The sequence below is a fragment of the Anopheles nili genome, chromosome 3, assembly GCF_943737925.1.
Source record: "Anopheles nili chromosome 3, idAnoNiliSN_F5_01, whole genome shotgun sequence".
Taxonomy (NCBI): Eukaryota; Metazoa; Arthropoda; class Insecta; order Diptera; family Culicidae; genus Anopheles; species Anopheles nili.
The window spans coordinates 17,257,288-17,372,641 of NC_071292.1; the positions used below are offsets into that span (position 1 = coordinate 17,257,288).

Sequence of the window (115,354 nt, forward strand, 5' to 3'; positions counted from 1 at the left end):
CGGCTCAAGCGGAGTGTCTAGAGGGCGCACTAGAGTTGGCCGGGTGAAAACTTCGAACCATGGCCAAAACAGACGAAACTTGCAACCGGACAGTGTCCCCGAAAGCGTGTAGGTTTTCCTGTCTGGCTGTCGGGGCCGGTTCGCGGGCGTAGATCTCCGCAAAGGGTCACTCAGAGAGGTGGGAGGATAGAACGAGGTGGAACGAGGAGGTTTTCCGCCGACGGTGGAGGAAAGAAAAAGAAATATACCCACCAGCGCCGCGCGGTGGTTTCTGTCACAATTTGAAATTTAAAATAAAATGCCATCCACGCGCGCGCGAACCACAAATGCACACACACACACGTGTGGTTTGTCGTTGCACTGGCCACGGAAGGCGGTCCCTCCATATTCGCGAGCTGGGGGTTGCGTTTCGAGGTCCATCGTCTGAGCTGAGATTGACGGACGGGCGACGAACGAACGGTCCAAGAACGACCGTTTTATTGCCTTTCGTAAAGGGAAAAAGTAGCGCCGGGGTGTACGAAAATCTCAACCCCATTCGCTGCAACATGCAGTTGCGAATGCAAATAGCCAACTCACAGGGTGTTTTGTGCGCAGCGCGAATCAGGAGCTAAGACGGCCCGTGACCGGTGGCGATGATTGTGCGGACGTTTTATTTTCAATCGTTTTAATAAACCATGAAACACACAAGATGCTGCTCTCGATGCGTGACGAACGGTTGTAGGGAAAACGTCAGGGTGACTCTCTTTACGACTACGTTTAATAGAGCGCTATTAAAGCGAATGCAACATCCTTGAAAAACATGTCAGGGTGTACAAAATTATACACGAATATAGCACCTTAAAACTACATCATAACCTGAGGATGGAAAAATGTAGGTCATTGATTATGGATGCGTATTATATTCCACATTTTTATATTATCTATAGCTTCCTTCTAAGAATGATAAGCAGAAGATGGCCGTTATCATTTGTGCAAGAAATTGTCATTGAAAAAATGTAAAAATAACACCAAATATGGCTAGTCACCATACAGCAAGTTAAAACTCTCCAGCTACGACGCAGCTGGTGCTTATCAAATGTAGACAAACATAAACAGAAACGTAATAAAAACGCATTCTAACGATGAGCTCAAGGCAAAAACGTGACGAGATTAATTAAAGCGAAAGTTTGATAAGAAGAAAGCTCCGGACTAATCCTGCTAAATGCTGCGAATAAGCTGGAAATATCACTATCAGGGAGCTGTGACGAACTGGAATAAAATTGTTGCTGATGTGTTAGGAGAAAGAATACGCAACCAAGACAACATAGCGATGCACGAATGGGACATTATCGGTCCTTTCGTTGTTTGTTCCAAGCCTAAGGTATTTCTGCTGCCTAATGCACACCTTCCAACACAACCCGTTTGTCAAACACCGGTTCTATGCGAGCACCTGCTATCAGCCGCGAGTTTGTTTATCAACTTTTCCGTCGAAAAACCACACAGATACAAACGACGCAAACCCATTATCAGAGGCTTCCTTCTTTTGCTTGGAAATTCCGGCCGCGTTCGATTCGACGGTGTCCAAAATGCGACCAAACGAACCGAATGGAACGAAGAAGCCAAGATCCATCAACTTCCTCCATCGTCCTGTCGCTTCCTCTCCACACCCGATCGCTTTTTGAGGTTTTCACTAAAAATAAACCACACACACACATAACACATCCGACGAAGGAACCGACCCGCGAGATGCGAAAACGAGCGGGTCGCGCGCGCAAGCCACTGAACACGCAACCCACAATGTGCGTGTGTCGCGCTCACAACACCCAATCAACAATCAACAACACGACGGAACGATGAATGAAGGTGGCATACGAGCAGCGGCGAAAAAATGTGTATCACAAAAAATAACCGGCCATCCCTAACGTGCACCCCCAATCAGTCACCCTCGGAAACGGGGTGGAGTAAAATAAATTAAGTCGTAATCTCACACAAACGCATCTCAACTTCTCACTCCTCGGGTAAGGAAGGGTGAACTGGTCGTCATTTTTTTGTGCCGGTTTCAAACCGTGTTTCACTTGTGCGCTCATCCCGGATCGTCGGCGTGTCGGGGTTTACGCTTCCACGTGGCTAGGTTCGACTGATGAACCACGGCGTTTCGTTACGAAAACGCCACCATAAGAGCAAGATCGACCTTCTCGTTGAAAGGGCGATTGGGGTTTTCGTGTGCACTGTGTCATCGATACACTTCCGGCCGTCGCCGGCGCGACGATTATTTTCAACCACTGCTGACACAAAGCGGGAACCATAAAACGGTCCGTGAACCTGTTCGCGGCAAACGGACTCGTAGTGCCACCGACCGCACCGTCATCTGTCACGAAAATAGTACAACAATCACCAATCCTGTCACCAAGAGCGGCACATGAAACCAAGTTTAATATCAGAAAACGTATAGCCGGGGTACGATTACGGAGATTTTGGAACACTAGATCCAACTCGAACACGCTCGAATTGCTTGTTACCCCCGTCAAAGCAGGCATCAGAGCAGAGAGCGTCCGATCACCCTGACAACGAAACCGAACAATGGCGACCGACTGACTGCCGGACACCGCGACACACCACGTTGGGATCGCGATGTTCGCGCGCTTACGCGGATGTTCGAGCCCGCGTGTCATGTCGCGCGGTCAACTAGAATCTGCTCTGTTTGAAAAGAGCACTTCTCTCTCTCTCTCTCGTTGAATAGGGTGGTTTTATTTTGTTTAGAAATTAGTGTGGTTGATTTACTACGCTTTCATTCCATCAGAAAACTTTCCTGCCTGTGAACATCAACGTCGTGGTTGAGCCTTCTTTTGCTCCAAAAGCATGGGAGTTGTCTGAACACAACCGAGCACCTTTTAATGACCCGGCACGCCGCCATCGACCGTTATCGCGCCATATGCCACACCCTCCAAATTCATCGGATGACCTTTTCCTTCTGGCGCAGAAAGCCACCCTCTGTACGTATGGGGGGGAGGTTTCATGGTGATGATGATGGATATACCGACTTCATCGCTTATCCAATATAAAAAAGAGTAAACGATTAGATAAATCGATTCGCCAACAGGAAGCCGGCTAACCCATATCCGGCCGTTACTAACTACCAGTGGTTGTGACACGCGCATGTGCTTGAATGCGTTACGTTGCCGAAACGATATTTTATGCTCATCTTTCCAAAATTGGAGCCTTCCTTCCTCCGCGTAGGAGGAAGAACGTGGCTAAGAATTAAGAATCGCACCTCATTAGGTGTGACGGAACAATACTGAGGAAAACAATACATACCAGATGGTGCGAACATTCTTCGTTTGCGTTAGCATGCAATGCAATTTTATTTTCATTCGTACAATTTGGAACCTAGCTAAAGATAATGTCAACTTAACGTATATTACATAGAATTTCAAAAACATCACTATTGAAAACCGAATGGTGCAAACATTGAGAAACTTGAAAGAAAGCTCCATAATTTCGGAATATTCTAACGGAAAGATACTACATGGAATGAAAATAAAAAGAAAACAAATTGTTACAATACAATGCAAACAATTTACAACACACAACCTAAAAGATAGACTTAGCAGTCGAATAAACATAGGGCATTTGTTTTTTTAACTATTTTTATTATGTTTTTTTTTTGTCTGTTTGCCAGCTTGCATTGTTATACGACTCAATTTATGTACCTGCATTTTGTTTTCGCTTATCTTCTTTAATCTCTTAGCGTCGGCGTTCATCAGTTCGTGTCGTTTTGCTCTGACCTCATCTGCACGACAGTCCGTGGCCGTACAAAGAAACTCAATGTAACACAGCGAAACAACGAGAGCGGAGGGGATTACTATTTCAAATCTCATTGCAACGATTCGTTCGCCATTTTTACAATCATCCGAGGAATACGATCGCTCATGGGTGATTGAAAACGCGATTGACACGCAAAGGTCGTGCAAGATTGGCTAGTTGGTTTACGTGAAAAATGAGTGACAATTAGAATGCCGAATAATTAAAAAAATAGAAACACCACTGGCACTCAACCTACGCCGGGAAAGCATACATTGTCCCCAAAAGAACACCTACATGTGAACGTTTATGAAATTAAAAAGCGCTCCTGCCTACATTTGAATGCCTTGCATAGTTTTTACGAGCATTGCACAATAAGGCAAATCGATCACGAAGCTATATCAGCTCCGGTGATACAGATGTCCACCAGTCTAGCTGATCAACCCGGGTTTTTATTAGCTTCAGGAGCGGGGTATGATTTAAGGATGCTTTGCTGGCGCTCCCAAATGCCTTTAAAAGCTCCTTGTATCGCGGATTTGGCCAGAAACCACACGCAGCAATGTTAATTTAAATGATACACAATTAGCCTCGGTTTCATCTAGATTGATGACCAACGCACAGATAACGCTATGTTTCTTCTCCTCCCAGTCGTTGAGTAAATCTATCGCGCGCTTTTCATCAACACAAATTACTCATTTTCGTTGAGGTCCCTCACTCTGGATGCTAATCGACGAAAGCCAGCTTTTAGCGTCTCATTAAAAAAAACGTTCAACTTATAATCGACACTTTTAAGCTTTGACATTCTTTGCATCACAACAGGATTGGATTGTTCCGGTACTAGAAATTTCCAACATTTCCGAGTCCACTTCTCTTTCTTTCTCTCTATCTCTCTTTCTCTAGCCGCATCCGTTGGACCTAATATAATTTTTTGTTGTTGTTTTGCATCGGTTGGCCGTGTATTATTCTGTACAATAGCTTCCAATTTTCGTTCGTTTCATCAGTATTGTTATATCGCGTTATCGAATGCCAACAGCAGCAGTTTTGTCACACTTTTTATATATAGTGCTTGTATGAGTTGTCTTAATCTTCATTTCCATTATCCTTGCACCCGATCCATTTTTTCCATCTATCATCATCGTGGGCACTTGTTCGACACAACTACTTTATCAAACTGTGTTTGCGTTACTTTTCGCTACAATGTATCATCAGCCATGTGTTCATCATATCGCGTCGATTTGAGAGACCTATTCACCGTCGCATATATGCTTATACCTTGTCTCGTCTGCGATAACGCTAACTTCACTTTGCGTATAGAGGAAAATATGTTGTCATACCAAAGTTCGACTACCTTTCGTATGTGCAAATGACTCATGGAACTTCAGTTGCAAACTAGAGATGAAATCTCTAGAAATACCGATTAACTCCAAAGGACCGGAAATGGGGAAAGTAATTGTCGGCCAAGCACAACTGCTTTAATCACTGCAGCAGATGCGATTTTGTAGAATCGCGTGTACTGTGCTAGTTGTTTAGAAAACTAGAACTGAACAAAAAGACGTCATAAATTTGGATAATATTATATTAAATGTATATACGAAATAGAAAATATAACCATGTTACCGTAATACACTGAGAGACAAACTGTGGCATAAAACATTCACGAAGAATTCATCCAATTTGAAAATTATATAATCACTAGTTATAACTAGCCGCTGAACAATTTCTTACTTTCTGAATTGGATATCATTCCGCAACACACAACATACTACAATGTTAAAGCACTGCTGCACAGGTTTCCACTGGATTACCACAGGAGCGATTGAGGCTCTACTGCGTGAGGGTGTAGGACGCCGCCATGCACTTGAAGGACATCACCACATGTACAATTCAATTTCGGCACGCCGAAGCGAAATTTAGAGATGCCACAGTCCAAAGATAATTTCTCAAATGGACTATTCTCTCTCGGGATGCAGCTGAAGCTAGCTTACTTCTCGACAGTATTTTCCATTGCTGCTGAGCCGACACATATGCGATCGAATCGAGTAACAATTTGTAACAGGATCACACTCCGATCAGCTAACTTCAGGTGATATGACAGTTAGCGGAGGTGGTGGTAGTGGCAGCGACTAAAGGGCACAATTCATGCTACTTTTAATTGTAAATCTTGATCGCCTTCTCCATGTAGTTAAACCTGCTACGTTTGGTGTTTTTGTTGATGTGCTCCAACCCGAGGTAGGTGCGCGAGTGCGGATCGCTCGGGTCGCCGCGGAACGTTTCGAGCTTTATCAGTATCATTTCGTCGTCGATGTAGTCGATGTGCTCGGTGATGATCGCTAGCCGGTACTTTTCCCACTCTTTATCCGAAACCGCCAGCTTCTTTTTCATGCGTTCCTTGAGAGAGGCAAACGTTTCGTCTTGCACGGTGCGAATGAAGAACGGGATGCCGAAAACGCTCGAAATGTCCTTGGTGAAGTGTAGCACGGGCACAAGCATCTCGTTCTCACCGAGTGTCACTTCGTCCTCGGCAACCTCCTCGATGCGGTACATAATTTGACTACCAATGCTCGACTTTTGCACGAACGGGTTCTCCGTGTAGTCGTGCAGCTGGTCGAGCGGTGTGTCATCAGCCGGTCCGGGTGATAGCCGATTTTTCGAAAGCTCCGAAATCCGTAACTGCTTCGTGCTAGCCTCCGCGAACTCGATCACCTTCCGCGCCTCCTCGAGCAGGTCGCGCACGGTGCCGTTCTTGTTTGGGTACAGAATTAGCTCCTTCTCCTCCTTCAGGTTCGGCATTAGGTAGAGACAACGGAACTGCTTCTTGTTCTCTAGCTCATTGATATTGATCGAGAGTTTTTGATAGAACAGTTTACGTATCGTCTTGGTCTTGCTATACTGCAGCACATCCCGCAGCGAACCGCCGAAGCTGTGCGACAACGGCTGCCCTGGCAGGTCACTGTAATTTTTACTCTTGAAAAACTGTATCTCGTACGGGTTTACGTTGATGCGACGGCCTACCGCTTTCGCGATCTGATCGTACGTTGACTCAGACGAGAGATCGAGCGTAAAGCCGGTATCGTTCGGGATGAGGGTGTCGAGAAAGACGACTTCGATGCGGCAGAATAGATCCTTGAAGTACGCCTCACAGGTAGGAAACTCGAGGTTCTCCTGCGGAGGGTGCATTTTCTCGAACACGATAATCGTACCGTGACCTAACAGTGACAGGACCGTCTGCAACGTCTGGAACTGGTCGGTAATTTTCAGAGCCTTATTGATGTCCACCACCTCGTATAGCTGTAATTCGGTATCCGATTCGAAATAGGCGCGTTTGTTCAATTCCCTCACTAGCTCAGCCACTGTGGTCGACGGCTTGTAGAGCCCGTGGCCACAGTAGTTCAAACGTTTTTCCACGGGGTCGTAGAATTTGAAAAACAGTAGCGTATCCTCGAACGTGATCTTGGGAGGCTCGAGTTCGTTCCGGCCCGGCAGCGGTAACTCCAGGAAGATCGTGCACGAGTGCTTTGTCTCTGGCAAGGCGTACTTGCTGCACGTCTCCGTCGACGTCGGATCGATGTATTCGAACTTGTGGGGTTTCTGGTTGGAGGGTTTCTTAACCTCCCACAGCCGGTACTGACCCGGTTCGACTTTGAACGCCCGCCCAACTTGCACAACCACGGTCGCAAGGTCCATCGTTTTGCGCACCTTCAGTGAGCGGTACGCGGCGGTTGTCGCATCAAATAAGTCCGACTTTTGGTGCACCTCCATGTAATCCGCTAGCAGGATGTTGAGGTTCACGAAATTAGACGCTTCGGTGCGTTCCGTACGGCGAACCTGCTGGATACGCCGTTGCTCGTTCAGCCGTTCCAATAACTCCTCCGGGATGTCGCTTTCCTTCACCTCCTCCAGCACCTGATGGACGACGGATTCGCGTACGTACACCAGCATGTAGGCGTTGCTACTGTGCCGCAGATTCAGCTCGTTATCGTGTCCACCATAATTTTGCTCAATCGCTTCGTTGCCAGTGCAGCGACACACTACGTCGTCGTCGAACTTGCACCACTTGGCGTCGTTCTTGGGATTGATGTACACCACGTAGTGTCCCCCGTGGTTGTCGCCGGAGTGCACCAGAACCGCGTGCAGAATGTACGTGGCTGGTGTTTCTTCTTTCGACTCAAGGAACTGATCCAGGTAGATCTTCTCGTCGAACTCGAAACGATCGTTGAACTTAACCGAATTGTCAGAAATCGGATCGTACTGGAAGCGCATTAGATGCAGATGAAGCACCGGTGGGAATTTGCTGAAAACGATGCCCTTTTCTGCCTTCTGCAATCCGTGCTCGCCAGCGTCGTACTTGTTGTCATCGTCCAGAATTTCGGTCGCGATGTAATCCTTAAACGACTCTTGGATGTTTTTCTTGCCCTTAATGTTAAGCTGAATGTCGTAGAACGTCTCCGTGCGACGGCTCGTATAATCCACGTTCTGGCATTTGATATACGATATCATTTTGCCCTCGAATAGCTTCGGGATCGTGCCTTCCAGGCTGGTGCCCTTCATTTTATTCTCTAGCTTATCGAGGAGCACGCGCAGAAACTCCTGCACGTCGTGCTGCATAAACGAATCGAGCGCATCCCAGCCAAAGCTTTTCGTCAGCTTCTTTGTGCCGACCGGTTTGTTCTGCGTCTGCAAATCGTGGAACACGCGTTGCAGCGCGAGGGCCACCGACTTACAGTCATCGTCTGCTTCGGTGGGCATCTTGTATACCGCTTTCCGCAGTTGGTTCGTAAAATAGAGCGTTTGAAGGAGCGAATTCATGTAGCACGTGGCACCCTGGTTTTTCAGACCGACGTAACCGGTGTGCTTTTTCGAGTCCCAAAAGATGCCTCGCGGTGGTTCAGCATTTACGAACACCTCGAGAGTGATTGTGTCGTTTTCTATAAACCCGTTTGCCGGGTCAATAATCTCCTGCCAATTCATGAACGATGAGAAGCCCCAATCGTTCTCTTGCATGCAAAACGTGTGCCGAATTCGCCTTATGAACGGTTCCGCATGGGGGTTAACCTTCAACAGTCGCAGCTCTGCCGATGCTGAACAGTTCCAGTTGTTGCTCGAGCTCTCACCGTTGCACTGCAGGAAGAAGCCGAGTCCTTTGCCGGCTGAGACGGCGTTATCGTTCGAGCGTGGCATAGCCAGAATTTTCCAAGGCAGGTTGCGCACGTAATACGGCGGTGAGAGTACCGATTCGTTGAGCCTGCTGAACTTGGTGATCTGAAAGCTGAACGTCGCCTCTGATCGCACCTCGTCGTTCATGTAATCCTGATCGTCCAGCGCCATCGCTTCCCCGCCGCCCTCAGCGTTTCCACCACCACCGTTGGCAGCAGCTGTTGGAGGAGCCACTGCGTTAGTGAGGTTCTGAATGTTGGGCGAATCGATTTCATTGTCATCCTGCGTATCCATCGCTTCGACCGTTTTTTCGTAGTCCATAGCGCTAGAATGAGAGGTTTTACATCGTTTCGGTTTCGGTTCCGGGTCCGGTGACGTCATGTCCCGTTGGTAGGTTCACAAGGCAGGATGGTATCGGGAATGGCAATAAAGGTGGGATACCACCGCAGATGGTACAGCAGTGGTTCAACAATTGGCGATGATGTTGTAAGGAATAGTATGTAAGGCGCAAGTTAAGATAGCAGGACATTGAAATTAATCAAAAAAAGTAACGGAGATTTTGAGAGCACCGCGATAGACGTTAGAACGTGATAGAAAAGGAAAGAGAAAGAAAAAAATAAAAACAAACTTTCAGAACAATCGGATGAACATTCTGTCGGTTGGAAGCGTAAGGAATAAGGAAGGTGGAATTCGGTTCCCAACGTGGTCCTTCGCAATGATTTGACTGCTGTTATAAATGGGAGGTCACTGATTACTGCAAAATGCAATGCTCTACTTCATCCACAATAGAAACGATTGTTTTTTAGGTACAAAGAATCATTTGTCGTTAATGAAGAGGGACAGACAATCCAATACTACCTGCCAAAAGCTCTACAACTTCGTCACATTTATACATTCGTAATTGTTTAATCATGAAAACGGTGCTCAATTTCTCACCACTAAGCATTGTAATAGATAGAACGCTTGCGTTAAACCAATTATCCATTCACAGGTCGATCTTCGTCACCAATATTGTTAACACCACTACGGAACACGCTATTTGTCGTGTTCAATTAAGAAAGCGATTAATCTAATTAAACTTCAACCTCATGGCAACTTTTACTTTGAGGTCTATCGATGATGCATTAAAAATGTGCTTTTAATTAACGTATTGACCGTCGATTACACTCTAACATACAGCATATGTGCAGCAAGCGCATTGTTTGCCATCATAACAGACACATCAGATCATCCGAAACCTTAAAGAACCGCGAGAATGCAACGTATGCTAATGTGACCATTAGCACTCCGTTCCGATCTCGGTGTGCTGTGCGTGAACCAAGGACTAAGGACAAGGTGTCATCATCGTGAAGGGAATGCGGTACCGAGCTTCGAAGAGAGAAGAGATGTCCACTCTCGAATCTAGGCCGGGGAAGGAAGGGTGGTTCTTTGTTTTCGTCAGCTGAGCTAGCTTGGATACGTACTTTAAGCCCTCTGTCGGAAGAAATTCCTTCCCCGTTTTTGCGACCGTTCGGTGCGCACGTTTTCCACCGAGAACAGTGAGAAAGCGGGTCAGCAGATGGAAGCCTACGCCTCCGCCTCCTCCTCCACGTCGACGGTCTTCGCTCTGCTCTTCTTCGATGCCGACGCCGCGTCCCTCAACAACACCACCACCAGTTTCACCGGTAGGAATGATGTTGTTTGCCTTGCGTCGCTCAGATGCTTCGAGCGAACCAAGAAGGGAATTGTCACTGGTTGCCTTCTGCTGCGGATCAGCTCTTTGCGACGGTGTGACGATTCCGGCCGATACAACCAGCCGGTCTTCTTCTTCCTCTTGGCCGGCTACCGCTGCTAGTGCTGGCGGTTCTGTTGCGGCTACGACTGCTGCTGGCGCTTCCGACCGATCCGGCTCGTTGGGTGCAGTTTTATGTGTCTTACCCCAGCGAAAGCCGACCCTGCGTCCAATCCACTTTCGAGGGGGTTGTTGCTGTTGCAGTTGCTTCTGATCTTCCACCGATCCTTGGAAGGATCCTTTTTTTCGCCACTTCCGCAGTGTCGCTCGATCGGTTTTTGCCAATATTTACCAATAATGATTCACTACTGTTTTAGCAACTCACGTTTTGCACACCGCGAGCCAGTGGTAATGGAAGAAAAACACTGGGAATGCATCCGCGGACACGGTAGAAAAAGTAGAATGACCAAGAAAATGAGCAGGCGTAATAGCTAAACGTCAACGATTCTGCAGTGTGACGCTGTTGTAGGGTTCCGTCTAGAAAAAAGTGTGTATCGAAAGGCAAATCGATGGTGTGAACAAACTCGTAAATACGCACTGAATGTTAGCTCACGCGTTGCACCGTACCGATTATATGCTTCCACATTCACTTAAAACAGCAAACACATGTACTTTAAATCTAAATTTGCCGACCTAAATCGAGGACAAAATTATCTCTGCCAACGACGCTTACACCATTCTCTTCCATTTGACATCTGGCAAACTGACAGCAGTGAATCGACAGTACACAAGGTGGGACATTGGAGGGTTTCTACCAGCCAAATAACAATAAAATTATATAGAAATCAACTCCTGCCTACATATAATAACGTAATATAGTACCCAAAAGAACAATTGTTGTCACTCATGGGGTCTATAATTATTTATTCCAAATTTTTGTGGTCGTATAATCACAATAAAACATTGCGCAACCTCTTCCACATCCGATGGTAACAAAAACATAGAATGTGCGAAAACGTAGCATTATTTGTCATCACCTATCACCAACAGCCCAATTCGTTTGAAATGATATCGGTTGATAAGAAGTTAGATGAATTTCAACGATAGGAATATGTGCCGTTGTATAACAGGATTTATTTGTAAATTTTATCACGTTTTATGCACATCATTATTATTTTTAAAAAGCCTTTAAACATAATTCCCCAAGAAATATTTTTTAACTTCCTTGATCAGCACTAAGTGCAATTTAAAAGTACCCTTCGCTTCAGTCGATCTTGTTCAGATTGAGCAAAAATTAAGCAAAAAGCCAGACTCCCGGTTCAGCAAAGAGCAAAAATAGGTAAAAAATAAGGCGCTCATCTATAAACAATGAATCAGAATCACAATCGTATCGTATTATGCAGTTCATTACATCAATGAAGAATATGCACGTGGGTTGGCATATTTCCTACTCTTACTCTACGAATAGCTGACTGGGATATGAAATTAATTTCCCTTCATCTTGCCGCTCTACAGTGACCTCGAATCACCTGCGTCCCTGTGAAAGGAAGCGTCTTGGGGGACTTAACCGCATATGCCTCTATATGGTCATCGTTTTACGGGAAGCGGGCCGAGTTTTCATGTTAACACCCTTAAAGCGCAGCTTTGCCGTGTGATTTTCGATCGTGATCGTACCCATGCCCACCAACAGTCACATTTGATGGCCTGAGGAGCTTGGCAAGATCGTGCAAAGTCTATGTAGTGGTTTATAATTTGTTCACGCCAGGCAACGACGGCAAGGACAGCGACACTAGCTGCAGTCGAAATCTGGACAGAGAAAAAGAGTGCATACCACCTGCCTTGCACGACACCGCACGTGTGTGCCATGACCTTTCACAAGCCGCGAATTAACGCTGGCGCCTGGATCGGAAGACGGGAAAACGCATTGTGAGACCTTCCAGCAGACAAGCCAGGCCAATTATGCTGCGTGTGCCCTCCACACCAACATGAGCGAGAAAATATCGTTCTCTTCCTGAAACAAAGCTACTAGTTTTCGTATGTCTTTTTTAAATTTGATACAAGTTTACGGAGTTGATGAACGTTGCAGCAGCAGTACAGGGGTTGCACGTGAGCATACAATTCATATTTAGGGCACCAAGCCTTCGTTCTGCCAAGCAAGAACATGAGGATTGCATTATGAAATGATGAATTCTGAATGTCGTTTTATTGCCAGTCAACCGTATGGTACCGCCGGCCCCATTTCTAGGCCATTCTCTATGCACCACATTGTGGACCATCTGTTTGCATATAACAGGGTGCTGGCGCATCGCTTTTGAAGTAATATGGTAAATTCATTTTGGAATTGAAGAAAAATATTCAAACATATATCACAGTAACGTCAAGAAAACGAAGAGATATTACGAAAAAATATGCATAATAACATAAGAAAGCATACATAACTCTGCAAAAAAATAATATTGCAACTGTTATTGTTATTTATTTAAGAACGGCTTAGATTTAAGAACGTATTTAGATTTGGATAATTTTTTTTGAGCTGAAAGGCATTTCCTCCCAACAGCCGCAGATAGCCTTATCCCGGGCTGACTCGGTTAATATTGCAACTGAAACGATTTAAGGAATTCTCTGAACGATACTTTTTGACTCACACTTGTCACGGTTGGCAGATCAATCGTGGAAGATTAATTTTCCATTAATCATAAGCATTACATGCGCATAGTAACCCTTCTCACACTAACAGTCCATCATGGATCATCCCTAGCCCAAATTTCAAACATTTTTTCGACATGCTTCATATTTTCAATTCACGCCTTTTTGTTACATTATTTCTCTATCACGTTAACGCCGAAGCGCTTTTTGTTAAATCTACCCTTTCATTTGTTGAATGTACCACGATCGGCTAACAGTGGGAAGTAAATTCAATTATTTGTTGAAAGGAACTGTTTGACGATCGCCTACTAATTGATCACGATCTCACAAGAAGAAATCACTAAACACTTGCCACGGACTCCTCATATTGAGCAACACGCGAAAGCAAGCACCGCACTTATTGCTTAACCATCGCCTTCGAATGCACAAAACGTTTATGGGGGAAAGATCATCTAATCACAAGACGTACTCTTCGGTTACGGGTTCAACTGGTCACACCCACCCTCGGTCGAAAAGATGAGAAAAATATCACCAAACACCATCGACAGGCGACGACTCGCGACGAAAGGTAAATAACACAACGGCCTTTTCAGGCTCTACTCTCGTGAACAATACACGTTTTGCATCTTTCGATCGGTTTGATTCGTTTTCACCTTGTGTTTACGAATAGGGAAGGAAGCAACGCGAAAATAAACGACGGCCGGGCGACGTACGTTATCAGAGGCCAGAATATGCTTGCATGGGGATAAGTAACTTGTCGCAGATTTTCTCACTTTCTCTGCATACTCGTACTACTCAAAATTCACTCAATGGGCTCAATCGTGGGAAAAGTATTCAAATTTTAAGCCAAAAAACAAATAAGTACATCAATAGATTGCACTTCACAAAAACCCACCATCCGCTTCCCTTCAATCGTTTTCACCGAATTCACTGCCGCCTCACGGTTCCGGGGACCAAAGGGCCAAAAGGGAATTTGTATCAAATGAAGCCCCAACGCAGCGACAGATCCGACGCGGACGCGCTCGAAACACAAACTAATCGCGCGAAAAAGCACAGAAAAGGCAAAACCCTTCTGTGTGGCGAAGCGCCTTCCACCGAGGACGGGTGGTTGGGCGCGATCGTACGACGCTGCGATCGTCGTGACGTCGTAAACCCCCCCCAAGAGATGCTGCAGTGGAGCAATGATGGCGACCGATCACGACGACTGCGGACGGAAGTGAATTCGCTCCCGAGCTGCCGGATATCAACATAGAGACATCCGACTAGCACGGAAGAGAGGACACACACGAACAAATATCAAGAATAACAATCGATTCTCTTAGGCCATGCGGCTCCAAATAGTGTGTTCTGTATCTTCTAAGGGACGAACGAAACAAAAAACATACACTTTCACTGCGTCTGCCGTTCGATGGAGGATGGAAGTGAGTGGCAGCATGTCCGAGACGCGCATCAGCTCCCGTGACAGTGAGTATATTTTTAGGAAGAAGCTAGTGCCGGCACCGTATTGGCGTCTAAATCATTATTGGAAGAACTGTGCAACGGATGGAAGCCGGAAAACCAGAACGGACCCGAAAACATATGGGTTGGTCCGGCGTGGAAAAGCAATGGGTACAACAGTGAACAGTGGCGTCTATTAGTCAGAGATACATGCATTCATTGTCGAATAGAAGCAGTAAAAATCCATTTATAATGCATTTGGAGGAGTAACACTTGAAAAAAAAGGCATTGCACCTACATAATGGTATTTCATTTTGGAGAAACTCATTTTGTCCAGAAATGTAGCCAAAACTCTAGACGACTTCACGCTAAATCATAATTAAAGATAAATGGAAATTTTCAAGCAAGGGGTTAGTAGAACATCAGGGTTTCAACTTTTTTGGAGAGAGGAAGCATAAATCAATGTGAAGATCTTAGAACTGAGAGTGATTATTTAAGAGTGTTATAAAACACAGCCTCACAGCATATGTGCAGCATATTGGCTCAAGTGGTCAAAAAATAGCTCAGCTCCAGCGAGCCTAGATTGTGATTTTCAATCGCGAATGAACAAGTCAGCTACTTGCTGAGACGCCATATAATTTTTAATGTCGTTGGAAATAAGATACATGTCTAAATCAGATGACTGAAGCAGGATGAATATGAACAGGAAGTTTGTGCATCATTCATCATCGCCACAAGCTATGCTCGTATAAGCTTCGTATGTAGCTCGATGTACATGTCATTGAAAGACGACAAAAGTACATTCTCCATTCGAATTTCACAAGTTTAGGACACGTGTCCGTAGAGAACCACCGTTCACTTCAGCGGATGTGTCACATTGCGTTTTTTAGATCTCTGAAGATTGTGAAGTACGTAATAGTAACGATTTGTGCTGCCAGGGATTTCGATGAATACTTCATCAAAATAAATTTCTCCTAACCATTTTTCTATCGTACCCCAGGAGCTACTCGTCCCCGAGCCGTGCTCGTCCATCGTATTGACATCATAAATCGATCGTCACCGACTAAGGGTGCATTTTCCCGCCGCTTTCAGCATGCGATCGTGCGAAAAATCGTGACTGCAAAAGCATCAACCACCCAGTAAACGAAAGCCAAAGAAATCCCACGGACACACGCGTTCGGTAAGTTCTATGTCAAGGATTTGTGCGATCGTTGTGCAGTGTGTTGGTACGATAAGTTTCAATGGGTGGATAAAAATAGCGGCATGGTGTTTTTTTTTTCAAGTGATACATAAATTTCGTATCAACTATAATGCTGTGAAATGGTGGACGAGCCTCCACTGAACTATTTGACTACTGTAGCATAAGAACAGTGTAAGCAATGTATAATAGAAAGAAAAACATGATTAAATGGTCGTCAAATAGTCGATTTTTTAGTATCAATCAAGTCAAATTATTCAACAATTACCTTCCACCAACTATTGACTGCACGAGCACGAAGTAATGCTCTATGCCGTGATTAGACCAAAAAAGGCACCACAAACCAACCTAAACGTGTGTTTCGATCAAAGCGAAGCACTAAACGATGAACGGCATGCCCTTCCGGCCTTCGGTCAAAATCGAGGCAAAGTCAGGCAAGACTCATTCTCAGCGGTCGGTTGGTTTTGGCGACACAATCGGCTTTTCTCTGTGCTTTACAGCCGATAGCATGAACGGGTTCGCTCTCGAGTCAATGCCGAGTGGTCCTTGCCCGGACGAAAGACATGAAATCACCGCACTCGCGGGGAAGGTTTTGGGCTGCTGCCACCGGTCATGATAGATTCCTTATAAGGCGACCATCTCCATCTCTATACGGTCCGGTTTTTTCGACTCTTGGCCTTCCATTTTCGGTGCGTGGCTTTACTGAAGCATCGTGAAGCAGTACAAGAGACTGATTCGTTCATGTGTTTATGTTACCTACCGCTTGTTTCTTGGATATGCTTAACCATGTGATGGAGTTACGTTTAGGAAATACCTTTCTAACGCTTGAAAGTACTTCCTCGCGTAACGAGAAACTTCATCTATGCCCATAAGCTATTGAATCGGTCATTGCGATATGTTTTTATGATTTTGGTTGTTCACATGGTTGTTCACACTCACATGCAGGTGAAATGGTGCAATTGCATCCGGAAGAACGATGATGCCCATATGCTGACGTTTAAGATAAGATGTCTTATATGCTATGACTCACCGAGATCATCCATCCTGTGAGGCTGCTAGAGGCTGTACTTCTGGAATTCTCACTACGATACCGGTTTGCGAAATGTTTTTAAATCAGTTACTTGCACACGAAACGCACAGTTTGATGCACTGCGGAAGTAAACAACATGCACTGTCACTATAATTTTAAGCAAACCACCCACATCACTATCACTACACTTACGAAAATCACAACCTACAACCAACCGATGAGACAATCTGTCTTTCTGCTGTATGATTCAAGCATTAACTAATGCACAACGTACCTAACAGTTCCTTAACAATAGTTTATAGAGCGATAAAACGAAGACGCATAGGAAAACAACAAAACTTTGTTTGTTCCTTTTGACGTTTCGTTTCTGATAACACCACTGACGTTTAGAAATACACTGTAAATTCCTGTCGATTGAAACAACGCATCGCAAATCTGTGCGATGAGAAAACATCGAATACGAACAAAAATCGTTAAAATTAGATTAGAAATTTCGGGATTTAAATTCTTTTCGAAACTATGTGTTTCATGAAAATTTCTTTTTGAATGTTGTTAGATAGAATTATTGAAATTGTTGATCCACCTCTTTTCACAGGCCGATGCGGGCTGGTGTACGACGGGGAGTCGCACCGGGTGTGACGATTTCCTGTTTGATGGTGAATTTGTGCTTTTCTTCGTCCTGCTTTCGTTGCTCCATTTGCTGCTGAGCTTCGCGCATCTGCACTTCCATCGCGTTCTGGTGCTCGACAGCTTGGCGGCGTTTATCTCGCCCGCTTTTGCCCGTTTCTTTCACGGAAAAGAACATTGGTCCCAGCTCGGCTAGCCAGTAACCATCGACGGCGGTTGCGCACTGCATGTACTCCTTCGCCGTCATAATTAACTCATGATACACGACGTAATCCGGAGTGGTACCCAATCCGTACAGTGCAGAAGTAGGATGCAGGTGGCAGGGCATGCCCGTACGTAAGTTCACGTACTCGCCGATGCCCTTCAAACGAGCCGCTTGGTAGAAGTATGCCGAGCAGATACACTTACGCACGACGTCCCAGTCTGTACCGCAGGACTTGAGCGTTAACCGTTGTTGCTGACTGTAAATGTCCTTTAACTGCTGACGCACTTCGCGAACCTTTCGCATGGCCTTAACGTGGATGAAGTGTTCATTGCACCATGAGCCCGAGTACCTAAAACGAATCGTTACCTCGTTAGTCTATTAAAAACCAAAATCGAAGCGGTTGTAGTTCTTACTTGTTCATCTTCCACTGTTGGTATACATTCAGGTACGTGAGATGGTCGGATTCCGGAACCTGAAACTTTTCTCTCACGCTGTCTGCTTCTTCTTCGCGACCTTTGGGCCGATAGAAAATAGACGGCACAGATAGCATCGATACTAAGATAAAACGAAAAGAAAGGATAAAATAATCAACGACAGATTCTCGTACAAAAATTCTCTCCTTTTGTTTCTTACCAATGATTAAAATTTCTTCACTGCAACCCATCTCGTTAGCCACGATCAACATCTGACATTGGGGCGGATCAAGCGGAAACTCCGCCATCTGACGACCCAGAGGCGTAAGTGCACCTGTATGATCGAGTGCACCCAGAATCCACAGTTGATAGAGCGAGTTAAGAATGTTATCCTGAGGCGGAGGGTCCATGAAGTGGAACTGTAGCAAATCGCTCACGCCCAGTGACTTCAATAGCAGCACAGTGTTAGCCAAATTGGTCCGCTGGATCTCTGGCACGGTCAGGTGCAGCAGCTCGTCTTTGTACTGACGCTCAGTGTACAGGCGGAACGCTTGCCCGGGCCCGGTACGGCCAGCACGACCAGATCGCTGGTTCGCGTTGGCCTGCGAGATCGGATAAATCTGCAGCGCGTCCATACCGATGCGTGGATTATACACTTTCAGCTTACAGTAACCCGAATCGATCACGTACGAGATGCCGTCCACGGTAAGCGACGTCTCTGCTATGTTGGTGGCTACCACGCACTTTCGCGTGCCGTCCGTCGAGCGTTGGAAAATTTTTGCCTGCAGATCCGACGGCAGCTGCGAGTAGATCGGAAGAATTGACAGGGCCGGTGCGTTATCGATTTCCCCTAGCCGCTCGGCCAACACCTCGCACGTCACCTCGATGTCCTCCTGACCGGGCATGAACACCAATATGTCGCCCTCCGTCGGTTGGAGATGGATCTGCAGTACCTGCTTCACCGCACCGTCCACGTAGTCCTCGCACACGTTCTTTCCGTAGAACACGTCCACCGGAAATGTTCGCCCCGGGATGGTGAAATTCGGCACGTTACCAAAGAAGTTGGAGAATTTCCCAGCGTCCATGGTAGCGGAAGTGACGATCAGCTTTAGGTCGCGTCGTTTCGCTACGATCTCACGTAGCAGCCCGAACAGTACGTCCGTCGAGAGCGACCGTTCGTGCGCCTCGTCCATGATGATCACGCTGTAACTGTCCAGTTCCTTATCACGTAAACTCTCTCGCAACAGTATACCGTCCGTCATGTACTTGATGACGGTTTTCTCCGACGTGCAATCTTCGAAGCGGATCGCATACCCCACCTCCTGTCCCAGGGCACAATCCATTTCGTCAGAAACGCGCTTCGCCACGGACATGGCTGCGACACGACGTGGCTGCGTGCATCCGATCATTCCGTTCCGGCTGTATCCGTCTTCGTGCAGGTATTGCGTCAATTGTGTCGTCTTGCCGCTTCCCGTTTCACCGACGATGATAATGATCGAGTTTTCGCGGATAATGTTTAACAGATCCTGTCTCACGGCAAATACCGGCAACGAACGACGCTGCTGCTGGATGGTTTTGCGACGCGGTCCAAAATCACCCTGTGCATTGGCGATGTGATCCGCGTACTTTTGATCTTTTCGAGAATCATACGACTCGTCATCGCCCGGTTCCTGCTCGTCCTTGTCCTTTGCAACGCCCATGATGTTGCCTAACTTAGTGCCACCCAGTTGCCAGTGTTTTGCTTGGGCACGCTTTCGCTCCTTCAACTCGCGATAGGTTCGCACGAGAGCACTTCCTTTGCGAGCATTGATCGCCATATCACACGTCGGCTCTCGAACCGGCACCACTGGCTCTGGCTGTTTGGTAAAGACGATTCTCCCGTCCAAAAATGGCGGCACTGTGTGGTGTACGAGAAGATGCACCCGCTCCAATGCCTCTTCGTCGAAATCTTCGTTCACGTTAACGGACATTACGACACCTGACGTAAGCAGTCGATTCTTTTCCCACAGCTCGTTGTCTTTGTTTATCTGTCGCTGCTGGGCGGATATTCGGCGATTGTTACGAGACTGCTGCTGCTGTTCCCGCTGCTGTAGATACTGTGAGTTAAGCTCTGAGAACTCGTTCATCTGCCGCTCGTCGTCGCTGCCGTACCATTCGCGATCAAGCCGCAGCTGTTCTTCCTTCCATTGCTCGCGATCGGCATCGGTAAATTCCGATCCGGAGAACGGTTTTGGCGTAGGAAAATCCCATGACGAGCGGGGTCCGGCCGGATCTCCATCTTCAGCCTCATCGTCGCTCCAGTTGGAGCTGGAAGGTTGTTTCGAGCGGTGCCTGCTTCTCGGTGTGCTCGGTTCGTACCGTGAGAATGTACTGTCATAAGATGCGGATGGCGTGTTAGTATAAGGAACGTTTGAAAACTCAAATAAAATAAAATAGCTTACCTTCTTCTCGACTCCGACACAGATCGCACGCTCGGTGGTCGATACATTTCCCGTCGCCTGTGTTCACCTTTCGAAGTGGCATATAAACTACCCTTTTTCCGGTACGCCTCATGTTCCGCTGATCCTTTAAGCTTTTGCCGGGCAACATCACTTACCCCGCCGCTATACGAGGGAGTTTCGACCGCCCGTTCTCGGTATCGTCGGGAATTTGAATTATCGTAATCATCCTGCTTGTTACGTTTACGGCGGCTATCGGATCTTTCCTTCTCCCTCCCATAATCTGATTCGCGGTGCCTCCGAGATGACGATTCCCGGTGGTCGTGTCTTTTTCCCGCAGAAGTCTTTTCGTCCGGATCATCACCTTCATCTGAGTCATGACCGTAAAATGACAGCTTGTTACCTGCTTTTCGTTCTGCGCGGCGAGCCGCCGCCAATTTGTCCAGGCCCAGCAGAGACGGCTTGGGCTGCTTGAAAACAATGTCATCGTTGCTTTTGTCTTTGCGTATCACTAGCCCACCTGAGTGTTCATTTTTCGTTTCCGAATCGCTCAACTTTTCCACGGACGTAAAACGTTCCATTTTATAAATTATATGCTAATACGCGTACATCTATGGATCACAATTCACTTTAAAACAATTTCAGTCACAGTTTCCTCGCGAACGTGCGTTTCTGGATCATGTTTACGAGAAAATAGCGCAACATTCGGACTGACAGTTCCTGCGTCATTCAATCGTCAGCGTATGGACACAGCCCTGCATGAAATGAAATGAATGAAGCGGATAAACACACCCCTGCTTATAATGTTTGAACGTGCGGTTGCTGAAAAGCGTTGAATTTTGTGAAAATTACCAGACAATTTTATCAACAACAAATTTGTAAACCCATGTAAAACCCGTATATCTTACCTGTGTAATCATTATCATGCCGAGGAACACTTGAATGTGATATGATGAAATATCATTAAAATCATAATCCAACATACCGTATTCGGTCTATATTTTTATTGTAGTTTCTAGCATTTAATCAGTAAAATACATTTATAAAAATATCAACACAGTTGCTCTGTACTGTACTTTCTACCTGTTTACGTTAATCCAAAATAATTGAAGTAAAAAAACAGTTTTCCTCCATGAAACAGAACCAACTTCTATTTCAAATTCCAATGCTATTTGCATGACAGTCCCATTTGAAGATAAAAGTACATCGAAACCAATAGTAGACCAAGTGGTTAAACGCAATATCTAAGCGGGCAAAACATTCAAAAAGTTTAATTGGTTGCATGCTGCTGAAATCAAGTGCTACACGTAAGCCAAATTTTCAGCCAAACCTCTATCGCTGTAGCAGTGATGAAAACCATGTTATACGGGTACATTTGGTAAAAGTTAAGCAAATTTGTAAATAGTCTCATTTATGTATGTTGATCACGGACCTACCTTTGTTGCACAGTTGTTTTGTTTCCCTTAAATTGTTTGAGCATACATTCTTAATACATAATCAAATATGGATTACTTAACTCCAGTTATGGTATTCCGTTTACTTAACATGGGCGGAGATGTGTTATGTGTTCGTGGAAACATTCAAACGCTACCGCTTTCCTTTTTTATAAGCAAATATGCGAGATTCTTCGTGACATAAGATCGTGCAAACAAATTGAAAAGTGTTGTGCAGTAGTGAAAATATGTGTAAGTTCCTTCTTATCAGCACCAACCACGGCGCCCCACACTGTATAACGTGACCGAGTGAAACATTCCTGCACTATGCAACTAATCCTCCAACATTGCATGCACTCCGTGCAAATCGTTACTTACTTTATTTTGTGAAGGGCTTGCGATTCTTTATCGTAAAAAACACGGGATACGTATCAAAAAATCAAACCCAAGAAATGCTTCATTATTTCAAATTCTAAATTCTGGGGCTTGCCACTACAATACAATCAAATGAACGTACGTTACGGTTTCAACTTGCAATTAATAATTTTCGGTGTACTATTCATGCTATTGGCAACCAGCACCCCCTACTTACATAGCCCTCCATTGTAATCACGACCACATTTCCCATAATTTTGCCTCATTATTAAAACCTGTGCATGATTCTTTTTGTTTTTAATGATTCATACTATACTTTCACGACTAGGGTTGGGAAAATTGCAAATAGTTTCAATTCGTGTAAGATTCTCACCACAAAATCGACTCTCAAGCACCTGCAACTACAACTAGAGTGAATACGATGAGGGTTTTAAGCAATTGGTTCTGTTGCATTACCGGTCGCATACACATCGACGTCGGATTATACGACTCTTGAAGGGAATGGAGCTATACGAGCGGATTGTTGGGGCGAATGTACATTTATGCGGCGAATGGAACAAATGCGCTTCGAATTTTCTAACCCACCTAAAGCAAATAAATCTAGAGAATATTTCTGCTTCTTTGCTGCCTATTGGTCTCCACAACACAATCGTCTTGTCACCATCAATATTCAGTAATTATTTTCAAAATCTTCACAGGTTTTCTATGTTTTAAATTTTCGATTGTTTGCTAAATAGTCAATAATTCGTTTTCGTCGCTGATGTTATTGAGGACAAATGCACGATTGTTCGTGCACGGCACGTTACACTTCACTGGGAATATGCATTATCGGTACTATTCCTAATCGTCTAAAGCGCCCCTAATCGGGACGGGTCGCTAAATGTTGTTTTCTTCTAAAACTTCGCGGCAACCTCACGCGACTAGTGTGATAGAGAAAATTATTGATTTCCATTTGTTCCCTTTCGAAATTGTTGGCTTGATTTGGGAGAGGTGGGAAAGATAGTGCTCATGTGATACATGGAGGAGGTATATCCAAAAGGTGATTCCGTTATGGCTGAGCGGTTTCACACGTGTATATTTTCAGTGAGATACGGAGATACGTTCGTCTAACAATCGCAAATTTTTTACTTGTTTGATTGGAGATACTTGTTGCATTGTAGCATAGCTAGTATTGCATTTTTTACGAAACTAAAACGGAATATTTAATGATCATCAGTTATGCGAATAACCTACACAGTTCATTCCCCTTATTTTGATTTCGTTTTCTTAACGGAACAATAGCTTAATGGGGGGATTCGTAGCTTTAAGAGGACAAGGTTTTCCCTTGCTTTGTTTCGCTTCGGGATCCAACAGTGGCAGAAATTAAAATTATATTCCATTTTCTTCGCTTTCGTCTCCCACGGTGATGGAGTGTGGATGCAAATGATTTGTGTTTCAGCTTCCCCGGACGGATCCACAATTTAGACAGTTTCGTACTGGCGACGGAACGATCCATACAAGCAGCAGGCCAGCAGGACGGCAATGAGCTGAAACATAACGAGAAAACAAATTAGGATGCGATTGAGCAGAGAAGTCCCGACCATAAACAAATTCAACAAATAACATTTATAAAACGAATCTCAACCACGCGGTGGGGCCCTATTTGTTCGATGAATGCGGTAAAGGGAGTGTAAACTTTCTAACCATTCCAAATATTCACAGACTCGAGCGCAGCGCTCTTTATATGGAAACCGGATGTACCAAATAAGTATCATTCTCTCATTAGCATATATTTCTGGGATAGACGATTCCTGGAATTTTTTAGCCAGAAAAACCACCAGCATATTCAGTTCGGCTGAATATAATCTCGTTTCAAATGAAAATCCTGGCCGGGTTGCTAGCCCAAAATGAAAGCTATGTGCATGTATGGTTACCTTACATTAACAAAATAAAATGAGTGGTTCAGGCAATGAGGGCAGCAAAATATGGCAAAAATTTGGCAATATCCTCACATAGGATGTAGATTTAAAGCCGATCACCAGAAATACCATTGGAATGTACCTGTTATATGAGTACACCCCAATAAAACCATTGATCATAATTGAATGTTTGAATTTGTTTTCGATGGAACAAACGATATGAAGTGCGAACCCGACACTAACCTGCACAATAGCCAGTCCAATGCCGATGCCAGCTAGAATCAGTGACTTCGAGCCAAGGTAGCTCGAAAGCTTCGAGAAGCAACCCTCGGACGTGGCGTACTCCCTAGTGCACTTGTTCACGCCGATCGGCATCCGGTGGCAGCAGGCTCGCGGTACCGTGTCGTTTTTGTAGATTGGCTCCCAGTCTTCTGGTCCCTTGATGCCGCAGCACACCATCTCCGATTGTACAAGGTTCCACGCCTCCTGGGCACCCTTGTCCGTAGCGTAACTGTCGAGCGTCTTGTTGAAGCCCCTCTCCAAAATGCCGCTCAGTTCCTCATGCTTGTAGTATCCGGCAACGCCGATTCCGATTTCGGCCAGGAACACCAGCGCCAAGAAAATCGAGAACTGTGCGGGAATGAAATATTGCTTTAAAAAATAGGACAAAAAATTGTTCAATTCAAACCATACCGTAATGATCATGCAGGGACTTTCTTTGGCGGCTCCACAACATCCGAAACATGCCACCACAAAGATGATGGAACCGATCACGATAAGCACTATCGGAGCGGTCCAGAAGTTATCACCTAAGAACGAAATAGAGAAGCAAAGAGAGGGAAAATGAAACGAATCCTTGCCGCTAATGTTGCCGTGTCCTTGGTGCACCGAACGCTTAAGGATGTGTGTCAATATTTACCGACAAAGTTTGAGTAATGGTAATAGTTCGATTGAATCATAGCTCCCGCTACAATCACGACCAGGCCGGTGATCTGCAAACGAAATGGGCAAAAAAGAAAAATTCGAATGACGTTACGTCGATTACGATACAAAAAAAGAAAGAAAATCAATCAGCCTGCTGAACAAACCAGTACAAACACGATGAAGGGCACACAGGGAAATTAATTGCAAATCGATACGCGAATTGATGGGCTATGGCGGCGCAAATGAATTTGTACACGATGAGACCAGACTGAAAAACGAAGCCTTTTTCTGAGCGAGCCTCAAAACGGAGCAATAAATAATATTTCTGTAGGCACATCCTTCTCCCCCAGTGATCTATCGTGCACATAGCGCTTTGTGTGAGATGAAATTACCATCGAGGGAGGGCATCTTTCGCATGAAAAATAAAACCACATTACCTTTCGAGGAAGAGAGGACGTTCTGACATCAAATCAGGCAAGAGTCTGCACGTTTCCATCCGTGTATCGAGAGGTACACCGGCGGGGTGCGAGAACGAGCACACTAAATCATAATTACGGAAATTACACGCCCATTGCCGGCGGGGTTGAGGGTGCGAGTAAAATTGAAACTCAAGAGCCCCCGGGGACCGGGAAATATGTGCTGTTTTGTGTTTGCATTCAATATTATTCCGCCGAAAGACATCATAAATTTCCATTTGTATGTTTTTTTTTGGTTGGTGGCAGCATTGTAGCAACCGGGTGGGGTACGATGTTGCTCTGCAAAATAGGGAACATTTTGACGTACAGGATCTGGTGAAGGCAGACGAGTAGGCTATGAAAAATTAAAATGTAAATCCAAGAAGTCACGTCATGGTTGTACGTAGATAACGCCCTGATGACATGAGCCAGGACATGAGCCTTTCAAGGTGGATTCATTCACCACAGTAAGCTATCAGGGATGAATTAGAAACGCAACATGACATAAATTAATGCCCATTTTCAATGTAAACAAATGAAGGCATCCGTAAGCCATTGTATGGAAGTTCAGAGCTGGCGCTAATCTTTCAGGCATCTGGTTAATGTTCAATATTCAAAAGGTCTATATGCCATGCAAAATCGTTCTGCACACATAACTAATAGATGTCGGTAAAACTAAGACGCATGCATTAAGGTTAAGTACATCTATCTCAGTAGCACTCTGGGAACTAAGGCAGGTGTTTTATGGTCCGGAACAACCGCCTGCATCACACGAGTGAAGCGGATTAATTCTGGGTTCTCTTTCCGCCGTGGCGTTGCACAAAACGGTGTCATTCTGCACACACCACAAAACACCTCGCTTGCATACTTGCCCTGGAGACGCCCTCTCTGCTGTTGGCACAGATTTTATCGAGGATGCATCGGGATTAAATCATTGTCCTTTATCGCTGGGGCGCTGGCCCCCGGGTCGGGAATGAGCTGGAAAGCGCCACCCGAGCCTTTCCTGTGCCACAGGAAGCAATATACTCCGCTGGCGCCCGGAGCAGGGATTTAAAATGCGACCGAAGCGACAAGGCGAATGCTTAACGCGAAGTTCATGACTCTGCCGGTTGCTCCCTCACTTCGCCATCGGTGGTGGAAAACGACTTTCTAACGATGGCGTGGAACGGAATGTAGATCAATATTGCACGAGGTGTGACGCAGCTGCCGTGGTTGCGGCTTTGTAGTGAACAAACTTGCAGCAGGTCGTCTCCTCAAGACGGTACCACCTTTAATGGGTGTTTCCGTTTGTTCGGGAAGGGTACCGACAGCGCTCGTGGCGGAGGAGGTTATGATAGGGGAAAAAAAATAACAAAGTGAACACTCTGAGACCGTTTTTCCGAAGGAACCCCAGGTGGCGTCGTTTGGTGGTGGGAAAACTAATTTACTCGCCACAATTAATCAATATTTTATAATGAGAAAATGATCAGCCTCCAGCGGATGGCTGCGACGGAAGCCGTCAATAGCCTTCGTAATGGCCACCAAGCCGCAACAGTGAGGAGGATTTACAGGGCTTTCAGGCGAGCTGTAATTGTTCGGTGTCTCGAAGAAAATGAACCAAATAATAGAAGATTTTTGAAAGAAAAAAAATCTAAAGGGTTTATTATTTGAGTTTTACCTGTTAAAAAATTATAATTCATTTATTGCTTGTCAACAAGAAGCAATTACATTTATAAAATAGCTCTGGTCAAAAATAAAACAAAAAACGATCAAGGATCTTCTAGACAGTCTTAAACGACAGCTAGTACATATGAAGTAACAAGCGCAATTAAAGACCCGTTTGTATTGTGACAGAAGAGCGACAGGCGAGACGTGTCATAACGTTTCAATTCTTATCTGCTCCAAAGATCGCAGAAGGTAGTTTGGACACGATCGCGGCGCAGATAGTGTCAAAGGAAAAGATGTCGGGAATCTGGGCTTATTTGGACATGTTTTTTTTTCATGGTATCAGTTGCGTGTACACATTGCATGCACATTACATTAACGATGCCGCTAGGTAGCCATAACGGAGGCCGCGTACCATTTCGAAACGATATCTATGTCGATGCACAACTGGAAGAAATGGTGCCATAAGTTGAAGCGTATGATATTTTTTCAAACGAACGTAGCGTATACCGACAGTCCCCCTTGGGATGCACAATGTGACTGTAATGAAGAGCCTATTGTCGCTTGCTTCCTATAGTCTGTAATCATTCTCCTCGAATGAGAGCATCACCGCAACTTTTATGTTAATTATTCATTCAGAGGTAATCGTGATCACACGCCAGTCTACTTTCAATCCTCATCCTGCCAAAACGTCACTCAAGATAATGCTCAATTAGTCAGTAATGCATGCTCTCGTCCCTCGAACAACGCACGTCGAAAGAGCAGGCGGCTGTCACATTGCTTTGTCCGCACGGTACGACAATTCGTTGTAACTGCACAATGCACAAATAGGGCGAGTGATTTGAGTAATCTAATTCTACACACTGTACCCTCTGTCGCAAGTTCTCGGACAGCGCATCCAGCTGCAACCGGCATTGCCACGAGCACATAACATATTTGCATGCAAATATGCCCTTTCTTCTAGCTTTTATTTTACAGCAAAATTGACCAGTCGGCTCGCTACCGGAGCTGATCTCGAGCTAGATGGGATGAGGTTAATCGTATAGAGAAATATGACAGAGAAATAAAACATATTCGAACTAATGCTCCAACACAGGAGTTCACGTAACGTAATTTGGAACTCGTACAGAGCCGGCTTGGGGATTTCCATCGAGCTAGCCGTAAACAAGTCATAGAAAGTTGCAAAAATGCTTGGTTTTTTTTTTACATTTACATATTTTGATTTAAAAAAAACGAGCATGAAATCCATCACGCTGTAAAAGGGTTTCACTTTAAATCCATTTATACCATTTTAGTCATTTGAATAAGTGTATTTTATCATCATTCAATGTTGATTCCCATACGGTGCTTCAATTGTTCGAAGTATATTTTTCATTAGCAAAATTCTTATATTAAACAGACATTACATATATAGTTTAGCATAACCATTGCCAGCCTTAAGCAATACCATTTTAAGTTACACCTAACCTAACCGAAGATGATTGACAAACGCGAGAAAAGGATGAAAAGAATGATCTAACGCGTGTATGACAAATGATATGATAAATTGAAAATTGAATAAAAGAATCATTGCAGAATGAAATAGTTCACATCGCATTCCGACATTATGGGTGAGCCTTTTGACATGTGAAGTAAATCATGCGCGTAAAGTAACAAAAAAGAGCAAACCCTCTGTTCGTTGAACTCCTAAATTGCACAATCTAACTGACGCGGTATATCGCTGTTGTTACGCCACTTCAAATATATCAGTCATATCAGATATTGTGGTTCGTTCGTGTAATTAATTTTATTTATTTTCTTTGCCAATTCAAATACACCCGTATCCATTCCCGTAAATTGCACTCGATCAAATTTCCATTCACCGCGGTTACGCCTGATAAACCGCGCGTCAACCAAATTAATAACGCAAACTTGACACCACATCGCCGGTGATCTGAACTGATATCAATACTTGCGCGGCTGTAGGTGCGTAATGTTGCGAGTCCAGCCGCGCTCTGCCGTTGCATGACCCGTGGTGATCGTGATCCAGCCGCGTGAGCCTCCACCCGCTTCTGTTGCAATAAAATTAACATTTTAATTAAATTACTCTCTCTGTCATACGCCGAGCGCATCACGAGTCCTAGCGCGGGCAAGAAACCGAAAGATTTATAGCCGAACCACCGTGGTGCGGCGCGAAATTGTTTGCGTTATTCCGTCAAGGAAAAGGTGGAAATGCAAATTTTCCACAGCCATACATCATAAACTCATGAACATTTCGGCCACCGGTAAGTCCTGTAACATATGATTTTACGTAGGTAAAGGGACCTTTTTTTCTGATCCGTGTAACCTTTCGCAGGCGTTGGCAGCTACACGGCCATCGTAGATCCTGATTCCAGGGGAAAGATTTATGCTCGCAATTGTTGTAAATAATTTGAATTAATAGACAACCATCGTACGTTATATTCGTCGCATTTTCGGAGGCGGTTCCACTACATGGTTTCTCCCGAATTGCTATTAAATCTCTGACCTCTTACGGTGGTGTGAGAATGCCAAGCAAAGCTAAAAATGTTTCCCGATTGCCCGAAACCACTATGGTTGGGGTGTTTAAGGTTAGTGGCCCAAGAGGAAACAGTTTCTCGTTTCGTAACTGTATTCGCTATTCGGTGGCAACGAAAGACACCGAGTGGACCTTGGTTTGGAAAAGCGTGACCTCCTCGACTGGGGTCCGCCGTTTCGGTTCATTTCGTTTAAGCACCCGACTATTATCGGCTAGCCTGGGAAAGTCAACACATCCCACTGGAAAAGGCCAAATGGTTTCCTATTTACAAGTCCGCCTCATCCGTTCCAATCGATTCGGTTTGGGATCGGTCGAATTGTCCGTCGGTCCACCTTTGGCCGCTTGCGAGGTGGAATTTGGGATTAAAGAAATCGTTTTTCGTCCATTCGCCACTAGGCACCAATCTCTCGTAAGCAAAGATGGCGTTTTTCTTAAGTTCAAGATTTGCGAAGGACGATGATGACGGAAGGACCTTATTTGACCATTTTTTTGCTTTTGCTCACAATTACAGGATACCGGAAGGGACTGGATTATGGATTAAATTGGGTTTATCTTTAATAAATGTATTAAAATCCTACCCAACGATATTATCATACATTTTTTCTCTACACTCAAATATGAAATATAGATCATGCTTTAAGAGTCATTGCATGTTGAATATGAAAACCATTTGTTAGCTATAACAAATCCAGGCTTTATTATGACGGCGTCATTGCGCTTTTTGGTGGATTATGGGCTATAATGCCATACCGAGCCAAAATTAATAATTTCCCAACAATACAGGCTCGATGTTCGATGCCATTTTATCCATCGGCGGATTGGTGATACTTAATTCACCGCACTAACTCGTTGCCAGTCGATTTAGTTGCACTTCTCATTTACTTTCTATTAGGGTAATTGATTTTAATCATTTTCCCGATGACACGGGCCGATAGTATATTGGCCTTACGCGTTTACCACCCGCGATGTCGGATGCATTACTAAGGCGTCTTTTAATGGCTTTTACGAGCCGGCGGCTGTTCTAACGGGAAACCCGTGGAAAACCTAATCATTTGTACGCCGCACTGCTCGCACATCGTGCGCAGCTTTGTAGTAAAACTTTCCGATGCCTTCAGCTATGCCGTAACACCAAACGGACCAGTATGGCACTGTTTTCAGCAAATGCTCTCCATCGCGTCGAACGCGTGTTCCCAAACGATGCAAGCGCATCACCAGGACACGCTTTGGTATCCTGCACAGGGTAGGGATCGCATTCGAAGCCCAGGGCGTTTGCAATCGAATCAGTATTAATCTACTTTGCTTCTCGTTGCTCCTGGGCCCAGGATCAGTCACTAGACAGGCTGGTGTACGTTGTCTAGGAAGGAACTTACCGCGAACAGGAAATTGAAGAAAAATACCAAGTAGCGCACGCACGATATTCCTAACGAAGGCATGTTGGCTGCTTTCTGATCACTGCAACGAAAAAAAAGGTCGGTAGGAACGCGTTAAATCTAGCTATTTACTTGAAATGGATGAGTTATAAAATTCAATATAATCGAAGGAGGGCATATTATTATAGTAATTTTATACACTAAATAATAATTACATTTCAAATTTTGTATTCTCGGGATTATGAGAATCCTTCCATAGTGCTACGTACGATTCAGATGCAACTTTTACAAAAACAAATAGGTAGTAATAAAATTGACATGGAGGATTTCGAGCAATGTGCAAGTATCAAAGAAAATCATAAAGAAAAAGCGCTCCCTAAAAGCTACTTAACAAACTCTCGCTATGCTCCACGCACGGATGCATTCCGGGGAAATGATAAATCCGAATTAATTTTAATATATTCAAATCAGTTAAGTTGACAACAATCTACTCATGGCCACGTTCGGTTTACGCAAAGAAAACGATACAGAAAAAAAACATTTGACCAACTTCTCGCTCACGGAGGTACGAAGGGAAAAGTTTTCACTCAAGTCGCATCATGAATATATTTCGCAACGGCAGTCCTGGTCCTACTTACTGAATAGAATAAAATTGAAAAAGTTTCTATTGTGCATGAGACATTGTAAAGATAACCGCTAGGTTACTGGAAGTACCGATAATGATGTTCAATGATTATATTTTTAGCATTAAACTTTCTATTAGCAGAAAACGATATGATACATCAGTTCAACATTATCCTGAACGTTGCAAGAAGTGAAGAATTTGATAAATATAAATACATAATAGTAAAAAAAAATATTATCCAGGACTGTGAACATTTTTCAAGCATACTAAGTAATAATGAAATGAACGAAAATCAATTTGGTAAAACAAATCCGCAAGAAATAATTAAGACGACGGTCAACATCTGCATAAACACAAATTAACGTCCAACAGGAGATGCAATCGTCAATGTAATGAGAAAGCAATACAAAGATAGCTTTTTGCCTGTGTCCAAAACGGTAGGCGAAGACACAACACATATTTTTTCTCACCCTTTTTTAGAGCTAGTTGAAGTGTCCAAATCAAGCTGTCTTGTGCCGGAGGGCCTTATTCCGAGTGTCCTTTTCAAATTCTAACAAAAAACCTGCAATGTGTGTATATTTCCCCTTTTTTTCGTTTCCTGTTTGGCCCGTTCCGCTATTCACCGAGTAATAAGGTAGGGATTATGTTCCTCATGCAGTGATTTTGTTTCTAGTGCCTTTTTTGTCAGCACTCATTCGACCCACTTGGACTGTGCCGATTCACTTCGCGCGCCGGAAGCACGTAAAGCTTGCCGGTCGCTTTGTCAACTTTCCCGAGCTGCGGCCGTGCCAAGAGGGCAAGTCGTCTGTCATTCTTCACGGGGCACACGGCCCAGCTGGGCCATCCTGAATAAACAAACAGACGTGATGAGAGAAGAATTTAATCTACGGCAGCCTGGGCAAAGTAATTGAAAATGCCAGAAAAACGATACCAAATTTTGGTGACCGTGCAGACGGGAAAAGAAAAACTTGCTCCTTGCCGTTTTCTTAGGGAGCGGCTAGAGAATGAACCTACCCCAAAAGCATCCAAATAAACTTTCGATCCCTTCCTGACCGCCCGGGTAGCTTCCTTAATCAAGCTTGAGCTAACAGAGTGCCGTAGAACGTTGAATAAATTCATAAGCCATCGGGAAGAGAAAAAAAGGGAACCGAGCACCACAGACACATTTGAGAAGAGCATGGGATGGCCGATAAAAAAGTGACATGCAACACAACACGGGGGCGTAATGAACTTTTTGTTATTTATGTTCGCCGGGACATTCAAAGAAGAGATCAAAATTCGATATTGATTCTGTGGGCCGTGCAACAATCTACTAAATATACGACCTAGAAGAAGCAGGCGAATATGGAAAGCAGCCTCCATCTGGCACTTACGATCCTGATCTTTAAAGCGAACTAAACTTAGTTCCGTTAGAGCGAGGAGAAAAAAAATCAACACAAAAGCAAGAAGAAATTGATCCAGAAGAACCTGTTGAACTGAAGAGACTTTCTAACGAACCGCTGTTTGCCACAGCTTGCCTGCAATGGATATGTATGCCGATTGATCCAATATTTCTACGTCCAAGCTGTGATTGATCTGGCAGAACCAATTACTCGACGTTTCGACCACTGCTTTGATTGGGGTGCTAGCATGGCAGAATATGTACGACCTTCCACCACTCCATTTGAGTGGGGCTAGAAGCCGGTGCTAATACGATTTCAGATCGTTTCATGTCAGAAAACGACTTCCGGAACGAGACCAGAAGAATAGAACCGAAATTTACAAACGACCATGCGCCTCCATTTAGCATAAATTTCTTTGAATGCAAATGATATATCACGTTCCGTATATTATGGCACCCATTTGATTTCGATACTAATAAATAAGGTTAGAGAAAACGATGTTTGTTTAATTTATTGAAATTTCTTAAAATTGTCGAATACCCACAATAATAGGATAAATGTAACAAGAATGTGAATAGGAAAAGGTTCTTCGCCACAAGTCTTAGCATGCATGTCTTAGCGTAACGAACAATTAATTACACCACACAACAGTTGTGGTTCGTTTTCAAGAAGGAAAGGGTAACAGATGGTTGACATCCATAACATATGATCCCCTAGAGTAACCCGGTGATAGTTTGGTTCAAGGTGGTTATTTCTCGACAACCAATTGCCATTGGAAGCTATCAACAATCCACCCAATAACAAAGGAGCTCGTTGCTATGGAATATATTCAGCTTACATGCACTGATCGGAGGATTAGCCATGTTAAACTCGATACATAGCTGTCATAGCTACTTCAGTTTCATCATTGAGAGGCTTCCGGCAGCGTTAATGGGAAATCCATTGGCACAGATTTGGAATGTAGCGCTTAATGTTATATCTTTGATGAATGTGGCGGCTTATGGCAAAACCATTGCCTGTGCAATATTTCTACGCCGCAACACGTGTTTCGAAAAGAATGGGTACAGTTTGTGTAGTTCAAATTATACTGTATTTCAGAGAAATTTTCAAACTTGTAATCAATGAACTAATAAATCCAATGGCATATCTTTAAATCTACTGATCCAACGAAAACGTAGACAATGTAATGTAACTATTTTTTCGTAATACTAATGACTCTGCTTAATTAAAGAATACCATCCTGAAACAACCCAAAGAGAGCATGTTATTTGTGTTTCATCGGTGTCTAATATTCTGTCTGCTCAACGTCGAACCGCCATGCTTGGGAGATAAATATTGTTTTATCATTACCATACCGCGCAGCACCGAGTCCGTCCGGCGATGCTTTGCATTTTAAGAGCCCAGCAAAACCGCAATGAAACTCTCGCAAACAATGAAATCGTTTAATGAAATTAAACCCAGCTGAGGCTCCCCCATCGATCGTATCACAAATCAAACCACGTTTGCCTCCTGATTGGCTGACGAATCGTTTTATAAAAAATCGTCCTGTTCTTCGCTCTATCGCTTTCTACGAGCAATCACAACAGATACCATGCGTACAGTACCACTTCATCGGAGCTTCCAGACGAAGAAAAAAAGTTCCATGCGCGCCAGAAGCAGCCCGGTAAATAATTCAAAACGAGTGGCTCACCTTATGAATATTCCATTAACCCCGATCGAATCTCAATTGCCTGTCGTACAGTTACGGCACCGGGGAGCTTCCTGGTGGTTCCGTCTAAGCTACGCACTCGAGCGTACGACACGCCATATAGAGAAGCTAATGGGGTACGAGATACGTTGGCACTGCACCCCGAGCTTCGACCCAATTCATCGATCGAAAATCGTTTCCTAATTTAAATCCCTCCCGAAGGCTAGGCTAACTGATGTCCTGCTCAGTTCCGGTTCCGTCGCCATCGGGACGGCTGTCTACCATCGTCAGTAACGTGTACGGTTGTTTTGTTGCCCGAGCAGCAAGGAAAACGCAAATTCACAGCCCCAACGGAGAGGTGGAGGCTCTCGACTTCCGGAGGGAATTTCCGACATTCGAGTACCCTCGAATGGGGGAAAAGGCGGGAGTGTGAGCTGTTCGGACACGAGCAACCACGATTCTCATTGTACTGTCTTCCGTAACACGCTAAGGTTGTTTTTTATGAACGAAATGCATTGAACCGTTTTCCTACCCTATAAGCAATCCTTTAGGGAGAAATTACGGGGTGACGATAAAAAAAGGGAAGCTTCAAACGGAACGATACGAAGAACTTGAAATCCGGAGTTTCGTCCATACATCCTGTACGCATTGGATTCCTGTCACTCCAAGCCCGCCCAACCTGTCATGCGTCGATTTGTGACGATTTATTTAACGTTTCCTGTTGTGGAATTGGATTTCTCTTGTGCAGCGACCGGAAAACCCGGCCGGGTTGAAAGAAGGATTAGACCGGGGGGGGGGGGTGGGCCAGAAAACATTGATAACTGGCATGGCTTAGTACGGTTTACATTGACCATCCATCATACGTATAGTTGATTGGAAAACTATACCTCCGAAATGATGAGTGAAAAAGCTTTAATCAAATCTTTTAAAACCAATCATATGGATTTTCAACCTAATATCAATGGAACGACACGACGAATTTCGGTTCTTATACAGATTGATAGTTTTCAGTATCAATTCTGTGAAAAAATAACATTGTCACTAAATAACGTTTTTCGTGTATTTTTCTACGCTTTGCTAGATTGCAAAGCATCAGCAGGAATGGAAAATTCAGCCGAAAAAATCAATCTTTAAAATGGATCCACGCACAGATACGCCAGGACCGTATCACTCACCGTACGTAGTCGATAAACAACGCTCCGATCCATAAATGTGATTGCTCAGGGAAATCTCAAAGCAAGCGTTCTTTTCCGGTGATTTTATTTTCTGCCATGAATGTGACATTTGCATGGCGATGTGTTGCTGAAACCCGCTTTCATGTGACGAAAGTTGCTCTTGGAGGGAAAAAAAAGTACACACAACACAAGCAGGAATAAAAAGAATCACATTTTGAGCACGTCAACGCAGAAGGGAGCTTTGGGTTCGAAGACTAGGCACAAAATGAGTGCTATTGCAGTGAGGTACTATCGCAAGGGTTTCGAATTACTGCGGTAATGATCGCAAGGATGCATAGAAAAGCAGGACGCAGCCCATTTTGTGAGAAAAAGCCAACCCTTATTCTACTAGTTTATTGAACAAGAACACATAAAAAAACTTCAACCCATCAGTCTTAGATGCAATCGAAGTTTTGACGAGCAAGTGCCCATCAACGTTATGGACGCAGAAAATGCATATAAGGCATTATTTCGCTTCTGGCCATCGAGAATAGTGATCTCTTTTGGGAAAAATAATTTCGGGCGAAACTTGAAACCCGCCCCAGAAGACCGGATATTTGAGCTAATTTGCGACGTCCTCTCAAATGTGGATCGACATCAAAGTGCCGCAAGCAAAACAAGTTTCGTGGATGTGAAAAATAACCAAGACCCACGAGGGCGCTCGTTAAAGACATCATCATCATCAAACAGACATTATCCTGCTGGCTGAGTGTCCCCAAAGTAGCTTAGTAGCCGTGGCGAAACGGCGAACTACGGCGAAAGAGTTGGAAAGGCGCAGGACAAAGTTTCATGATTCGTGTATGTGATTTAGCCAAATATTGATGTACCCGAAAAGGGAAATAGAAAAAAAATATCGCTTCCCATCGAGCAAGTCATATTTGCCATCGTTGCATGAAAAGTATGACTCCAATCAAACGGCGGCAAATGAAGCGTTCGTCGATGGGCAATAAATTTGATACCCATACTCGCTCGTCCGTTCGGGAGCGCTTTCTTTGCTAAAGGTAACCTTTTTTTCCGATTGACAAACGACGTGAGTGGGTGAAAATATGACACACGAGCTGCTTGAGAGCAAATGGGATTTTTCCGTTTCACGTCCCAGAAAAAAGATTTATCCCGCACCGCACAATGATCTGCAGGAAAATGTTGAAGATGTCTTCTTTATGGAATTTTCAAGTTACAAATGATGCTACAATATAAACTCATCAATCCACTCCTCTAGTTGTAGATATTTTTTACTGTTCCGATTAAGAACGTAGATTTTAAATTGTGTCAGTCAGGACTATATATCAAAAGCGTTCCTGGAATAACATTGCAAAACAATTTTGATGATCTATCGTTTTAGCCATAAAACAAAAATAACTACAAAGTGTTAAGTATGTGACTTCGATGGCAATATATTCACTGCGAAACTGCCTCTCATAATGCATCGGTAGAGTGAACAGATGATTAATACGACGATTCGTTTTGTTGGATTTGAAATGAAATGAAGTGTACGCTGAAGTTAATGAATAAATTTGCACATTTCATCTTATCCTTTCACAAAGTAGAGTATTTTCAACTGATAATTTAAACAAAATCGTAATATGTCGCAACATGTCCAATCATAGTTGGGAAGAGCCATTGAACAGCTCATAGATTCTAGTACCAAACGGTTGGACACCTTACAGCAACCTGGTGCAATCGCTTTGAGGGCGGAATGTATTGAATTGATCTATCATGCGAAACCGCATGATGCACGTGCTAGTCCACGATCATAATAGGTAGTCCGGACTGGTCGTTGCAGTCGTATCGCGTTGTTTAGCGCAAACGATCGATACATTGCACACGTACGGCAAGCGGAACGGTTCCAGAATCTTGTCCAGCATTTCAATCTTATCTTTAATATTGACAACTAGTCAATCGAGAACCTTGTGAAGCAACGGTTTTTACCTTTCCAGCTTATTTGATAGTATCGTTTTACGGCTAGATAAACACAAACACGATCTAAACATAAAATTAATGTTTACTCAGGGCAAATATAGGTTACATGTGCACCTAGAATATGTTGAAAATGATAATTATAAACCATGAGAATCGTCCATGCATAGATACTTTATGACATAACTTTCGAAAGCAGCCAATTGAAACATGAAATAAAATGTTATCATCTTGCTTTCTAAAATGATTGCAAAACTGAACTAAACAATGTAATAAAGAATTTATTTTTCAGTACTCAATAAACCATTGGAATAAGACCAAATATATTTTCAAAGAATTTCGCCGGAAATTGCTTCATTTCAATCTTGGGAAAGAAAACTTGATTTTCTTTTGCCTAGTTTCTAATCCTCCAATCATTTTCCCATACCACGGTGCTCAGACGGATCGAAATAAGCCAGCTTATTAATATTCATTACCGAAAGAACCAAATCGAACTTGGTTGGTATCGAAAAGGGCTTACTCAGAGATTTCTTCATCGTATCGGTTTAATGGGAGATTATTTGTGGTAGAAAAACAAATGTTAGATGTAGCACATTTTTTCTGATGCCAAATAGAAAAATTAAATGTTGAAAATTTATTGTAAAACTTAGACAACTCTGCTAACTCCTAGCCATATATTGTACTATACTAGTACATTTTCAGTCCTTTCTAGTGAAGATATTTTCCTCATGTTGTATATAACAATGCATATAATACAGATGTAATCCTTCTTAATTAGCTAACCGGAAATGAAATACCGTGTAGGTTGTCCAGCGAAAAACAACTGCGAGCATTTTCCATGGAGTCCACCACAAAAATCACACAAAACCAACGTGGTGAAAGTGCAACCACAAGCCATCACTTTCAACGCCTCCATAATTTCAATTTTTTTTGTTTCGTGTTTCGAAGTCCAATACCATACTGAACTCGGTACATTCGGTCATCAGTTTCTCTCGCTCCAGCTTCAGACCAGCAAGCTTTCGGAGGCATGATTAATGACTGTTTCTGACACTTGTTGAACTGTCGTTACGCGCTTGAAGGGTCTGCAGTAACCTTTTTTGTTGCTAGTTCACTATGGTGTCAGGATTGAATTTCTACCACCATGACGAAGGAAAACATGCGACAAAATGTCACAAATTTGTTGTATTATCAAATTAAGTACAAATCAAATCAAATTAATTTATTTTGCAAACTAAAAACTAGAAACTACTGGTTAGAATAAATATAAATTAAACAGAACCATTGTTCTGTCCATTCATAATCAATGATTATTTTATTTAAACAGAATCTCAATCACGGCTATTATCAAAACCACCGGCATTGGTGGTAAAAAGGAAAATTTTATCTTTTTGCTAGCGGTAATTAGCATAACTGATAAAATATATTGAAAAAAATTCAATGTGTTTTATGGGAAACGACCATGAAGCACTTTTGCGGTGATTCAGCGTTGGTAGAAGTATTCAATTTTTTACACTTATTTTGCAATCCAACATTAAAATCGTGAAAGTGTGACCACGCGAATGACCGAAACATGAAACGGAATCATTTTCAACGTACTATCGTTCCACATGCAACGAAATGAAATTATCATGCTACTGCGAAGGAACCAAAAAAGCATTTTAAAAAGGGATAATTATTAAGTTTGCACGAAATTGATTACGCCGTGGTTTGGAGAAAAAATGTAAATCAATTATTGCTTTCATATGCAATCAAAATTTCCACAATAGGAACTAAATGCAGCCCTTCGAATCGTAATAAAAACGTATCGATCTGCATACATGTTCCACATTCGTGTTAATTGCTATTTTAGATTGTTATTCCTTCAACTTAATAAAGCCAGTTTATTTATTGCTGCACATGTAATATAATTGGTCACATCTTGGTCTGTAGTAAAAGCCAAACACTTGTAACGTCACTTCGAATCCGCATTATTCTGCACACCAATCGAAATTCGAACATGACTTCTACAACACAACGCTGCCGGTATAAGATCGATGGTAACATTTGAAATGTTACATCCCACACCGAGATCTCTTGTTGGAAATACTCAATTCTTCATCCCCGCCAGATAGTGGGGAGAAATCATTTAGATGAATTTAGACAGATGGCGAGTACCACGATGAAAGAGTTTATATCTCAAACAAATTAGTGATGTCCTATACCGGAGAGTTGTTTAAAAATAGTTTTAAAATTATTGCAGCTGTTAGGTTTGATTGCTACAAAATGTTGTTTACATTGTTCACATTTAACATTAAATATTTACTTCACTGTTAGAAAGCTTTTAAATATGTTCAACAAACTATCCATGTGATAATAACTATCCACCAAAAATTATGTGCTTCTATGAAAACTCTTTGATTATCTACTTATTATACAAATCTTATTCGCCCATTTCGTTGGGTGAAGAAATTTCACAACCCGAATATATTCAGCTGGGAGGATGGCATGGATTATCCAATTTTGTCAGAGCTTAATCCTTTCTCGGAAAATTTCCAGACCATACCAAGCTGACTCGTCCTGAGCATAGGATTGAGTTCTACGACCTTCATACAATACCCTTTTTAACAACGAGGGGTTAAGCTTCTTAATTTGAAAGCTCAAAGTCGAAAAAATGATACGTTTAAGGTAGTCAGCTTAACCTAAAGTTGCTTTGTTGGCTGTACAATAAATGTCTAAACAGCTATCTAATAAAAAAAGAACCATCAGCTTACTTCAAAATATCGAAGCGATTTAATTACATTTAATGTTTTTTTTTTCGAAAAACCAACTACTAACTAGTATTCTGAAACAAAGCTCCAACAGTGCCTTACCTGCCGGTGATTGTTCAAGACAACGGGCATTTCACTTCAATTACTGCCCTATAATTGTGCTACAAACTATAGTATCGCCCACAAAGGCACATGACATAACTTCAGGTACCATTTTCATCCGACCAAGGATGCACATTCAAATGCACCGAGCAGGCACTTCGTACGGTACAATGGAGCCCGTTAAAAATTAATTTCCCAATGCCCGTCCGGCACAGTCAGTTTTCGCACAAAGCCGCACCCGTGCAGCTATCAAGGACTAAATTATTATAATATACTATCCCATAACGGGAGATTTACGTGCAGGGAAAACGGTAGGACCGAATGAGAATAGCATTGTTGCATGCCATTGTTTTGCGCTTCCTTCGAACAACGCTCTCCATTTTCCGAGTGGCACTCGTATAAAATGCGAATGTAATGGAGCTCACCTTGAAGGCGAGGATTTCGTTCCCTGTCCTTGCCGTAACCAATCGTTGCTATCCTAGATGTTACGATCTTTTCCCACTTGCCATTCTCTAGCACACGTATCTCGCCGTGCCAACTCCTCACACTGATAGAGCCAATGACAATGAAAAAGGAAAAGCGGCACGTGCAACCGGAAAATACAAGATCCGTGGGCGATAAATCAAGGATCTGCATTTTCCATCTCGATTCAATGATTGCAACGTATCGATGGCGCATCCTTCCGACAGGAGCCATCCGGCGGGCTCGCGTGATGAGCAAAAAAAACCTTCAGCTCAAATAAAGGAAAGAAAAACATTAACTTTCATTGACACCGTTTCGAAAGGCATGGTCGCCAGCAACGGTCGATCGTGATTGCGAGCCTAACACCGGGTTTGATGCAGACGTGACATTAAATAACATTTACGCTGCCATTCGGCAATATCTTCCATCTTGGCCTTGCCATGTAACGGCGCAACCCGACTTTTTTGCAGACGGTAAAAATTTTACGATGACGGCAAGAAACGCAAAATATAGACGCACATTAATTCATTGATTTAGTTCCTGTCGTGACAAACTTTGCAATCATAGTACTATAAATTTCTTCAAATCAACATAAAAATTCTATTTTATACTACTGAAAATTGCAAAATGTATTTGCAGAATGTACAATGCAGAAAATAGATTAAAAAAAACAACAAACTTTTCATTACAAAAAAGGTACGTTAACTCAATTTACGAAAGGACTACAAAGGCTCCTCTAGTCATCAAAACACCATCAAAATGTGAATTATGATTCGAGAAAAAGGATACCAAGCTCGCTCGGGTGTAAAACTTTTCCGCAAACCGATAGTTAAGCGTCTGCTCTGCCCTTCTACACACGACACAACCGGCTAATGTTCAAATGATACACCTTCCCTTCGCTGTTCTCGATGGACCAAAGGTGCGGTAAATGTTATCTTGTCGTCCAGCCAGCAGTCCACGTTTTGTGTATCGGAAAAAAGAAAAACACGCGGTGGTTCGCAAGGCCATCATTTGTGCGCTTTTGTGTCAGCAACGCGGTGATATTACAGGAATGCTTCATTGTGTTCAGCGCATTGTGTGCCAGGTGGGTGTCGCATGCGCTACGCTAGAATGTTTTCCACCTACCGGAGAAGCCATGTTTGACCAGCGATTCGCAAGAGCACTGGATCTGCATCCAAATCAAAGGGCTTGATGGAAAAGGACATCCTTCAGTTTCATAGACAACAAAGGACGCATGGAACCAGTCATATCGGTATGGTATATGCCCTCCGATACCACAGGCGGTACACACTGAGATGAAAATCGCGGATGAGCATTCGTACAGGAAAAACGTGAGTTGTGCCCCATTTCGAAGGAAAAAAGAAATCCAATTAGGCTGGGAGTCATGCATCGCAAATTATAGGTGAATGGAAATGGCAATGCGACTGCAGCAAACGTACGAAAATGCTGTAAAAATCAGCATCGGAAATAGACCCAGCAGACGGGAAAGAAAAATTGGCATCTTCACACCATGCCCAAAACTCGGTCACAAGCAACACTCGAATGCAATTATCCTTTACCGTTGTGCACCTTGGTAGACAACAAAGAAAATGAAAACTTTGCAGACGAACTCAGGTTGGATCGTTTTTCCACTTGTGCCGGCGAGTGAAAACAGCGCAAAGGTATTTTAATGGGGCGTCGTGAACGTGGGGCAAAGCTTAACGAAGTTCGGAAGGGGACCTCGCGGACGGAACTGCCAGACGCATGTTTACGATAAGTCTAGCTCAGAGTGCAAGGAGGAGGGATCAGTAGAAGCTTGGCTCAGACAACAGAAAAGATTTCACAAGCTGAACGTTACGTTGTGCAGTACATAAAAGTTGGTGCGATTTTTTTTCACGGGTAGACAAAAAAAGTAAAGCAAAAAGGAGGAAGAGGAGAATGCATTTTTTTTTTCAAAAAAAAGTCACATATCAAATTAGTTTAAAATTATTCGTCTTTTCCACTACTTTCCACTATTCTCGATTTTGTAAAAAAAAACACTCATTCGGAATCTCTTTCGTTGGAAGAAATAAAATAATAAAAAAAAAATCGTTCGATTTCATTGCAACATGTTGCATTTACATTAATAAATAGTAGACCCCATGTGGCATAAAATTCGCAGAACGCTTTCTATGTTTTTAATGCAATGATGCTATTCTAATGCTCAATAAAAAATCGCTTCCCGAGTGGTATTTTCGATCGATGCTGGAGTACATACATGCATGCACAGCTTTTTGCGAGCTTATCCTGTAGCCTTGGCGCATCTTTGTTACCAGAACCATAACCATGCATAAAGATTGCAGCTGCGTGATTGAAAATCCAGCTTGGAAAATCCACAATTATTTTCCTCTTTCAAAGTTCCTAGCTCACGCTAAGCGAGCTGGGCGACGTAGGGTATCTGCAGCAGCTAGGCAGATGGGTTACTTTTTCTCTTACACGTTCGCCTGCTCGGGACATTGTTCGGTCGTAATTTTTCCATCCACCGGAGCAGCACAAAATGGAACGAAACCTGGCGCAGAGCATTCCCAGGCAGCGCGCTCGGATCAACAGCATCCGCAACTTTCTCTGCAATAGGGCTCGGACGCAATACATCAAGGAAACCATTCAAACCACACAAAAGGTGCAAATGAAAAGCAAAAATGTGTTTTTGAAAGAAAAAGGAAAATTACCGCTCATGACGAATCATGACTGCAGTGGAAAAACAATTAGACCATTTTCATTTGCGCGAAATGCGAAAGAAAATGGAAGCGTCAAAGCTCGTTACGGTTGGTGAGCGGAAGATAAACGTATTGGAAAAAAAAATGTTTCCGCTGAAGCAATCCCTTTCGATAGAAGAGCAGCAAAATCGTAGGATCACCCGTGCACATAAAAGAGTACTCGGCGCAGAGAGCTTTCTTTTACGACCAAGGCACATTGAAGCTTCTCGAGACACGTCCAGGCACAGGATGGATTCAATTTTCCGCCAACCGTAAAGTGAAAAGGCATCTCGTTGCCGCTCTGGTAGATGGTAAACATGGGGTAAAAATTTTCTTCTGAACGCGCCTCGTCAATGTCAAGGATCGCGATATGCTACACTTCTAATCCTTTATCCTACTGACCCAATGTCATCCGGCACGGCGCGCACAGGAAATGAGACAGACGCGGGAGGAAAATGGGAAAAGATAAACTCCCGAGCAGCATCCTACACGTTGGCACTAATGAAGACGATGGTGCTCTTTGCCGGTGCCAAGATTCAACGCCACGCTCCGAATGGAACGGTTTCCATCTTCTCAGAGGCGAGGGTTGTCAGGCTGCAACGATGCACTTCTGCCGATGCACGTGATCTTTATTGTACGGCCATTAATGCGAGCTTCAGACATCGAGTAGGGAACTTTCAGCCGAGTTCATTATCGAACAGAGTAATTAAAAGCCCACTCGATAGAGGGAAACGCAAAAGAGGAAAACGAGACGCCCAGGACCTGCTTCAGCATGCAGCGGTGCATGTTGGAGAAAAATCACGAGCAAGTTGCGATAGCTTAGCTTCATTAGACAAGAGGCGCAACTTACCGCTCTGGGGATAAGCTTCGAAATTGCACCACTACCGAAGCACTGCGAAGACGCTAAAAATAAAAAAGGCACAAGGAAGCCATAAATGATTTTTGCTAATTCAAAGTTTAAAATACCAGTTTAAAAAGGAACACAGATTCATTTGACATTGAATACATTCCATTTAAGACGCAACACAGAAACATTTTTAAAGCGATATAAACAAGAACCATGTTTATTGATGCACGTCTCATCCAGTTAAAAAGACACTAAGTTAGATTGGCAAACTGCATGAAACTAACTGCATCAAACTCACAAAGCTCTGCGGTGTTTGTCTGTTTATTATTTGTGAGCTTTCGTACTTCGCAGTCAGCTCCGAAATCGGGCACAGTGCGAAAGTTTCCATGGTGATAAGAGTGGAAACCATTATCACCTGCTTGCTTTCCACGCCGCAAGCAATGCCACGTCACGTCGTTTCAGTACCAAACTAGCTATCTAGGACACTGTCGTATACGAGCTCTTGGTTCAAGTTCCCTTTCCGAGAAATAGTCATTTCTGTCGCATCTTTTCGCATCATAAAAAAAACCCTTCCTGAAAGCTTTCTAAAGCGCTCGGCAAACACCCAACGGGGAGCAGTAAAATTGTGAGACAAAGTGCAAGCCCAATACGGGACACCGGGGAAGTTGTTTACAGCCAATGTATGCGCTTCCACTAGCGCTTTTTGTGTGGAATCCATTCCGCTACAATCGAGCTGCTTCACGAGGTGTCTATCGTACAGTGATGCTACACAGACACGGGACAAACGTGAAAGCCAACCAGCTGTGTATTCTCAGTGCTCTTGATGAAACAAAAATACAAATATAAAATCCCAAACCGTTACACCATCGGTACGAAATAACAAGCTCGAACTGCCGGCCGGCTGACAAGCTGGCACCTTGGGATTAAGGATTAAACACCTCATACGAGCGGCATGCCATGGACTCTAGTCCTCGTCCTCCGTCAGCATCGGTACGCCGTCGAGTTTTTTGAGTGTCGGCAGCCGCTTCATCACCTCCTTCGCATAGACCGCTTCATCGAGATTTTCCACCAACGGATTGCCGGAAAACACCAGATCCTCGAGGGTACCGGCGATAGCCTGCAGCTTCGCTAGCTCGCCCCAATCGCGCACTGAATTGTTCGCCATGTAGAGCACCTTCAGCTTGCGCAAGCTTTCCACTCCTTTAAGCTTGTCGATCAGATTGTAGCTGATCCACAGTTCTTCTAGCGTTTCACCGACCATTTCCTGAGGATGGCCAGAAAGAATGTTCCAAGTTACGTCCAGCACACGATGTACACCTGCTGTTCCTTCGTGACGGCGAAGCTTCCAAAAAATGCCAACAAAGTAACACTTACAATACCAGCGAGCGATTTGATATAGTTTCGACCTAGAGCAAGTATGCGCAGGTTTTTCATCCCGTTGAGACCCGCGATTTTTTCGATCATATTCGAGGAGAGGCTTAACTTTCTGCAACGTTACCACCGGGTAACCGGAAGCAAGGTGAGAAAAAAAAGATGATGCATAGTGGCAGTATTTTCCAACCGAAAGAACAAGTAATGTTGCTTTATGTGCTGTGGGCAAGGATAACCAAGCAACCAACACTTACTGACAGTTCACCAGCGTCCCGAGGGTACCGTCCATCTTCTCAATCGGGGGCCAGCGGAACTGTAGCAGAATGTCCGACGCCTCCACCGGATCCTGCCCGTCGTGTTCCTCTTGCCAGCGTTTGAGCGCATCCTTGATGGTTGTGGCACGGGCCATCTTTCTGACACCACCAGAAGCAAACTGCCGGACAAACAAACTTCGAACCGTCCAAAGCCTACTTTGCCTCGAGCTCGATACACAGTGCGGAGGATTTTTTCATCGTAAAACCCGTCGTCGCCTACTCAGTTGGGTTCACGCGAAACCCGACGTGGGATGTGATTAATTAATTGGCCCGAGACTGACCTTCCCATCAACCAACTTCCGCCTCACTTGTCGGAGCTGTTGCGCTCAGGCGTTAAACTATCGGACGAGTTTATATATCCACCTTCCAGTAACGCATCAACTCCCTCACACCAGATGCTTGACCAGCAACTAAGCCTCAAATTAACCGTATCTTTCGATCGCCAACAGCACCGGGCGATTCGGGACGTCAAATGCAGCCACGACGTCTCACGTGTTAAGTGAGAGCATGGAAGCTCTGGGAAATAATGACGACGGCACGTCTCTGGCAGCCTGTGAATTTGTGTCGTGCGCGAAACAAATTGTGACACAAACGGCTGCAGATGTCAGCTTGGCGAACTTCGCACGACGAGATTGGAGATTGGTTGCCGTGGATTCGCCAGACCCGCAGTTAAGGGTCGGGCTTTCGTTTTTACTGCTTCGGTGAAGGAAAAATTTAATAACATCCACGTGTAGACTCCGTGCTCCATGAGCTGCTCGTATACAGATGGGTACGGTTTTATGAAGAATACTCACAGCGCTAGCGAGCGTAAAGGTAGCAGAAACCACATCCCGGGCATAGTCGCTTCTGGGACATAGTTTGCTCCGTCGTTTTCTCGCATCGTGAAGAATCTGCCCGCACGTATTACTGCTTGAATGTTTGTTTTCTTCTCAGTTCCCTCTGGAATCGGTTCGCCATTTCACCGAAATGAAATATTCCAACTGCTAACGAACGGCAGGCACACTTCCGTGGTTCTGTGCTTGACGTTCTTCAGATTTTTTTACTACCGTTTTCGAATCACCTAGACGCTAACAAGCGATAGAAGTGATGCTCTTACAGTTCATCGTTTTTTAACGATGAATCCTACTAAGCTGATCAAAGATGAGCTGTGTCTTCGTTTGTGACACAACTTCTCAATGTAGCTAGTTTTAAAGTGCGCTGGAGTTTGGGTAAAAAATAAAAGTTGTACTAGCCTGTGACTTTGTGGCAAATAATTATAAATAGTTGCCAGAACTGAATAAACAAAGATAAAACTGATACATACTTCCTGATACACAGGTGATAATTTATATCCTTTGAAAACATGCAATAACAAACGTCCTGCTATCTCTTAAAGCTCAACTTTACTTTAAAGCATAACCACTAAAGTGCGTGATATTCTCACCACAAAGCAACTGGAAACGATGCCCTTTATGAAATTCCAGGACGGTGGAGGTCCCTTTATGGAACTTTACACGGGAATATTTGCTCCAGGGCTTGTGCCACACTTACATGAGTGTTAGCGATTTTATGAATGAACGATAGGACAAATTTTCACATACTTGCACGCCTGTCACGCCGGTAGTGTCGACATTGTCGACCCACAACCCGGCCACAACTCGGCACCATACCCAGCTATTAATTACTGCCCAAGGCGACAGATTTATGATGTCTCCCAGAAATACCGATGCCGCAAGCGCGATCGTAGCAGACATTTGCTCCAGGGCTTGCTAGACTACCACCGCCGGCAGAGGTGGATAATGAGTGCAGAAGATTACTCGCAGCAGGACGTCGAAATAGTGCGTCGCGATATTGCGCTCAAAAACCTTCAACTGCGCCAGCTGGCCCGCGTCTTACTGGTTGATCTTGAATTTTTGCACTTTTGCGACGTATTGGAACAGGCGGAATTGACGCTGTTACACGTGAGCGAAGCAAAGCTAAGCCGATTCTCCACCGAAAGCTTAACAGAATACATTCTGCCACGGTTGGAACTGCAGATTCGACGGTTGCAGACATCAAAGTCGCGCTGTTTATACTGGATCGCCAGTTACAACGAATCACAGAAGCATATCGAGCCTGAGCTGCAACGGAAATCCTTTGCGGAGCGGTTAAAGAAGTAAGTACATGCTCGGAACCAAACGAGAAAACCTTCATGTATATCTGACGTTGTATCTTTATAGAGCGCTCGCACAACTTCAAAATACGTACGATAAATTTCAGAAAAACATTCTCAGTGATATTTGGAATTTAGGCGACATATATCAAATCTATCAGCTTGAGCGTCGGCTATCAGACACCTACTTCCTGCTGGAAGTCGTACGCAACAACCACCGGAACTGTCTGTACGGATTGTGGACAACGAACCTCAAACACACGATCGAACTCAGCTGCGCCCGGTTGCAGTATATTACCAACGAACAGTTTGTGCTATCGCTAAGCAAGTTCAGTGGCTTCTTAGACACCATGGACAGCTCCGAGAGTGTAAATTCACTGCACGCGAAGATCCAGCGAGAGCTCCGAACGTCCCTGAACGACATCCAGGTGAACGAGGATGAGCTTTCCTCGTTACGACAGAAACTGTTTACCTCAGCCGATAGTTTACCGAAACAGCGAGCGATCGCGATCGAGCACCACGAACAGCGCGGACTTGGCCTGCAAGAGCAGATACGCTCGATCGACTTACTCGAGGAGAACCGGCAAGAGATCGAAGGCGAAGTGGCACGGTTGATCGAGCAACGTGAGACTATCCAGCGCCAGCTGGAACAACGTCGGTTACTGATCCAGGAAGGGATGCGCGAAATCATGCGCCTCGAACGGTTAATCGAGCACATCGAGCGTGACATCTCTGACCGACAGGTGACGTTCCAGAGAGATGCCCACCGGCTTGAACAGCAAAGATTACAAATTCTGAACGACCCCTCGCTTTCTCCGGAAGAACGCGCACGTTTGGTAGCCGAAATTGAGGACAAACAGCGGGAACTACGTAGTTCACATGAGAGTAGCCTGAATCTGCTGGAAGCTCGCTGTGATGATCTGAAACGTCAAACGCGGACCCTCGCTCAGGATGTCCAGCCGTTTAGCAATGAAATGGCCAAGAAGCACCAGGACCGAATGGCTGAACTCGAGCGTATGAAGCTGCTGGCTACGTCTCCGTCTGAATTGGCTCTCATCGAGGAGCAGATTCGCCAACAACAGGCTGAGTTTAACGAGAACGTCGCCTTGCTTGGGCGAGCTCATGGACGCACGGAGTACTACACCGACGAACACGGGCGTTACTATATAAATGAGGCGGGTGAACGCATCTACAAACGGGACTCCACGGCCTCCGAGTACCGGATGGGTCCGGATGGCGAGTGGATCAAGGTTTCTTCGGCAGTGTCACTTCAACAGGACGAGCATGGCGTATTCTACGTGAACAAGTTCGGACAGAAGATCTACCAGCAGCAGCACTTCACCGATCCGCAAGGTGAATACTATCTCGATGAAAATGGTGAACGGGTGTACGTCTCACGGGTTCCTGCCTCGAGTTCGAGTGAGGCTTCGCATTCACAACCATTCCAACGTGCGCCACCATCGAGCAGTACCGAATCTTCATCGCAATCAGAAGAGTCCCCGGTGGAGGAGTCGGAATCGACGCTGGAACTTCGGAACCGCGTTGCGAACGATGTTGCTTACATTCAGAACACACTCGGGAAAGCCCTGGTTAAGGGTTTGGGTGTTATTGCGCGGACCAAACCGGACGATCCCATCGGGTATCTTTCGGATTATCTGGCGTTGTTTCGCAGGAACGGGTTGGAGACCCAACACCGCAATCAGCTGCTTGAGAGGCTTCGGTTGGAGGAAGGCTTTGATTGCAGCAATGGGAGCCAGATTTGACGAGATTTTCCACTTTCTGGGGTTGTAAATAACTGCCAAGGAAGGGTTGCTAACAGCTGGCGCAGTCACTACCATTTTATATCGGTATTATTAGATCAAAAATCTCTAACAGTTAGATTTACCATATTCAAATCAATGGCGCATTTAAAAGCAAATCATGTTTCAAAATTATGTACATTCATCATTTCAATAAAAATTATTGAAATGTAAAAATTTGCTAATTATTGAAGTAATTTTAAAACAAAAACCGTATGGAATTTATTTTTCTTATTCACACAATCCCACAATAAAATGTCCTCGAAATTAAACATCATATCAAAGGCGTCATATTTGCAATAAATATTTGATTATCACTCGTGAAATTATTCACGGTGATTTATTCATAAAAATAATTTAAACAATCGTTGATCGTCCGCATTGTTTCGCGATGCATGGTGTACCACGAAAAACAAACGAAAATCTGAAACTAAAGCCCTTTAATTATTGGTTTACGCAGTGGGTTGTTGCGTTGTTTGCACACATTTTACGTACATCTTTATCAAATGTACCACCGCTACACCATATGCCATCCCGGTAGCGATTAATAAATTAATTTCAACGTGCTTTTGCGCCGTTCCTCGTGCTGTCAGCGTTTACACCTACAGTTGGATGAAATAAAACAACAGCATAACGTAAATTCCCACCGTAAGCATTAATATAGTAGCTGCCCTCTTTTAATGGCCCACTGGCGCTCCTGACCAAAGCGAGGTGAATCATTTGCAAACGGCTCCGTGCGCAAAAAAGCACCATACCCTGGTGGGATGGGTCACGGTAATAAATTCACAGTTTATTGATCTTCAACCTGCTGACACGAGTTTTTGCGTTGCCCTCGGCGATAGTGCACCCGTGACCGTGACGATCCCAGCCACCGACCGAACCCGCCGAAATCCGCCGAAAACAAGGACTAAAATGTTTTATTGGCCACGATTCCACGGGGTTGGTTCCGTCGGAAGGAATTAGCACCGTCCAGGACGGTAAACCGGGAAGCATCATTGGCATAATAATCACTTCGATATTTTATCGGGCCCCAAGCGCACAACGTTAGGAGATTGGTTTTTACCGACCGGAACGGAGACGAGCGGCATCGATTTTTCTTCCCAAGTCAGGGGGGCTCATCCCAGGGAACGTCCTTCTTGCTCTTGCCAATACCATCGACTTGCGGGCTCGCTCTGGTTTGTATGCTTATCGTACGGTGGTATTCGCCCACAATATAGATGAAATTCTGTATCGGCAGCGACTAGACTTGTCTGCCCGCCAGTCGGGGTCGGTAAGCCGCGAAACCTCCTTAGAAAACTACCCCCCAAAAAACCACAGCGTGAACGCTAAGAGGTGTGAGATCCTTTTGGCGGTCTCACATTTGTTTTCGTTGGTTCCGTCTGGAACGGGTTGATAAAATAAACGAGCATCGTGAAGCAATGTGTTCATTTTAGAAAGCATGTCTATTGCTTCCAGCCGCACCGTAATCCGAACGAAATGTTTTAGCCTGAAAGGACACCCCCGAGCTGACGGTCGATCTGGGAGGGTTTGGGCTAGCCGAATCGATTACTGCCCAAGCCAACTGTCCGGAACCGGCACGGATGCTGGCGTTCCTGGCGGAACCAATTTGCGGGACCATTTATGTATCCATCCTTCGGGTTTTGCAACCGTTGATTCGCAGGCTCGGTAACAGGTAACAAGAAGGTCTGGAACTTTTTCGAGCGAAAACATGCGATCGAAACCTGGAACAAATGCTCATTGCTTATCGTACTGCTGGGCAATAACGCAGACGATGGATGTATATATTTCAGGATCGACGACGAAGGATATACTTTCCCCAGCCGTGACGGATGTTCAATCATCATCATCACCGTAAAACGTGATCATCATAATCTTCTTTCCACCATTTTGATGTGCGGGCTTGCAAAAGTTTTCCTCCGGCCAACGGACCCCTGGGACACAGCTGTTCATTTCTTCCTGCTCACGGGAGATGGTTGCAGAAAAATTTTCCACCCCGGTGGGACTCTTAATTAAATCAGGATGATGTCCTGCCCACTCTCGCTCGGTTGGATTGGATGGGTCAGATCGGCACTGCAGCTTGCGTACGGGGCTAGATTCAAGATTCAGCTTAGACTTCACGATTCGGGGCTAGATTCAAGATTTTCCCGTCATGCTTCCGTTGTTCGATGTCATCCGTTTCCGTTCATTCGCAGTTGGCTTTCTGCGAATTCTTCAATTGATGTGTAAATACCGAAACATTGGAAACTGTAATGCCCTGGAGAAATATTAAATGCTTTGAAGCATGTTTCGTTTTTCTCGTTTTCTAGTTCTCTCGTCGAACCACAAATGCTTCTCAAAGTATGTGTTTCAAAATAATTATGGTCTATATTTAACGGCGGCTCACATTTTAGTTTGCTTATCAAGCACATTCTTTTAACGGAACAGTGCTTTTCCCAAGCGATTAACGCCTTTTATCTGTCCCAAAATCTGACAATTCAGAAACGGCGCTAGTGTGAAACCTTGACACCCCCCCTTTGGAAAACTCAATATTGTTGACCGGTATTTTGGTGAGATTTTCCGGATTAAATAAGTTTCACTCATCCGGATCTATCTACTCCAAACACTTTCTGCCCATCGGCATACAAATATGGATATCGAATTTATGCCCGTAATGCCTCTATTCCCACCGCAACGACCGCAGAAGGGTGCTCTAATACTTTACGTCAGTTTAGCTTACAGTGGAGAATAAATCTCATTTTTCCCTGAAACCGCTTGGGTGAGTACACTAATAAAACATTCCACCAACACCACTGCCGAACGGTCCAGGCGGCGCAGGAAGATGAACGACCAGTTTTGTTTTAAGAAAATTCCATAGTTTGTGCAGGACCGTTCATTAGTAGTTGCTACTGGATGTAAAAGTTTATGGAGTACATTGATGAAAAGTTTTTGGTATTATTTTAATTTCAAGCGTAGAAGATTCTTCTTGTTTAGCAAATATTTTAGTATGAACAATAGGCTCCAGCAATAAGCAATAAGCTCAACATCGAAAATGAAGCTTCACCTCAAAGAATGTCAAACATGTGCCTTAAGAAAATGGTACAGTTAATAGCTCTAAAATTATGAGAGTTACATAACTACAAAATATGAGTTAAAATATTTCATTCTCACAGCATTCGCTGTACAGACGTTTTTTCTAAGAAACATGGTCATCAAGTGAAACGTACATGAAGTTCGAAACAAGACCGTAACTTGTCTCAGCATGTCGAATCAAAATTGCATTGAATTCGACGGGCTGATGCAAATTTCGATAACTTTTCTTCGGATATGCCGCAAAGCTATAGAATGCTGTCTGAATATAATTTTTTAATTTCCTAGAATTTTCTTCTTACACTATCTTCACCGCTACGCCTCGCATTGCAAGCGAATTTAATTCTGATTGCACACCATTCAAGATGGAGCGAAATGAAATCTACTGGAAGCAGTGACAATAAGAACGTTACACAAACCTCATTCATGAGCGAGCAGCCACGATTAATTAAGCGATCTATTTGAACCACTCATCTGGAAGCAAAATTTTCACCGTCGACTAAATTTCACCGAAAGCACAATCATTCGCTTCTGCTTAGCATGCGATTAATGCATGCTCTTTCATGCGGATGCTGCTGTTCGATTGAACGACGCCAATTTAAATGATAATAGACGCCAGCAAAGCGTCGGCTAGCCGTTCAGATCCCGTTGGACACGTTTTCTGCCACATGTTTCGGAGGCTTCTCGCGCCTATTGAGACACGCTCTGTCAAGAATAATCGCAACAACGCTATGGACGCTAGACTGACTCGAGTGGCCGGCATCGAAGCAACCACAGATATTAGAACGATATTTTATGCCCCGCATGCGAGCGCCATCAGGTTCCTTGATTCAATTTTCCCCCGTTGTCAGTCATAAATTTGGCCATTCTTCGTAAAATGCGGCAACCGGTCCATCTACATATTTTAATGCCCCGCTGAATGGCGACAGTCAGTGCTCTGCGTGTCCCAGCCGGTGGAAGGAAATAAATATTGACAGCGCGCCCAGGGCAAGTGGCAGCTCGATGCCAGTCAGGAAATAGAATTTTTTATGTGTTTTAATGAATCAGAAATGCAAAAAAAAAGAAAACAAACAAATCGTAAATACTTCAAGGTTTTTTTTCTATCATGAGTACACTCAAAAAGTAAACGAATCTTAACGGCAAATTGCTAAATAAACGCAAATTCCAAACCAGCGAGATAACGCAAATAGGATCCGTGGAGCTTAGATGTACCGTATTTCACCTTGGATAAGCGATCTCGGAGTGGCACGAGGTATTGAAACGAGTTTTTCCAAGGGATTCGTTTCGCTTTGCTACCCTCAATCCCTCCTGATGGCCGCCGGCACCTGGCCGTTGAGAACACCATTCGGATCTTCGTCCATATCAAGATAGGAAGCAAAACTTAGCCACGGAACATCTCCCGGGCCAACGGTTTACGAAGGCCTCAAGGAATTGCGATATTACTTGTGGAGTGCGGTGTTTATAGAGCGACAAGATTTGTTCGATGAGATGATATTAGGTTCCAACTTTGCGCGTATGGAAAAAGATACTTTCCGGATCTTCCAACCGTTTCACGCGAACGTGGTCCGGAATAGCAAAGCTTGATTCTACGCCTGTTGGGTTATATTCTGAGAGACAGACCCTGATGTTGCACCTGGCGATTGCGTGGAATTCCGGCGCCTCAAAACAACCCACCGGAACCCAAAGTTGCCGATGGCAACAGTTTGGGAACTGCCTCCGCGAATCGTGGCACATTTACCTATAGCGCTCGTATCACGTTTCCCAACTGGATCGGTAGTAAAATAGGCACCAGCGACGCAGCATGGAATTGCTTTTGGGGAAAGAAATTGGAAAGCGATTGGATGCTTTTCGGTTCGCGGAAAAGAACAAATTCTACCTCAACTCACGAGTTGTCGAAGCAAACGTCGAAAGTCGCGAGGTAGCGTTATGATAAAATGGTACATTTACAGACAGTTTTTATATTTTGGCTAGTGCAATGACGACGGTTTCCGTAAAACTAATTACAAACGAAATTACAAACCAAGCTTAATCAAGTAAAAGAATCAAAACACTGGTTTTATATTCAGCTCAAAATTATAATGTGTTTATAATTAAAAGGAACATCAAATTGAAATTCAATGCTTCAAGAACCGTTCACTGTATTTTCTTCCGTACCTTTCCGAGCATCTTATTTCAACGACTGAGCTTGTCTCAAAATCTGTAAACTACATTCTAAATGCAAATAAACCTTTCCATTTCGCAGGTACATTTCACCGTACCAGCATCGCATACCCTGTGTGCCGAAATAGAACCCTTTTCAAAATGTTTCTTATCTCAAGGCGAATGAGATAAAATATGCATACCGAAACCAAATGCACGCTCACTCGACAACACCCCCGACGCGTGCAAAGTAGAGAAAGTAGGAAAACGAAGCAAACTCATGTCAACATGGCACAGATGTGCGTTTACCGTGTTCATTTCTGCGTACTACACCCCCTAGGTTGGTAACGGGAGAAAAACGGGAACAAAAGCCCTACAATCCCAAGAAAGATGATGCACCAAAATGACACAAGGGACGGAACAGAAGAACACGCAACATCCGGTAGCGCACTGCGAGTACGAAAACGCTCTCCAAGTAGTCTTGCATTTTTTATATACGCCTACTTAGCATACCGGAGAGTGACAAATCTTGAAAAACCCTGGCAGAAAGCGAAGAAGTGAGATAAAATGGGCTATTGCACACACTTCGGTACAGCAATGCTTTGTGTTTTTGCTTTTTTCATCTTTTGCTTTATCCAGCACACCAAGGGCGCGTGGAATGTTTTATGACAATTGCTCTTTTCTTCAAAATCATGAAACCGTGACGAAAATTGGCACACAAAAAATCGTCATCACAATCCGACGGACTTTTGCCGGCTGACTGTTCCTAATTGCAGCAACCTTGTCACTCGGAAACGAAACAATCTAAAACTCTTTGCAACAGACTGAAACAAAAACGTCCATTCGTCAATCTGAGTGAACGATGATTTCAAATATTCCCTTTATGAGGCGGAAAGTCTGGCGTCAGAATGAGGCATAACTTCCGCCCAAATATCCTGAATCTTCATCGATTTCAGCGCAATAAATCGTACAGAGCTTTTCTTTTCGCAAACTCAATATAAAATCCTTTGCTTTTGCTGAAACAAACTACCGGCCGAAGAGGAACTTCCTGTCACCGGAAAACTTTAGCTTGCTATGACGAGCCGTTATATTGAAAAAGTGAAAAAAAGATACTGAAGCAAACGAGAAAATAATCGATTTTGGGGGAAACGAGCACGAATTTTGAACATGATTTGAAAAGATGTTGCATGAGCTACAAAAGTACTCTTTGACTATCGATCGGTATGTTGATCATTAATAACAAAAGTAAAAAAATCAAACCACGATTATGTTTCAAACCATTTTATACAAACTAATTAAGTTTGATTTAGACTCTGCTTTACACTGGATGCATGAAACATGATAATATTTTATTTACAAAGTTTACAGTTACAAAAAACTCAAATCATACCTTTATCGATCGACTACAAAAGTTGAATGGCTTCATGCAAAAAAGACACGCTCACAAACACAAAACACAGCTTTACATGTTATTCGCCATTTTTGCTTTGCTCCCCGAAGATTCGTTACTTTCTTACGTTTCTCGTGCCGGAAACAAGTCTGAAATATTACCAACATTGAAGAACATGATCTCGGGCCCAAAACCTTCCTTGGTTGTGCTTTTCGTTTTCCTCTTTATCCTGTTTCCCGAAAGCATCTTGCCGCTCAACAACATCCCGAGCAAGTGCCAGTCCTTCACCGGAATGCGCCATCCTGCTAGGTTCACCCACAAGTCCAAGGATTCAAGTTCTGATGAGGGAAACAGCTGGATCAGCATTTCTTGTCAATGTGTCACGGGACAAGACCGGCCATCGGCATTCCACAATAAAGAAATAAAGCGTGTCGGTGGTGCGAATCGGTTTTCACGCTTCTGAAATTTTTCATCCTACAACCCAAACGGAGAGGCGCGAGAATCTGCCATTCCGAAAATGAAACTAATCGCAGACACGAGCCGAACACTTTTCGGCTCCAAGATTCCTCCCACGGAGCCGCGGAAGGTGCCGTTGCTTCATCTAATTAAACATAATTTGTAACGCCAGAGCCGCGAGGTAAAGAGCGGCGGTACTCAGGCCGTTTATGGTGATGAATCTTTATGATGAGTTTTATAATTGCACCCCTAGCTTCAATTAAAAATGCAAGCTTTTTGAAAGACGTTTAGGAAAAATGGTTTTCTAAATTTCAATAAACACGATTTTTGAATACACTGCCAAAACTTCCAAACATTGACAGTAGCTTTGTTAAAAAAAAATCAAACACGGGGTAAACTTTATTTACTGTTTACAGAAACTAAAACATCCATCCTATCGAGTTTATGATAACTTTATGTGACAGACAAAATGGATTTTTATTACCATGTGCTGCTATTCACTAACATTGTCGTAAATAACGACCGAGGCTGCATCGAAAAAAGCGCTCATTCGTCGGATAATGTACTGACGATCATTAGAACTATCAGAATAGCCATAAACTTCGTCATAAATTTGCCGATTTTCGACGGGTACGATTGCACACGCCTCCATCAAGTTCACGGGGCGTGCATTATTAAGGCGCTCGCGCACCAAGATCGCGGGATGTGATGTTTATTCTACCCGTGCAACATAAATAATGCGTGATGATGCGTCCAATGCCACCATTCCTCCAGTGGCAACCATCGACAGCTTCATCTACCGGTTGGGCAGAATTTTGAAAGCAACATTCGCGAGGAAAACTTTTTCACAAGCAACTTGTTTATTCATTTTTCCTTGCTTCTCGTCTCACGTTGCGTAAAAGCTTCCAGACGAAACAATTGGGAAGCATTTCACCGCTGCTCGAATATCCACCGGAAACCATCTGAACGTTTTGCCACACGTCGTCATCACCACGACGCGCCCGGAGCGGCGTCGCTGGCGCAGTTTCCGAATGTTTTAATAGACGTTGTAATTTTTAAATTATCCTTCCCCCAAACAAACCCCCTAGGCCCGGAATGGAACAATGGGTATGGGTAGGATTATCTTAGCCTGACGTAAAGAGTGGCTCTACGAAATCGTTCTTCGTTCGTTCATGGGATAGCTTCGCCTGAAAACTGTCAAAACATTATTTTTCCTCCATCTTTTCTGGTTCATGGTAATTTACAGCTACGGAACTTTTTGTATTAGATTTATTCGCCAATTTTCGAATGCATTGTAAAAAGCCTGTCAGCATAAAATCATCGAGTGAGAAATACATTGACAGTACTGGAACAAACTGTTATTGTTGCAGGAAACCATAAGTTTTTTTTGCTAAACGTCGAATTTACCTTTACTTACTATAGTGAAAAAATGGCAAGGTAATAAGAATTGATGCACAAAAAGTTAGTCGCTAAATTGCTAAAAACTAGTTTTAGATTTAATTACGATTTTCCTACTATCATACTTTTTCATTACGACATTACTGAATAAGTAAATTGACCATGACTGCTGTATCTATCGATAGTAAATTCAATCAATTTACAGTCAATTTATAAACCCATTACCTAAGATAAAACTAACACAACAATTGTATCCACGGCAAAGAACGAAAGTTTCCGCGATGTAACTACCTCAAATCTAGTAACCCAATTATGACAGGATGGACCTATATAGAATGTGCTACAGAAATGAGCTGTTTCTGTAGCAACGCCCGCGGGGTAGAATTTCCTTATTTCCACCCGTGGGCTTAGCATGCAGTTCGGTGAAAAGTTTTGGCTTCCAGCTCTCTCGCTTCAGCAAACTGTTTAACACTAATTTCTTCAAAATATCCCCTCAACACCTCCGACTTTCCGACATCCGGTATCATTAACAAAGGAGTCGTTTGTGGAACGGTAAATTGCTCCTCTTTTTCTTTCAAGATTGTGGTGCTACCCACCAGCGCCACAACCCATGAAACGGCTGAGGTTTTCACTTGCACACGGTACTAGTATGGCAGCATGCTATACCTCGAGCTACTGTGGCTTCTTTGACGTGGCGGTGACGGAAATTAAAATTAATTTGACAGAATTTACCATTTTTGCAAAGAGTTTACTAGTTTTGGAACTGGGATTCATGGATGAAGGGAGCAAAAGAAAGCGTTTTCTTTTTATTTTTTTGAGTTTTCCAAGTTTTCCAAAGAATAGGTGGTTGTGCTACTTCACGACCAACAACCGCTTTAGCTCACGCAAAGCAACATTATATTAAAGCGTAGAAATTATTTTGAAAACCAAAGACACTGATACCAAGAAATAGTGATGAGATAAAAGTCCTACCTTTAATAATAAGTGTGTTTAACAATAACCCTCTGTGCAGATTCTGTAATGATATAGAAAAATTAAAATATATTTAGTTATTTTATTTTTTATTATTTATAGTTAAAATATCTACTCTATTTTACAATCATACTTCGAGAAAATTCTACTCTATTTTACAATCAAACTTCGATCAAAATTACTTAATTTATGTACTTTTTTGGTACAAAAAATACATGAAACGATTCATCATCATAAAATACCAGCTTACTTCAATTTGACAGTATTCATGTACTTTTGTTTTGACTTGTGTGGCTTAAAGGGCTTTCGGAGAGATTTCCTTCCTATATTGCGGCATAGCTATGCCGCAATGGGATTACGAGCTCTCATGCCTATAAATTCTGTTGAAACGAAAACGACAGTGACAGTACTCACAAAATATTTTGTAAGGGAACAATTTGCTAATTCTGAAGATGAAATTAATCCTGGTGGGCTTTCATACGAGTACTCGTAATCCTCAGTGCGAAACTACGTACCAAAAGAGCAATATAGAAAGAAATGATTGGAAAGCTTTTTACATAAAAAACAGGTTCGAATAAGAAACAATCAAAAGCTATTCACATAAAAGTCATACGTAGGAAAAAATCGATGAACATCGTGCTTCTTGCAAAAATACCAATCCCAAGAAATTCTGTCACTCGAAGGGTGTCTCGCATAGGAAAACGTGTTGTACTATTTAGACTAGACGACTGCTAGCGCTTGGCTACTGTGTTTTCCGGAAGCATGAGTGAAAAAAGTAGCCGCTGCGATAGACTCTCATGGCAAATACGAAGACCATTTTAGCCCATTTACTGTCGCTAATGGGGGAAGAAATTTATGAGCCTAGCGCATTTCATGCACCAATGTTCAGTACCCAAGATGCTGTTTCTGCTCCTTCCACCCACTTTTAACGAGAAACTGTGCAGACGTTCCATAAATTGAGATAACGAGGAAAGGAAGCAACAGCATCGAAAGGAACCAAAATACCCTAGATGCTGGCAGAGTTCTGTCGGAAGATGCTTATCAATCTTTTCGCACCGTTCTGGAAAAAAAGCTTAGGGTAGGTCATGGGAGTGAACTAAGAGCTTCTGTTGAAGGACATGTTAAAATTGTACAATTTATAGGTCCTTCAAGAACGCCCACGTTTACTTAATGAAAATAATGCTCGCTTCAAATGTGGTCATAAAAATACGAGCTTCGCTTTAGGTGTATAGAAGAAAGTTCTCCGAAAATCATTTATCAAGCAAAATTTTTTGTTTTCGTTCTACTATGAGCCAAACTTGAACTAACGTTCATAAATATTCGCCCTTGTCCGAACAAGGTCCCGCACTTAGGTCAACCTCGCAACCATAATAGGCTTACTATTACGTTCTCTTCCAATTTGCGCTTGCATTCGTCTGCGCTTGCATCAGTTTCCTGAGATCTCGTTTTACACTAATTAAAAAACTTCTTCCATCGAGCTAACCCACTAAAAGGGTAAGAGGTTGCTACATCCGAGCTTGCAGGACGGACTAAACTGATCACAATTTCAAAGAACTTACATTCATCATCCGAAGCCCTCGATTTTCCTCGGCCCGGAAGGACGTATCTTTACAATTCCTCGAACCGATTGCCAACAGTACAACACGTGCAACCGAGCGAAACAAGCGAAACAACTATTACCCGGATTACCAACGTTTGTCGTTCTTATCTCGACCTGTTACCGGCCAAGGGAAAAGCACATTAACGACGATGTCCAAACGGAACGTACGACACATAATGCGTGCTAAGCCAGTTAACCCAGCCCCGAAGGAGGGTTTGGAGCATAATTATGCTCGCGATACAAAAACACATTCAAATCGCTAGGATTATGGCATGGAATGGAACAGGAACATCCAGCACAAATGATTGTATCCGGAAACACGGATGGTTATGATGTTGCCTGATTAGGTTACGATGATTGCGCTGGTATTGGTGATTAAGATCTACGATCCGTTCGTTTCCATTTGGATCGCCACTGTTGCCTGTTGCTTCGAGGTTTACTCGTAGAAAGAAAAACCTAGGGAAAACGACACGCCTTGCAAAGACTGACACAGAATGACTCGACCGTTTGGGAGCGGACACGGGAAAATTAATCAAATAAAATATGCATAAACAAATTACGTCGCTGGTTGTTGGATGGAGAAATAGAAAACATCACATGCCATCAGGGGACACAATGCGAATGGACGACATTTTCAGAAGAATTTGGGACATTCACGAACGGTAATTCGATATCGTTTAATTGACAATCGGAAACGCAACGAAGGGAAAAAGGCGCCCTTAAAAAAAGCACCACGGTATCATGTGTACATGGAAGAAATTTCATTACAACCCACAAAAAGCAGCGTCGGGCATTGTTTTGTCGTCCGGCACCTAAATAAACTGTTTCGCACGCAGAGGACGGAGGTTGAGCAAAGCGCAATCAAAACATCCCAATCACGAAAAATACCATCAAACGGGACACGTACACGAATAAATTACCATCATTAAAGTTCGAAATTACGCGTAACAACAATCAGACACCACGCAACACTGTTGGGATGGATTTCTTTTTTAGTCGAAGGCCCGTAAAAATGACAGTGTGAAAAAACGAGAATCAGTAAGCAAAATACCTGAAAACGTGAGGTAGAAATTAATTGTTTGCATGAAGGAGAAAAAATCGGACGGAGTGGCATGCTCACAGACTAAAAGGTATGTAATGCCCTTCGTCGTCGGGGGACTTCCGCTTCAAAACATGCCAAGTGGACTCAATGCAGGTAGAACAGAGTTTAGTGATGTTGCCAAAAGGATGAAATGATGCAAAAGGACAAGCGACCCTGCGTACAAACATTCAGTTGGCAAGAGCAGAACGGGTACAACATTTCCCTGGTGGTGTCATTAAGCGACACAGGATGAGGTACTTGAAACCCACGAAGAAGAGATTGCGTTATGTTGGTAACCATTTATATGGTGAATATAAATTTGATTCCATTTTTCATATCACTTCAAGTGGTTCCTGCGCCGAACATGAAAATAAAAGCTCTGTAAAACAATACTTGACGCTCGTGAAATCTGATTCGGACAGTTATGTTTGTTTCTACTTCCATGAAGGATACACAAAACAAGATATAAAATGACAATGTTTCGAGTGATTCTACTGCTTCGACAACGGCTGTTACGTAGATTCAAGATACTTAAATACATTTTTCTTACATTCAGGAAAACATATTTTAATTTGATAATGATGTTGCCATTAATTTTATTTGGACGTTTAAACATGTGTTATTTATTTTTGGTTATGTGTTCTGTAAATAAATTTCGATATATCTACGTAAACCATATTATTTATTACATTACATACGTAAATTCTACAGAATATATTCATAACATAAAATATATTTCCTGGAGGAAAAGAATTTATCAAAAAATGTCATTATGACGCCCATGCAGACCAGATTTTCCTCAACACTCTCGCAATTGCGTCCATTTTACAATCGATATACACCACACAAGCACCCACCTTCTTCCCATTTCCATCATCTTTTGCCCCTCACCACCGTGATTGAACTGGGGACACTACGGAACAGGCCCGCATTAATAGCACCTGCGTATGGCGCCATTTTTTCAACACATGTCACGTACGAAACACATACCCACCCGGGGTACGCATAGCATGGCGTTTCTTTTTTCTTGTTGGAAAGATGCCCTACCGTCCGTCACGCGCTAAGTGCGGAGGAACTTTTGGTGAGTTTTTCCAGGATGTTTTTTACTCTTTCACACAACACTGTGCACGGGAATGAAACGGAAAGCCATTCTCTTGCGGTGTGTGTGAGCAATGGTACCCAAATTATACCCTCCCGGTAGCGCGTCGGTAATGGTCTGTTTGAACGTTACCACGATAGCCATCGTGCGCCCCAACAATTATTGCCCAAACATTCGACATCGCTCCCAATACAGATACCACCAGGGGAGAACGAGTACAAAAAAAAAAAAGACGAGTCCACCGGAAGCCATTTTCAGTCGTGGCTAGATAATGGACGGTTGATAAAGCGCATGGGAGGGAGCTGGAATAAAGCCCCCAAACCACCTATTGCAACTGTCCACCACACGTTTCAATTAACTCGTACTGTGAGATCGTTATGAACATCTGTGGAAGAGCGCTTTATTGTCATTTTTCACCTTCCGATGTAGGCGAAACGTGTAAAAAGCGTCCTCATATAATATCAGCAATAGATTGCGATGGTAGCAACACCACCAGCAATTCGGAACGGTGCCGGTTTTGATTCTGTGTCGCAGTAAAACAAATGGTTTACCCGTCAACCGGGACATTTTCTATCAGAGTGTAATAAATTCAGCGACATGTTGGTTGTATTTCATGGGTGCTCTCAACACAATGAGTTCTGAGTTGATAAAATATTTAAAAACATAGCCACAAACCACTCTTCGTATTACTATGGTTTGTTATTCACCCAAATTGGCAATGAAAAAGATCCCCAAACAAGTATGCATTACTTGCGGAAGGATGAACAAGCAGAATAACAAAAATAAAAACACATTTTACTCCCCGTATGTGTTAAACGACCACTGCTCGCGTGAAGATGAAATCATTACTTTCACTTGACGGAAACAAAACACGTCCCATGAAACGAAGCGTTGGACAGTGAACAGTCCATTTTTCAATTCCAGCCTACGTACAGCACTAGGCTAAAGTAGGAAGCTGATTCCATCGTCCTGATGTGTGTTTGCAGCGGGCGCAGTTGGACCAAACAAAAAAGTGCATTCCACTTTCGCTAAACCCCTCCCGAAGGGAACGGCTGGAAAATATTTTCAGCATGAAAAAGGTGGAGCCCTATCCGGGCTGACGAAATTGGGAAAGTTTTAGCAGTAGAGTGCCGCTGCAGCATGATGAAACTGCCTTCTGTTTGCGCTTGAATGCATCAGAATGAAAAAGCATCCAGGACATCCTGAGGTGTGCCGAGGATGGCGAAAGAGAAATGGTATACAGGATCACTTCCGCCCGATTACTGCTGCTCGAAAGCGGGAGGGTTGGCAGGATTTAGAGAGAAATTCGTGTAGCGCCAGAATCGCAGAAACGGAAGGGAAATAGCACAACCAGTTTTTAATATTAAATAGTACAAAAGAAAACCAAAGTTTGGAACAACAGCAAAAAGGATTCAACTATCATGTGGTAAATGGAGGAAAATTTATAGCAAAAATGTTTGGTGCTCTGCTTTTCAGCAGAAACTTTAATCACAGGTGTTGATTAAAAGATAGGAAAGGCAAAAAAACGACAGCGAAACATATACTCAACACTTTTATAGTGACGTTTTGTTTAAATATTTATATGTTAAGTAATATTGAAATGGCACAAATGAATAGCATAAACAAACATAGCGCACAACTTACGTGGCATTGCGCTATAATTACGGTCATGAGCTAATGAAAACCGAAATTTCAATGCACTTTGAGTGCACGCAAATGCATTTATGCATCAAATGAGCTTCTGCATTGTCTGTTTCAATCGCTTTCGGTTGAGTTCGCGCCCGTTGTCCCACGCACTTGAACTAAGCACGTCAAAACGAGCCACTTGCCTTTTTCGGGATGCTGTCTCGTACCAGACCACGAATTACGCTCCAATTTCTGCTCTTAGCATAACGTTAGCCGTCATGCTCGTGCAAGGGTCAGCATTCCGTGCAGATAGCATCGTCGAGCTTGTCGCCGATATAAGCGAAATGAGAATCATAATAAACGGAGAGCGACGGAAAAACAAAAATTATACTCACACACGCGCGCACAATCATCCACCCTCGAATATAATGCATTCTGTTCTTAATTCTCCGGTAGCTCTCCGTAGGTCCTTCGCCCCACACTGCCGGGGAAACCAGAACGCACTCTCGGCATTTCGAGCGCCGCATCGTTTTGATCGTTCTAAAGCAATGATTATGAGCGGAACGTGATTTTCAGCATCTTTCATCTCCACTGTCCGCTTAGGTCTGTGAGTATGGTACGAAATAACAACCAAGCATATTCCACCTTATGCCCAAGGTGAATCTGGTTCGGGCATAAGCAACAGTAGCAGCAGGGCGATGAAAATGGCAGCCATTCGAAAATTTTGGCAACATGTTTTTCGTCCCACAAACGCATCCTGACAAGCTGAGGGTGCTGAGGGTGATGCGTGTGATGGTGCGTCCGTACCTTCAGCTTGATGCCTGCACGGCAGATGAGATACTTGGGAAAATCGATTTTTCACCACTTCATATCGCAGGCAACAGAGAAAAAAACACTTCCTCCAAACATGCTTAAGTACGTTCGCGATGCTACGCATTCCCCGAACTCATCGTGAGATTATTGAAGGATTTCAGAAACGCTTACTCGAATAAAATGTCGTGGGCAGAGGAAAAGAGAAAAAGATTCCGTGTAAGAAAACATACATAAGAGCATTAAAGCATTTTTATTGATCGTTTCTGTTGTCTAGAAAGTACGAACGTGCAAGTAAAAGTAGCATTCGTTTTACGATATTTTTTTAATAAATCGTTTTAATATTTACATATACATTAATTTTATTCATTATACATATAAACTAAATAAATTCAAATAAAATGAAGGCAGCTAAACTGTAGAGACACAAAAGGTAAAATAAATGGATATAAACTATTACTTATATCATTGTGTTTAATACTGCAAACATCATCATTCGCGCTATAATTTTGAATTCATAGCAATTCATTGCACATGTAAAACGTGTCTGCTAAAACAATTTCAAAACACTTCTAAACATAAACCACAACTGTCATTCACCATATCAACCGTCAATATCGTCTGATTCGACACAAGTTTAATTAGGCCAAATACAACAAATTAAATAAAACATGAATATTGTAGGATAATAGTTTGAATTTAAAAAAAAACGAAAATCACGAGCAGCACTTGCTTTGTAACCTATTTACGAATTGCAGTACGAATTTAAAACACCAACGTTACATAAAAGCCCTCCCTGCCAATCATTCATTTCTCGTTTGATCCAAATCAAACACATTTCAGTTTCCACAAGCACACTGATTACAATTATGGTTCGAAGAGCTCTTAATTAGACATCGTAGGGGAAAGCGCAGCTGCAGTTGCAAATTCACCGAATGGTGTAATCACAACCGGACGCAATTAATACGATTCGATGACAATTAACGGAAATAGTTCATGCTCAGTTGAAGGTAATTTTAACGAAAGACCAATTAAAAAAGGTTTACATATTTGCCATCTGATAAAATGAAATCGTTGTGTGATCAATACGTGGTTTATTTACTATACAGCTCTCTTGTTCTGCTGTGAAAGCAAGAAAATTTAAATAAATAATATCAATTTCAGCTCGATTGTCGAATGCACTGCCCGAGGTGGAAGGTTTATTGAACCTTAACTCGAGGTAACCGACACTGCTCATCGCAAAGAAGAAAATTTATGCACCTGATCCCGTGCAAATACACCTGTCGCATAAGCTTTATGCTTGAGAAAAGGTGAATCCACTCCTACTTGGTCGGTTGCTACTCAGGCTGATCTATCCCACACCAACAAACAGCAACGGCTGAGCTTACGAATCTTCATTCGATCTATAATTTTCCCACAGTCCCCCTTCTACATTCGTGGAATCAGAATTTATGATCCCGAGTCTCCATGCGAGGAACCCCCAAGGTCTTATGCAATGAAAGCGACGATTTACGTTCCCACATGCTGCATCGTTTCCACTTGATTGGCTTTTCATACCGATAAGATGCGATCCGACCTACGGCAAGCTGAAGCAAGGTATTGCTGCCAGTGTCAATTATCGCTCGTGATATGATTGTCTCTTCAGCGAAACGATACCATTACATCAAATTTCTGCTGATCCCGGTTGTTGGAATTTGATTTGCGTCACCGAAAGCGTCCCACATGTGCAGAAAGACGTTGTTGAACTCGAACGTTTAATTAGCAACCGAAGCAAATCGTAATCGCATACCTTGTCCTATGAAGCAAATTTAGCACTCCGAACCTACTTCCAGTAAAGAGAGAGAGTATTATGTCTATGGATGTAAGTGGAACGTGATTGCTTTGCGTGAATGAAAAAAAGCGAAGAGCAAAACCTGGCTATGCTTGTTAAAAATATATAATGCAAAGCATAAAGTTATTTTTATACCTTCATTTTGGATTGGAGAATCCTTATATGGATATGAAGAAAAAAAATCTTCGTAAAGAAAGATACAACATGTATGTATCTATTTAAATGCATGTTTCTAAAATTATAATCACCCTTCTAAGACTCGGTGAGAAAGTTTGCAATCCATGTTTTTAAATGTTTAATTAATTTCACCTGGCAAAACACAATTCCCGATAGGTGGTGCAACTCCACACCCTTTAGCAAGTAGTAAAAATAGAGACGAAAGAAATTCAAGCGTAACAAAATGATTCTATTCACGCTCAAGTGTGCGTTAACCTTCTCCATCGTTCGGTAACAGAAGTACCCCACAATTGCAACGATCAGACGAATTACAATACCAAACCCACCCACATACACGCACGTTGAATCGCATAAGGTACGCCCGTGGGAAAAGTTCATAAACATCAAGAAAGGATCCTCTGTACGCTCGATAGGCGAGCGTCATCTAACGGGTAATAATAGAAGAGCGTGGGTTATACCTTGCGGTTTTTCTTAATTTTTCATGTCCAGACAGTATACCACATAATTACCCATATTAAACGTCAATCAAACACTTTTGCAGCCCAACCGTTTCCTTTTATGCTGCATTACCAGCTGCACGGATACAAGGATACATTGTGAAGAAAGCTGCAATTTACATGACTGGAAAAAACCTACCCCAACTTTACCATTTACTATACATGCTTCTGTACTAGAGCGCTAGAAAATTAAAATGCTTTGTGTTGCTGCAAGCCGGGCACCGCAGTGTTGAAGGAACAAAGCGACATGAATAAAGCAAATATAATCACTTTAAAACCATGTTGATGCCATGTCTCGTCCAGTGGAGTGCAAAATTCTGCGAACACTGTGTTTGCAATCTGAAAGGGGCTTCTTTTTTTACGTCGTACCACTCAAATGGGTAGCGAGAATTTTCGAAACGATATTCCAACCCTATAGGGCGAGCCGCTGTGTCGCATTTACATTTTACTTCAACGTTCCCTTTATATTGGGTTAGGACCATATCAACCAATCATTCTCTGCCATACCCGCTGCTTGCTCGACTAACATAGCTGTAAAAACAAGCGTAGCACCAATATCCGCAGCAAAAATGCTAGCAAACGTTAGTTCTCAGGACCTAAGTCAAGAATCGGATTGATACGACGATGTTGAAACAAGAATTTGATTAGTCAGTCAGACATGAATGCAGCACATGCATAGAGTAGCACCGTTGCCTAAAGCAAGACTAAATAATCAACGTTGCTACGAAAATTTAACCATGTCGCTTCCAGGCCGAACCAAACACTTTCCCAATGGAAATGTTTTGCGGATTTTGATACCTTGCCTGCTTTTTTTTGGCAGGTACGTTTGATCTTTCCAGTGCCTCGAATAAAGATTGGACATCCCTAAAAGGGCCCCATAATCACCGAGCGTGATCCCTTCGAATGTGCTTTAATAGAAACATAAAGCGCCCGTAACACGGCAAAGTGCACGAACTCCCCATTTATGTACTCCCCTGCGATACGGCCTTCGATTTAGTAGGATCGATCGACCATAAAGCTTATAAAACGTTTTAGCTGCCACTTTTTTTCTCCAGGAAATGTAGTACGAAAAGATCGAAATGTCTTTGAGGTGACGACAAATAAAGCATGAACGTTATCCGGCGGAACGCATTTTTCTCCATCGCAATCTCCACGAACGCCACCGAATGCCTCTCCCGCTCCTTAACAGCTTCACTGACCCAAGAATGTTGCTGGCCATTTCTTTTATCGCAAAAATCGACGAAAAAAATAGCAAGACGCAAAATCTTCACCCACGCAATAAACGACTTGCAGTCGTGATCGTTCGCTAGGGATTGAGCGAAGACAAAGTACGGAGAAGAAAACGAGATGGTTTGCGTTATTTGACTCAAACCGTCGAGTTATCGTTGAGCGATGTCGTCAGTTTCAGGCGCCCCCATCGCTTTCGAAGCTGTCTGATGAAATAATTTCCCTCATCATCACATACGGGGCCGGACGTTTCCTCTGATTGCCTTTTCCTGCACGCAGTTGCCAGCCGGAGCGGTTTTTCGTGTTTATTTCACTTGATTTACGGTGTTTATCACCCCAAAACGGCTGGCCAAAGCAGAAGCACATTTCGATTAAACACGAATGGTCACTCAAAAAACGTTGGATATCATTATTGCTATTTTTTGTGTTATAATTTCGAATATAATTCCTCTGAACTTGCGAACGGGCATCATTTCATACTTACATCAACAGCCGCATCGAGTTGATGAAAATATGAACATGAAAAAAATGTTACCCGCTTCCGAATGAGAAAAACTACCAGCTGATTACTTGAAAAACAACCAAATTGTCGTTTTTCTGAGATCTCTTATCAATACCGTTCTCTCGTTCTGTGCTATGAAATATCCTCTCTTCGAATACAAAGCGCTGATTTGTAAAAAAATCTCGTTTGATACTTATCGAGGAAAAGAATCTGAGCGTTCGTGAAGAAAATCGAGATCAAACCCGCCATAAAAAGGTAGGTGCTAAATTAAAGCTTTCTTCTCAGTCATGACGGAGCAAAACCAACTCACAATGACTAGAGGAAAATAACGACAGAGGCAACACCTCTATCGTTTCGGAAGCAAAGTGAGTAGTGCCGATGACGAAATAAAAGACGGTAGGACTTAGTGTTGAATTTAACTGAAAACCCTTTAATTTATCAAACGTTCCATTCCTTTTGCTTTGACTAGCTAGTGGACACTTTGACACACAAAACGCGTTGGCTTACTGGAAATGAGAATAAAAGCCGATCGGTCAATAGATCGTATTTTTAAATCCAAATTGTTTACAAGAATATATAAGTTAGTAAACTAATTGAAATTTCATTCACTTTAATAAATAAATAACTAAAAAGCTTTACAAAAGTCAGTGGGGGGCGAATGTAAAAAGATTATATGAGTTTACATTTTATCACATTTTTGAAATTGAGATTTGGTTACCATACATTCAAAATATATAGAACTATATTTCATATCCCCCAACGAAATCGACGATTACCAAGCTCTTGCAGAAATGCACCCTCGTCTGATTTGCATCAAATCCATCAGTACGGTAATCAGCAATCAAACTGGCTCTAGAAAAGTAGTTCCAAATACCTTTGGCTGGATAACTTTAAACCACAAGCTCAACCCTCAAAACCTCAGCCCAGCTTCGCGATGGAACCGGAAGAGGACTCATCACGAATATGCACTATCCGCCATTTCCGGAACACCGAACGATGATGGCGGAATCATACCGCCATCATCATCATCGTCATCAACCACTGCCCCAATATTACACGTTGGATGGATATTCCGCTGCCCCATTTTCAGGATGAAGCCATCCTGGCACAAACCATTCGTCTAACCAGCCCCTGAAACCGTTGCATTAAGCTCATGTCTGTTAAACTTCGATAGCACTGATCGCGGAAAAGTATGGAGAGGAGACCAGAAATCCCTTCACGTTATCATCAGCCGGATCCGGTCGGTCAGTGTGTGATAGGTAAAGCAGGAAAGGGGAATAAGCAATGCCAAGAAACCTGGTGCACTGGTGGCAACTTTGCCCACCGTACCATTATTCTGATTATGCGATGATGGATTTGTTCGAAAGCTCGTCGCCAGCGTAACCGATTTACTCGTTGTTCACGATGATGGAAAAGCCACATTATCCATCCATTTCCGTGGGCTCAATCCGAACTGCTGATCCGTAACGCCGATCATTTTATGACACCGTTGATATTTGATAAACCATTTTTTGTTCTTGCGATTTCAATTAACGTGATTTAATTGGATTTTTTCTGTCTCCATCGCAGGAAAAGGGGAAGAAATAGAATTGCCCTAAAAACCTCTTCTTTTTGAGAACAAAAAAGAGCGAAAAAAACACGATACAGTTAGGCGCATCTTAAGCAAAAAGCAAGACCATTTGCGAACTATTTGTTGGAACCCACCGTTGGCAAATACTTCAAGGCTCATAAGGCGGAACAAAAGCCAACGCCATCGGAGCCCAATCAATATCCTGTGTACCGCGTGGCTGAATGATGCCGCGGAGCCCGAAACATGTCAGCTGAACTTTTCAACCTTTGGTGAAATTTCAGAAGTACCGGGAAAAATCCCGACATCCATCAAAAATGGTCGGTATGGGTGGGAAGTGAGCATGTTCCTAGAACAAATAATCCCATCGATCATACACGGCATTCGATACGTTCACTAGGGAAATGTGGGCGAGATACCTCTTCCGCGAGAAAAGCGATAGCAAATGGTTCTATTTGCGACTGAACCCCGCATCTCCATAGGGAAAACAGATTTTCAATGCCAGTGCAGTGTGCAGGTCCATACACAGTCGGAAAATAGAATGAGAGGTTATCAACAATGGAAAAGAAGAAAGCATATTTTGCTCATTTGAGCGTTGCCTTTTCTGACAAATCGCATGCCGCCGCAAATGGAAGCAAGTCGAAGTAGCACATTTCTACACTTCACGATCAATTTCTGCTCACAGAAAATAAACATCGCTCACGATAAAGCGAAAATTTAATGGCATTTCGTGTTTTGGAGCAGTTTTTATTATACCTATTAGGGTCAATCTATACCATTTAACATTCGTGAGCTAATACTAACATGTTACACGTTACACAAATGCTAATAGGAGAACATTTACTAATATAAGTAGCTTCATTTTCCTCTAGTTTAAATGCAGCTACATTGTTAGGTTTTCACACTCACGCAAGAGAATTAAACATTTGCTTAAAATAATGTTTTAAAAGTTATAAAATAAAGTCAAATAACTTCGAATCGTAAATGCATATATAAATCAATAAATAAATATCCAAATTCCATCATTAAATCAATGGAACAAATTATTTTAAAATAAAGACAAATTCTTGCTTTTAAAGCAAACGCCTATCTATGTTTATTCAAGATAAAAACTTAATACATTTAGCCGTTCGAACAAATTAAATGCAACACAGCATGAAGTGGAAAATGGATCCGCAGAATATGAGAACAGCACACAGAACCTCCCAAAGGAAGAAGATCTTTCTCCGGGCCGTATCGAACCTATCTCACGCATGACACTCGCCTTTGACAGGCACCGCCGTTCGTCGAATTGGTGCTGAAGTTTAATTTAATTAATCCAACCATAAACGACGGTCCTCCATCGGCCGCACAACAAGTAGCCACCAGTCCGGGAGGAAGCCATCGGGCAAGACAAAAGGATTCCCGCCCAGTTCCGGGGAGGCACTGGAAAAAGGCATCTCGAACCGTTGGTAGAACGGGCGGCGCAAGATACTATCGATTCAAACCCCAAGCAATACACAGCCATTGGCTTTGTGCCGGCTTCGCGCACGTTCCGCTGGCTTCCTGACCGCCGAGAATGCGACTTTCCGGCGTGCGCCATTTGAGCATGAACGGAGTGCAAAAGGGAAAAAATGTAAGCCCACTTCTATACGCACTTCCCTCGCCAGTTTCTCTTCGATTTTTCTCTCCCACTCGATGAGATCATTCCCTTCAGGGAATCGCGGTGCAAAGGCAGTTGGAAGTTGGCCGAAATTGTACCCATAAAAATGTACGACCTTTCTTCAATCTTCGGCACTGATAAAATGCTACCACCCGCGACATCCGTCGACCCAGGGCGTCCCGGTCCCCTGTACGAGAGATATCGTCCATGCTCGGTCGAATTCCGATGGCGTTTTGACACGCTCGCGCGGAGGCTCGGGCGTCAATTATGGTTCCCCCGTGGGGCGTAAGGGTGCGTAGAAGTCGTACGAGTTGTCCGGGAATTTATGCGCCCCATCGTTCTTCCGCGCTCGCGGTGATGTCGGGCGGTAATAGAATTATCCAGGAGCCCGTTTTGTCGTACGGGAAATAGGGGAAGAAATGCTGCAGACCGAATGTGAGACCGCGCCAAGAAACCGTCGAGCATTGCATCGCATTGCGTGCACAGGAGTAAATCATAATATTTATTGATTCACAACAATGAAGTGTGATGCGGAGCAGAGTGGAGGGGAGCGATGATAAATTTCATTACGATAACCAATAGAGAGAGGTCGTCGTATCGATATTTGATATGGTTAACAGGCGTTTAATTGTGGAGAGATGGAGCTAAGAGTGGCATACGTGTTTACAATGTAAAGAATTTATGGTTGAAATTTTATGAAACAAAAAAAAACAAACTCGTTAGGCATAACAATCAACAAGCCTTTAGATTATTTAACACGAGTCGAAATATATAATAACATAAAAAAATATTATACCAGGATCACTATCATCTGTACAAATTGTCATATTATGAATAGCTCGTTTTTATACCATTTATAAGAATTAGCGCATACGTAAAAATGATTCACTCATTATGGACATGACACATCGCATACTACTTCGTAATCAAATTTAGGTTTCATCCCGAACACAATCATCATAATTGAAAGAGTGGAAAATAATAAGCAAAGAGAACGTTAAAAAATTATTTGATTGCTCTTATACTTAAAGCCCTTATCAAAATTCGAAACAGAGGAGCCAACGTTCCGCGGGATAAAAAAAAATGATTCATCACACAACATCTCGCTCGAATGACAGGGTGGCGAGCTTCGAGAACAGGTTTAAGTGTGAGAATTTTTTACTGGCTTTCCATCTACTGATAACACCCCAGGGAAGCCAAACAAGTGTACATGCACTGCCGTGCGGTGTTCAGTAAAACCGAAGAGAATGTGTAAGGTTTCCCTCAGCGACGATATCTACATCGTGCTACTGACTAATAAGTCAGTTTTCATTCGTGTCTCCATTTCCTGCTCATGTTTCAAATACGGTTTCAACAAGGGAGACAATTACGCTGCATATCAAGCATGCAGCTCGCTTATTGCTCGGTATATTGCGCTAACATGACTGAATCGAGGCTTATCGTAGGCGTGCGACTAGAATACGACTACGCTAGAAGTATACAAGATACTACCTACAGTCGGAACAATACCCATGATAGCAATTAATTTAAATAGCGATATCGAAAGAGAAGTGTCTGTTGTGTTGTTGATCTCGTTTCACTTAAGATGGCTTACATTAAGCTTCCTCTCATCATCTCTCATCCCCATTCGTTACAGAACGCTGAACCTTTCCGTACCAGGACGCTCAAAAGGCTGTGATGGAGAAAGTTTCCGCCTCTTCGTAGCACGCGAAACACGTTCCAATAAACAAACCGAAGTGGCAGCGATTACAGAAAATTAAAAATACCCTCTTACAGCCTCCATCTACGGTGACGTTCCATTTTGCTTACCATTCTCTGAAACATAGCTTCCCTTGAAGGCTCATTTGGGCCGGTGCCTCCTTCTTTGATGTATCATCTTAGAAAACACGCAACCTCCCGAGACGTAATGAAATGGTGCGAAAAGACGCTCGCAACCCGATGCCCGAAAACACTGCCGCTGCTTTGTTATTTACCGTCCGTCAACATGTTGCTTCGGATCTTTCCCGAAATGAGCTGGCGAAAGCTTGTTAGGGTCCCGCGGCTAACTAGCGGTACACTTGTACCAACGGGACACTCTTTAAAACACCTTCTTGACAAAACAAAGAAAAAACACGATACAGAAACAAGCGTGTTTGTTGAGCATGTTTAAAGACAAACGGAGATACGTACACCGCTATGATTGTAACGTTCTAAGGATGCCTATTCCAACCGTTTCACATGAACACGCACGCATGTGTGTGGAAAATTTTACTCTGCCATTGCTGTTGGCAGAGTACAAACGTGCCACCCACCCCTGGGCAGGGAAACCTTTGGTGAGTTTGTTTTCACATTTTCCATTTGATTCTGCTTCTTTTTTTTGTTTCACAAAGTGGAACCCCCTCCCATAGAGGTGAAAGGAAACCCCGAGAATACCTAGCATTGGCCGGCAGTGCTGCACGAGGATTAGTGTCGGATTAAATTCGTGTCTGTTTCACTCTCATAACTTTAGTCTTTCGGCATCGATAAACAGCGGCTTGCTTGTGGATTTGGTTCGCTGAGGCGAGCACACTTGCACACATCAGGCTAAAGGCTGCACGGGTCAATTGTTGACGAGAGATTATACTGGTTGTAAAAAGAACGATACACCGATTTACATAACGCGATGGATCAAAGATTACTCTGCAGTGCTGAGGCTATTTATCAATCCCAATGTATTATGATTAAGTGTAAAATCACTCCGCCTGGTTCGGCTGAAAATCGATTGTTTCGCTTGAAGGGTTTATATTATATTCCACACGGGATCATATGACACCGGTTCTTAAAATGTCAATAACACCTTTGATACTAAGCAAATTGTTACAATTTTATAGCTATATTATAACTTTGCAATAAAATTTTTATATATATGCAAAATTTAGCGATATTTGCAATAGCCCAGCATTTTTACTAGCAGATTATTGATGTATTATTTCTATTTAATTATTTCTTTATGAGAAAACTGATTAACTAAGAACAATATAATACGAAAACTCTTGATTCTTAACTATCTTGATTGAAAAACACAATAATATTTGTATAGGTTGTAAGCACAAATCTAAGTAATTACAAAATGTTAGTTTTTTTACTGTGAAAACGATCTGTAATTTATCTTCCAAAACCGCTTTGCGCCTGTGGCGATGAACTCCTGCTTAAAAATGTGTAATCATCTCCTTCTAATAAGTGCAAAAGTAATGTGTTTGTGCAACTATAAATTGCACCCCATAAACCACTCTGTAAATTTGTCGGCGTTCCAGCTGCATTTATGCACCGGTTTATTTGCTCACTGTCAAAACTTTTACCAGCCATTCCCTTTCCCGGTGCCTGAAACCCACGAAACATCCGCAATGAGCCAAATCCGCTGTCCGAAACCGTCACCCTTTCACCACAGATGTCTCGAAGGCATCCCAGCACAACACCTTAGCCATCCTCTACAAACCGGTGTCGTTTTCCAGCCATCACTTTTCCTTCACTTTGTCTCCGACCGCATCGTCGGGAATGCTTCACTAGGAGCATCGTTGAAATCTGCTTCGACGTAGCAGGCGCTAGCTTGCTTGTACCGAGACAAACTCCGAGTTCAAGCTCGAGAAACAGGAGAAAAGACTCACACCATCCTGGGGTGCCTTTTCTTTCTCTTGCTCACACCATCGTCGGTATGCGGTTGTCGGATTTTTCAACTCCCTCACTGTCCCCGTTGAACACCGGTCACATTCCGGCAGTCCCGACCACCAATCGATCCTTGCATTAAAAACCGTCTGGTGGTGCTGTGTGTCTCGTAGCGTACCGCATCTCGTTGCTCATTGCTGCCAACACTGCATCTCAAGTGCCCACCGCATTTCACTTGTGCTTTTGGGAAAAGAGAACGATCAAAAGTATGATGCAGACAGACAAAGGAAAAAAAGGAAAGTCGAAAAAACACGACAGACTTCAAGAACACTTAACTAGACGGCTCGTTCTCTCTCTTTCTTTCTCTTTAACTCGCTTTTTGGCATGAAGCAGACAGAAAGGCTGCATGGATTGCCCCAAATCTGAATCCTTTTTTGGGGTCATAGCACCACCACATGCAAAAATGGCTAGGGTGGCTCGAGATTGAGATTGAATCACCAAGTCGAACGACAGCTAGAATAGATGGCTCGGGGTTGAAATAAGGACTTCAACGGCTCAGGTGGTAAGAAAAGTGTCAGAAAAGCTTTCACACATTTTTGCTGTCATAATACCATTTGGTAACCGTCGTTAAAAGTGATACCCGTAAAGAAGCGCCGCTTGGTCGTTCAGCTGAATTTTCCAAGCCTTCATGAACCGATTTAGAAAGACATAGGAACATTTCCCAATGTGCTCAGTTTCCAGAACAAAGAATGAGGCACTTTCTCTGTTATTTGTTCAATGCAATATCTTTCATCTACAGAAGCAGGTCTACATTCGACGTTACCGGCGGATCGATTTCAAAATATTGTTATCTATTGTATTGAATAAATCTACCATTCCTAAATTGTGGGTAGTTTATAGCTGGATATAGGTTGAAAAGATGTTAAATACCGATAAATGCTCCAGTCTTCTTCTTTAAATGTATGTTTCTACAAAAAATATGTTATTCACGTTTTAACAAACGAATATATGAGTACTAGGCTGTATAAATAACTCTGGATGAGCTATGGAGAACTTTCAATGTTTCAATCACTTTTACATTCTGTAGAAGAGGTCATTGAAGGCATACTATAGAACAAATGTTACCCAATATATAAGCTAAATATTCGGAATAAAACACAAGCAAAAACACATTTATAGCTACCTCAAACAATGCTTAAACAGTGCCCCCGTGGTATTTAAATTGGAACACTTATCAAAACAAACTCAAACAGGCAATGTTTAAGAGGAAACAAGTCACTTCAATTCAGCCTTTTCAGTGTGCGAGCGACAAACAAGTGAATGGGGTGGTGTTGAGCCCAAACCTAGTCGTTTGAATTCCTTTAACCCATGCCACCGGGAAGACGTCAATTTCAGCAGTCCCGCCTTCCCAGATTCCCAGCACAAATCAAACGCACGCTCTCACCCCGACACTTGACATCTGCTGAAGAAGCCACCCGATGCGTGGCAGAATATGTTTTCACTCGACCGATTAACAAAGGCACTTCGTAGTATCGTTGTCAAGAAGTAATCGTCATCGTCGTTTTTGCAGGTGGAACGATGCGGGAGTTCGTGGCATGAATTTTAGGGAAAGAACACCCCCAGTACACCACCGCACGCACGAGGGCGGTACACGCTAGAACGGTTGTTTTGATGCGTTTCCATTGTTTTGCTCCGGCCATTCGGTTGCCCGTTGCTAAGCGAAGCGATGCGAGAGTGAGAGCGAAAGAGAAAAGAAAGGCACCCATCGAGGGAGAAAGCAAACCGACGTCGTGGAAATCACGTTGCCGTACAAGGCAGGGCCGGGCCTTCCGTAGTTTCTGGGTTTTCAAACAATTCAATGCAGCACGAGACGTTCGAGAGAGCCAGACATCACCGAGACGCTTCCATTATTTATGCCAAGCGCTGGCTTCCGTTTCCCATTTCCATAGCAACGGCATTGCGGCGTCGTGGTTCTACTCGTTCGGCATTTCTTTTTACTCTTTGTCGAAAGTGCGATTGTTTGTCGAAATGGCGTCCGACGTAAGCCATCCATTTGCAATGCGTTTTTTTCTCTTGTGTCTTAGCCAAATTCGGGTAACAACCTCTGCTCACCTATCGAGAAATGCCGGAGAGCATTGCTCGAAATAATTCTGTTCAGGCTGTATAGTTTTCATACTAGAACTGGGTTTTAAAGGAACGCAAGGAAAAGGGTTTTGACATGCTTAATTGAACAACTAAAACTAGAGTTCAGAACACATATCACAAACCTTTGGGTATGCTCTTGCTATAGCTGCTGCAAACGGTGTATCAACGAGCACTAGCTCCGACTGGATTGCGATACACTTTATTATAACAAGCACTGTCACAAGCCGCACTATTCACAAAACTGATTGCCAACCTGAAATTGCAGACATATTTTGTTAAAATGGAACACTGCTGCCAAGTTAAAGCTCAAAGGCATACGCGGTTCCGTATCACATTCGTTAGTTAGATAAATCACTCTTCACCTAACGGTTTGCATCTTTACGATACCGATATTTCACTGCCCTCAAGAGACCTTTCCATTGTGAATTCTCTGGTGCACCTGCTACTGTCGTCTTCACGCCACTATTGAAATGAACACAGCAAGTTGCTATGGGGACGGCTTGCCTCCTAGATACAATATACGGAGCTTTAGGTCTTGTAAAGCTTGCTCATGGTAATTCAACATTGATAACGCTCAGGTAAAACATTGATAAGCAACACAGAACAATGAATTATTTTGAATAAATACTCTTTGTGCGAAATTAACATGTAATTTAGAGTATATGAGATTCTATCGAACACTCGGCATTTTGCAAAAGAATAGATTTTACAGTTATGTCGAATAGGTATTTTGGATTGATGTGTAATAAACGACACAGATAGAAGGCTTTTGAAGTTACAAGGTACACACAACATCATAACACTATTATCACTAACAATGCGCTCGTTTCCTTACCAGTTTGATAATGGAAATCTAACACGCTCTCGCTAGTGGAAATGAGCAGACGGATAGAAAACACAACTCAACGACCACGATGCGTGCGTACGCTTTGAAAGGCTGAATACTTTTGAGCCATCGTTATTTTCCGATGGAGTGCGAACATACGCTCGGCTCGAGTCGACAAAAACAATGGGTGATGGTTGTTACATGTCCATATTAGAATTAAAATATTTTGAAATAGTTTTACTAAATGAAAAGAATGAAAGTATTTGCACAAACACTATGAATAACATTTTACATTATTCTTTAGTAAAATAATTTTTTTTATTATAAAACAATCTTAAATTTTGATATCAAATTATGCAACTATTACACACTATAGAAAAAGAACAAAACAAATCTATTTGCAGTTATTTTAATGTACTTATTCAACCAATATTTATAAGAATTAGTACTCTTATTCAAATATTAGTTTATAGCTAGGTTTTTACTCAAACAGCTTATATGTTACAATAGCTTTGATTTGTGAGCCCGTTTCTTCTAATTTGCACCATAGTACTAGTTGGACAAATGTCAAATATTCAAAAGTAAAGAGGGCAGACATATTGTAAACATGCTGCGGACAACGTGCCGGCTTCCATTTATTCCACGACGATTTCGTCATGCAAAAACTCACTGGGTAAGCAAAATCTGGATAAAAACCTTTAAAATATGCAACACTTTATAATATTTCACAGTCCGAGTTGAAGAGGAAACAATTCCCAAAGGACCGTGCTCTTATCAGCTTCGACGACTTCTACAGCTCCGTGTTCGGTGCACGATGGAAAAGCCTACGAATTGCGCTACTTTGCGAGCATAAGTACATCGCTGTAGTGAACCAGTTCGGAGATACTGAGGAAACCATACAGAAGCTTCAGGCCGATGGTGCTATCAATTTGCGTGACATTTATCATGCCCAAAAAACTGCGCTTACAAACGAGGATCAACAATTATTTGCTGGCGGAAAAGTTTTCAAGCTAGAGGATCGCGTCGCGGCATTCTACTCTAACCAACAGCAGACGGAAACGGAAACTCTGTACCGGGCTGATCCCAGCGCAGCTCCCATTACACTCGATTCAGGTGATGATCCAACGACAAGAGGAATTGAATCTAAAGCAACCGAAAAAGCAGTAGATTTCAAAAAATCATTGGATAAAAGCTTGAAGGATGATTCCGAGATCGACTATCAGCGGCTTGTTGATCCGACCGTGGGTTCAGCTGCGGCTCTGCACGAATTCGTTCCAGCGACGAAGTTAAAGGGAATGGAGGATTACGTGTTCGAATCGGAACACTATAAATACTATAGTAATACTACAGATTTTCCGCTGAATATCGTAATGGAGGATTCTTTCAGCATACCGGAAACCCTTAACCTTTACACATACGAACGTGGCAACGTTTCTACCTTCCAAAGTCCCCGCAAGTGTTCTACGGGGGTGCTGTCGCATTTCCTATTTGATGGTGCATCGTGTTTGCCTCCGCTTGCTCTGGATGTGCAACCAGGTGAACGGGTTCTAGACGCGTGTGCGGCGCCTGGTGGTAAATCCCTGCTGCTCATGCAAACCCTGCTCCCCGGTACGATGGTTATGAATGATCAGCAAGAGAGCCGCTGCAATCGCATTCACCGGTTGATGCGCCAGTATTTATACGATTTCGATAAGAAATGGAAACAGAAACAGTGCTTTATCACCCAGTCCGATGCCCGCAACCTGCAAGAATATTCCATGTACGACAGAGTACTGGTGGACGTTCCATGTACCAACGATCGCCACTCGGTGATGGAGAACGATAATAATATTTTCAAACCTTCGCGCGTTAAGGAGCGCTTACGCATACCCGAGCTTCAGGCGGGTATTTTGAGCAACTGTTTGAAGCTATTACGACCCGGCGGTACATTGGTGTATTCGACGTGCAGTCTAAGCCCGGTGCAGAACGACGGAGTCGTGCATATGGCTCTAAGTAATGTGTTTAATGAAATGGGCTTAACAGTTACGATAAAGTAAATACTGCTTTTGCAACACCTTATACAAAAAGAAATTTCTAATAATTCTTTTCTTTGTACAGAGACCTCAGCTTAATGTTGAAACCGTTGGAGGACATCTTCAAGTTCGCTAATCCTGCCACATTAAAATACGGCCAGCTTGTTCTTCCATTCTTGCCGGTCAATTTCGGACCAATGTATATATGCAAAATGGTTCGCAATGAGTAGCTGAATCAGTTGAAATCATTAAATGATATATTCGTTGATTTGTAGTACAACTTGCCGACTCTGTAGTAACATGAGCCGGGCTAAAAACGAACTCGTTTGTGCGTTGCCCTTTACGCTTTGAGTTTTTTCTTCTTCGGTTTGGCAGCTATGGGCGCGGGTGCTTTGAAGACCGTACTGAAAATATCAAAACGAATGTGACGATTAGCGCAACTGATTCGCACAATATCATATCATAAATGCCTAAAGGAATACTGACTGGCAGGTGGTGCAAATAGGACTGAATTTGCAGAAAATAGATAGGCATACGGAACAAACATAACCGATATCGATCAGCTCACGATGGCAGAAGCAAGCGGCGCGATAGTCAACCTTCACTGGAGGCGGCAGGACCAGTTTGCAGCGCATCTGCGGATCAGGCAGGAATACCCACTAAAGAAAATAACATTATTAGTGCCCTAGTGGCTGCACAGAGGTAATCGCATCGTACCAAGAGATACTGTAGAAAGCCTTCCAGCTGCTCCAATCGAAGATACTGTCCACCGGTAATATCACAACCCTGCTGGAGCAAACTGAGCGCTTTGTCTAACGCACACACATCGATTACGACACCCTGTTTTTGGGCAGTGAAAAACACATTCATGTAGGTCATGTATTGTGAGGCACATTCGTTGCTTCCCGTCACGACTAGTACGCGGGAGTTGATCTTCGATCCAGGAGTCTTGTTGCGGTTTATCTGCAAAAAGAACGCAACCATATGTAAAAGTTTCCTGTTGAAAATTAATGAGGACCATTGCTACGTACTCTCGCAATGTAACAGAGAGCCATCGACATACTGCCGGCTAGCAGCGATTCCGACGGTGTCGTTAGTGGTGGTGAATTGTTGATCATGTACGCCAGCTTCTGTTTGATGGTTTTCTCCACCAACGTGAACACTTCGTACTGTCCATCAACTTGCCTGATATCCAGCGGTTTGCCAGGTGTGGGATACAGAAATTGCCTGAGGATGGAAGAACGCAAGGTAAGCGAACATTTTTAGTACTACATTTAATAAAAAATGTTTAACAATTACGTTGCATGGTGGTGGCACGCCAGAACTGCCAGCTTGTTCTGAGCCTTTTGCATAAGGTGGGCATTTGCGAACGCCACGATTGAATCGAGGCACTGGGTGAGATTATGTGGTTTTTCGCGGATTATCCTTTGAGAAGGGTTTGTGTCTAGCACAATGACCAGTAAACTAGAATCCTTATTTTCTGCGAAGAGACACAAAACTTAATTCTTACTCGATAGCTAATGTAACGTTATGGCTACATACCATCCATTGCGTTTATGTTTGTTAGATTTGATTTCCTATTTCTGGGCACTCAGACTTGGTTTCCTATTTCTGAAACAAATAGATTTGTTTCATCTGTAATCGAAGACCATAAACAGATAGTTATTTTAAAGTTTTAATGGAAGAATCAAACATACAAGCCAGAGCTAACTAAATTACCGACCTAAACAATCAAATGTACACACATTTTTTGACATTTCTAATGACAGCTGTGAGAATCTGGCTGCATGCGTCTGATGGCGATAACCTGCATGTTAAATAACGCAGCCTTTATGCTAATTTAAAATGTCTTGTATCGATCAAAGTCAAATTTTAGCAAAATTTTCAGAATTGCATTTGATTTACGTATGGCGAAATAGCCGTACCGATAGAAATATATCATTCTAAACAGTTTTTTTTCTTTTGAACGTTTATTTAAAATAAAAAATAACTATCACAAACATATCATATGTTAATGCTATTTGGGACAAGGGTTTTTGCAAAAATGTGGATTCGCCGAATGTGAACAAAAGTAACGCAATGATTTCTTAACCCCATGAGGATGACTAACCCCAATTTTTAGTTAAAAAAACCGGTAGCAATGCTTAAATCCGGAACACAGAGAGACTCGCACCGAACCGCAACGTGGAAGCTTAGCGTGAAGACTCTAATTCTATTCTGTTGCTGCTGGGCGTTCGCTCAGTTCGAACAAATGGCCATCCCGCTCCAGCCGGAGTTAGATGTTAATGTTGGCACTGCGACGAACTCTTGTGGTGTTTGATCATCTTCGAATGATACCTGTGGAGGGTAATGGTTTGGAGATGATAAAACGCACGCTTAATGGCTTCAACACACAAAAACAGCTAGCGTACAACTTACCCAAGTGTTCTGCAAAAGTTCCCGATGGTGACGGGAATCGGAGCAGATCTCCGCGAGATCTGAATTAAAATCGATCAGCAAACTGCGATTTTCGCCAGCGTTTTCATCTCGTTTTTCGGACTCGTCCGCAGCAGAGCCCTTGTGCACCAATTCTCGACTGCCGCGTAGCTCCCGTTCCATGCGCTCCTCAAGTTCCTTTCGCTTACGCTCAGCATGGAACTGCTTGCTCTGCCAAATCTGGAACGCACGTTCGAAGCTCCGAGCCACGGTCAGCGTGACGGTTTGAGCCATCTTTCGTTTCTGGCACAAGAAGGCGTAACACACAAGCGGCCCTTCCAGATTGATCTCATCCGCCGTGCGCCGGAAGCACATCTCCTTAACCTCGGCTTCCGAACCGAGCGTGCAGCCAACGAACGCGAACACGTGGTCGTGGTTGGCGTCCGCGGAGCAGTACGAAATCTGGTAGATGGACACCTGTAGCAATGTTTCGCCTGTACTGGTGTCGATCATTTCGATGCCTTTAGGTGAAATCGACAGCGAGACGCGCTGCAGCTTCTTGTTGCCTGAATGGACGGGATATGGTAGTTGATTTTATTAATAGCAATTCCGGAACTATGGTCAAATTTTCACACAAACTAACCTTTAGCTGCCGTTAGGATTGCCTTAACGGCTTCGGCCGTAGCGTTCTCTGAACGCGGTGTTGGAACGGGGGTATTTCCCAAGTACTTGACGCTGTAACTGATGGCTTCGTTCGAGCCATCCTCCAGCTCATCGTGGTTTTCGGAGAAATCGCGAATACTGTTCGCCAGAGCGAGCTCTTCGCACAATTCTGCAACACAAGAAAGGAAGAAAATGATTAAAAATCGTTGCAATGAATCGTTTAATGTTCCTTGTTGATGGTAATTAAGACCATGTCTCTCATTATAAAAGGTGTTACATGTTTAACTTTTAAAACTTATATATTTTAATTTACTTCTCGCAAATATTGATCAGCGATTGTAATTTAAATATTGAACAAGCCCGCGCTATCGCAACGGCGCTCGTGTAAATCGGGTCCATCAGCGACACCTGACTGACAGGTTTTCAATCAGACATTAAGAGGGCTTTCCCGCCCCATTAGGGTCGGGGCACGGACATAGAACCCGGGTCCGATAATGATAACCGTTTGCCAATCGGTGTCTGCAGCCGACGGTGCCAGCCGGTCGCGCCGGACGTTTGCATAATTTGTCGTTGCGGCATCGAACATGGGAATTATGCTGCCGAACGTGTTGCTGGTGCACAATTGGCAGCCCACGACATTGTTGCGCCTGTCGGTGGAGGATAATGAGGTGGTGTGAGGTGATCGAGCGACGGATCCTGGATCTCATAGGTTCGAAGGTGTACGAGAGTCACTAATCAGATGCTCAGACGTGCTAGTTAATATGCATAAGGTTCCATTAAATTAATGTGACTCTAATTGCAGCTAGAAAATGTGAAAGTCTTGCTTTTGGTTAAGCGAACGATAAGGAGCAAGAACAAAAATAGTACCAAAAGGCTATAAATAATATAATTTGATTGCTATTTTGATATGGAGCTTACCCGACTTAAAATATATCTGATTGATGTAAGTACATGAAACACTTTTGCAACAATTTCGTACGCAATATCAGTGAAAGGAAATCATTCTGATAACCCAGAGCTTAATAGTTAAGTCAATTTGTATAGCAATAATTCATTTGCCTTGTGATGCTACACCACTGTTAAAAGGCACATAGACACCTCTCAGCGTGGCGATTACCCACAGCCACCTTCATTGACCCACAGTTCAACCGATACGGATGCACCGATATGCACCAGCCTCCAGTGGCATTCCGATAAGCCCGATTTCCGATCCCTCAGTGGTCGAATCTCAGTTGCACATGGCAACGAACCTCACCATCTGGGGCGTTGTGCAACCCGGACCCATATTCTCCAAGCCACAGATAAGTTAGGTATCAAGCATAAGGGCACCTGAGTGCTCGACGACCTGACCTCAGGGTTCAGGATGGTGCGGGTGATCGAATGGCCAAAACATCATCGACCGCATCACTCACTTTCGAGGCTTCGGTCGTCCGACTGATTGTGCTCGATGCCCATAAACCGTCTAATTGATGATTACGTCGATCGGTACCGGGGCGAACATCTGTTAATGAACTCACCGCGCAGCCGGTAATTCACCCAACCCATGCGACCGCATAATCATAGCCGATGAGCTGCCGGAAAGCCCATTTCAACCCGTTCCGGCGTCGACGATTGCATCGCTTCGGGGGTATCAATTTCTCCCGCCCCGCGAGATCGACGGTCAGTTGGAACATCCGGCCACTTTCGATCCACGCATGCGCATACGCAATCGACCGTCCGTGGACGGCCTTGAAGGAGATCTTATTATTTCGGGGGTTTCGGTTCCTAATTTTGTAAAAAAAATGACGTCCATCGTCCAAGCAGCGAACTTCCTGTTCGTTAGCAGAATGCTTATCTATCCGTTTTAAGAATTCTGTGGGTTATGATAAGCTACTATCAGTGATAATTTTCGACCGTTATATCGTCGCTTAATTCCACCAGCCATTGAGGGTTGCTTTTGCTAAAGATTCGCACCAAAGGACGCTTCACATTCCAGTTCAATACGCTTCGACGATTTGACAAAACAAAAAATAAGGTTGTTGCATTAAGAAAGAGAATGTGGCGAAGGGGCATTAGCAACGAACTGAGCGTTCAAATTCCATTTAGGTAAAAGATCTAATTAAATGCGTTAATTCATTCCATAAGCATTTTTACTTTCAGACGTTAAATACTGTGTGTGTTTTTTAAATATTCTTCTGATATGTTAGAGGTTTAAGAAAGTGGTATACGTTTCCGGATCAATCGCTAGCATTTTTCAGACTACCAAATGAACCAACGCTCACGCTCATTACGTATTGCACGGTGTCACTGTTGAATGGTGTGGAAAAAGAACATTCTTTTGTTCTCTTAACCTTCATACTTACTCTTGTGCTTGGAGTTGGTTTTCCAGATGCTCTTGAAAAAGGCCATACCGCGATCGCGAGCCACCCGCAGTGATCGATGGCCACGAAGGTCACACAGAAAATGCCCCTGCAGTCAATTGGAGACCAGTAGAGGTTTTCGCGTTTAGATTTTCGTTTCGTTTCGTTTTTCTTCTCTTCTGTCGCCCAACCGATGGCTTCGTGTTGCTGTGAAAACGATCACGCTCCTTTCGATCGGTTCGATCACGGTAGTGAGAACGCTTTGGTGAGATGAACCAGCTCACTCGTAGCTCACTATGGTTCAGCAAAAGCGCTTGCTTCGAGTGGAAAAAAGTGCGTCCTCTAGTCGGTTTTTTTTCCTCCGAAACTGTTCACACATACGCGCGCACGCGAGCCACTTAATCAGTGGAAAATGCACTCGCCACACCTGGTACTTGCGTCGCGAAAAACCAACAGTCAATGAACAGCAGCCATCGAACGGATCAATGGATTCGGTGGTGGACTGGGCAATTGCGGTTCCAGCACAGGGTGAATCACAACACGCACACGCGTACCCGTGAATGGACGGGGGCAAGTTTCACTTTTAATATATGGATGCGGTTATGGTGGAGTTGCAGGCACGCGCTGCTGCTGTTAGGTTCGTTTTTGCTGCTTCTGAACCATCGGTGCTAGTGGGGCGAACGTCCTTGACTTTCCGAGATGTCACCTACTGTAGCCAGTATCACCAGAGGGGCCACTATATAAGACAGGCGTCGATTGGGGGAGGTGTTTTGAATAACTCATTTATTCTGAAAATAAGAGACAGCAATAAATCAAATGAGAAAAACAAATTAAGCTCACTTTTCGCAAGCCACCTTGGAGACCAAGAAATTGCACGATCCCTACATGGCCAGTGAGAAAAACCGGCCCCCTTCAGCCTACTCGGATACCAACCGTTTCGTGAACCAAGGGTGATCGTAAAAAAAAAGAGTCTATTCAAAACTAAAGCTCGGCACGTGGGGCTAAGAATAGCTGCCGGACTTTGCGCCATTGCACCCTTAGGCATTAGCTAAGCGCGCACGTAACTAACCGATAAGATCGATCGAGCGACCAGCCTTAATTCGGCACGCTGGAATGGAGCCATTTCCGAGCGGCTTCTCTTTAGCACGAGGAAAAGCGCCCACTGATCAACGTAGCGTAACGCGATCGCTAAACACTTCCAACACACGCAACACCACGCGAACGCTCGCACCTTTACAGGGTGGAAAAAGCTACTCCCGCGTTTGCCTTACCGTTTGTTTTTCCTTTGCGAGCTTTCCGCGTCACACTGAATGCGAACACCGCAACCTAGGCAGAGCTCTCGATCCGTGTCCCTTCGCGTTGACGTACGATCGTGTAATGCCGGCGGCGCGGGCGCGTTGTGATTTTCTCCCGGTGCACTTTTCCGCGAGCGTGACTCGAGTGGCTCCCTCTCACGGGGACGGACTCACCATGCGTGTACGATCGCGTCTACTAAATGAAAGGCTCTTGATCGCGCGCTCGCTCTCACTCTCTTTCGAGCTTATCGTCATCAGTTCTTTGGGATGGTTTTTCCTATCACATTCAAAAGGTCTCTTTCTGTATGTAGCCTTTTCTTAACGCTCCTTTAGATCGGTTGAATTTGTCTCTTTTCAATGCTTTTCTTTATCTTTTTTTTCATAACTCTATGCGCGCTAATAAATGCCAGTATTTTTTCTCGGTCACTGTGGATTTTTATAAACGATTTGATTATAACATTAAAAATGGCATGCAATAAATAGTTAAGAATAATGGAACATTCGTCAGGTACATTTTTTGCGATTGTTTTTGTTTAGATTAGCTATTGAGTAATTTTATGAACACTCTCTCAGCTAACCAAAAAGCACCTACCCCTTTCGGAAGTGGGCAAAGAAAACAAGAAGAAAAGTGTTTCGCTTGCATTTGAAAGTGCCATTTCGGGTTCCCTCGCACAGCAAACGGCTGCAACTGCAACAAACCCCGTGCAGGTACCGGACAGAAGGAAGAGACGGCGCGTGCGAATTTTCATCGGTTGCATTTTTTTCTCCACCCTCAGCTCGTACCACTGCAATCCGTGAGCCCATGGGGCCAGGTTTCCGCATTAGATGACGCAACGACATGACCGAATCATTAGGCAAAAAAAAAGACACTATACACCCCGGCTGATGATCGACTGCGCGATCGAGCTGAGAAAAGAAGGGGCACTCTTCGCCCCCGTTTTCGTATGTCACCCCGATTATGGCTGGGGAAAACTACCCTCCTAGGGTCGGCGTATGGCGCCACGGATGGACGGAAAACGGTCAGCCATCAATCAGAAGGAGGCCCTGTTTCAACTACTGGAGCGTACCGGCGGGAACACTAGAAAGGGCGAAATCGGGAGCAGTGCTCTCGAAAAGGGCCCGCTCGATCTCTGGGGGCCCACGGGCTCTCGAACCGGTCAAAGATCATTTGTGAAGCAGGACGACTGGGGGGTGATATTATGACTAGTTGGGTGCATATTTTCTTCTCCCCTTTTTGTTCGGAGTTGTTGTTGTTTTTTTGTTCATTTTGTTCTCGCGCCCATTCTCATGCACCCGTCCCGTGCAACTTCATCTCCGTCACGGGCTGCACAATTATCGATCTTTGGTGCGACCAAGGCCACCCGTCCTACCCATTATCAGTGGGGGCAGCTTGAAAGCGTGTGCGATGTGATTATGAACCCGAAGCAGGTTGTTAAGTTTCTGGATTGCTTGTGCGATCGCCATTGCAGATCTCGTGTAAAAATCTAGAGGCAAGTTGGACAAAATATTGCTATATACTTATTCGATGGTTATTATAAAACTTTAAGAAAACAAAATTACGTTACTGTTACTAACAAACCTAAGTCAACAAATTCAATTAAACAAGAAAGTAGATAAAAGCTTCTAGTTTTCATGAGAATTTGCACAAAATACTGTTAAAAACACAAGTAAAACCGGAAGTATTGAGGAGTATACTTTCATTTTTAGTGTATAAGCTACTGCACTAAGTGCAACAACCGTGTGTTTACTAATGTTCTGTACCGTTTCATTTTGCCTCTCGTTACAGATGTCCTGCAGACTAAATTAACCCCTTCGTGTTCAACGTACCTTCCAATCCACTTCCGCAGCCGTGCATCAGGTGCGTCGAACTGGTTCTGCTACTGATGTCTGATGAAACACGGCGTACGAAAACTTGTCATACTTGGCCTGCAGCAACAGCAGAATCCGCGGTTTCCTCCCTCGAAGATGGAGTAGCCTGTGAACCCTCCACTCCTGGTCGCACCATTTTTCAATCATTTTCCAGATCCAGTCAGTTGCGCCGCATGCATAGCTAAGTAGCGACTATGCTGTGCGCCAGCTTCGAGTGCGTGCGATGGCTGCAGCCACGGGATTTCCTCCGACGTGCATAGTGATGCAATCGGGACGGCAGATAAAATCATCATTAGCGCTCAATTCTCGCTGCACCGTTTTCCAGCGGCTGGAGGAATGAAAAAAAAAAGTCGGCGCGATATGTGATGGGTTTGCGTGTTTCTTGCGAGCGTGATAAGAGCGGAGAAAGGCCGGAAAAGGTTGGCTTTTCGCTGTAATACTCGTTGCGTTGTAAGTGAAACGGGTTGAAAGTGCGAAGCAAAAAAAAGGCTCGAGTGCTTATGAAAATGGAGATCAATATTTAAATGCTAGAAATTATAGTTAATCAAGCGTTTCACTCTGTAATAACAAACACGATGCATGTTTAGCGCATCGTATTTCTATACCCATTAAAGCTTATTCTTTTGCAACAGGAAGAGAACGGCCATCAACGCCGATCAATGGATAGAACGATTTCTTGATGCCTTGGACACCTTTTAAGGTGACCGAGTACGATCACTCCGGTGAGATTGCAGTGGCCGCGAGCTAGCTTCAGGTGGAACGATCAAAAGGAATGCACAGGGCAATGGAATGCAGCGGGTAATTTTGTCCCAAGCCCAAGTCGAAGGCCACTTCGAAGGGCTCGAACAGGGTGTCTGATAATAGTGCATCGACGCCAAGGTGCTGTTCCTTGGGGTTTCTTTAAAAAAAATGTATACGACCTCAAGAATGGATCACTATATGACGTTGGGAGTGAAGAAATGATGGATATGTAGAGAAAAAGTGAAATGAGCTTGCAGTACGAAGGAATTCCAAACGTTTATGCTGTTAATTTTATTGATCGAATCGGCTAGAGTAGTAAGAAGCTGTATAATTTGTTTATTACAGAAAATGAGAAATCTATGGAGGCGTGTATATTTTATAAATAACTCCTGCTCAGAACCTTCGATCACGTCATCGTTTATTTTTAATAAGTTTAATGATTCAAACACCAAGTGTACGCTATAGAACATAAACAAATAAAACTGGGCCCAAAGCAACATGCAAATAAATAACATTCATTCATATTTTGTTTTAAACACCCGAACGAACGAATCGCACAAAAAACTTTAATTTTTCTTCTAATCACAATTTAGGCAATCATTTATTGTTCTAATCGCGAGCAAACACATAATGCTTCAATATAATCTCGACATGCGCATGATCGCGCTTATCGCATGTGCTGTATTTATAAACAAGCGAGACACGATCCCCAGCACTCGATCGCAATTGTAGGGAATCTCTTATAAGCGGCTCCATAGCTCAGCTGGTTAGAGCGTCGTGCTAATAACGCGAAGGTCGTGAGTTCGATCCTCTCTGGAGCCAGACCAGGAAGTTTTTTTTCTTGATATATTTTCCTTTTAATCTTTGTTTTGTAATTATAAAGTAAATAAACTAATCACTTCCTATTTTCCATTTCACGTGAAGTACTTTCTAGGGTTAACTAATATTTTTATGTATTATATGTTACCCACATTTTATAAAACAGACAAATGAGAAATAAAAATAATTTTAAAATATACATTTGAATTATTTATTCAATGGATTTTATTATCACAATGATGTTAGAAAACCACGTGATATACAAACAATCAATAAACAATAATAAACACCGCGCGAAGTGCCTCGGACGCGCGCGGCTTCGTTTTCGAGAAAAATTGTGTTTCCGAAAAATGCTCGACTGCGAGCAACGTTTGTACCAGTTGTAACAGGGTCGCAGAACAACTAGCAGGATGCTGATTCAATCGCCTCATCGGAACTCTCTGTCACACCCACGCCTATGAACCCGTACCGGATTAACCGCCAACGAATGTGACAATATACGGCCGGCGCGCAGGGCAGAAGAGAGCGACCGTGATAACGCGCTCGTTGGTTCGCGGAAGAGAGACACCCTAATCGGCTGCTGCGGGTGGGATGGATATCCCGTTGGTGTGATGTATTTCGCTTTGGCTGTGTGAGCAGGGGGACGATCGATTGTTACCTACTCCGTGCATGATCGCCTAGTACTTCGCAATCGCGAAAAGAGGCTCAAAATGCACAAACGAAATCGGCGAAAATTGCGTGGATTGGCTGGCTGCGTGCGTCTGGAACCGCTTGCGCGGTGGTTGAGTGCATTTGTTTGAATTCAAATAATGGTCAACTACACGTGATTGATGTTACACGATGGATTTGTTTAATTTGCTTTATTTTCAAAACACATATAATTGTTGAGCATGCCCATTTTCGCTCATCATTGGATTTTTCACCGGATATTGTAACGATGCATATAAACGGACGACGGTAGGCATTCCATCCGACAGCTTTCTGTTGAAATATGAAAATGTGTTTTCGGATAGGAAAAAAATAAGTTCCCCCGGGGGGGAAAACCCCTTGCCGGCGACGTCATTACACAACTGCCGAGTGGCGGAAATGACTCCATCAGAGGAAGGTTCGGTAAACAATAATTTCGCAGATGCGAAGTATAATTCCACAACAAAAACAAAACGTTCGTCATCAAATGGACCGCGCACAGGAGACCTTGGATCGCTTTCAGAGCCATTCCCCCTTAACGTTATCGGTGGCAGGAACTTCTACTTCTTGACCAAACGTGCGCAAAGCGATTCGAACTTGGGTCAAACTCTCCACTCGCGCCGATCTGGATGCTGCGCAATTCTAACACCGCACTCGTGGACCTCCAAGAACATCTAAACGACGAGTACGATCGTCCAAGATCCCGTGTCAAGATCGTGGCTCGTTTTGCGACCGTGTGTTTTGACGTAGCGTCTCCAGCGAGGGTCTCGTTTCGCGTGGCTGATAAGAGATGCCCTTATTTAGCGCATTAATTTCACCAACACGCGCCATCATCATCGGCCACACGCTTCCTGTTTGCTGTTGCGCACTGACCTACTCCACGCCAGCTGCTCATTTCCGCTCCCGATCTCATTAGATGTCCGCTTCCTCAATAACGCGAAAGCGTGCTGCAGTCTGCTCGGGTCGCACAAACATACCTGCCCCTACACACAACGCTGGACGACGAGTAATTAAACATGGGCAGTAAAGCTCACGTCTCTTTTTTCTTGCAAGTTTCACTTTATTTCCTCGATTAGTTGTCTAATTATCATGATCAATTGTATGTTGCTTCTGATCCCGACTAATAATATTACATGAAACTGTCCGCGCTATTTTTTCTGCGATTACTCATTTTGTGGTTTGTTGCTTTGCTTGCACTTCACTCGCTCTTCCCCCACTTGACACTGTTTTACTAAATGTATTCCCCGTTCTCTTTCACTTAAAGTCATTTTACATATTATTTAAAGAACTTATAATACATGTACAGGCTTGCACGAAAGGAAACCACGGAGGGTGACGTATTTCAGCTTTCATAACAAAAAAAAGAAAGAAAGAAATTTCACTTATATATGTATATATGTATAGAACTATAAAATAATCATTTCGGAAACATTTCGTTTCTTCTTTACATGTACAAGACTCAACGTTTAGCGCACAACTCTCTCTCTCTCTCTCTCTCTCTCTCTCTCTCTCTCTCTCTCTCTCTTTCGTACATTTCTGTTACTAAAGTTAAACAGTGAACGGGGATGAAGCTATTTGGGAAACCGGTGGAACCGTCTCCCTAAAAATGTAGTCCTTCGGTTAGGTTTTTTTTATCATTTCCTCACGGGGAAACCCTCCGTCTTACATGAGCAGAGACAGCGTGCAATGATTGCCAACTCTCGATCGGTTCGTTCCCTAATATCAGAAGGCCTTACTGCGCATACCCAACGGTCTTTCCGGGGTTGTCCGTGGAGAGTGTGCTTCCGGTTTGTGGGGCTTACATTCGCTAGTATAATGGTACTGGTTTGTCAGTTTTGCATTGTGTAGATTCAGTGAATATCATACGCGACTGTGCGCTGATGCCGTTGTTGCAACGGGGAAGATATTGGTTGGTTTGCAGTATTACTTGGTTAACTATCTATAATTTATCAATTCATAATATGTTTCATAACTGTTTGACGACCCACAGATAAGCGCCTAGTGGCTTTGCGGAGGCTATTGCAGTAACACTGTGACTGTAGGACTGTGTGGTGCGCCTTTTAGGCATTCGCATTTATCATCCTAGTTCTGCATGGGAGGTTTTTGTTTTATTATTGTTTTGCTATTTTTTTCTTAGTTTTTTTTTGAATGGGAATGCACTAAATGTAGTAATCTTTCTAACGTATCCGCTTGCAACGTACACAAATCACGCAATTGCATCTCGTGGAAATGTTCGCGAAAAGTGCAGACTTGTATCGTGTTTTGGTTTGTCATGTCTTTCTTCATTGTTTGAAAGGATAAAGGTTTTTTTTATTATCAGCGTATGAAGAGCGCAAAATAAAATTAAAACGCCTCACGTTTAAGCAGGGAAAGCATTAGCGATAGCAAACATTTTGGGATAGATTTTAACACTAGAACGATATAACTTAAAAATGAAACGTTTGAGCGCTATATCCAGAAAGACATTGGACTTTAAATCATTTTCATAACATTACACACTGGTTAGCGGATGAATTTGAAAGACAGCAAAGCACGGAAAAAGCAAAATGCAGGAAATGTCTTCAAGAATCGTTGCAGCCAAACGGCAGCTATGCGCACCATAAGCATTGTGTACTCCCTTTGAGAGCATTTGAGCGTTGTAATGTTTGTTTTTGCCATTTACGTTTCGGTAATATCGAGCATCAGCTAAACGTCGACCGTACCGCGAGTTACAAATGCAAGATTTATGCACCCCATTTCAACACGCTGTAGCACAATTTGCTCACCATTGCTATTTAAATATTCTACATTTTAATGTCTTTTTTGTATTACTTCTATCCATAATGTGTATCTCGTTCGCTTTATTGTGCAACTGATGGGTTAGAGGAGCTAAACAAGCGTTTAAATCGTTGTTCGGTGACAGTAATTAGGAATCTTTTCGCACCGAAAACAAACACAGCAGTTATTCGACACGTTCCTCGGATTCGGAACGCTAATATGCTCGCCGTCGCACTGCCATGCTCTACTTTCGAACCAAGTTCGCAAAAAAAACTAAAATATATATATATATGTATCAACTCTACTCGAAGATACAGAAAAACGTTATTGTTCAACATTTCACTACGAGTGCGATTCAACCATACTTTAAGAGCGACAGATTGAAAGCACAAAATGCAACAGTTTAGAGCAAATTATCCTCAAACATCACTAACCGCTGCTAAGCATAGCTAAAGCGTATCCAGATCAGAGATCAGCCAAATGCCAACCATTGGACCTAAATGCATACCAATGTTAAATCGTTTCTACACCGGAACTGGAAGGAGCGAAAGCACTATAACCTTCCCCACATCTACTTCTCCAACAGCTAGGAGGCGGCTGTTTTTTTTACAAGACAGCCATTTACATCGCTACCTGAAGAAAACGCTTGTGTTTGCTTGAAAAATGTTTCCTATCTCTCCCTCTGTTTGGCATCCTCGTTCGGCATTTTTCTGCTTCACTGCTACTACTTGGCAAATGACCGCGGCCGCGACTATCTTATGACTACATTGGTGTAACGCTATGTTTACAAACTTTGCCTCTTATAAACTGTAAACTTTGCTTCTTTGCTCTTGTGACCGCTACATGGTGCACCGTCCGCGACCGTCCTAACGTTTCTGTTTAGAGGTTTCAAAACGCTTCTTGACGTGAGCGGCGCCGCTTTTTTTTGGTGTACCGTCGTGTTTTGATTTCCCAACACCCCACCCGCTTGATCCAGCGAGAGGGTGCGATGTGAGAGATGCTCTACTTTTGCAAGAAACAGATGGTACCTATGCTGAGTAAAGAAACGCGATCGAACATACGCTATTAAAATAAAAATGGGAAAAAACGCCTATACAGAATGCTTTTAGTTTGTATCCGCAACAAGTGAATCTGTTTCGATCAGCATGATCGGGTAACCACATCCTACGTTTATCATTCAAAACCACCTGTCGATGCTCGTTGCGCTACTTTGTATATAAATAGTGAAAATTAACTTTGTACAAACTAAACAGAACTAAACGGTACGCGCGGTACCCGTTGATTTCGCATTCCCCGCAGCACTAAATACAACTCATAATAATCTCTCATACAAAAGTTTGCCCGTTCATTCGGAACCACCAGAGAACCGGAACGAACTCCACCACATTGGTTGGTTCGCGAAATAAATATACACCGAAAACGAAAAATAAACCCGTCTATATGTTGCACCGGATCGTCGATTACGCCCGGGGCGAAAAGAACCAATATGCGCGTCCCTTCCCTACTGAATGGGAATGATCCTTCCACACGAGTCGATCATATCGAGCCTGCGCGTTTCACTTCAGCTGGACATCCCGCCATCACGGTTTGTCACGTTATTAGAAGGATCTCGCCCTACCGGAAGAGACGCTACACCTTGTTTCACTTTTTCTTGCCACCGCCGGCCGCAACGCTCTCCTGATGTCATGCGGACGTTTCGTTCGTTTCCTGCCAGCCCTCGCTGTCCTCATCGCTTTCGGATGACTCCGACTCTGACAGCTCGATCGCGACGCGTCGAGCCAGGATCGAGGCTACATCATGAAGTCCCTTGTTGCGATCGTTCTCCTTCGCTTCGTGGTTTTGTTTTTCCACCTTGCGCAGTTTGATGCCTACAACAGTAAAGAACGAAGACGATTAGAGAATCTATGGGGCATGGAATAGCCTAGGAAATAGCGCACACATACCGTCTCGGATGGCCTTCATCAAATCGCTACGGGGATCATCGTAGGTAATCTTCTCCTGCGGCGGGATTTTCTTCAGTTGGTGCATTTTCGGCATGTTGTACAGATCGCCATTGGCCAGTGGCATCTTCGATGGACTCATTGGGCCGTCCAGCATTGGTGGAGGTGGCGGTGGAGGCGGAGGTGCTACATTTGGTGGCGACTGTTTAGGTGATAACTGTAAGATTGACCATAAGCAGGGCGTAGAAGAACATCCAATTAGTACAACTTATCATAGTGTTTTATGTGTATACATATATGGTTATTCAAAATTGAATATAAGAAAAAAATCACATGATCAATCATAATGATAACATTCATGTTTTGTGGATAAATATGGTATCAATTTTAAAACAGCTTGTAGTTATATGGTCATGTTTGAAATAGTCTAGAGCTAAATGTTATTCCTTACATGTGAAAATCACAGAATTGGACAGAAAATGTTAAACGCGATGAGATTCTTTTAATCTCGAAATGAAATGCAACACAGATCTTATTCACATTAACAGTTGAAAGTACATCATGCACCACCACAAATTAAGTCAACTTAGACAAAACTGCAACCAAAAACACTCCGCATACCCATATACAGGTAGATAACTCTTAACATCATCATCTAGCTGCTCCAAAGCGACATGAATTCATTGCGCTATGGGGAAGAATCGTCAAAATTAAGGAGAATACGAAATGCGCTTGTTTGTGAGCTGATTTTCAATCACCACTCGAACTGTGCGTTAACTTTGTCAACAACTAGAGCGTGGTTTACTATCAAGCAAGTGAGATTCGATAGCCATAGTTATCTTTGCTATTCAGATGCAGCAGACGACGAAAGCAGACGAACGAAGACGGTGTTATGGAAGAGCGCTTTGGACTGCAATGGACGTTTGTCAGCGTTAGCGAATATGCTAGCTCTTGGCCTAGCTTCTCCACTCGAAGAATTGTCCTTAGCTAGAGAAATATCACCCGCATGACCTAAGCGAAAAGAACCCTTTCTAAGCGCTCACCTGCTCCGGTATCGGCGGTGGCGGCGGCAGATCGTTCATCGACATCTGGTTCAGCTGCATGTTGAGATTGTTCAGGTTGCTGATCTGCTGGTTCAGTTGGGCCAGTGCCAGCTGGTTCTGGTCCATCATCGACTGCACGACGACCTGCTGGTGCTGGTGCGGGTGTTGCTGTTGCTGCTGCTGGCCACCCGTCATGCCAAGCTGCGGTGAGCCTGCCCGCGAGCCAGACCGGTTCAAGAGCATCTTCGCAGCGACACTCGTGCCTCCGTTGGCCATAGTGTGCGGTGGAGACTGCAGGCCCTCCGGAATTGGTGGCGGCGGAGGCAGATTGTCACGGCCAGTCGAGAGGCTGCGACTGCGTGTCGGCGTATTCGCATTCGATGCGTTTGGTGTTCCACCGCCACTGCCCGATGATGGTGGAGCCGGTGGAGGCTGGGATGGTCGTGACTTCGACCGCGAAGGAGTTCCCGGTGCGTACAGGCTTTCCTGGGACATCTGATTCGCACCGGAACCGTAAATCGACGCGTTACCGTATTGATCATAGATCGGTTGCTGCTGCTGGTAGACACCGGCACCATGCTGCTGCATGTGCTGTTGTTGATGGAGTGTCATCTGCTGGTGCTGATGATAACCACCACCGGGTGAGGGTGGCGCATAGCCACCACCATCAACCATCTCATTCGGCTGCTGGTAGCTTCGCCGGAGCTCGATCGAGTTGGGACGGTTTGCACCGACACCGCTACTACTACCGCCCATCGCCGAGGATGACCGGGAATCGTAGATCATGCTGCCACCACCGGCCAACGCGCTATTGTAAATCGCTTCCTCCTGCGAACCGACGATCGCATTCGGCGTGCGGTAGATGACGTTATTTGGCATCAGCGTTTCCCCGTGACCGATGGCCCGTTGGCGTTGCTTTTCGCGTGTGTTGTGCGGTGCACGTGGCCGTTTCTTCTGCCGACCACCACCATCTGCACCACCTTCGGTCCGCGGTTTGTGCACCTTCTTGCCACGATCGTGCATCACGCGCTCGGTGTCCTTTAGCATCTCTTGCCGCCACAGCTCGAAGAAGTAGTTCGGATCGGTGTAGAACTTCAGCCCATCCTTACCGTCGTCCCGGTAGCAATTGAGCTTGTCCAGCGGAGGCGGTTTGTCACACGTCTACGGAAGGTGATAAAACAAAAACATTAGATATAGGCAACCGATAAAGCATCATCACCAGATTTACTCACCTTGTACACCTCCAGCATCGCCGACGGCATGGTGGCGCGGGAGAAAATTTGCTGATCGAACATGGTGGCACTCTTGAACGCCTTCTTCAGCTGGATGTCCTGCAGTGACACCTCCTCGACCGTACTGTCTAGCTGGGTTACCTTCATCGCGAGCCGGTCAATACGTGCCTGCAGCGAGTTAGCCCGCTCGGCCAAACCACCCGCATCTCGTGCCAGCTCTCCAAAAAGATCCTCCGCATGTTTCGACAACGATGATAGCTGCCGGACGATGTTCGTGAGTGTCGTGTTGGTGACCGTCTCCAGTTCCGCCGGGAGTTCCTCACGCACGTACACCGATCGTGCGACGAACACCGGCTGCACTAGGCGCTTCGGAAGCGGCATCTTGTGGCGGTTTTGACACCGGACTGAACTAACTAATCGGGAACGCGGTTTGTTTCACGGCAGGGGCCACACACGGCGTCGTGCCCGCAAGGAAGGGCTGCTTTCAATCTACACCGGGAGTGAATCAAACAAAACCACCCCGAGGGGTTTAATGATGCCTTCCCGCACGATCTCGCTTGCTCGAGCTGGCCTAATGCGAGATTTCCTCAACCGGATGCTGATGATTGGATGCCACGGTTCGTCCTACATACTGCTGCGCGTGCGTGCACAGTCTGCTACATTTTAAATCTGCAGAAGAGGGAAAACAAGGGAAAAATATAATCAGTCATGTGCATGGCGGATAGTGTGGAGCGGGATTTCCAATTCCAGGCGAATGGAATTACCGATCGGGGGAAAGCTCCCATGCACGGATTGCTATCAAACGCTAATGGAGTTAATTATTTTTCTGTCCCAACCCAAAGGGCACATCCGGACGTGGTGTGGACGGCTTGCGATCGTACACTCCTGCGAATCGAATCTAGGTCTCCCGCGGTCGCATAAAGAGTCAACGACTCTCGACGGTAGTGTGGGGGGAAGTGAGCGATTATGTTAATTTAATGCTTGTCCCCTCTTGTTCACGCTGCTGCTCCTGATCAGCTGTTTTTTCGCGATCGTATCGCTCGAAAGCGAGTCAAAAGCTGTCTAGCGTTTATCTCGGATAGGGCGTGATGCATGCAAATCACCGTCCGGGCGTTATTCACACTCGCAGCTTTACTACCATGGCACAAAACGAGGCCATTTTTGCGTGAAAATTGCACTGGAAATTCGCCAGCTGCTGCTTTCGGTCTCAATCACGCGGCACACACCAACAAAGATTGCCTTTCCAAGGCGGGAAAGAAAAAAAAACACCAACCAACTCTGGGGATTCGAACGGGCGTGTATTTTTTATGCTCCTCCCTTCTCCAAATTAAGCATAATTTATGAACGGTAATGCGAGATAAATGAAATAACGAAGCACGAACAGCATGAGTATGATGAGGGCTATAAGCGGTTATTTTTCAATTTAAACGATTCTCTATTTCCTTCCCAACACGCGCCGTGTCGTAAGATGAATATCTGCCCCGAAAATGGGCGCATTTGCGTCTGCACTTCAGGAGCAGATGTCACGTTCAATTCGCTTTTTCGTGACATCAAGCGAGTTTAATTGAAAACGGATGCGTTTTGTTCGTCATCGGAGGTCGGTGGCGAGTACAAGTGTCCAAAAATAAACCATGCTCAGGCGCTGATGGCAGTGTCACAGGTTTGATCGTAAGATTTCGGTTTAGAACAAACGTAGTCGATGCAAGGAAAAAGACATATTCGTTTTCCATTCCAACATGCTGTAAAAAACCACAATTTCTTGACTCAAAAAAGGGTGGTGTCAAAATTAACTAATGACAGCTCAATTTTTTGAATGTGAACATGATCGCATTAGGACATGTACTAAGAGGGAGTTTCCTTACTCCCTATCGTACGGGCGGGCGTTTTCATGTTAGTTTACGCCGGTTTGTTGGCTTGTAAATCAAAGAAAATAACACAAACACGCACAAGTAATCGGAAAGAAACATAGAAATTCAATAAAACAAAAAACAAAAAGAAACATTTTTTGTGACAAAACACATGAAACGACGCACACACTCGCCATGCTGAGGGAAAACGACATAAAACCACCGGCCGAAGAAAATGGGAAAAACGCCTATCGGTGCAGCTTTATCTCTACGTCGGCTCGGAATGCGAGCAAAATGCGATCCCCGGTGGTAAAGTAGGTTGCTCTGGGGCCCATGTTCGCACTCGTTCGCCGAAGAAGTCGACCACCGGGGAGGTGGCTAATGTGGCGCAGGGCAACAGAGAGAAGAAAGCACCTAGCGAGAAGAGAATGGCACCGAAAGGCAATGGTGTGGTGATTAGGCGATGAAAATCTGCGGTTGTGACGGTGCTGAAGGGTTTTGGGTTTCGTGTCCACACATAATTGGCTGCATAGGAGGGAAGGGCGAAGTCGTAGGGTGTGCGAAGGGCAGCCAGGTGGATCCGGTAGAGCTTCTATGGGCACGGCATTGCGGCATGCTAGCCAAGTGTGCTTAGAAAGCAAGCCGCCGGGCGGCCACTACCAGCCGATTGATCTCGTTTTCTTTATCTCCTTTTTAAAACGTGAACAACGATCCAAAAGGGTCTCGTGGGCCACGAGAGAACCCGTACCGGAGAAGAATTCGCAGCACATATCGTGGTGGGCTCCATTCCAACGAACCAAGTTGTATTGAGCAATTGGCGGCAACGGGATAATTTTTGGACCGGGCGTGAGATGAGATAAGATTATTTCGAGTAGGGTTTGATGGATCAATTTTCTAGGTCTTGCACGAGATGCAGCAACGAAAGCGAGTTATATTTTAGCAATAGATTATATATATTTCTTTGAATCGATATTCAATGCAGCCGTGCTTTGCCATGATCTACTAAAAGGATAGAGATGAAAGCTCACTGTTTTATACGATACAAAAATACATGAAGGAATTGCTTCTTCTAAACTATCTTTCCACTCAACGATACACATCATAAACATAAATTAATAGTGATAATCATATTCGTTAAATCGTGATCACACTTAAAATGCACATAAAAATAATAGAAACAGTTAAATGCCCTTTAGCAGTAATAATTAATGCAACAGACATCCGTTATGTTGCTACCGCTATTGTTTTGTAGAGCTGGTTAAGATGAGTACTATGGCAAAACGCATAAATAGCTGTATCATAGCGATGCATCGAAATTGCATACTTAACACCTTTTGCTTGAGAGAGTATTCTTTTGCAGCTTGTGTGCGTCGGAAATGGCGGATTAACAGTTTTTTTTATACATTCTAAACTCCAAGGCACACCTCATCACATCATCCCCATCATGTCTCTCTTTCTCTCTGTCTCTCGCACAGATGATGTCATAAAGATGTTTAATTGTTTGCATATTTGCACACTCGTGCCTCACTAGCGCTGCCCTTCAGGGCCTTTCCTAGGAGACCGAGGCCACCGATTCATTTTTGCGATCGAAGGGTCTCGGTGCCCTAGCAGCGGCCCTGTACTGTGTACCCTTACTCAAAGGCATTCCTCGCCGTTGCTCTCATCATCATAACAAGCCGACCCCGTTCGAGCTAAGCCATTAAAATGATCTCCTCCAGTGAGCGCACCGGGGCGGCCGGCAAAGGAAAATGAAGGAACCCTTTGCCGCTCCGCACAATAATATCATTCTCGCCCCGTTTGCCGACAAAAATATGCCGCCGATTCCGCTGCGCTAGTGCCTTTTGGCGGAGGGAAGCGAAAAGCAACCCGTCTGGAGTGCGTAAATCAACGCAGCAGCAGCGCTAAGCAAATACACCCCGTGCGCGAAACACTCCGTTCGGAAAGTATGATCACTTTCTTTCAACAACCGCCACTCCGGTGATCGTGGCGGGAAAGAGAGTTAGTTAAGTGGCGGTTTACTAGAGTCGAGACAGAATACACCCGGGCACGTTATTACTCCCAGCATGATCGCTATATCCCGCTAGCGCTAGGATTACCACGGGGAGGACTTCGTTTATCTTATCTACTTTGTAATAAACGGCTCGTCGGAGTTGAGGGATTAAACCACAACAGGCAATTTGGACTACGTTCGAAAATATGCTTCACCTTAGTAAACAACGCTAAGACGCAAATATGCAATGTTGAGTCATAACATGTACGGAATTCAAAGCAGGGAACTCAAATCGTTAACCGATTTGATGCACCGTCACAACCCCCGTTAGCTTGCAATCTGGGGAAAAAGATATGTTAATTAGCATATCTTCACGAACGGAAGTGGCTCAACTGAGATAATTATTTTCCCCTGAGAGTCATCTTTAGAAACAAAAATAAACACATTTCGACAATCTGATTGGAACATAAAAAGATACGCAATCAAAACACCATAAAACTGCATTTACGGCTGTCCATTGAAAAAAGTAGATAGTGTTTTATTGCCAGAGGTTGGGAAAAATAGAGAAAATTGTGGATTTCTCAACAAGCTTAGCTTTTGAGGAGATTTTTAATAAGGAAAAGAAAAACTCCCCTGCAGTAAATCTTAGGATCGTACATATTTTCCCGCATAGTACTTCGAATTCCACAACGCATTAAGCAACACAGCGCATATATTCTAAAATCTTGACAAAAATAAGGTGAAGAATGATAAAATTTGTCTGCACTGTCTTTCATCACAAAATATTAGAAACACTATACAAGGCAATGGGTGGAATGGATTCATGGCGTGGCATGCGGACACCCTTCGTTCCTAAACACCAGTTGCGCAAGAGATGAACACGACCGACTGGAAAGGCATTTTTCTCCCCACTTTCACATTAGCTCCTGGCCGCTATCGATCTACCAGGCCCGAGAGCCTGGGCCCAATTTGACCCTATGCCATCGACCAGAGAACTGTGCATTTTGTGTTGTTTTTTTTTCACTTCTTCGCGAAGCCCATAAATTAAATCAAAACCCATTCGCGGGGCACCTTTGCTTCACGGTTCTCTGCTTCTGCCGTCGTAGTGCGGAATTAGAACGCGCGCGTTCGTCGAACATCGTGATAGGAAATTTGTGCCAGTCCCGGCAGCGGAGAAAGGTTTCGCTCCCTTTCACCACAAGAGGGCAAGAAAAACGGCGCGAAGATTTTACCGGGCTACCTCGGGACTACGGGCGCTCCTACCGAAGCTGTTCTTTTGCGTGTGGTGCTGTGTTTCCGAATCCCCGAAGCCATCCAATTCCAATTCGCCATCAAGAAATTGTTGGAATGGTTTTATTTTCTTTGTTGCTTTCTCCATCACATTGAGTTGTTTGTGTTTCAGGGGTTTATGATGCCGTGTGTTAGGAACAGTAATTTCTTCGCTTCGAATGTTTGAAACAAGAGAGACAAGGATTTGGGAAAGGAAGTACCAGCAGCATTATAATACGTAAGGACGTAAGTTTAATTAGAGCCTTCAATAAAAGTATAAACACTTTTATTTGCTAGATCCTCCTTACCGACGCAGAATTCATAAAAGGGCCTAATAATTCTTGGATGACAATTTTCTTTTACGACACGCTTAGAAAATTCAAAATGAATAAATTATGGCAAAGCCTACAGTAAGCAAAGCGAATTTGAACCAAAACCTCATAACTCATCTAACGTTTAGATAGCTATACGAGGAACACGAAGTCGTTGTCTCCTTCGACCCCATCCTAAAGCGTTTGCTCCACTTGAGTAAATCGTCAAGGAAGCCTCTCTCGGCAAGCTTTCCTTCCAAGGTGCGCGATGTCGGTTTTGTAAACAGGAACGGACCCACGGGCATGCACGCATCGAAACCTCCCATCCCAGGTCGAGTTCGGTGCTAAATTTTCCCCGAATTCCCAGCCAATCCGATGGTGGATAAACGTTTTGCTTCCCGTTTGATGAAACAGCGACCGACGAGGCGCGACATTCGGTTGTTTGTTTTAGTTCCATTTGGGCTAGAATTTATGACGGGCATCGGTAAACAGCGGCTAATCCTTCATGAGCGTTTGTTGTGTCTGTTCAGGGTGTGGTGTGCTGATGCACGTGTGTTGTGCTTTCCTGGCGTGCCATCAAATGCCTGGAGTCGTAATTTATCGAGGAATAAATCGAACCGACCCTTTCAGGAGAAATTGCTGCTTATGCGAGACTAATTATATGCTGCCCTGTTGGGATGATTGAAATTGTTGACGAAAAAAGAATTCACGTAATAATTTTTGTTTTCAGAAGCTTTGTACGAAACAAAATACTGCAAAATAAACGACCTTAAAAAAGGGAATATTTACTTCCAAATGTCATCCTCAAAGTCAATGCATCAAACATCAAAATGTACCAAAAATCACTAACCATGGAGTCAGCATGCAGCTTCTCAAAAAATAAATCTCCCCCTCAAAGCCACCCCACAAATACAAAATGACTCTAAATTAGTCACAATGAAACAAATTGAACGACTGCTTCAAGTACGCTTTTGCTGTTCCACATCTGGCGTTTCACGTTTCACCGGATGGGCGCATCGGTGGCCAACCTTCAACAAACAAACAGGACGCATTGCACACGGAAGTGGCCGGTTATCTTTCCTGCAAAGGGGAGAGGCATTCGCTCTAGGGTGTTATATTCAATTAAAAACATAAACTCTACTCCACTGTGCACCGCGATGCGATGGAGAAACCTTCGCATTCCGGTAAGTAAAATATGTTTCCCTCGCACGGACTCCTCCAATTTCTTCGTTCGGGGGTTGCCTCGGTTGCACATTAGTTGCCGGCGGATGCACCAAACTGCAGCCCACCCGGGGAAAACTGCGATGAAACGTTACACGACGGTTACATCGCCGCTGGCTTGTGGTAAACGCCGGTAACTCTAGCCGCTAGACCACGGCCGGACTCGGCAACCTAACGCCTAAATGTAAACAAATCGGTCTCGTGCCTTTGCGGATGCACTTGTTGTCCGACTCGAGGAGACATTGGGATTGACGTGAGGCAGTAATGGAACCACGTCATTCTAGCAGAGCAGCGTTTATTGTGTGCTATTGAAAGACTCACGGTCGTCTCATATAAAAGCACAACAAGGAGAAATGTATAGCTTAATCATTCACAAAAAAAACACACTATAATGACGAAACGTAAAATGATCATAAGTAGCGATACACATTTTACCTGTATCGAAATTCGCCAAAAATGATAGGCACAACTCAACCTTAACATCGAATGCGTTTTTTGCCACTGTGTCTGCATCGCGAAACCGACGGCGGTTTTATTTACATTGCCTTTTTTTTGCACTTCACACACACCCGCCTAGACAACATTAAAAATCCTCCCTCTCCCCCAGCGTGTGTTACGTTGAGCCTCGCCACGCAAGATCAACCGGCAGTTGCGCGTTCGTTTAAAGATCCACCCCCAAAGTACGCCACGCGTGAAAAAAAGAGATACAAAATGACGCCGATAGCACCCTGGCGAGGCGAGAGATACACTCTACACCACCACGTACGTCCATTTGTGTTATTATTTATTTTAACCCCACCACACGCGGGTCGATCGTCTAGTTTTTCCTCCCCCCGAGAAACAAACGTGGAAAACCGCGCACCAGAAAACGTACGTGCGTGCGTGTGTGAGGGCGTCTGCAGACGAGCCCCAGGCTCTTGTAGCTTTCATTGCGGCAGCCTCTCCTCGCCGGCCAGGAATATGGATGGAAAGTGAATCCAGAGTGAACGGCCTAATGGTTTTCCGTGCTACGGACGCACACCTTTTCCACCACACATCGAGCGCGCGTGTGCATCGATCCATATTTCACGTGCATCCGCACGGTCGGTCGAACACAGGGCGGTGGCGATTGCGTGAAGCTATTTTCTCACCACATTTTAAAAGCCTTCCTGCCACAGGAGGGGGCACGCACAAGTGATAACACAAATGGGGTGACTTCGGAAAATAGATCAACTGGCTATTTTTGTTGCAACAAATCAATATCTTATTGATTCAATTACTAGATTGAGAGAGGAAAATCACGCAAAGAAGAAACGAAAAAAAAATAATGCACGCATGCATTGAGGCACTCTCCCAAAAGGGCCAAATTAGGCCTCTTGATTGACTCCCATCATCGTCAGCATCGTGTGATCACAAGGCGCCGCTGCTGCGCCGGGACCCACGGGACCTTTTGGGAATTAAAAACTTAAACACGCTCACGCACGAACCCATTTTAAATGCACCGCTAATGCTTGGAGCTCGATAAACCGTTACCATCCAGCAAAAGGGGGCGTTCTCGTTCAATTTTCCCCCACTCGAACGAACCGAGGATCGAGGCGTTATCTTAAGGGCAAGCGAGATATGATACCCCACACCGAGAGTGGTGGTTCCCAGTTGACCTTCCCTTGGGGGTTCAAAATCAGAAAATTATGTCGTACGATGTACGAGGAGTTCCACCCATATTTTACTCTCGCGGGATGCCATTAGACATATCCGCCGCCCGCATATGGTCAATCGATTATGATGGCTTCTTTTCAGTGAAAACCCTCCGGAAAACGAAAACTCGTGCTGCTGCACCCAAGCACGGGAACACAATTCCCACCACCTGAGGTCCGATCGATTTCCCACCCTCTCTCGCTACCGATGGCATTCAAAAGCGTCAACATAATTTCATGCAACATTGAGCACACAGCGTCACCACAATTGCAACCATGGGTGGTTCTCGTTCGTACACACAGGTGTGGTGACATTTTCCCCCTATTTCTCTTAATCGTGCTTAAAAACAGCTACAAAATGTCAGCAATGTGATCTCGCCGAGCGTACCAGGGGTCTTTTCGTGCTACTTTGTACACAATAACCACCATCGAAGGATCGATGGAAAACCACCAGGCTGAGGCTTTGGACCATTTCGTGCACAAATTATCCGTAAAGACGTGAGAGACGGCGACATGGCCCGGTGTGGCAAGGTATCATTTTGTTTATGGAAGTATCGTAAAGAAGTGCTGCGCGTTTTACTAAGGATTCGGGGTTTTCACCTCGAAATAAAACGTAAAACCATCCATAATCGCATTACTACCGGGCGCCTGTGGGTCCGCGACCGATCGCTACAGGTGCCCATAGGCAAGTTGCTTCCAAATGTGTAACAGCGCGCTAATCGAGCCGTTGGAAAAGCTTTCGATTAGGGAAAAAAAGCAAAAAAAAAGACAGGTGTTAATGCACCACTCCGCTGCTCGTTTCGTGGAAAACTCAATTACACACCTAACCATAACACCAGTAATGGAAATAATGTTACCCCACCTACTCTGTCGGGGGTGTGTTAGGAAATGTTCACTTTCTCAACCGATAGGCTACAGGCCATTATTCGCTTTAAGCAATCTTTAGCTCCTCTTGCGGGCTCGTCAAAAGTGAAAACAATCAACCGCGATGAGAGCACGAGAGGAGTGTGATTTTCGTACATTTAAATTTTGTACACTTTTTCTTCCGGCGGTGCGTGGCATTTGTATGCCATTTGCATCGTTGCACATCGAATGAAGGTGTGATTGTGTAAATTTACTTCCTATCAAAGCGGAGCGCTTTTTGACTAAGAAATGAATGTTGCTATGAACTTACACAATCTCTGAGCCTCTGATTCATGAAAGGCATTTTTTGTGCTAAATGCAAACAACTACACCCGGTATAGATTAAAATGCAAATGGATCCATCAGCGATCTCTCCCTCTCTTTGTGCCGGGGCACAACACGAGCCATAAGCTGAGGGTGAAAACGGGCGAATTGTAAATGTTAATTATGGCGGAATTATCGCCCGGCTGAGGCGGGGCAAAGTATGATCTCAGTGTCGAGCGGGATCAAGCGACCATTCTCGTTATGCCGATTATCAGCTGACAGTGGTGTTTGGAATGTGTGTGTGTGTGATCTTACACACATATACCCAAGAACGGCCGTATGTTGGCTGGAAGCCCGCAACACCTTACGACCTCTAGGGAAAGAAGGAAACCGTACACCGTTACTGCCGTAACCTATCGCTGAAAACAAAAAGCTTTTCCACCGTCTGAGAACGCCCTGTTCGAACGCATTATAGCAGGTTGAGAGGCAAAAGGTTACGGTTAATATTTTACACGTTCCGGCTCATTGCGTCCTCTACACGAGGTTCACCCTCGGTAAAGGGCGATTTGACGGAGGAAAACCTGACGCTCTTTCCAAGCGGAACCCTCCCTAGATCTCCTCGCACGTGACATTCATTGTTTCTTGGGGAGGCGCGCGACCTTGGTGACATAATAAATGAGAAATTGTGGGCATGAACTTGTCGGTGGACTTCACCCAAACGGATCATCGAGGGGTGGATTCTTACGAGCAAGAAAAAAAGGGAGCAGCTATCGAATACGGGCCTTGCTAAAGGAACGGGACTGTGCATTCTTGCGGGCATGTACGCGAGCGCGTTACACCTGCCTTTTTCTCGATCGAAAATAGTGCCTTTTGAAAGATGAAACTGTTGTACATCGTCGTAAAGATAACGTTTTATTGACTGTTTCTTCAACTGCCAATTAACGAAAGGCATATTTCGTAGTAGTTTAAAGCGCGTTTCCCACACACTCATCGATAAATGATAAAGCTATTCTCGTCAATAATCCTAGAAGCACATATTGCACAACGTACCATCGTGTGGGGTAAAAATATCACCCTTTGTTAACAAGCAGGGGTGGGGTCACGGCATTGCGATAAAATACGAACCAACCATTAAGACATTAACATGGTGTATCATCATCCCTTATGCGGCTTGGGCAAGGGGCAACATAAACAAGAAAACATGCAACGCAACGCGGCAAAGGATATCCAAATAAACTGCCCGCCGTCTGTGGACCATATGAGTTGTATCCGTCAGTAAAATGTGAACCTTTTCTCCCTCACAGCTCAAATGAACGCTCTCTTCTGGTGCTCGATATGCCAGCAGCCGTTGCTTTAATATGGACGAAATAAATAAATAATCCCGCGTAACGAAGCATACGATTGTTCCAGCGTTCGTTTCGAGGACCACCGAGGTGTGCATTTATGATGCAGTTTATGTTTCTTGTTCCGCGACTTCTGCCATGTGATTCAAGGTTTACAATTTCACTTCGATAAACAGTAGCAAACATGTAAATCGTAGTACATTAAGTCGCATGGAAGCTAGATATGGCATTACTCAAAATTCCTACCTCGTCATAACGGTCGATTAATAACTCAAATACTCGGAGCGATAAACGACAGCATTACAATCGACATGCATATTACACGCTTGGCTATCTTTGAAAGCAGATTACTTTTTAATGTATCTCATCGTCCCCACTTCGTCGTCAATACATGGCAAACGTTGTTTGTGGTTGATATTATCAACCACTTCAAAATCAACAACAGTTTAACACCATCCTGTAAATTGCAGTTAGCACGCGGATATATCAGAGTACATTAAAAAAAACCTTCGATTTACGTTGCTATTCTGAAGATCAGCAAAATGTAGGACAGTTCTGATATTTGTCTGCTATTACCCTAATTGTACACAGCAGATACAGTCCCCCAAATGACCTGCTTCCCATTGAAAATGGAATCAAAAGAAAACTTTCCTCTAGTGCCAATGCGAACGGACGTATTTCTTAACTCGTGGAAAAGCCTCTCCGCATTAGAAAACAATCACACGAAACCGATCTCCCGCGTGGAGCTCGGCGTGTCACGCTTGTGGTACTCGAAATAGTTTCTGGAGTCTTTCCAACCTTCCCACAGACCCTGTCTTTTTCTCTTTTTTTCTATAACCCAGCAAGGGTGTTTGCGAAAAAAAAGAAACGCACCCTTTCTCCACATTGTCTGCAGGACGCGCTGCGGGCGTGATTTTTCCTCCAAATGTTTAGCGTTCCAAAACCAAATTTCCCTCATTAGCTTAGCTGTCGTCGTGGAGTGAGACAGAGAGAGAAAGAGAGAGAAAGAGAGAGAAAGAGACGTGGGGGCCACTAGAAGAACAATTGAAATGGGATGAATTTTGGTAGCCACCGGGTGGCGGCCCTTGACGAGGCCTCTTGATGAGAGCTGGGGAATTTTCTCAAGCACCGCAGCGACCAGTCTCTTATGGGCCACCGATGGTTTTTGTTTTTCATCCAAGCTGCACATTAATCGTGGCTCCACAGAAGAAACGGGAAAACAGGGAAGAACCAACCGTTACGTTGAAACGTTAGACGCTCGGATAGTTGATTCGTTTCGTTCGCGAATGCTTCACTTCACAGTGCAGGAAGTGGGAAAATGAAGTGTCGCATTTTTTCATCAAACCCCGCTTTAACCCTCGCGTGTTTGGGTGGTGTTTAAGAAAAACAAAATAATGATCTTTGCATGATAAAATTAAGCATTGCGTGAAACGCGTGAATGATTCTTTTGCCGGCTTGATACTCATGTGCTTATGAGGCCGGTATACAGATGCTTTTTTATTTGAACATTTTTGTTTTGCGTTTTCAGAATGCTTCATTAAAACGGCCAAGCCGGGCCGTGGAAAGGGTGAAGAGACGGAAATTGTAACGAATTCGTTTGAATCTTCCCGTGACGGTCGGGATCTGATATGGGTGCCGAAAATAGTCGCAACACACACGCACATGACCCGACAAGAATTAAAGAACCAGCCTGCCATGTGCTCCACTTGTCGCTTGGTTTTTGCTTTTAATGTAGCAGTTGCAATCTATCTTCACTAAAAATGAAGAAAATTTGGATACTGTTCCAAAAAAACTCGCTCTTGAGTTATAACTTCCCCTTACTGAACGATAATTAACATCTGCTAAAAGCATTGCTTCGATGGCGGGGAAGCACGAGAATATGGGCACCCCAAACCCCAGTAGGACCCCTTTTGGAAAACATCCCAAATATTTGAGCTATTTTAATTCAACAACAAACGAACGTGAGAGGCAAACAAATGCTTGTGGGACATTTAAACATTTGTAAAATTCTACACAAAACCTCCTCCGATTGCGTCACTCTGCAAACGTGACGTGTGCGTTTCTTATCACGATGTTACTTTTGCGCGATATAGTTTATCTACTCCGCCAGGCGGTTCTAAGATGCCCTTTTCGCCGTCCCGTTACTGGAACGCATAAATAAACTTGCAGATAACGACGGTGTTATCAGTGAGAGGGTGCATAAAGAAAGCCAACACCACGCGCGCACATACATAAAAGGCAGAATTCGCATTCTTAACGCAAGATAACACACCACCACAAAACCCTCGCGCCACGATTCTAGCCTTGGATGACGAGCTTGCACCACCCTTAGGGAATTACCGGCTAGCGTGGTAGGTAGGGGATGATCGCTTCGTTTTCCCCAATGGGAGAAAATAAAGTGGCAGATTGCGGACTCACCGGTTCCTCACAGGCCGTAGAGCAGATCGCAAGAAAGGGGAAAAAGGAATGCGCTTTTCCGTAACGAAACATCTGCAGCGTAGACGCCATGTGGCAAAATCATACGAGCATGACCTAAAACAAAGGCGAAGATTTGCGAAGGAGCATGTTTCATTTTCTCCTTCAGCTTTAGTTTAACGTCCTTACAGGATAAAAATTGCGGCTCAAACTGTGTACACATGCTGTTGTGGTAGATAATATTCATCGCCTGTAAAAGCGCTAACGTCTCTCGAACTTTATCACACAGTGCGAGGATTGTGACATTCTTACATGGTCATTGTACATTTTCTTGCCATGTCGCCACACTAATTGGAGGTCATGAGATATACTGTCAGCCTTGATTTCAATTGGCGCACGCCGATGGGTGACTTCATTGTAAGCGAACTGGCAAGTAGAGTGATAAAAAACTGCGCGACCAACACCGAGAATCGTTAAAGAAATTGCTTTCTTCAATGTGCATAAATTGTTTAACACATCGTGCACGGAATATGCAACCCGTTTGTGAAACATCTCTTGATTCGTTACCGATACTACATCAGCCCGCTAGAGGCTTCACGAAATTGTCAACCATCATAAATAGCAGCTTTCATCTCGAAATAAATGCGAAACGTGCATCTGTCCATTTTGGCCGGCCTCGAAAGGCGATCGTAAATTTGACCCAATAAGGTGGGTTTGCTTTTTCGGGAGGAGTGCTCTCGTTTAAGGGATCATCATACCATCTTTGCCATTTAACGGCGGCTTAAAGCGTTCGGCGCCACGATCCATTATTTCGCCCACAAGCCGTATTCCACACGGGCGAAAATTACGACACCAGGAGGATGAGCACGGGTCGTTTTGGTCAATCCGAACTGTGACCTCAAACGAAGCTTACGTGGCTTCTTTTCACCGTTCGACCAACGCAAATGACTTTTCCCTCGTTGCTTATCCGACACGCATCCGATGGGGCGATGACCGGATTCCACGGTATCGTCTTCGAATGGTGCTGGTATTTTCGTACGACCATTACCAAACCTTCGGTACAATCGTTGAAGCCTTAAAATGCGATGCAAATTATATTAAATTAGATTATCATCGAATAAGGTCCCCAATTTGGATGTACGGCCCTTTAATTTAACATACAGCTAGCTACTTCTTCTTCGATGGCAACGTAAGAACAGAAGCCCTAAGAAGAAACAATGAGCTAGTGTTAAAGGAATGTTCACCATACCGTTCTATCCGGGAGAAGCTTCTTGGAGCGTTCTTCTACTTGAAGTCAATTAAAATTCACATCGTACACCAAGGGTTGGGTAGCTCACAACCGGAAGTGGACAGCGTTAGAGATAAAGCAAGACAAACACGTGCCCCCGAGCGCGTCGAGGTGAAATCCTTAAGCGAATCGACGAGTACAAACCTCCACCGCCAGACACAAAGATACTTACATTTTTCCAACTCCCATAGGAAGGGGCGTTCCCTTGGTGAATTCTGGTTCTTTGTGTAACGGTGCCAGTAACCTGGGTCAACGCCAGCACCGTGAAAAATCAGCTTCCTTCAGCAGGCGAGTATATTTTCGCCTTTTTTCTTCGGAATTCGATCACACCCCGGTCGATGCTATCCTGCAGGATTCTTTTCCTTCCGGAAGGACTCACTCCACACTTTATCGTCACCTGTCAAACGCCCGGTTTTGACGTTTCCAGCAAGCTTTCTTCCCCTGGGAGATAACAGATAGCTGCAGCAGCCGGGAGAAGATCGTAGAAGGTGGTTTTCACTGCACTGCCTGCGAACTGATTTTTCCTTTCCCTTTTCAAAGCCTCTTTCGCGGCTGCTGGATGCTTAATATGGTTCGGAAGCCGATTTCCGGTTTTCCGTTCGCACGCACAATTAAAAACAGATTCACTTGCAACTCCGCAACCGTCGCCGTAGCGCCGGTGAACCGGGAACGAGCCTTCCCGTCCGGTTGTTGAATGCTGTCGAATTGGAATCGGTTTCCTGTACTCACTTCTTTACACACGTTCCACTTTCCACACTTT

The 115,354-nt window shown here is 43.9% G+C and overlaps 9 protein-coding genes and 1 non-coding gene across 10 annotated transcripts; 3 read left to right on the forward strand and 7 right to left on the reverse strand.

The window, feature by feature from the left end:
* Positions 1-5,913: 5,913 nt before the first annotated feature.
* On the reverse strand, positions 5,914-9,255 carry LOC128725970 (ubiquitin carboxyl-terminal hydrolase 7). The gene has a single exon (XM_053819745.1). It carries the CDS (start codon positions 9,253-9,255, stop codon positions 5,929-5,931), a length of 3,327 nt encoding a protein of 1,108 aa, XP_053675720.1. The 3' UTR covers positions 5,914-5,928.
* An 8,290-nt stretch (positions 9,256-17,545) lies between these two features.
* LOC128725659 (pre-mRNA-splicing factor ATP-dependent RNA helicase PRP16) lies at positions 17,546-21,220 on the reverse strand. Its single transcript, XM_053819419.1, has 4 exons — positions 20,643-21,220; positions 18,422-20,571; positions 18,202-18,343; positions 17,546-18,137 (listed from the first exon to the last, which is right to left on the reverse strand). The coding sequence occupies exons 1-4, from the start codon at positions 21,218-21,220 to the stop codon at positions 17,546-17,548; spliced, it is 3,462 nt and encodes a 1,153-aa protein (XP_053675394.1).
* A 414-nt stretch (positions 21,221-21,634) lies between these two features.
* LOC128727479 (CD63 antigen-like) lies at positions 21,635-31,337 on the reverse strand. The gene is made up of 5 exons (XM_053821396.1): positions 31,275-31,337; positions 25,265-25,337; positions 25,039-25,154; positions 24,589-24,975; positions 21,635-23,973 (listed from the first exon to the last, which is right to left on the reverse strand). The coding sequence occupies exons 1-5, from the start codon at positions 31,335-31,337 to the stop codon at positions 23,908-23,910; spliced, it is 705 nt and encodes a 234-aa protein (XP_053677371.1). The 3' UTR covers positions 21,635-23,907.
* A 14,598-nt stretch (positions 31,338-45,935) lies between these two features.
* LOC128725154 (dynein axonemal light chain 1-like) lies at positions 45,936-46,751 on the reverse strand. The gene is made up of 3 exons (XM_053818878.1): positions 46,597-46,751; positions 46,346-46,457; positions 45,936-46,235 (listed from the first exon to the last, which is right to left on the reverse strand). The coding sequence occupies exons 1-3, from the start codon at positions 46,749-46,751 to the stop codon at positions 45,936-45,938; spliced, it is 567 nt and encodes a 188-aa protein (XP_053674853.1).
* Positions 46,752-48,434: 1,683 nt separating this feature from the next.
* On the forward strand, positions 48,435-50,550 carry LOC128726916 (uncharacterized). The gene is made up of 2 exons (XM_053820763.1): positions 48,435-48,790; positions 48,855-50,550. The coding sequence occupies exons 1-2, from the start codon at positions 48,435-48,437 to the stop codon at positions 50,548-50,550; spliced, it is 2,052 nt and encodes a 683-aa protein (XP_053676738.1).
* A 30,315-nt stretch (positions 50,551-80,865) lies between these two features.
* Positions 80,866-82,500, forward strand: LOC128725223 (5-methylcytosine rRNA methyltransferase NSUN4). Its single transcript, XM_053818948.1, has 3 exons — positions 80,866-80,931; positions 80,990-82,290; positions 82,356-82,500. Exons 1-3 carry the CDS (start codon positions 80,866-80,868, stop codon positions 82,498-82,500), a joined length of 1,512 nt encoding a protein of 503 aa, XP_053674923.1.
* A 19-nt stretch (positions 82,501-82,519) lies between these two features.
* LOC128725225 (general transcription factor IIH subunit 3) lies at positions 82,520-83,966 on the reverse strand. Its single transcript, XM_053818949.1, has 6 exons — positions 83,813-83,966; positions 83,570-83,750; positions 83,302-83,497; positions 82,988-83,233; positions 82,757-82,929; positions 82,520-82,674 (listed from the first exon to the last, which is right to left on the reverse strand). Exons 1-6 carry the CDS (start codon positions 83,817-83,819, stop codon positions 82,611-82,613), a joined length of 867 nt encoding a protein of 288 aa, XP_053674924.1. The 5' UTR covers positions 83,820-83,966; the 3' UTR covers positions 82,520-82,610.
* Positions 83,967-84,236: 270 nt separating this feature from the next.
* On the reverse strand, positions 84,237-88,205 carry LOC128723710 (low density lipoprotein receptor adapter protein 1-like). The gene is made up of 4 exons (XM_053817475.1): positions 87,691-88,205; positions 85,329-85,517; positions 84,689-85,251; positions 84,237-84,607 (listed from the first exon to the last, which is right to left on the reverse strand). Exons 1-4 carry the CDS (start codon positions 87,734-87,736, stop codon positions 84,509-84,511), a joined length of 897 nt encoding a protein of 298 aa, XP_053673450.1. The 5' UTR covers positions 87,737-88,205; the 3' UTR covers positions 84,237-84,508.
* Positions 88,206-92,340: 4,135 nt separating this feature from the next.
* Trnai-aau (transfer RNA isoleucine (anticodon AAU)) lies at positions 92,341-92,414 on the forward strand. The gene has a single exon. It is a non-coding gene; the product is annotated as a tRNA-Ile (tRNA).
* A 5,124-nt stretch (positions 92,415-97,538) lies between these two features.
* Positions 97,539-100,451, reverse strand: LOC128723652 (actin-binding protein WASF3). The gene is made up of 4 exons (XM_053817414.1): positions 100,071-100,451; positions 98,839-99,999; positions 97,799-98,012; positions 97,539-97,723 (listed from the first exon to the last, which is right to left on the reverse strand). Exons 1-4 carry the CDS (start codon positions 100,449-100,451, stop codon positions 97,539-97,541), a joined length of 1,941 nt encoding a protein of 646 aa, XP_053673389.1.
* Between the last annotated feature and the right edge of the window lie 14,903 nt (positions 100,452-115,354).

Bases quoted from the DNA above. Each gene is read 5' to 3' on its own strand.
- LOC128725970 (XM_053819745.1), bottom strand. From the start codon at position 9,255: ATGGACTACGAAAAAACGGTCGAAGCGATGGATACGCAGGATGACAAT.
- LOC128725659 (XM_053819419.1), bottom strand. From the start codon at position 21,220: ATGGAACGTTTTACGTCCGTGGAAAAGTTGAGCGATTCGGAAACGAAA. The intron at 20,572-20,642 runs GTAAGCTATTTT...ATCTTATGACAG, and splicing joins GTGTCGGAGTCGAGAAGAAG to TACATTCTCACGGTACGAAC. The intron at 18,344-18,421 runs GTAAGAAACAAA...GTTTTATCTTAG, and splicing joins TGAAGAAATTTTAATCATTG to TATCGATGCTATCTGTGCCG.
- LOC128727479 (XM_053821396.1), bottom strand. From the start codon at position 31,337: ATGCCTTCGTTAGGAATATCGTGCGTGCGCTACTTGGTATTTTTCTTC. The intron at 25,338-31,274 runs GTAAGTTCCTTC...TTTCGTTTGCAG, and splicing joins TCTTCAATTTCCTGTTCGCG to ATCACCGGCCTGGTCGTGAT. The intron at 25,155-25,264 runs GTAAATATTGAC...TTTCGTTCTTAG, and splicing joins CCATTACTCAAACTTTGTCG to GTGATAACTTCTGGACCGCT.
- LOC128725154 (XM_053818878.1), bottom strand. From the start codon at position 46,751: ATGGCCCGTGCCACAACCATCAAGGATGCGCTCAAACGCTGGCAAGAG. The intron at 46,458-46,596 runs GTAAGTGTTGGT...GTAACGTTGCAG, and splicing joins GGGACGCTGGTGAACTGTCA to AAAGTTAAGCCTCTCCTCGA. The intron at 46,236-46,345 runs GTAAGTGTTACT...GGCCATCCTCAG, and splicing joins TCAAATCGCTCGCTGGTATT to GAAATGGTCGGTGAAACGCT.
- LOC128726916 (XM_053820763.1), top strand. From the start codon at position 48,435: ATGAGTGCAGAAGATTACTCGCAGCAGGACGTCGAAATAGTGCGTCGC. The intron at 48,791-48,854 runs GTAAGTACATGC...GTATCTTTATAG, and splicing joins TTTGCGGAGCGGTTAAAGAA to AGCGCTCGCACAACTTCAAA.
- LOC128725223 (XM_053818948.1), top strand. From the start codon at position 80,866: ATGCTGCGGACAACGTGCCGGCTTCCATTTATTCCACGACGATTTCGT. The intron at 80,932-80,989 runs GTAAGCAAAATC...AATATTTCACAG, and splicing joins GTCATGCAAAAACTCACTGG to TCCGAGTTGAAGAGGAAACA. The intron at 82,291-82,355 runs GTAAATACTGCT...TTCTTTGTACAG, and splicing joins GGCTTAACAGTTACGATAAA to AGACCTCAGCTTAATGTTGA.
- LOC128725225 (XM_053818949.1), bottom strand. The intron at 82,930-82,987 runs GTACGATGCGAT...TATTTTCTTTAG, and splicing joins GCTTTCTACAGTATCTCTTG to TGGGTATTCCTGCCTGATCC. The intron at 82,675-82,756 runs GTCAGTATTCCT...TGATATTTTCAG, and splicing joins CCTATTTGCACCACCTGCCA to TACGGTCTTCAAAGCACCCG.
- LOC128723710 (XM_053817475.1), bottom strand. From the start codon at position 87,736: ATGGCCTTTTTCAAGAGCATCTGGAAAACCAACTCCAAGCACAAGA. The intron at 85,518-87,690 runs GTAAGTATGAAG...CTTGTGTTGCAG, and splicing joins AACCAACTCCAAGCACAAGA to AATTGTGCGAAGAGCTCGCT. The intron at 84,608-84,688 runs GTAAGTTGTACG...TACCCTCCACAG, and splicing joins AACTTTTGCAGAACACTTGG to GTATCATTCGAAGATGATCA.
- LOC128723652 (XM_053817414.1), bottom strand. From the start codon at position 100,451: ATGCCGCTTCCGAAGCGCCTAGTGCAGCCGGTGTTCGTCGCACGATCG. The intron at 98,013-98,838 runs GTGAGCGCTTAG...TCAATCTTACAG, and splicing joins CACCGCCGATACCGGAGCAG to TTATCACCTAAACAGTCGCC. The intron at 97,724-97,798 runs GTATGTGTGCGC...TTACTGTTGTAG, and splicing joins GATGAAGGCCATCCGAGACG to GCATCAAACTGCGCAAGGTG.